Below are 102417 nucleotides of genomic sequence, written 5' to 3'. Positions count from 1 at the left end.
AGGGTCATTGTGGGGGGATGCGGGGGTGGGGGGGAACCTCCCGGACGAGGACCCTGTGACAGTTCGGTTCCCTGCTGCAGAGCAGGACAGTCCCAGTCTGTGAGCGAGACAGAAGGAGAGCAGGGGGGGCCTCGCTCTGTGGGAGGGCCGTGGGTGGGGACCGCCAAAGAGAGGAACCTTAACGACTATCATAACCAGGAAACTGGGTGAGCAAGTCTGCTGTTGTCACGGACAACCTGTCCCTCCCACATCGGCCTCCTAGACACCCTGCAAATGACGGTCACGGTCACGTGAGGCCACTGCTTCCAGGCGTGTGGAGGAGGCTGCCCCCTTAGTGGGATAAAGGCAAGGGGAGCGTGGGAGGGACGGACCCCGTCTGGCCCGGGCTGTCAAGGCACAGCGTGGCGGGCGGAGCTTCTGGAGGGCTGCGGGGGCAGGTGGGCTGAGAGCGGGCCTGCCAGCTGGCCCCCCACTCTATCTCTGGGGCGAGGTGGTCCTGGAGTGCCCTTGGTGTGGAAACGAGATGGTGGCCGATGATATTTATCCGGGCTGGCACCCCCGCCCCTGCTGCCCTGCCCCCACCCTCCCCCATCCCCCACAGCGCTCACTTGCTATTACCTGGAGGGCACGTGAGCCTTCTCCAGGGGACTGCAAGCACCAGGAGATTGCCAGTCTTTGACTCTCTCACCACGGACTCATCAGGGCCTCGGACAGGACCTGGGCCAGAGCCCCCGCTCCCTAAATATTTGCTCAGTGACTGAATAAAGGAATAACCAAATATGGTGGAGAAAGAAGCAGCAGGCTTACCTTCCGGACGGCGGGCGCCACCCTTCCCTTCTTCCTCTTCCTCGGGGACTTGATTCCTTTTACCTGTACCTGCTTTTTGGAAACTTACTTGGGGTTTCCAAGAACGTGTCTCCCTCTTCCCCGCGGGGCCATTGCTAGGGGACAGTGCCGTCACTTGGATCGCGCTCTTCTCTCTCACAGACTTTAGGAAGTGCTCGAAGCCGCACGCTTCCGTGCTGGGATAGAGGTCCGCAAAAGCAGAGTCTCCTAGACCTGAGCTCTCCCCACCATCTTCCAGGGAAGGTTGTCCGATGGCCCCACGGTCCCTCCTGCGCTCACACAGCTGCTCCGCGGAAGCCCAGGAGGCAGGCCCGAGTTTGGGGATGGGGACCAGTTCTCGAGGCCGAGGGGAACAAAGGCCTTGTTGGCGACTGAGGCAGAACTGACCGTATCAGGAGTTGGGAGACAGGCAGCCCGGGCCGCGACAGGTGTGACCCAGGCTCGTGGCCTTCTTCCTTCGGGAGGGTTAGGTCAGTTCAAAGTGCTGGATCCCTGCTAGGTGCCCAGAGAGGCAGGTGGGTGGGTGCAGGGGTGTGACAGGGGCTGCGAGGGACCGTGGTTTCACGCAGATGGTCCCAGCCGCTCTCCATGAGTGAAACCCACATGGTTTTGCCCCTCGTACCCTGCAGACGTTTGCTGCGGGGGATCTGAAATGTTGCCACGGGGTCGTAGAAAGCATAGAGAAATAGGTAAGCCACCATGCCTTCGCTGATCTGGAACAGAGTCCTCATCTTCCCCAAGCCAGGCACGACGCAGGATCCCGTGGCCGGTTCCCCGCCTGGTAAGAGTCAGGCTGGGACCTCTCTGGTCCTGCCCAGACAGCCGTCCAGCAGCAGGTGAGGCGCGGCTGGTGTCTGAGGAGGAGGGCAGGAGTGTGGTTCCGGAAGGTGGGGTTGGGCGTGAGGGTGTAACCCAGAGCTTGCCACTTTAAGGGAGACCCCGTGGAGCCAGATCACTGGGAACTTGTCCCGGTCCCACACACAGCAAATGTGCATTTCAACAGGACCGCAGTGTGGTTCATGTTCGGTCAAGCCCCGAGAAGTCCCGACCCAGAGAAGCCTGTGCAAAGAGTATGTAAAGTTTTGGGGTCAGAGTCTGGGGCCATCACAGGAGCGCTACTCGGGGCAGGTGAGTGGGAACCCAGTGAGGTCTGAAAACTACTACTTTGGTTCCCTCTCTCCTCCTGAGGGGCCAGCAAGCTGGAACTGCACACGTGTCCTGCCTCTCCCTCCCCCTCCCCTGCTGCAGGGGTGTTTACATGCCCAGTGCATGAAGTGTGGTCAACAAACAGGATACTGACCCCCCGGACTCGCAGCCGAGAGCTCTGCTCTTCCAGGGTCCGGCCTGCGGGACTGTGGACGCGAACCCCTCCTTGCGCGTTTCTTCCTCAGAGACCCAGAGTCAAACGGGCCAAGGAAACGAAGCAACTGTTTGCCAAACCCGTGACACACAGAAGAAAAAAAAAATTAATCTTACAAACAAGCAGCGGCCTCCAAAACTAGCTAGGGTTTAACATAACATTAAAAGTCAGGGGACCCGTTTCATCCCGTTGCAGAGAGGAGTATGGATTTGGGTATCCTCACGGGAAGGTCTCCAGACACTGACAGAGGGGACAGACCCTCTGTTTCCTAGAACACAGGCACACTGTCTGGGCCAACTGTGTCACCAAGCTGTCAGAGGGCTCCAGGACAACGTGGAAGGCAGAGAAAGCAAGCCTGGAGATAACTGAACACGAGCATTTTCCGGCCCTAATACGGCTGCGGGGATCAGCCCAGGAATCGGCTTTGATCATAGTCGCCACACAGAGGCTAGGGTTCCCCTTCTCCCACGCTCCTAGCCTAGGACAAGTCACCATCTCCCAGCATGGCTTCAAACCGGTTCCGCCGGGCGCTGGGGTCTCCCTGGGTCCCGCCCTCCAGCCGTGTCCACTGAGCCCCTGCCCTGCTCTCGGGGGTGCCGGGGGAGTGCAGATCCCGCCAGCCCAGAGCGGCGGGCACGGCCAGCATTGGTTCCGTGGTCTGGAGTCTGTTACCACGTAATCTGATGGTCATTCCTGACTCCAGGCTTGGGACCAGAAGGCAGGGCACCTAGACACTGGAGTGTGACAGGTGTGTCGTGGGAGAGGTAGATTCAGGTCAGACTGAGGCTGGCCTTGAGTGCTCGAATTCGGATTTTCCTCCTGCAGCTGCAGACGGCCGTGGGAAGCGTTTAGGCTGGGAGCGATCTGCCCCAGAAAGCAGGTGGTTTCAAGAGGGGCGAGGCAGAGGGCCAGGAGACAAGGAACCCAACTCAAGAGCCTAGACGATCATTAGAGCAACCCTAGCGGGAGTGGGGCGGAGGGTACAACATGAGGTCTCTAGGCGGTAGAACCAGAACGATTAATGACCCGTTGAGGGTGGGGAAGGAGGGAGTGGAAAGAGGGGGCATGACTCAGTTTCCCACCCAGGCTGTGGACAGGGGCGGGGGGTTGTATTGGACCAAGAAAGAGAAGGAAGTAGGAACGCGATCGAGGGAGAGGGGCAGCAAGAAAGGAATGGGCAAGGCTCCAAATTTAGGTTGTGATGGTATCTTCTGATTATAAACATATATTTAGGAAATACGCAATTTGCTAAAGAATAGTTTAAATCACCTGTGATTCTTTTACAGATAACTTCTTCAACTTTGGAGGGCATTTCTTTCCAGCATGTGTGTGTGTGTGTGTGTGTGTGTGTACATTTAAAATTGTGATGTCACTACACAGATGACTTATATCCTTTTTTTCTTTTTTCTTTTTTTAAGATTTTTTGCTTATTTATTTGACAGAGATCACAAGCAGGCAGAGAGGCAGGCAGAGAGAGAGGAAGGGAAGCAGGATCCCTGCTGAGCAGAAAGCCCGATGTGGGGACTCGATCCCAGGACCCTGAGATCATGACCTGAGCCGAAGGCAGAGGCTTTAACCCACTGAGCCACCCAGGTGCCCCTCCTTTTTTTCTTACTATAATCATTCCTGACCTTGAAATTATCTTAAAAATATATATTTATTTTTAGCAAGAGTGCACGTGAGTGGGGGCAGGGGCAGAAGGTGACAGAGAATCTCAAGCAGATGCCACCCCCAGTGTGGAGCCGGACTCAGGGCTTCGTCTCACCACCCTGAGACCATGACCTGGGCCGAAATCAAGAGTCGGACACCTAACTAGTCGGAACCTTAACCAGTTGGACGCTTAACTGACTGAGCCCCGCAGGTGCTGCTAAAATACATTTTTAAGAGTTGCCTTGCACTCAGTCCCAGGGGTGTACGGCAACGAGCCTTTTCCTCTGCTGCTGGGCGCTTTGATCCTGTCTGCTATTGTCCACCTTGAAAAACACAATGAATATGTTTGTAATAAATCTTCATCCAAGTTTCAAAAAAAGAGTTTAAAAATACTTAAGTAAACTAAAATATTTCTGTAGCCAAAAAACATAAACAACAAAGAAAGATACACACACACACACACACACACACACACATCAAAAAACCTTGAAATGGTATAAAAATACGTACAACAAAAGCTGAAGGCCGGACTCCTGCAGGGGCAGGGCGTGTAAGCCCGCCACCTCCCCCTTCTTGTCCTGGAAAATCACAGAGGCGAAGTGAGAAAAATGAAAGAAACACGATGAACCACAAAAGCTCAGAGTCCCACATTTTTAGGGAAACTAGGAGGGAGAGATAAGCCACAGACCTCAAAGAATGCAGAGGGGTTGCCAAAGGCAGCTGAGCGCGAGGGCAGAGGTCCTGGGACAGAAATGCAGGGACAGAGGGACAGCTCGCCGTCCCTGGTTCGGGCAACAGCCAGTCTAAGAAGGCACCAGGAGGCATCCGTGTCCACAGATGAGGGACTGGCCCTAAGGTCCAAGAGTCTTATTCCTTCTTCCCCACAAAGGGCAGGGGCTCTCCTCAGAGAATCAGAAGAGCGAACACTCGTGTGTCCTGTGTTTCCAGAGACCAGTATCCTCTCCGGCAGCAGAGGAGAGAGATTACCAGAAGCTCGGAACCGGGAGGTTATGAGAAACCTGCCTGCCCTGCCCCATGGGAACCCCCGGCAGGCAGAGCGAGTGATCTGCGAAAGAAATCTGCTTCCAAACTGAGGAGCAGATGTTACGAGAAATGACACGGGGAACAGCATGGCCACACACACCGTCCCGGGAAGAGCGCTTGCCGGAAGACAGCCTTCAGACAGCAGAGGACCAAGGAGAGTGTGCATTTCCGCACAAATGAGAAGGGGGAGAAGAAGACAAGTCACTGAAGCCATTTTCGGGCAAAAGAGGCCCCAACTGAAGAAAGGCCGACTTGTGGGGAAGGTAGCAGAGTAACAGGACAGGAAATCCAAAATGACCGAACTCAGGAAAGACACAAGAAAAAGACAAAATCAGAAGATGTGCCAGGGGAAAAGAGAAGCTCATGAAAATACAGGAAGCAGCGAGGCCGAGAGAAATGAGGCCAGTAAAACATTGACGGAAAAAAGCAATATTTTTTAAAGTATTATAAAATGATGACTGTAGAAGATAAGCAGGTTGGGGCTAACCTATGCATAACGAAGTTCACCTAACCGTGGGGGCCAGAGCAGTGGATCTGAAGAAAGATTGAACTTTCTTTGACCCCAAATGGTCAGCATGAGACACGTCCCAGTTAAGAGTCTTTAGGGCAGGAGTGCCCGGGTGGCTCAGACTTTGGCTGAGGTCATGATCCTGGGGTCCTGGGATCGAGCCCCTCATTGGACTCCCTGCTCCGCGGGGAACCAGCTTCTCCCTCTGCCCTCCAGCCCACCCCCAACCCCGCTGCTCATTCTCTCTCACACACTGTCTCTCTCAAATTAATAAAATCTTTAAAAAATAAAAATAAAAAAGAGTCTTCAGGGCACCTAGAGACAACACGTCAAGGCACACGAAATAGGAGGGGGACAGAAAGCTGCTGTCAGTTTCCCCCAAGGCCATGCTCAAAGCCAGAAGGCAGTGATGCCATTCCAAAAGACAGGAAAGACAGAAAACCAGAGAGGGAGGGGGGAAGCGAAATGAAACCTCTCTTTACACAAGCCAGACTTTAAGTATAAAGGCTACAAAGAGTTTTTAACAAGCGAGGACTCGGGAGATACTGTTTCTACAAGGGACAATAATCTTTGTGAGGAAACTACTAGAAGGAAACTTTTCCCAGTCCAGAGGTAAGTGTGTGTTGCGGGGGAAGCTGGCAAGAGTGTGGGCGCCGGGGACCTGGGGACTGTGGCGTCTCCCTCTCCCGAGCAGGAACAGGACGACTAAGGAGAACCGTGCAGGGAAGCGGGAAGGAACACGCGAGGTCGAGTGCGCTGCTGGTTCTCATCTGCGATGGCGAGCCCCAGAGGGCTTCGAACCTAGCTAGAGGGGCCTGTCCTTTCATCCTGGCACTGAGACAGCACAGTCGGGGACGGAGAGGGCGGGTGGGGAGGAAGCGCTCATCTCGGGGAGCCAACAGAGGCTACAGCAGATTTAAGACCAGGGGACTCCCTCTCGGCATGGCCTGAGCTGCCATTAGGGAGGTAACGAGCCTCCCTGGATGCAAGAGCCACACACGGGGCACCTGGGCGGCTCAACCGTGAACCCTCCGGCTCCTGGCTTCCGCCCAGGTGGTGGTCAGAGGGTCGTGGGATCGAGCCCCGCCTTCAGCTGGGAGTCTGTCTCAGAGTCTCCCCCTCCCTCTGCCCCTCCCACTTTCTCTCACAAATCAAATAAATCTTAAAAAAAAAAAAAAAAAAAGAGCTACACAAAAAGCAAAAGAAAGCAAACACATCTTGCCGTGAACAACCAGGAGAACACACGCGTTGGACACACGGGGCAGAAACGCGGTCATCCTGTGCTGGGAAGGAACGCGATGGGTTCAAGTCCTCGACTTGTAAGAAGGTTTCTTGAATGCATCACAGGAAAGCGTCACTCTGGGGGACCTGGGAAGGTTGGAAACAAAGGGATGGGCCCACCCAGCGGGCCACCATGACCATGAGACGAGACCTGGGGGCTTAGTACCAGTCCAGTACTCACCACCCGTGTAAGCCAAAAGGCTTTACGAGGTAGGAAGCGGCACGCTTTTCCTTGTTTGTTAGGGGCGATTCCTAACGAACGCGTGGACAAAGTCCGAGAACCGCGCTGTCTAGAGCCGGCGCGCGACGAGCTCTGCAGAAACACGGAGGACCTTCTGTCCTTGTCTGCTCGCCACAGCGAAACTTCGCGGACGGGCTGCGGGCGGAGGCTATAAGGAACAATAAGTAAAGTAAGTAAACAGATGTTTACTTACTCACGCACGGTCTTAGAGGATGGGGGTCCACGACGGACCCATGGACGGGCTGGTTCCCCCGAAGCCCCTTCCTGGGAGCTTGCAGGCCCCGCCCCGCCCTGCTGCTGCATCTTCCCAGGGCATCTCTCCCTGCACGCGATTCCTGCTGCCTCTTTTTATAGACACCAGTCAGAGGGGGTCAGGGCCCAGCCTCCTGGCCTCATTTTGTCTTTTTCTTTCTTTCTTTCTTTCTTTCTTTTTTAAAGATTTTATTTATTTATTTGACAGATAGATCACAAGTAGGCAGAAAGGCAGACAGAGAGCAGGGGAGGGGTGTGGAGTGGCGGGGAGAAGCAGGCATCCTGCTGAGCAGAGAGCCCGATGCAGGGCTCGATCCCAGGACCCTGAGATCATGACCTGAGCCAAAGGCAGAGGCTTTAACCCACTGAGCCACCCAGGCGGCCCTCATTTTGTCTTAATCTCCTGAGTAAAGACCTCGTCCACAAACGTGCTAACATTCTGAGGTGCTGGGGTTAGGACTCCAACACAGAGATCTGGGGAGACAGAATTCAGCCCATAACAGGAAAGATTAGGGTAAAAAGTAAAGATGTGAAAACGTTCATGAACATGGTTCAAATTCGCAGGCACAAAGGACAAAAGGCATCTTGATTTCACGCACCACTGGAACAGGCAAAGTGGCCACAAACCTCTTCGTAAGTCCCACGGGCTGGACGGGCTGCAGGTGAAACTTCCTGGTCCCGGGGCAACCAAAGCGGGTTTTCGAGAACTAAAAGCCAGTTCCAGTGGAAAACTCCCCCAAAATCTTTTTTAAATCTCTCTCTCTAGTGAAAGAGAAAACAAACCGAGCTAATTATTGTTTTTAGTAAATTCTGAAATAGAGTAACCCGTCACCCAGAGAAAGGCTCCCAGAGGCAAAGCTTCTATCAGTGAAACAGAACAAAAGCAAATGAATTAGGTGCTCTGGGCTGGCTCAGCCCGTAGAGCCCACAGCTCTGGATCCTGGGGGTGGGTTTCAAGCCCCATGTGGGCCATGGAAACTACTTAAAAAAAAAAAATAATCATCTATCAAGAAGAAACTAAAGCCAGGGCACTTGGGTGGCTCAGTCAGTTCAACGTCGGATGCTTGTTTTCAGCTCAGGTCATGATCTCAGGGTCACGAGAGAAGCCCCGAGTCAGCCTCTGTGCTCAGCAGAGACTTCTTGGGAGTCTTTTCCTCTTCCTCTCCCTTCCCTTCCGCTCCTCCTCCCGCTCATGGGCATCCTCTCTCTCAAATAAAATCTTTAAACAAAGAGAAGAAGAAGAAACTAAAGCAAAGAAAAGAGATTCATAAAACAGAAATGAGCAAGGGCAGTAAACCGTAGAAGGGACCAAAAAACCTTAAAAAAAAATAAATCCTTAAAACATTAACAAAGTTGGGGCGCCTGGGTGGCTCAGTGGGTTAAGCCGCTGCCTTCGGCTCAGGTCATGATCTCAGGGTCCTGGGATCGAGCCCCGCATCGGGCTCTCTGCTCAGCGGAGAGCCTGCTTCCCTTCCTCTCTCTCTGCCTGCCTCTCTGCCTGCTTGTGATCTCTGTCTGTCAAATAAATAAATAAAATCTTTAAACAACAACAACAAAACAATAACAAGGTTAAGTCTTGCGCTAACCTGATATAAGAAAGAAGAGTGCAGAAATACAAAATGAGGAATGAGGGAAATACGAGTCACAAAGCAGGAAAAATGGGGAATGGAATCCCAAGACGGTTACGTTTAACGTTTAAGTATAAGTTGGAACCCTGGGTTAAAATGCCTAGTTTTACAAGAAGATATAATTTATCAAAAAGAGAAAATCTAAACAGACTGTTTCCACAAAATGTACAGAGGAATGTGCCAAGGTGCTAGTTTGCAAAAGAACATCAGAAATTCTACCAAACTCTTAGAGAGAGGGTAGTTCCACTGCCATGCACACGCTCTTCCCGAGCGCGGGGAAAAGGGTAAACATCCAAATTACTTGTATGCAGTGAGCACAGTCTTGATCATACCCGACAGACCGCAGAAAAAGAAAAGTACAGACAAAACACAGTTGTCAGTATGGTTAGGGAAATGGTAGGGAAAACAGGAGCAAATCAGAATGGAAAAGCACTAGAAGAAACATACATCACAACCGAACAAAGACTGTTCCAGAAGTGCAAGTGGTTCACTGTTAGGAAAGCTGGAAGCAGAATCCACAATGTTCGTAAACATAAGGAGAGAAATCGTGATATCCTCTACTGTTGATAAGGAAGTACCCGGGGTGCCTGGGGGGCTCAGTCGGTGAAGCGTCCGCCTTCAGCTCAGTTCACAATCTCAGGGTTCTGGGATCGAGCCCCACATCGGGCTCTCTGCTCAGCGGGGAGCCTGCTTCCCCTCTGTCTGCCACTCCTACTGCTTCCACGCTCTCTCTTTCACAAATAAATAAAATCTTTTAAAAGTACCTGACAAGACTGTAAAATTTATTATAAGATTCTCAATAAAATAGAAATAGATGGTATATCAGCTGGGGCTCTCCAGAGACATAGAGCCCAGAGGAGGTATAGCTACATGGGTATTTCATTTCATTTCATTTTATTTCATTTCATTTCAAGAGAGAGACAGAGAGGGCAAGCACGTGCGCACGGGCAAAGGAAGGGGCAGAGGGAGAGAGAATCTCACGCAGGCTCCATGCCCAGCACAGAGCTCGATGTGGGGCTCGATCTCATGACCCTGAGATCAGAGTCTGACGCTCAACCAGCTGAGCCACCAGGTGGTCCACACAGGTTTATTTTAAGGGATTGGCTCATATAAGCCTGGAAAATCCAAAATTTTCAGGGCATCCAGGCAGGCTGGAGGCTCAAGGAAGAGTTAATGTGGCGGCTTGAGTCTGAAGGCTGTCCAGAGGCAGAATTTAGTCCTTTTCCTCAGAAGACCTTCAACTGATTGGACGAGGCCCACCTGCAGTCTTTTTTTTTTTTTAAGATTTATTTATTTATTTGACAGAGAGAGATTACAAGTAGGCAGAGAGGCAGGCAGAGAGAGAGAGGAAGCAGGCTCCCCGCTGAGCAGAGAGCCCGATGCGGGACTCGATCCCAGGACCCTGAGATCATGACCTGAGCCGAAGGCAGCAGCTTAACCCACTGAGCCACCCAGGCGCCCAGCCCACCTGCAGTCTTAAGGGTAATGTGCTTTACTCAGTGTCCACTGATGTAAACGTTAACCTCATCTAAAAATTACCTTCATGGCAACATTGACACAAAACTGATCAAGAGACATGGGTGCGTCCTGAACATAGAAAGGCCTATCTTTCTCATATGGTAGTATTAGGGGTTTTTGTTTGTTTGTTTGTTTGTTTAAAAAATATTTTATTTATTTATTTGACAGACAGAGATCACAAGTAGGCAGAGAGGCAGGCAGAGAGAGAGGAGGAAGCGGGCTCCCCACTGAGCAGGGAGCCCGTTGCAGGGCTTGATCCCAGGACCCTGAGATCATGACCTGAGCCGAAGGCAGAGGCTTAACCCACTGAGCCACCCAGGCGTCCCCTGGTAGTATCAGGTTTTAAAGTCAGGAACAAAATGAGGCGGTCTTTACTATGTAACACTCTACCGAGAGTCCTGGGCGATGTATTGCGACAGGGGAGAGGCAACAGGTGCACAATCGGAGAGAGCCGAGGGCTACTATCAGTATTTGTGTTCCTGCAAAACCCAGAACACTCCACCTGAGAAATCTCAAAGGAATTCACTAAGAAAGCAGGACATGACCATATTATTATATAGAAACAAGCAGCCTTCCTGGTTGCAAACAGGCAGTCGGGAGATTTAATGGGAGAAAGATCTCCTTTACAGTAACGACGACCAACAACAGGGTTAAACACCGAGGGATAAAGTCAATAAGTAATGGGCAAGACCTACGCCAAGGGAAGTTTACCATGTTCTGAAGGAACAGAAAAGAGAAGTTAATGAATAGGAACACATTTCCTCTTCTTGGAGAGGATACCTCAACACCAGACAGGGGTCAAGGTTTCCCTAAGTTCAACTGTAAACGTATGTGATCCCAATAAACATCCCCATACGTACTGGGGGGGGAGGCGGGGGGCATCTGTACAAATTGATTCAATTGTTCCTGTGAAAAAAGAGAAGATCAGCCAGGAGATGTCTGAAGAAGAAGGGCTGTGTGAAGGCAGGCGTCACGACGACTACGAAAACTGCGCAAAATTTTCATACTGAAAGAGCCCGGTCCTGGCAAGTTCTGGACCAGACCACTGGAAGAAACATGAACAGGAAAGAAAGGGAACGCAAAGGGAACAGAGTCCAGGAAGACGCCCAACTGCACACAACAGCTAAGTGTGTGATAAAAAGGCACGTGAAGCCAGTGGAAAGGGTGTGCTATGTGATAATTACTGCGAGAACTAGGAACACTTCCTACAGAAACGGCACCTCACACCTTGCACGAGCGTATACTGCAGAAGGACTAGAGATGAAATATTTGTCTCCCCCAAAAGGAAGCCATAAATATAATCAGAAGGAAACATGTTATAAGGGTTTTTTGTTTTGTTTTGTTTTTTTGTTTTTAAGATTTTATTTACTTATTTGACAGATCACAAGTAGACAGAGAGGCAGGCAGGGGCGGGGGAGGGGAGCAGGCTCCCCCTGAGCAGAAAGTCCGAGGCGGAACTCGATCCCGGAACCCTGGAACCCTGACCTGAGCCGAAGGCAGACGCTTCACCGATTGAGCCCCCCAGACGCCCCATGACCCTGTTTATAAGCCTTACAAACTTGGATCTGAGAAGGCTTTTCTAACAGACTTAAATCCAGAAGGTTTACCAGAAACGGTTTGGCAGATCTGAGTACGTGTAAGTGTATACACACCTTTCTCAAAGGGAAAAACAAACCGCCAAAACCCAAGAAATTCAGTCAAAAGACAGGACATACTGAAAAACAAAATTGCAACTGATAATCTCCCCCAAACCTTTGGAAACCCGTAACCATCAGCCCAGGTGTGTCTCATGGGGCAGGCCCGGGGCCCGGCCGGCAATGATGAGCTCAGATCGTCTGCATTCCAGCCCGTGAAGCAGCCTCAGTGAAAACACGATTTCGCAGCTGCAAATCCAAGTGGGAAAAGTTAGCCTGCCAAAATCACGCAAGATAGTATGAAGTTAACGTGTAAGGAGACTTCTGTTTGGAAAGCCTGTAATATGAACACGATATATCTATGAGGGGGTTCCCTAGAAATCAGGCAACAGCCCAATGGAAGAATGGCCACAAGATGTCCGAAGTCGCTCAGAATGAAAGCTGTGTCAAGTAGAACTACACCGAAATGCCATTCTGCACTCATCCGCTTGGCAAACATGTGCACGTCTAACCACCAGCTTCTTGACGAGAGAAGAGGGGAACAGGCACACTCGTGCATTACTGTGGGAACTAATCCTACCCGTGGACCTACCCACAGAATCATGTTCGTGTAAGGTCATTCATTGCAGCCGCATTTGTGGAAGGAAAAGACGGTGAACGACTGAGATGCTGTCAGCAGGGGGTGGGCTACATAAAGAATGGGACGAGCGACTGGGGGTCGCGACACATCTGGGAGAGAGACAGGAGACTCTCCCAAGGTAAATTCCATGGGGAAAGAAGAAAGCAACATGGTGTATTTGTTCATTACCTTTTTGTATTAGCAAAGGGAGAGAAAGACAAACACATCTGATGGTCAACGCCTTAAGATTAATGAGAAGGCAGTGCCAGGTGACCTTGTTGGCAAAAGGTGGGGAGCAGCGCGGGAGGGGCCGGCCACCCGGCAGACCAGAGGTCATGAGTGTGACGGAGATTTCTCACCATGTGTTCTTTTGTGAACCCTGTAAAGATACAACCTGTTCAAAAAGTGGGGGAAACACAAGAGCACCAACATTGTGTTTTAGGCCAGAACTGGCATTAAAAAAAAAGAAAAAAAAAAGAAAAAAAAATAACATAAGCTAAAAAGCACAAGTATCAGAAAAGAGTTAAAATTACCATCATTTGGCGAAGACCTAATTTTCTTCTTGGAAAGCCCCAGACAAATCAAAGCAGAACACAGCTTGTTCGAAACAAAGTTTCTAATGCGGTCAGTTGGACCAACACAGAAAACCGGTGCTTTCAGATACAGGAGCAATAACCAGTTTTACAGTGTAGTAAAAAAAAAAAAAAAATCTCATTCGTCAGGACAAGAGAAAATGCAACCCCCTGGGGAATGACGTGATCGAGGAGCGGTGCGGATCCGCAGGAAATGAAGCCTGGAGGGATCGGCCAGAAGGCGGGTCCCGTCGGAAATACTTGTCTCATGGACTCCAAGTCGCCCTCTGATAACAGTGCAAGCTCCCTGAATCTATCTATACAGTCAGCACAATTCCAAAACAGATCCCACCTGGATAATTTCAGAAACACCATCTGGTGTTCCTACATGGATATCCGGGAAAGTAAGTATGTAACATTGCAGGAGATGACTAGCGGGGATGTGTGTGGGGGGGTTATTTTGAATTAATCATATAGCAATACTAATCCTACTCGGGCACCCGGGGGACTCGGTCGGTTAAGCATCGGACTCTTGATTTCGGCTCAGGTCATGATCTCAGGGTCACGAGATCGAGCCCTGTGTTAGGCTCTGTGCTCAGCAGGGAGTCGGCTTGAGATTCTCTCCCTCCCTCTCCCTCGGCCCCTCCCTTCCATGCCTTCTCTTTCTCTTTCTCAAATAAATAAGTAAATCTTTAAATTAAAACAAACAAACAAACAAACAACATGGAGGAAGTGCGAGAGGAAACCAGATTTGTGCAGGAGGACACCAAGGTGGGTAGGAGTGAGGCAAGGGACCACTGCTTTTTGTGAAAAGCCTCCTGGGATTTTTTGAACTTTTAATAATGTCGATGTATGACTTGAATAAAAAATAAATGAATTAGAAACCCCTAAAGTATTCCTCTCATCCAGGATCCCCACTTCTGGAGGTAACAGGCCCGTGTGAATGTCGCACAATTGCTAGACGCTTGTATCTTACACACGCTCCCCCCCCCCCCCCCCCCCGTAGATTTCTCTTTAAAAATGGATCTGATACTGGCACACCATTCAGCAAACCGCTTATCTCCCTCTGCATTATTTCCTGGTTTGCCCACATTTCTGCTTCTTTAGGATCGATTCCAGAGGACGGATCGATTCAGGGATGATGTGGGTATTTTTGGGGCTCTCTGGAAGGATCGCTCCGACTTAACCCTCAGCAGCCCTGCAGGAGGCCATTCACCTCTTCAGAAGCTCTTGGTCATGAAAGGGTGTGTTTGCTTGATTTCTAACTACGGAAACATCTTTCATGCATTATAAGAGCCATCGAGCCTCTCCTGTTTCCTGACCACTGGGGTCCCACGTTTGTTTACAGCGTTTTGCAGGCTTTTCTTTGGGGCTCCTACGTCCTTCTCTGGTGTTTCAAGGGTAGGGGGGATTTGTTTTGCTGAGGGATGGTGAGACAGCAGGAGTGGAAGGGACTGTCTGGAAGGAAGGTCCTGGGACTCAGGAGGCATGTCCCATGGGGCCACGCGGGGAAGCACCAGGGATGACAGGGGGCCAGAGGCAGGAGGAAGAGAACACAGGAGCCTTCACTGTGGTTTCCACAGCAAGGAATGGGCAAGGCAGGGTGGAGAGGCTCAGGTCTGGCTAGATTGAGTCATCTCAGCAGGCTCTGGGGCGTCGGGGCTGTGGTCCTTCCCTGCCTGGTACCTGCCCCTGGAGCGATTTGGGCAGGGGACAGGGGCCCAGAGTATGGAAACCAGGCGAAGGAGACAGGTGGAAGCTCTGGACTGCCAGGCTTGCCTTTGAAAGGCCAGCACCCAGAGGCGTGATTTACTCTGAAGGGAACTGCTAGCTCTTTCAAGGAATTGGCTAACTTGGGAGTCCCGTCTCTCGTGGTCTGCAAGGCACCCCACGTCAAAGGGTCATAGCACAGAAAATACAAACATGGCTAACACATTTGGCTTACTGGTATGAAATTTTTATATGCAAAGGACAGCAGGCCATTTTATTTATTTTTCTTAACCACGATGACCCACTTAAGACCTTGGTCTCCAGACTCAACCCAGGGCAAGAGCTTCTTTTCCCCAGACTTGTGAATTTCTCGGAATATGTCTTCTTTGTGCTCTTGCCTTCCACCTTGTGCTTGAAAAATATTTTTAGTAACAGAGTGTACCTGCCAGGGCCGGGTGTGAGGATGGAATGCCCGTCCAGCCCGAATGTCTGGCCAGAATTCCCTCTTCAGTGAACGTTAGCTTCCGTCCTTTTATTTGTAGATATACAAATGTATATTTGTAAATGTGTAAACAGACAAATATGTCCCCCCACATCTTCCCTGGTAGCATTTTTCTTTAAGCATATATCCATTTTAATTTTTAAATATGATTTTCCTTTCGATTCTCAATGTTTATCCTTTCTAAAGACAGCCGCTGAATGGTTGAGTTCATAGGTCAGTCGTTAGACAAACTGTGGTGTTTCGAATCTGGACCTGCCACTGAATGAGAACCTGGAGAAGTCGTGGCACCTCTCTGTGACTCAGTTTCCTTCCAGTGCGGCACCCAAAGAAGACAGGCCAGGGGTTGGAAAGGCACATTTGGGGATCCTCCCCCAAGATTTACTACATATCTAGCCTGCATATCGTGAAGATTCTATCTTAGAGTAGAACGGAGGAGTAAACATGCTTGGATAATTGCTGGGTGTAATTACATGCACACACTCCAAGTTTACCAACAAATGCACACAGAATTTACCAAAAAAAAAAAAAAAAAAAAAAACACAAATGTCATTCCAGTTTCACAACAGCACCACCTAGTGACAGACGCACAAAACACACCCGCAACGTCACCCGCAGCTCCAGAAAGGCGAAATGATCAAGCGGCGTAGGAAAAAAAAGGCTGAAATCAAATGGTCTTTCTCATTGTTAGAAAGCAAGCACCCTATTCTGTTTCTCCAGGGCTATACGGCCTCACTCCTCATGGTTTGGAATTCCTTCTTATCCGCCTTGTCACCAGACCCGTCTAACCGTGGAGAGAGAAGCCTGTTTGCCAAGGTCTGGGGCCGCTCGCGAGTGACATCTGTCTTCGTGCGTTGTTTCCGCTTTCCCCAAGTTGGCTGCATCCCTCTTGAGAAACTGCCCCCCTCAGCGGGACCCTTCCGATCCGGAAAGGTGTGGCTCAGCACATTGCCTGGCAAGGCCGTGGGGGGCAGAGGTTTGCTCTCAGGGGGACGGACCAGGGTCCACTCCCAGGCAGATACTTTCCGGCTGTGCCTTCCTGGGCATGTGTCTATCTGCTGGACTTGGAGGACACCATGTCCTGGCAGGGGGATGGGCGAACAGAGCCCCTCATGGAGCACCCGCCCGGCCCAGGTCAGTTCCCCCCAGGAGGAGGCCGACACCCCTTGCAATCTTTCGACCCCTTAAATGAGTGTATCTATCCCCAGTCTCATCCCACTCCTGAGGGTCCTCACATTGCAAAGCGAGGTGGACCTCACAGACTGGGCTCGGACTCGCCCTATGCTCAGCCTTCTCTCGGATGCTTTCCAGGAACCCCTACGGTGGCCGCGGAGGTGAGCAGCTGACAAGGACGCGCCCGACAGTCATCTCAGAAGCGCGACGGGAACAAAAGCATCAAAACAATTCCAAGCCCAACAGGTTGAAAGTATTGTTTATTCAAACAAACCAAACTCCTTTTATTTCCTTTTCAATGGTATACATCTTAAATTCGTGGTGCATACAAGTAGAAAAATAAGATTCTTATAGAAAACTTGCGTTTTGAGGCGCACAACCCCCGGCGCAGGGCCATAGTCATGGGGCCACCTCTGAGGCAGGGTGCACGTCCCCTCACCCCAACTGCTGGCCCACACGCTTCCGTGTAGCTCCACATGGCGCGCCGAAACACAGGGGACGCCCAGAAGGGAAACCAGTTATCTTAAGTCTTTTCAGAAATACAAGTTGCACACAGAAATACATTCTGCAAAGCCCCGAGGCCGAGGGAGCACGGCTTCAGAAGACAAGGTGCGTGAGCTCCCGGCCCTAGCAGACACCCCACAAGGCAGCAGCGAAGCCACCCTTTTTAAGAACAAAACAGATCCCAGAGTGCAGGCACTGAACATGGGGGTTTCAAGCTTGCGGTCTATCTGACTGTGGCAATGAACAGAAATAGCAGGAAATACCTCCTCCTAGATTACAGAAACCCGGCTTTTATCAGCACATGGCCAGTCCCACTTGCTTTGTGTTTCAGACACGCTGATTCCCAAAGTACACGACCCTTGCTCATGTGGCCCCTCACACGTTCCGGGTCATTCCAAGTCCAGACAGGACCGCCAAGCTCACCGTTCAGAATGTGTACCACCTGCCACCCTAGATAACACATGATCTCCAAGGAGAAGGAGAAAAAGCAATCCCAAGTCGTTACCCCTAGCAACAGAGAACACACAATCGTACAAGGAAATAGAATTAAGGAAGTTTATTTTGGGTGATTTTCACTATAGATGAAACAGATCCTTAACCAGCTTTGTTTTTTACCTCGGAAAGATCATCTTTTAATGTTTTCGTAACTTTCATTCAGAAGCATTAACTTCGAAATTGTAAGGCTTTGTAATTTTACTTCGATGGGGAGACAGAAGCAAGCAAAAACCCTGGTTTTATGGGAACTTTTCAGCGGCCTGTACAAACGGCATTTCACAGAGAAAAAGGAAGCCCCACCCTTTGGAGACACCTGCCTTCTCATGGTCTTCTGGTCCGTGCGTGCCCCATGAAAAAAATACATATGTTCCAACCTCAATGAAGAAAATCCTGCGGAAAAACCCCAAAGGAAATGAAGGTTTCCAAGATGCTCAAGGTTTCAATTCTCCCCTTGGTGATGCTATTCTATGAAACTCTTTTATAAACTGATCACGTGCAATTGCATAAGTCATTATTACAAATCTGTATTGGCAAACTACTATAGGTCTCGAGTACATGTGTGTGCGGCAACATCCACTCTACTGGTTTATCCACTTCTGTTGCTGCACAAATATGTCTCCTTCTGCGAAGGAAGCTGTTCACGTCTCCTCACTGCCCCGTGGGCTCAGGCAAATGCCAATGAGCAAATACTTAGAGGCGAGATGGGGATTTTACTAGCACACCTGTCCTGTGTCCTGAGGTGCTAGCTGGACACAGCCAGGCTTTCTGCTTTGGCAACGGTGCCCAACCAGTACCCGAGGGCGTCCCAGGACACGTGAAGGCCTTCAGACTTCAAAGGTCAGGTACCCTGGAGCGGCTCTTGCGGTGCGTGGGCTGGATCTGGATTTATCTGGATCTGTATTGATGGACTGAGGTCATGTGTCCTCATAACACTCAAAATTAATCACAGGCGACTTGAGGTTTCACAGATGCACTGGTGTCGCAATAGGGTGGACGTTCTCACCAAACCAGGACGTTTCCCCAAGCCCCGCCTGGCTTCACCAGGACACCCAGAGAGCCCACTGAACTGCACATTCTGACCAGGACAGGGGGAGCTCCAGGACGGCAAGTCCTCCGCGAGATGCTGCACGGCCACACTGATGCGAGGCGGGCGGAGGTAGGGGGTGGCTCAGGGGCTGACACTCCTTTCTGCACAAGTGTCTGATGGCAGGTGCTCCCCGAGAAGGGAGGTGGTCAGGAACCGGTGGGATTCTTTCTGAAATCAGTGGGCTGCCCCGGCAGGGTTGAGGGGATGTGGATGTGTCTGCGTTGCTGTGACCTTCAATGCGACTGTCAGATGCTCAGACCCCAAAGGTAACTGCCGACCACCCCCGCTCACTTCAGCCTCTTGATCCTGTCCTGTGGATCCCAGCGCACAAACGTGAACCTGCAGCCTAAGGACCGTGACTTGCTCGGGAGTTCATGCGTCTGCAGTTTTGTTAGAAGGCAGGTGTCTAAATATGGCTGCAAAGCAAGGTTTTCTTCAACAAACTATAATCCTGAGGTTCCTTTGGGAAGTCTTGAAAAGTAGGGGCACAAAAAAATCACTTCCAAGGGTGGAAATGGGTAGCCCAGAACCTCCTGGGATGTCCTCAGTTTACCCAGCCCTTTGAAGTCATCTGCTGATCAAGGGATACAACTTCCTACCCCCCCTTCCCCCATTCTAGAACCTTCCAGGTCCCAACCATCCCCTTTCCTATTCCTCGAATGAACCAGTCTTCACCTTGCTGGGGCCAAGTGTAAGGGGCCACATTCTCCCTCGGCCCATGTTGACATCAGACACGACTCCAGCTCGAACACTCTGGACGCGTGGGACTCGTGGCTGTGTGGATCGCCTCACATTTGCAGTCGACGCTGCCACTTCACGGGTAAGTCTGAGGGCTCCTGGGATTAATAAAAGCCACTTCCCCAGAACAGCTTCTTCTGCTTTCTTTGACAGCACACTTTGTGTGTCTTCATTCCTTCTCCACTCTCAAAATGTATTTTTCCTGCTGGCCATTTAATTGGTAAAGCGCCATTAAGTCCAAATCTGAAATTCTTAAAACCCACCAGAAATGTACATGGCAGCTGCTGCCGTTGCGGAGTTTCCTTGGCACTAAAAATCTAGTATCTCCTGAATTTTACATTTTATGATGTTTAGTAGTTTTTCCTAAAATAGAAAAAAAATCCGCGGCAAGCGTTTCGTCTGAACAGCTCTGTGATCCATTCTGATCAGTTTGCAGGACAAAGGCACACCAGGAGCCCACCCAAGGATCTGGTTCCCGCTCATAAGGAAAAGTTGGTGAAACTCAATCATTGTTGGATGAGGCTTTTGGGGGAAGTGATTTATTCCGCGTGACTCATGTGGCCCTAGGCCAGAACTTAGAACTGAACCACGCTTGGCCATCCACGACACAGGGGCTCGGTAAGAATGTGGCAAATTTTCATTTGCACAGGAACCTATTAAATTATGACAATCTTCTCTCACTTCTTCAGTAAGATAATGCGATCCCTAAATCAGGCCTGCTTGTAGTCCCCAAAGCTCTGAGGAGCTGTTAATGCTGCCTTGCTGGGGATTAGTTTCCTAACTTTGAATTATAACTGACCTCAAGGGATCCCCAACCCAAGACCTCTGCATCTCCGAATGAGTCAGGTAAAATCCTCCCAAACGTTCAGGAGTGGACTGTGTTCCCGGCAAACATTCCCAGAAGTGACATGCCAAGAATATTTAATGCCAGGTACTTATTTTTTGGTTCAGAAGAAATACAGCAGAGTCTATGGGAGACGCCAGACAATCTGGCACCAATCACGGTGGTGTGTTTTAAAACTCCCGGGATGGGGGGCGGGGGGAGAAAAATCAGATGCAGTTGTCATCTTGTTTCTTGCTAGTTTCCATAGTTCCAGCTCCTAAAGACAGGATTTCGTTTGGGGCTTCCAAATAACTTATCAAGGATACAAAGTATCACCCTAGTAAAAAAAAACATTTTTCAGGAAGAATCCATTTCTTATGGGAGAGTTGACAGCATCTGACAACAGCAAAATGCCGAGAGCACCTTTCAGGAAAGGACCATCGTCCAGCCTTTTCCATGGCTGCAAGGTGAAAACGACCCTCTCAGACGGTTGTTACTTCCTTTCCCGCTCAAAGCAAGCCTCCTTGAAGGTTCTCCAAGCTCAGTATCAATTTACAGAACTCGAGGAGGTGGGTGTCACCAACCAGGGTTTTGACTCCAAGTCCAATTTTCGATAGCAAGGCACGCCAGGAAAATGTCCACCCCGTTCAATTGTGTTTCCTTCTTGTTGTTAAGTTAGGCTTTTGTAATTTAAGCATTTCCATTAGAATGTCACATCCAGTGACATCTGAGAAGAAAAGGTGGAGAACTTGGAGAGGAAATGCACAGCATTAGAGTAAGGAGCTTGCAATCGGCTGTGCCCTTAACCTGTACTCTGGGAACAGCACCTGCTGATCTACGCCAACAGAAAGGTTTCCAGCTCAGAAACCGAACCCGGGAAACTGGAGAAGACGCCTGTGTGAGGGAATAAGTAGCCAAAGGAACGGGGTGTTCTCTGCAACTCCCTCCTTTCTTTCAGGGGCCCAGATTTTCAGAGCACGGGGAAGGTCTGCTCCGTGAAGGATGGCCTTCCCTTCTGTGCAAAGTGGACCATAAAACGGGAACCAATGAAAAAGCCCCTGGAACAAGCGAATTAGACTTCTAGTGATGTCTACACTGAAATGTACTTTGGAGTTACTACCATTCACCTAGCTGAGACCAGACACGATAAGGAGTACCTGGTAACGGCACCCCCACCTGTGACCCCATGTCCAGAGGGACTCATACATGCCGCACTCAGACGGTTTCTTGAAGAGGACTCGGAAGGCTCAGGTTCTAAGATACAACTCAAACCTGCTGCTGCTGGAGCGTCCACCAGGACACCACACACGTGTGAGTGACCCCACAGTTCTCCAGCCACATATTCCCCAGTCTGGACGTGCCCCGGTCCAGTAAGCAGAGCCAATGGCTGAAACACCCATACGCAGGCTGTCTTGGACATAAATGACGATCCAGCCAGAGGAGACACTCCAGTTAGCCCTTTTAGTGGGGTTCTATCATAGATCCAGCCCATCCCAATAGCGATGCAAAGCGAACATTGAACTTGGCATACAAACGAGAGATAGGATGCTGCCTTTGAACCCGTCTTCTAATTGTATCTGATCAGGGAAGGCTGACTGCATCGAGTTAAGGCTTCTGCTTTTTTTGGGGCGATGAAATTAATTGATCAAATAAATGGTAGTAAGAGGGAGGTACCTCACAGAAGGAGAGTACCGCATACCCACCTCATCACCAAAGACTGAACACGCCACAGGGAGGAAGCGTGTGGGTCAACAGCTCCACAGATGTGCTCGGGCGTCTGTGCTGGAGCCTAGGGGTTTCTGCAAAGGCAAACACAGGGCCTGAAAGCGTGGGAGAAGATCCTTCAAGCCCTCTGTTCATCTGGTGTCTTCCTTCCCCCGAGAGTCGGTCAGAAGGATGGGCACTGAGCCATTTCCTGCTTTCCCTTGAGCCAGAGATTTGGAAACACACACATCTAGGCTAGTGACGTGGGATCTGCTTTTCTCACCAGAACATCTTTTGTTAATTTTAAGGAAGAGTAAGCATGTGAAATAACGGCCCACTTGGCCACAGGACAGCACCTGTTACCCTACCCTCACCTGTTGAAAGGAGGATTCTTTTCAGCACGGGCAACGGCTAGAGCCAGGCTGCCCATAGCCCCAGCTGGGCACAGCGCCCTGGGCAAAGTCTCCACAGAGGTAGCTTTTTCTCTTTATACCAACAAGACTACAGAAGCACTGAATACGAAAGTGTAGGTTTCCTTCCCACTCTACCATGATGGACAAAGGCTTTCCTCTTCAGAAGAGGCTGGTGAAGACCGCTGAGTGATGTTCCCTTCCGAGAAAGTTCTGGCTCTCACTCAGAGCACAGAGAGGCTCAGACAAGGGCTCTGTTTCCGAGTCAGAAGCAGGCAGGATGGTGAGATCGTCAGGCCCCGGGCTGGTTCTCTTGCCACCATATCGCAAACCTCTTGTATTCTTGGACCCAGGTGCAAAACACCCTTAAATGTGATTAATATGAAAAGCTTCCCATCAGCTAAGAGCAGTTATGAACCATGAGAATTCACAGCTCCAGAGACAGAGGAAGAGGAGAACTAGCCAAAAGCTTTCCCTCTCTTTTTTGTTTTTTTTGTTTTTGGTGGCACACCTAGACAGTCTGGCACAATCAGTCCCATAAATCCTGAAGCCCAATTCACTCTGTTTTGGTTTAGAATGAGGTGGTTTTTATTATAATTTTTCTTGGAAGTGAGGGAGAAGAAGGAAGCTTTAAGATCAAGAATCAGAATACAGTGAATCTGGAAGGCATCTGGGAGCAGAACAGATTTGAGACTAGTGGACCAGGAAGACACTCTGCCTCATGACCTCGCCTGCTCCACGGGTAACGGAATTCTCTTTGCCAAGAGTTCAAGGTCGCTCGAGCTCGGGTTCCGCTCGCTCTTCATTTCCAGCGATGCCGGACGAGCGAGGACTCGTCATTGACCACCTCGGGGTCGCGGGGCAGGTGCCGACACCGAAAGGGAAGGAGCAGCAGGATGATGAGGGTGAGAAGGATGATCCCACACACGCTCATGAGCGCGTAGGACACGATCCACAGGATGGGCTCATTCAGAGGCAGAGCGGGGACGCAGTTGCTGGCGATGTCGTCTGTCGAGAAAGGCCCAGAGATCTCAGACACCGGAGCACCTGCAATTTCTGAGGAGACAGAAAGGGGAGAACCCACAGCTATGAGGTGAGCAGTCCGTCCGCACCCTTTGGCAAAAGAGAGAAGCACTTGCGTTAGGAAACGTGCTGCACCAATCCCGGGATGTCCCCGCCGTCGTCAACCTGACTTGACGCGCTCTGGTGACGACTGTCCTCTCAGTCTGACCCACACTCTGAAGGGGCTCCAGGACTACCCGACCAGACCAGGAGACTTCCCCAGCCCCTTGCTCGTCCCGTGTCCCACTGACAGTGTAGGGAGAACCCGGAATCAGGAGGGGTATGTTCCCCGGCCACCCGGGATCAAAGGGACACACAGCTACCATTCGCCGGACGTCCGGTGCTCGTGGGCCCTGGCAGAACAGTGTTCTCAGGGAAGGAGGCGAGAGGATTTCTTAAGGCAGGTTTGGGGACTCCCAGTCTTCATTTCTCTCCAGCGGGTGTATTTGCTCTTCTCAGAAGTACACACTTTACCTGGCATTTGACGTTTCACTTGCAAAAAGAAAAAGGCATTGTTCCCTGCCTCACCCATGCTTAATCCCCATAATGAATATTTAGGCATGAAAAAGCAATGTTGCTGCGCATTTCCTATCTCTGTCACTAAAGGCTCCAGACCCGAACGCCTGCCAAATAACACCCTTTCTCTTTCTTTCTTTCTTTCTTCTTCTTCTTCTTTTTTTTTTTTTTTTTTTTTTTACTGAAGACAGAAAGACTCAAAATAACAACGGAACAATGTTTTAACAGAATGGGTTAAAATGAGGGGAAGACACAACATTTTCTTGCTAATGTAGATTCTGTTTGCATGGATTCGGGGCTCTTCTGCAGGAGCTGGACGAGTCCAGCAACGCCCCAGGGCCTGGCCTGCACCGAGGATGCACCAGGGCCTGCCTGCACCCAGTGACGGGAGAGGATGGTCTTGGGTCCATTGGGAGCCCAGATGACCAGGACCAAAGCCACCACTTAAAACACACACTCATTGGCCATTTATATAATGTCTGTTACAATTTCTTTTTCTCCTGCTTTGCAGGGATCCTCTACATGGTAGAACCTGAAGTGGCAAACGCCCTTCCACAGTAGGTCATCTGTCTCGTTAAAAACTCACCTGCTCTGTGGATAGAGAAGCTTTAAGGCATACCCTAATGTGGGGGAGGCGTGCTCGGTGCAAAGACCCTGACACCGCCGAGCAACAGGCCAAGAGCATCACTGGAAACCATTTCTTCTTCCAGACCAAATGGAGGAAGAGCGGCCAGATTCACCCCTGCCCTGAGACAACTAAAATACTGGGCAAAACACACGAAGAAACAAAGTCTCTGAAGATCCTGCCAACAGAGCAAGGAGCACGACGTCCTGCGAGAGGGGAGGACAGATGAAGGGAGCCCACAGTGGCCTTGAGGACATTTCTGGGTTTGGCGCAGGCAGGGGGACATGGGCAGAGGTGGGCAGCCTCCTGGGCCGGAAGGACAGGGCAAGGCTGGGAGGCAGGGCAGGGCTTGTGGGGGGCAGGGCTAAGGCTGGGACAGGGCTGGGGGACAAGGCTGGAGACAGGGCTGGGGGGCAGGGCTATGGAGGTCAAGGCTGGGAAACAGGGTAGGGCTGGAGGGTAGGGCTAGGCCTGGGGGGCAAGGCTGGGAGATTGGGCTGGGGGCTCCTGGAGTTCGAAGGCACAATGTAGGGCAGAAATTCCACGCATCCCAAGGGCAAGGCTGAGTGCTGACCACAAACGAATGGAGGCTGGTCAAAGGACCACTGGGAAAGATTAGAAAGAACAGAGCTCGGAGCTCCCTGGCTGAGAACATTACCCACTGCCAACTGCTTCCTGTTTACTCTGCTTCCCTGAGTGGAAAAAAGTAAAAACAAAACCAAAAACACCCAAGCAGGAATTCACAGGGCATCCGTTAGAGTCTTAAGGGTTTCTCCTCCGTCCCGGTGGGGGCGGGGGTGGGGGGTGGGGGGAGGAACCGCACAGGGCACACGGCTCTGATCTCATCTAAAGCTTCCGAGCAAGACAGGCAGGACTCGAAGTAACCTAAACGTGACCCAGGACACAGCTCAAGAGCACCAGCAAGAAGACGAAAGTGTTCAGCACCCTTGTGGCTACCTGGACCCAATTTCAATGTGCTGGGGGTTAAATTACCAACGGGCGATTCTCCCACACCAGCAGCCTATGCAGGAATTCAACTCACTCCTGACACTCTCTACCCCAAAACAGCATCAGATCCCACAGGTGAAGTCCTACCCGCCTGCCCCTCCCCCACTACTTCCGATGAGAGTTAAAAGCCCAGGATGTTGTCACCTGTGCTTCTGACCACCCCCCCCCACCCCCCCACCCCCCGTTTTGCACCAAAGATATCTCAAGAATTCTTTCTGGGTCATTAGCTCTGGACCTCACCCCACCAAACCTCACTTGTATCTAAAATTTCCTCAGAGGTACCGACCACTCCCTGACCTCGAGTTTGACTAATTTGCAGGAGCGGTTCAGGGAACTCAGAGAACTCACTAGATTACTGGTTTATTACAAAAGCCTGTAACTCAGGAACAGCCAGATGAAGAGATGCCCAGGGTGAGGTCTGGGAAAGAGGGGGCGCTTCCGTGCCCTCCAGGTCCCCTGTGTTCACCAGCCTGGACGCGCTCCAAACCCTCTCCTTTTGGGTTTTTATGGTGGTGTCATTGCACAGACAGGACAGATGAAATCACTGACCCCTGGAGACTGCTTCAACCTCCAGCGGAGTGAAAGTTCTCCCGGGAGTCATTGGGAGTCATCGGGCAGCCCCACCCTTGGAGGCTTTCCAAAGTCCTTATTAACCTAACGAAAGACACATAACGAAAGACGTCTTATCTTATCGTCTTATCACTTAGGAAATTCCAGGAGCTGGGTACCAGAAATGGAGACAAATACCAAATACATATTTCTTATAAATCGTAATGTCCCAAGCACCCTGCAAGGTGAAGTTCAGTGTCTGGCATCCAATAGAAAAATGCCCAAGTATGCAAAGACGCAGGAAAACACAATTTGTGACTCACACAGAAGTAGAAAAACACAATTCACGCATGGCAAGGGGGGAAAACATCGATCCTTTGCAGCTTGGCGAGAAGTGACACGGATGGTAGTATTAGTAGACTGGCTACGAAGTAACAGTTACTGTGACTGCATTCCACTCGGGACGCCGGAGGGAACATCAGACGTGAGAAGCAGGGACACAGGAGCTATAATCAAGACCTAAGTCAAATTTCTAGAGATAATAACTACCGGACGTGAGACAAGAAATACACTACATGGTATTAATAGAATATATGTCTGCAGGGAAAAAAAAAAAAAAGGCCTAGTGAACTTGCAAACATAGCAGAAACTATCCAGGAAACAGAACAAAATCCTGAAACCATAAAGGGAGAATATCAGTAAACTGTGGGACCACGTGAAGGAAACGCGGTATCCATGTAGTTAGGGGCCCCGAGAGGAGGGACGGGAGGCACAAAACACCGGAAAAAATAATCACCGAATCCTTCCCAAACTTGAGGGCAACAGTGAGCTCACAGATCCCAGAGGCTCTAAGATCCCCAAGCCTAAGAACGATGAAGTAGCTGACACCAGTGAGCCGCCGAAAAGCAGTGATAACGAGAGAGTCATGAAAACTCGGAGGATAAAAGCAAAACGAAATATTCTGTACGAAGGAATGAAAAGAGTGAGAGCTAATTTCATCTCAGAAATGACTGCGGAGTGCAGGCAAGGAAAACCCGGTCAACTCAGCATCGCGTACCAAGCAAGAGTGTCCTTCAGGGTGAAGATCGGGATGTTTTCAGACACACACAAGCTGCAGGGATTCCTCCCGAGAAGAGCCACACGCACTAGAGCATTATCCAGCCTTAGAGAAGAACATCCCGCCGTGTGCGATGGACACGGACAAACCTGGAGGACACGGCGCCAAGTGAGATAAGCCAGACGGAGAAAGACAAACCCTGCGGGGTCTCACTCGTACGCAGCATCTCAGAGTCCAAACTCAGCCGCAGAGAGCAGAGCAGTGGGGGGGGGGGGGGGCGGCGAAAGAAAGGGAACAAGACAGTGGGGCCCACGTAAGCGGCCGGGTATCCGCTGGCGGTCATTATTTTACCATACTTACATACAGTAAAACCTCATACGTAAATAAAAAACTTAACCTACATATTTTTATATGTAGTTAAAAAAAAAAAAAAACACAACACTTCACCTACATATCTTAAATGTATGTAGCTCTTACGTGTCAATTAGACCTCAATGAAGCTGAAAAAAAGAAGGGAATCATCACAGTCCACTTGCACTAAAACTACCCAAACAGACGACCTTCGATCGGATCAGTGCTGTCGCCGGAAATCGGGACCCACACAAAGGAGGGGTGCGCATCAGACGTGGTGTCTACCTGGGCAATGGTCACATCTGCACTTTTCACTTTAAATACTTAGGAAGATAACTGGTTCAGGGCAAAAATGGCACTGGTGTCGGGGGCGGTTTAGAACACGTGTGTAGCTTACAGGCATGCCAGCAAGACCGCCAGGGGCGACAGAAAGGAGCGCACGGGCCCCAGAACTTCTCCTGCTGTGCTCGGCGGCAGGGAGCGTCCCTCAAAGGCGCACCCTACAAATCCCCCAGCAACCGCCGCGCGGACACAGAGCTCTGGCCGAGATAAAGAAAAATAAAAATAACCCCAAAGGAGGCAGAAAAGGGGGACAAGAGACAAAGAGAACGTGGGGCTGCGGACAGGAGGAAGGGCCGTCGCGTCAATCATCACATGAAGCCGGATCCACATGGGGGTGGGGGTGCTCAGCCGACTTTTTCTGGAAAAGGATCAGAAAGTAACGTGTTAAGGCTTTGTGGGCCATGGAGGATTTTTGTCACATTCTTTTCGGATTTTTTCACACCCCTTTAAAAATGTAAAACCATTTTTACAGGCCGTACCCAAAAAAAAAAAAAAAAAAAAAAGACAAGGCAGGCCAGATTTGGCCTGCAGGCTGTTATCTGCCAATCTCTGGTCTAAACACCCAAAAGAAAAAGCAGAGATGGTCGAATTAAGATAAAAAGCAAGACCCTACTGTTTGCTCCCCATGCGAAGCCCCCTTAAAATGGAAATACTCAAATTCCTTAAAAGTCACAGGTTGGAAAAAGAGGTATTGAGCTAATGCTAATCAAAAGTAACGCACAGAGAGGAGCCGAGCCGAGAGAGGAGCCTGGTGGCTCCCTCGGTTGGGCGTCTGCCTTCAGCTCAGGTCAGGATCCCGAGGTCATGGGATCGAGCCCCATGTGGGGCGCCCTGCTCTGTGGGGAGCCTGCTTCTCCCTCTCTGTCAGCCCCTCCCCCTCATTCATGCTCTCTCTCTCAAAATATATACATAAAATCTTTTAAAAAAAAAAAAAACCCAACTATACTTTGATTAAAAAAAAAAAAAAGGAAGAAATACAGAGTGGTGACATTAACCTCAGGTGTTACAGCAAACAGGATGACTGGGGTGGTAACAGCATTGCAAAACCGAAAGGCTCAACGTGAACACAGCACAGACAACACCGAACATTGTGCACCTTGTAAGAGTTCTGAGAAGGAAGAAACAAGCAGGATGATGCCGCAGCAGTTTATGAAAACTCACAGAGACAGAGACTTAGGCAGCCCCATCCTCTGTGCGAGCAAGTGGTTAGGAGTGAGGTGAGGGCAGAGCCCACCTGAACAGTGTCCCCACCAGCGCCACCTCACGGCCAAGCGCAGAACGCCCCGCCCACACCACCCAACATACATTGCTTTCAGGAGGATATTTACCAATATAGACCACATTCTGGGCCATAAGAACAAACAGCGAGAAATTTAGAAGAATTCAGCTGATCGATCCTCTGTTCTCTGACCCCAGTGGAATCCAGTCAGAAGTCAGGGACAGAGGGAGGGTCTGTGCTGTGGGCAAAGTCACCCAAAGGGACCCGGAGCTTTTCTGAGTCTCATTCATACCTAAAAATTCAGCAACCTGGTCCCCCAGTAACACAGACTGTCCACTTTATACCAATTACATCTCAATGAAACTGTTTAAAATAAAAGGGGGTGGGGTGCTGGGGGTGGCTCAGGTCATGATCCCAGGGTCCTGGGATGGAAAACCCTATCAGGCTCCCTGCTCAGCGGGAAGCCCGCTTCTCCCTCTCCCCCTCCCCCCACTTGTTTTCCTTCTCTTCCTGTGTTCCCGTCAAATAAATAAAATCTTAAAAAAAAATAACATAACTCCTGGAGGCTATTTTCTAGGAATGCGTTCACTGGATAATCTGTACACTTATTTACACATCTTACTAATAGATTCTAATTTTTTATACTGGAATTATTTATGAGGTCATCCTACGCATGGGTTAAGAGTACAGACCCTGGGCTCAGGCTGCTGGGGTTCAAGTCCTCGTGCCCACTTTCTAAGCTGTGTCATCTTGACCAACTGACTTCACTTCTTTGCCCCTCAGTTTGCGTATCTTGTTGAACAGATCACGGGATCACCGAGTCAACCAACGGTCCTTCAGCACAGTGCTGGGGTGAGGTCCCTGCTTCCTCAGTAGCTCTTGTTAATATACTGTTATCTTAAATCTCTTATCAATGTCTTGGATTACAATTAATTGCATTGTCTCTGTCTTATCTCCCAGAAGATCTGACCCAGGCAGATAAAAACATCTGAGGAAGACACATGAATTTGCCAGCTATAAAAATTACCCTGATTGGGTCTTCTCTGCCATGGTATGCAAAATCAAGTGAACCAACTCCCCAGACCAACAATTTGGTTCTAAGCTGCCTTCTGAGTCGCTGTGGTTCTGTGGTTCACATGGGAGAGTGTTCTGGAGTCTACGGGACCGGTGTCCTGGGCTCGGGGCCATTTTGTTCTGCAACTACATGAAACCACTTAGCACCCCGAGTCCTCAGTGTTCTTTTCTATCAAGGGAGGAATGAGGACTAATGATCCATGTCTCTGGGGGCTCTGGCTTTGGCATCTTTTTTTTTTTTTTTTTTTAAGATTTTATTTATTTATTTGACAGAGTGAGAGAGCACAAGCAGGGAGCAGCAGAGGGAGAGGGAGAAGCAGGCTCCCCACTGAGAAGGGAGCCTGAGGTGGGACTCCAACCCAGGCCCCCCAGGATCATGACCTGAGCGGGAGGCAGACGCTTCACCTACAAAGTCCCCCAGGCACCGACTGCTGCCTCTTTCGATTGGATTCGAAGGAGAAGGAGACGGCAGAGGCTTATCTCGGCAGCTCTGCTCTTAGCAGCTAACTTGCCTATTTTTAAACACGAATATGTACCAGATGATCTACTTTGAACCTGCAGCAAGGGAAATTCACAGAGAAGTGACTGCCACGATCCATGAGGAGTCTCAAGTTGTAAAAGCTTCAATCTACACAGCTCTTGGGTGCTAAATGTCTCGATCTATAAAAAGAGATATGTGGTATCTCAGAAGCTTTGGATACATTAAGAGAGAGCTGTCACTCTTCGCACTCTATTATCTTCCCAGCTCGCAGATGCTTGGCCCGGGGCAGCATGGAGGTGGCTGCAGGGGCTCCAGCCTCTAACACCTGCTCCTGGCACAGGACATTCTCTACCCACAGCTCCAGGTCAGCGAGCGCCCCAGCACCCAGGGGGCCACCAACCTTACTTACCAGGCTCTGATCTGAGACCGGAATAGTGACTCTTCGTAGGGGTTGGGGGTGAGGGGAGGAGAGGCAGGGCAGCATAAGAGAAGCATCTGTGCATCTTTTTCCAAAATAACCATCACCCTACCGCCCACCGCCATCCTCATACACCCTGCCTGGCTGGTAAAGGAGGGGAGGGCGCGGGCCAGTGTATTCAGGACAGCTCCCGGGGGAAGAGCCTTCCAAGAGCTTGCATGCACTACTCCCCTTCCCAGGCCCTACAGAAAAGCCTAATCCTCTAGCTAAGTGTTGTCTGACAAACACCAATTATTATGAAAAGCAAATAAAAGATACCAAGAGAAAAGGGAAGTTCCCAAAGGTCTGGGCTTCGCCAAGTGCTAGTTGGCAGCGAGGTAGAATTTCCTCCTACTGTAACACATAGAAAAGATGATAATCTTGTATTTTTAAATATGTAGATGAGCCTAGAAATAGGCCCTAGAACTGGGGATCCGATGCCCACGGAGGGACAGGCGGGAGGGGCTGGAGGGGGGCGGGCAGAAGACTTGACCCCAGCACCATGGAGATGGGTGACAGAGTCCGGTTCCCTGGCGGAGGGCACCGGGAAAATTCTGCTAACCAGGAAGCCGGACTCTGCCTGAAGTCGGAGGAGGGGAGAGAGCAAGGCAAGAAAGACTCTTCGGGAGGAACAGTCTCCCGGCCCCCACCTCGAGCAAGACAGGCATCAACATTTACACAGCTTGCTGTAAAAATCCACAAAGTTCTCACTGCTTCACACTCAGCAGAAACAAATGCAAAGTTGCTTTAGAACAACATTTGTACAACCCAAGGTGCACTGAACTCTCTCCAAAGGAAGGGGAAAAAAACCCATTCCCACTAAAGATAAGCTCACAACAAAAAGCTGCAAACCAAGTGAGAAGAAAATCCACCACTGGGAGAACAGTCCAGAGCCCCAAACACAAAGAGATTAGCTTTCCATAAATGATAGGAAAACAGCACACAATGCTTGAGATTATGTAAGAGCTGTGTTTACAGTGATTAAAAACCTCACAAAAATACTAACAAGATTTTTTTTTTAAACAGGCTGATTTAAAAGTCCACAAGGGAAAATAAAATTAAGAACAACAGGGAGATTTTGAATAAAGAAGAATAATGGACAGAAACTACCACTGTAGGATGTATCACTTGAACAGGAAATCTAAAGATAAATATTTCCAAATATTTACTGGAATTTGGTATACTGTAACTGTGGAATTTCAGATCAGTGAAGAAAATGTGGATTATCTGAAAAATGTTATAGGAACAATGGGGTAGTCATCTTGGGGGGAAAAAAGGTTATCCATACAGACTACATCACGGTAAATCAAATATCAAAGTACTTGCACAAATCACAAAACAATTTCAGTAAAGGTCATTTAAAATGTGACTTCAAACCTAAAAGCCTTAAGACAAAAGACGAATATATTTAAAAACATAAAAGCACTTTCACAATAAAATTCATGATCAGCAAAGTAAATTTTTAAATAATGTATAAATAAAACATGAATTATAGGTTTTTTCTCTAAATGGTTAATTACTCCATTACATGAAGGTTCTACAAATCAATATAAAAAACTAAAAACCAAGGGACGCCTGGGTGGCTCAGTCAGTTAAGCCTCTGCCTTCAGCTCAGGTCATGATCCCAAAGTCATGGGGTTGAGCCCTACATCAGGCTCCCTGCTCAGTGGAGAGCTTGTTTCTCCCTCTGCCTGCTGCTCTGCCTACTTGTGCACTCTCTCTCTTTGTGTCAAATGAATAAATAAAATCTTAAAAAAACCCTAAAAACCCAATAGAAAATAATAAGGTGAAGATATCATGAGCACATAGTTCGCAGAGAATGAAAAAAATACCCTTAGACACATGAAAATAAACTCAACCTCACACATATAAAGTAATGAAGTTAAAAACTACACAGATCATTGTTCCCACCTATCAGGTTGGCAAAATTTCCCAAAGCGTTGACAACAACTTGTTGGCGATGCTGATTGCGAAGTCAGGCCATTGTGCACGGTGCTAGAGACCTGGTACAACCAGGTATAAAGAGGACAGCCTCCTTGAAAGGCAAAGTGACATTACCCATCAAGATTCCAAATGCTTGGGGTGCCTGGTGGAGGGGGGAGGGGGCTCAGTCGTTAAGCAGTCAGTTAAGTGTCTGCCTTTGGCCAGGTCAGGATCCTGGGGTCCTAGAATCAAGTCCCACATTCAGAGTCCCTGCTCAGTGAGGAACCTGCTTCTCCCTCTGCCTCTGCCCCTCCTCCACGCTTGTGTGCTCACACTCTCCGACAAATAAATAAACAAATAAGTAAATTCTTTTTAAAAAATTCCATATGCAGTTAAACTATGATCCAAAAATTGGGGCAAAATGAAATGAAATTTGGAAGAGATCCTCAAGCACATCGTTCAGCGTAAGGAAAATTGCTGTGTCGTCATTTGTTTACCCCGTCTCCTTCCATACACTTTGGGCTCTTTTTAGTTTGATAAAAATGGTGGTTTTATGTAACGATGTAATTACTGAATGAAGTAGTACTTTACTTCATTTTATGAATAAAGCTGCTTCTGGTCAAGTCTTTGGGTAGACACACACTTTCGTCTACCCACTGCAGATACCTAAGAGGGAGGTTGCTGAGTCACAGACTAGGAATATGTTTAACATTAGTAGAAAATGTCAGTCTGTTTTCCCACTCAGACCAAACAATTTCAGCAAACTGAGAATCCCTTAACTGGGGATTCAAAGGGAAGTTCACAGACCTGCCCCTGCCTCACACTATGTATCTGCTTTCATAGACAATCCCAGCAACACTGACAGCTATTTTTTTAAAAGGAGAATTCAGGGGCACCTGGGTGGCTCAGTGGGTTAAGCCTCTGCCTTCAGCTCAGGTCACGGTCTCAGGGTCCTGGGATCGAGCCCCACATCAGACTCTCTGTTCAGCAGAGAGACCTTGTCATCTCTCTCTCTGTCAAATAAATAAATAAAATATTTTTTAAAAAAATAAAAGGAGAATTCAGTGAGGTGGCTGGATAGAAGATTAATATACAAAAAGCCCCTGCATGCCTATATACCAAACAATCAAATGCAGTTTAAAACAATCTCGCTTACAATCTCAGTAACATTAAGAGCTAACAGGCATCTAAGAGGAAGTATATGTGTAAGATCCTCTTGGAGAAAACCACAAAGTGGCTGCAGGACAGAAAAGACCCAAACAAATGAGAATTCGTACATTCACGGGGGGAAGACCTGTATAATAAAGACTTGATTTATTTTCAAGTTAACCTGCAAATCCAGTGCAGTTGCAATCAAAACCCCGTTAGAGTTCTGAGATCTTGACAAGTTGAATAGAAGGGCGAACGTAGCCAAGAGCATCTGAAGGAGAATAAGGAGAAGAGCGGAGCCCTTGCCGGATATTAAGTCTTACTGTAACTACAGACGTTAAACTGTGTTACAGCACAGGGACAGCAACTACACTGGTGGGATAGAAGAGAATGTTCAGAGTAACACATCCAGACACGTACTGTGGTAAGTGACAAAGAGATTATTACAATTTAGTAAGTAACTGTATTTTTTTTTAAAGAGTTTTTCTTTCTTTATTTGACACAGACAGAGAGCATACAAGCAAGGGGAGTAGCAGGCAGAGGGAGAAGCAGGCTCCCCACTAAGCAGAAAGCCTGATGTGGAACTCGATCCCAGGACCCTGAGATCATGACATGAGCGGAAGGCAGATGCTTAATCGACTGAACCACCCAGGTGCCCCAAATTTAGTAGGTACCTTGCAAAATTAATTTAACCTGAATCTAACCAAGCTTCTAGACCTAAGTTCAAGTTTACAGAAATGTAAGGTTAAATGAACATGTTAAATGCTACTATTAGGAAAAATCCAGACCAATCTGAATATGACATATTCTACAAAACAAATGGCCATCAAAAGAAAAAAAAAATCATAGCCAAGGATACCATTTTTTAAATTAATATTCTCTTTTTTAAGATATTATTTATTTGACAGACAGAGATCACAAGTAGGCAGAGAGGCAGGCAGAGAGAGAGAAGGAAGGAAAGCAGGCTCCCCGCTGAGCAGAGAGCCCAATGTGGGGTTTAATCCCATGACCCTGGGATCATGACCTGAGCTGAAGGCAGAGACTTTAACCCACTGAGCCACCCAGGAGCCCCAAGAATACCATTTTCGAGGTAACTGAGAAAATCTGAATACAGCCTAAATATTACATAATACAATGTAAATACTGCTAATTTGGGGGTGTCATAATGGTATTACATTTATATATGAACCTGCCCTTATTTTTAAGAGGTCTTTATGGATGAAATATCATAGAGTGAAATATTCAGGAGGAAAATATCATGATATATGCAACCCATTTGAAAACGGCTCAAACAAAACTGCATATACACATATACATACATACTGATATATGCCAAATCAGATCTAGATGGTGAGGGGCATGTAGGTGGCATGAAGACACTAGCAGGAAGACACTGGTACCTTCCATCTCACTAAATTTAAAAAAAGTAAAAGAAAGATAAGAAAAACAAGTAGAAGAAATCCAGAGAGATTTGCAGATCTTATCCACCATGCATAAGCCCCCTAAATGAATGGATCAGATATTAAGAATGTATACTCATCAATTAAAAAGATAGCTAGAAAAATGTGCATAAGCTATTGGTAGAAAAATTCACCATGAGAGAAAAAGCTCAGACACTCCATAAATATATCAAAAGTTGCATCATCTCAGGACACCTGGATGGCTCAGTTGGTTGAGTGTCTGACTCTTGGTTTCAGCTCAGGTCATGATCTCAGGGTCTGGGGATCGAGCCAGGAGATGGGCTCTGCACTCAGTGGGGAGTCTGCTTGAGATTCTCCCTCTCCCTCTCCTTCTCCTTCTGCTGTTCCCCCCGCTCCCAAATAAATCTTTAAAAAAAAAAAAAAGTTGCATCATCTTAGAAGTAATCAAACTGTGACACTATTTCACACAGATTGGCAAAAAACGAAAACAAAGGCAGAGTCTGATGTAATTCTCATGGTCCAGCTGCTTGGAAGGCAAACCTGACGTGGCCAGTAACACTGCAGACTAGCATACCAAACCCCCTAGAACTTCCATCTTCAGAAGATCTCGATAGCACGCAGAAAGATGTCCGCTGCAGTACTCTTTGTAATTGCAAATATCAGAAACATTCCAGATGGTAATCAGGCCAGAACTGGGTACATAATCTGGGTATATTCATACGATAGGATACTACACAGCTGTCAAAATGAGTGACCTAGGACTCCTGCCAACAGGGAAGATCTAGTAACCCTGTGATGCTGAGCAATCAGCAGGCTGAAGAAGGATACACACCGTACTACAGAGCGTTCATACACGTGTGAAAATACCCAAACCCCACACCCAACCAACCAACCCACCAACATTTTGTTACAAGGTACTTATTTATAGGTAGCCGGCAGACAGCTTCTAAGGGGACTCCAATGATCCTGGCTCCCTGGTAGTTGCGTTTGTGTAATTCCCTCCCACCCCGGGCTGGGGCTGTTCTGAGCAGTCAACAGAATAGGGCAGAAGTGACCACATGTCAGTTTCAAAACTGGGCGTAAAAAAACCAGCCTGGGTACTCTGTGGCACTTTGACTTTCTGGAATCACTTGCTCTGGGGTGACTGGGTGCCCATCTTAAGGATGGTCAGGGAAGACTGGCGGGAAGTCCCAATGGTGAGGAAAGGAGCGTTCCTCTCTCCGACCCCATGAGTGAGCTTCCAGTAGGACCCAGAACCACCCAGCTAAGCTGTTCCTCCACTGCTGACCCTCAGCACCTGCCAAGTCAGACAGAGCTGCTAACCGTGGGGCTAAACTGTTACCAAGCAAGAGACAGCTAATGCAAGGCACTGATAACTACGTCGCAAAATCTTAAGTGCATAGTAATTAGAGAAGAATCTACACTAGTCTGAGGATAAAGGATCATTCTGGGAAACGCCATGGACTGGGGCTTTAAGCTACATTTATTTTCTGTTTCTATAACAAATTTTTGAAGCAAATATGACAAAACATTAGCATTTGTTAAATCTGGGTGTTCCGTAAGTGTGCCCAGAGCACATGATTTCCTAGGACTTAAATCATTTTGTTATTTAAAGCATGTGATAAATTAAAAATAAACACTTTTAAAGAGAAAAAAAAAAGGCAGTGTACCTCTTCCATTTATTACAGCGCTATAGACCACTGTCTGGCTCCTAATTGTGCCTTTTGGGGAAGTAATTACTTTAATGGCTAAACAGTTTGCACGGAAGAGGAGACCTATCTGTGTATATTCCCACTGCTGAGAAAATCAAATGTTTAAGTACCAAAATCTTAAATACGCCTTTTTAAAAATAGTAACCAAGAAAAACAAAACAAAACCCAAACTTCGATAAGCACACCTAACAAAGAATTCATGTTGAAAGGCAGGAATGAATGCTGCTTTCCCTGCAGACACTTAGTATTAAACTATTTCCAACAGCAATTCACTTAGGAGACATGGTGATTACGCGCTCTGCGGTATTAAGTAAAGTGGACGATATGGCTGTTGCCATAGTAGCCTCTATTTTAATGGTATTTAACAAGAGAACAGAAATTGTGGGGAAAATTGCTTTAGTGCTTAGTTCCCTGGGTTATGAGACATGAAACACTCACAGCTGGCCGACCAGTAGCTTCTCCGATCGCGAAGTCCCAGGCAGTGCCACAGAGGAAGGTCTCCCCCAGGGATACCTCCCAGGCTACAAACAGTTAATGCACTCTGAGAGGTAAACATTCACTCCCCACGAAGACGACAAAAGGACAAGCCCCAGGGATCCGGAGCCCGGTCCCTAGGGCAGAGTCAGAGCGCTCTGTGTGAACGCCGAAGAAGGCATTCGCAGCAACCAAGTGTGTACGTGGCGTTGGGTGGTTTTGTTCATACACCACGTGAGCAGGACTAATATTCCCAATGTACGTTTTTCCCCGGATATGCCTCTCCTCCCACTCCCCAAATTGTTATTTCATTCTCCGGGGATCCCCTGTGTCCAGACAAGGATGGGCAGCATGACCGACTTGCTTTATCCACCAGGACACCGACTTGACCTCTGCGAGTCAGATGGTAAATAAGATCTGAAATGCCCCCCTTTGGAATAAACCAGCTGAGATCATCCGACATTTTGCCTGCAACCCCTCCCCATCTCCACGGCTCTCCCCCAGACTCCTCCGTGGGTTTTTGATCCCAGTGAAGGTCGGGGTGACCGGCACAGCCAGCACTCCTGCCCGTGGGTCACTGTCCCGAGTGTTTCATTACATTCACGCCTTCCTCCCCATACTGTGTGGGGACCCAAGTCTCACCCCACAGCCTCTCATTTTCTCCTGTCCCATGTCCTCGCTGCCTCACATGTGCTTAATTTTTCTCTTCGTTGGCATGTTACCTGCCAACTCTGAACCCCACGTGCCAGGACCTGTCAGTCCTGAAATCCTGCCCAGGAGCCCGGCAGCGCCTGCCTGTTGCCTGGTCACACGTGCACTTTCCACACATCCCAGCAATCCTGGCTCATGCCCATGTCCAGGACTGGTCTTTTCTTCCAAGTACCTGACCCTCCCGCTACACCGTGCTCTAGGTGGACACCCCATCCCAGCCAACGGCTCATCTAAAGACATCTTACAGTCTGGGGGGCTTACCACCCCTCACTTTTCCTGCCCTCTTGACTGTGGTTTCCCCGAACACCAGCCGTACATTGCCGACTCACCCCCAAACCAGCTCTTCAAGGGGGTTCTAGGAGAAAAATACGCTTCTTGATCTCCTCATTTTAGGATTTCAAGAAACAGCAATGACAGGCATTTACTTCTTTTTGCACGAAGACTGCTTTGATGGAAAAAAAAATACACAGCTTACCCATGGATCTTTAATTCTCCTGTCAAAAAACTGTAATTTTCCCCCAAGGTCCCCTATCTTTATTCAGTGGTGTGAGATACCATTCTAAATTTAATGTGAGACGTAACTCTAATACTAATGTCAATCACGCATCTGTTTTGTGTCAAGCATGGGATTAAACATTTTATAGGACGGCCTCACTTCCTCTTCTCTACATCCTGCCCAGCGTCTTACTGCTAAGACGCTGTGGATGACAGGCCTGTGGGAAAGAATTCAAAGGCAACTGACCCATCCTCAAGAGTTGCTTCCAAATTCATGAATGGATGCCAAGTACTCTGGCCGGGGGTTCCCTGTCCAGCGCGAGCATCGCTTACCTGCACAGGGGCTGGCTGCAAAGCCCACCCTCTTCCGAGCTCTGTCGAAGATCACGTAGAAGCCCTCCATCACGGTTGCACCAATCACCAGTGCGTTTGTGGAAGGTGAAATGCCGAATCGGTAGCATTCGTAATTCAGGCCGGCCCCCATCATGGGCTGGATGTAGAGCTGTTTACGAGGAGAGAACAGGCAGACAGACAGGGAAAAGCATGAACCCAGCAACCTCACAAAGCTCTCAAGGCCACAGTGTGTTCCAACCCTCCCAGGAGTCATGGGGTGATGCAGGGCGAGAAGGAGATGACATCACCCTGCCATCCGGAAGACGACATCACAAGCATGGCGATAAACACGACTGAAAGTGATAAAAAAACAAGTGCGCCTCCCGTAACCACGCACAGATGCACCCACACAGATGCACCCACACAGATGTCCATCCATCCATCTGTCCATCCATCTATCCGTCCGTCTGTCTATCCATCCATCCGTCCAACTGTCCATACATCCATCCATCCATCTGTCTGTCCATCCATCCACCCGTCCATCCGTCCATCCATCCATCTGTCCAACCGTCCATCTATCCATCCATCCATCCATCCGTCCGTCTGTCCGTCCATCAAATCCATCCATCCGTCCATCCATCCATCTATCACTTGGCATGGCCTAAATACTGTCCCAGTATCATTAACAAACACACAGTCCCTCTGCCCTCGAGGCTTCCCATCCGGCAAGGGGGCAGGTAAGTGAAGGGGAGTGGGACAGGCCCCTTCTACGGTAATGGGGTCAGCAAACTCTCCGCCTCAAACTCCTCCTTCCCGTGGCCTCTGAGAAAGGGCGGTCTCCTCTTCCTCCCAACACCGGCTGCTCATTCTCAGGCACTTGTGTAGGGTCCACTTTACCTTCGTCCCCTGCAAGCATCAGAGAACGCCAGGGCTCTGGCCTCTGGTGGCCATGCCCCGCACCCCTCTCCACCCCAGGTGACCTATGTGGCCCCCGTGGTCCTAAGCATAGCCCGGGGCTCTCTGTTAATGCCCAAATCCTGACCTCCAATAGACCTTTGCTGCCACAGCCACACTCAACAGGCATCTCAAATGTAATATCAGAGAAACCGGACTCAGGACATTCTCCCCAAATCTGCTTTTCTCAAGGTCTTGTTTCAGTAAATCTATGATTCACTCATTTCCTCAGGCCCTACAGCACCGGGCCAGGATCTCTTTCCTTATGTGGAAACCATACCCAGAGGCTGCAGGCCTTCCTCTGAAATGGCATCCGAACCCCATCACACCTCCCATCCCCATGGCTACCGCCCCGGTCCAGACATGGTTCTGGCTCCCAACGGGCCCCAGGATGCCGTCTCTGTCATCCTCTGCCAAAGAGAGCTTAAAAGTCGGCAGCAGGTGGAAGCAAGATGATTTATTTCCTCCGTCGGCGAGAGAAAAGCTGTCACAGACAGAAGACCCAGCACCCTCTTGTAGGAAGCTCTCGCGAGGGTGAGGACCACGGGCTGTGCATGTTCCATCAACACAGCTCGTGGCCCTGACGTCCTCTGGGGGCGCGAGTGTGAGGAAATGAATCAAAACTTAATCAGGGAGCAAGCCGGTGTCACTCAGGGGAACAATCCCTCCGTGTTTTAACAGCAAAGTATGCAAATGCAGCCAACCAAGAGAAGAGAGTGGCTTAGCAAGATAAAATACTGAATGTCTGTGGAAAAAGGCAATAAAGGGCATGATGAGCAGGAAGAAGGGCTTCCTTGTGAGTACAGACCAGCCCTCAAGGGGTAAACGTGGGAAGAAAGATTGAGGTGGGAAAGGCTGGGAGCTGGAGGGGATGTGAGGGGATTTTGAGAGGGTTCGGCTGGAAGGGGCTGCACCAGGTGACAAGGGAGGGGTGTGGCCTAGAGGCAAACCACAGCAGAGAGGTGGGACAGGGAGCCAGCCCCCCCTCCCCCGGGGTGGGAACACAGGAGCACTATTTGAGGTCTGGGCGGGACAGGAAACTAGAAGTCACACTAGAGGAGATCAATCACAATCAAGCTGACCCCAGAGGAAGATGAACTTCAACGCCCCTGCCAGCATCTGGATGGCGAGAGGAGGAGGGGCTGTGTGGCAGCAGGGTGAGCAAGGACATAACGCTGGCAGCCCCTGGCGTCCTCAACAGTTAGATCTGAGGCCACTGCTGGGTCCAAGAGCTGCACCCGCAGTCAGAACCCTCCCCGACTGGGCTGTCTGTCTGCAAACTCTCCCTTGAGGCCGGGAGTCGGTCTGTTCTCTGCTGTGCTCCCGGAGCCCAATCTTCAAGGGGACAGGAGGCACCCAGGAGGGCCTCACTAAATGCAGGGGGTGCTGAGCTTGACGAACATCAAACAAAAGACGCAAGTTCTCATGATCAACTCTAATGAGGCAAAGGCAGGGGGTACCCTGACCTGCTGCCCCGGCACCTTCACCCAAGGGTCCGCAAGCGAGCCCCAGGCACGTCCGTGGACACACACACACACACATACAAAACACACCTTGACTTCCGAAGAAACCAATTCTATAATAAAACCCAATCCATTATCACCTATCATGTAACTGAGGATACTGATGCAAAAATATGCAGACCGAATGTGTATCTTTTACTCTCGTATGTGTGCCCCAGCTGACTGCCAATAGAAGTTCCAGACTGTAGATGCTGTAACGAGCTGGGGAAAGCTGAAGGATGGCTAGAGCTCAGAATAAACTGTCTGTCTTCAGCTAAAATAGCACAAATAGACCAACCGGTGGTAGACTGAAATTATTTACATTTTTAGGGGTATGTGGAAAAGAAAACCAGAATTTGCCCGTGGGCTGGGGTTGGGGGTTGCTTTTGTCAACAGGCCAAAAAAGCAGCAGTCCGTGTGTTTTGGGGAAAGACTGGAGACAGACGTAATTTAAGACAATCGCCTTCGACACAGCTCCTTCCTGCGCGAGCAAGCATATGCCCCTCTAGGACTGTCGATGCCAGAAAGGTCCCAGCCATGGGCCGTATTCTAAAACCTTGGTGGGAAGGAGCCCTGACGATTGCCCTAAAAGTTTAGGGAGAGGGAGGCAGGCAGACAGAGCTGTAGTGTTGGGAGGTGCCCCCACCCCACCCCCCGACCCCAGTGCTGACCCCGAGGGCTGCATCAGTGCCACACAGAGCTTGGGAGGTTATCAGCACGGGATGGATCACAACTGCCTATTCAAGCCCTTCTCCGAAGAGGTGACAGAAAGAGAATGGAATGGGAATGTTGCGGAAGAAAAAGGGAAAACAGCAGGGGAAGCAGATTTTTGAAAACCAAAAATGTGAACATATCCAAATGAACCCAAAAAACATCTAGTCTCGTGAGAATACTACTGAATTCTCACGCAGAGATAACAAAAATTAAAGGCAACGCTCCCCATCCTACCTCATTAAGTTCTCGCACTCGGCCCGCACCCGGTCCTGGAACCAGCCATTGAGCCCCAGGGACCTTCCAGCTCTGGCGGCTACTGCCCACTCTGGACATCACAGATTTTCCCCCAAATGCCTGTGTTCTCCTGCATCTTACGAGTCCCTGATTCTGCCAACCCATGCCCGATTACACGCTCACCTCTGTCCTAAAGCTTTGACCTTAGTTACAGACCACCCTGACATCCACATCGTGCTGCTCGATGGACCAAAATTTAACCATAAAAAGCAATTATCTTAAAGATGGAGAAAGCATCACTGTTTGCGGTGAAAATGTCTTTGGCAAGTATTGTGATTTCTCCCTTTAGCATTAAAGGGACAGACGGAGAAAGGGCTCAGTGATCTGCTCAGCATTACAGTGTGAGTCGGGGCGGAGCTGAGCACGTAGCTCAGGCCTCAGTGACTGTGTCCTCCATCCCTGGGTCTCTGTTGAGGCCCTCAAGCCTGTCCCCAGTAACCCGCCATTCCTGGAAGGCACGTCCTCACGGACAAGTTGAGAAGGGAAACAGCAGTACTCTCACTTGTTTTACTTCTGAAATCCTTCCTCCTTCCCCAGCCCCCAATCCCACCCTTTATCCCAAAGTCACCAAATCACGACAAAGGCACATTGATCTGTCTGTTCCAAAACACCTGTGATTACACGCCAGTCCCCAGTGCACACTCACGCTGGGGAAGGAGCAAGGACTTCCAATCTCACGGTTCTCCTCGTCAAGGAATTACTGTAACTGAGGAAGAACTAGAAGCCTGAGCATGTGCTTTTAAAGAATAGAGCACTCAAACGCAAAGGGCACCAGCATAAAATACCCCCTGAAGGGATGACTGCATGCCGCGGGGACTGACTCGGAAGCCTGCGGTATGAGTCAGAAGGGCAGGCTCACAAACGGGCTATTTTGCTCAGCAGAGGGTCAACAAAAGAGGGTTGTCTGAGTTGGACCTTGAAGGATGGGAAGAATCTGGATATGCAGAGGGAGTGGGGGAGGCGAGGGCATTCCGGGCGGGGGCGGCAGAAGGGAAGGGCAGGAGAGCGAGCGTGAAGCCCAGGAGGATGCCGGCTGGCGAGTGGCGGTTCAAGGTCGTGGAAGGGTCTGGGGAGGCCCGGAGAGCCCCAGGAAGTGAGGACATCAGTGTGCACAGGGTGGGGACTCATGATGGCGCCCAGCGGGGACAGCGGGCCGAACGCTGCCTCCTAGGAAGGTCACTTTGAGAGGGTTTTAAGGGCAGAAAGGAGGGGACTGGGCATACAGAGTGTGTGTGGAGGTCCCCAGAGGGGGACCGAGGGGGACCTGAGCGCAAGCCTCGGGAACCAGGAGGTGAGAAGCATGACTGAGCCGGGCAGAGCACGCTGCCTTTGATTAGATGCGTAGGAGGAGGAAGGAGAGGAAGGAACCAGTGACCTCTTGAATATGGAAAACAGAAGGTTGTCTTCATCTCTTGAGCTTCAAGTTTTATTCTCCTTTTCAAAAAAACATATTGTAGCGGCGCCTGGGTGGCTCACTGGGTTAAGCCTCTGCCTTCGGCTCAGGTCATGATCCCAGGGTCCTAGGATCGAGCCCCGAAGCGGGCTCTCTGCTCAGTGGGGAGCCTGCTTCCCCCCCTTTCTCTGCTTGCCTCTCTGCCTACTTGTGATCTCTCAGTCAAATAAATAAATAAAAGCTTTTATAAAAAAAAAAAAAAAACAACAAAAAACATATCTTAGGGGCATCTGGGTGGCTCAGTCGGTTAGGCATCTGCCTTCAGCTTGGGTCATGGTCCTGGGATCGAGCCCCACATCAGGCTCCCCGCCCACCAGGGTGTGCTTCTCCCTCTCTGTCCTGCTCCCCCTGCTTGTTCTCTCTCTCCCCCACTCTCCCTCCGCATAAATGAATAAAATCTTTAAAGACAAATAAATACATAAAAGAAAAGAACATATTTGGTGGTATGGTGGACACTGCACCAGTGTCCTCCATTCTGGGCCTTCTACTTCCCCAGCCCAGGGGGTCTGGGCTGCCTCGGCCCTGGAGAGCAGCACTGTGAAGGCGTAGGCAGACAGCAGTGGGCCTGCTCTGGGCCCCCTGAGCGCATCGCCCCCCAGAGTCCCACCACCACCACGAGGCAGCTGCGGGATGGTGGAGTCTGGAGCCCCATCGCTCCACCAGCGAGCCACCAGATTCAAGAGGGAGGCCACACACAGGGCTGGTGTCCCGATGTGTCCACGAGCGTGTTGAGAGCAGCAGGCCTGCCCGGACTCACGAGCAGGGGCCCACGCCCACTGATGGTGGCCTCCCGGTTTCGCGGGGGGTAACAGCACCCTCGTGACACTCTGAGCCTAGCACAGATACATGACCTGATGCGAGAGCCTTGACCGCGCTTGGGCGGGTCACCTGTTCAGGGAGAACAGCCCAGGTCCCCGCTCATACCTGAGGCAGGATGGTTATACGGAACGACCGGCTGGAGTTCTCGTCTCTCAGGTAGATGGAGATTTTTGGGAAGTAAGACCAAGGTGTCTCCGAATTGGTCCAGCAAGCCAGCTGGGACCCGGTCCAGAAACCATCAGAGAATTCTGGAATCTGGGCAGAACGAGATCACGTGAGAAAGCAGGACTACTCTGGCACATCAACAGGAAGCAGCTCCCAGCTCCCCTCGACACCTCGCCAGATGCCCATGGCGGTAAACCATGTTTCTCTTGGATGGCGTGGCGGAGACAGCAGTCCTCTGGAAGGGGACTGCTGATGACAAACACACGGCTGTCAAGATCACCCAGGCACACAGAGTACTGACTGGCATCGAACTCAGCAGCCAGCCCTCTGCAGCACTGATTACTTTAATTCTCGCAACCCCCCATGGGCACAGTAGCAGCACCCCCGTGCCCCGTGTTAGAGATGAGGAAACCAGAGCACACAGAGGGGAAGCCACCTGCCCCAGGTCTCGGTAGTGGGCAATGGCCCTTTGGAAGAGAGGCTACATCCCACATGTGGCCCTCTAGACCACTTTGGACATCACCTCTCCTCTGAATTTCGAGCATAGCATTCTGCACCCTGGTGTAGAGTCTTCCCACTACCCCCCTGGGAGGGGGAGGTCCCTGCAGTCCCAGAATATCTTTTTCCTCCTCCAGACATCAGCTCAGACACCACCTTCCGGGAAGCCCTCCCCACCCTGCTGATGTCCCACCATGTAGCTCTTCCCCGTGGTCCCTCTCCCTGTAACAGCTGTAGTTTGACATTTATGGGTGTAACTGCTCACCTTCTCTTTCCTGCACGGTGATCTGAGTCCTTGAAGGACAGAGATGTACTGTCTGCCTGCCTTACGGTTCTAACACCTCGCCCATAGGAGAAACTCAGGAAATATTTGTGGTAAAAATAAACAGCCAAGAACACAGAGCGCACACCTGAGCCTCCGAGCAGGGGTCGGCTGAACTCGATGAAGAGCGATGCCCCCTGCACATGCCCGCTACGCACTCAGTCTGCAAGTTACCCAGAAATAACTCCTGCCACCTCACCAGGGCAAGGAACGGTTTTAAGCAAACTTACCCTGCACCTGCTAGTAGTGTATGTGATGGGGGCGGAGCTAGGAGAGGATGGGGTGGGGCGGAGCTAGGAGGATATATGATGGGGCGGAGCTACAAGAATCCTGACCTGGCCTGAGGGGTGACTATCAAGGGAGCGTCCCTAGGAAGCTGAAGTCAGCTAAGGGCCAGGGAGCAGCAGGAGATGAGTCTGAGGGCGGGTGGGCCGCGCACAGAAGCTGCCTCACTGGACGGACCAGATGGCAGCCGCAGAGGCCGGAGCTGTGGATAGGAAGGAGCAGGAGCCCGGGGACAGAGGTTATCTTGGTGGCCTTGGCGTCTTCAGCAGAGATCATCTGTCAGAGATCTGAGCTTTGCGGGGAGCCAGGTGTGATTTACGAGTCCAAAGGGGATTTACAAAGGCCACGAGTTCTGGAAGCTGAACTCCTATCCAGCCAGGCCCACTCGCGAGTACTATGGGCGGATGGGAAACGATGATGTGGCACCAAGGGAATCCCTTTCAGGAGAATACGGGGAGGAGAGAGGGGCCCAGGGCCCACCCTGGATGGCGCCAGCAAAGCAGACAGCCACGACGAGGGCACAGGGACAGGACGTGCAGGAAGGAGGGCGCTACGGGAACGGAGAGAAAGCACGATGGGGCGGAGACTGAGCAGGGCAAGGACGGAGACAGTGGAGCGTCACAGCGTGAGTGCCGGGCGCTCTGTTGCAGGAAGACAACGCGGCCTGCCTGCCCTCGGCCCTCCGTCCGTCCGTCCCTCCGTCCGTCCCTCCGGCTGTCCCTCCCTCTGGACCACACAGTGGGGAGAAAACGCCCTGGGGTTTTTCATCTACTCCAGGGGCTACCCATTGTGACTCTGTTAGTGACCGATTTGTAACATTTTAACAGTTTGTAAAATAACATTTTAACAGTTTGTAACATTGTAACATTTGTAACATAAAATGTTAATACACTTTCACCTTTTGTAAAAGTTAAGTTGATTTGAACTATCTGCAGGAGGGCAGAATCCCAGAGGCCAGATGAGTCAGTGAGGGTCATTCGCTGGCCAGAAGGATGGGCTAAGCTGGGGGGTGGCTGGGTCTGCACCCAGGGCAGGGAGCCCCACGTCAGTGCCCGTGGGCAGCTCCAATTTGCAGATGAAGGATCAGACCTGGTAACTCACCTAAGGAGCCCAGTTCCAGATCAGACGGGGGCCCCGTGCCTCCAAAGAGGCATCTGTGAGTCCAAAGGCCTCCCTGGAGGCTATGCCACATGTCCTTGGAGGGCAGTTTCGACCCTCAGATCACAGAGTTCAGAGTCAAAAGTCATCCTAAGGCAGGTGTCATCCTGCATCTGGATTTTTCAGATGGGGGAGCGCTGGGCCGAGCACCAGGGCGCTGCAGCTAGGAGGAGAGGGTGCCTGGGCCTCTAATGTCTACAGAACTCCATTTCAAAATACAGACCATGCATTCCTAGAATCCCATCTGAACAAACCGGGCCGGAGACAGCCCAACATTGACATTGCATTTAATTCCTCCTTTAACCAGAAAGCAAGCCTACGCCACAACAGGTGAGAAAGAACACACCCATCTTTGGGCCAGGCACGCGGACACAGGGACTCTGTGCCCCTGTCCGTCCCCCCCGCGCCCCCCTCCTTCTCCCTCCCCTCCGCTGGCTGTGCTTTCCCTGCCCAAGACGGAAAACCTTCCCAGGTCCTCGCCTTCCTGACACAGGCTCTGGAATCAGAGGATCCTTTTAGACGAGGCAAACAAATCTTGTAATCCCATTTCTACCACCACCAACCGTGGGCTACGATGCCCTGGGGGTGCCACTCTGTTCCCTTGTGGCTCCCATGGGGGCTGGCATCCCTGGCTTCCCAGAGGCGGGGCCCGTCCTGCGGGATGGTCCTCACACACTTCCAGCCCGGAATACTCAGTCTGAGGAGGCTCGTGTCGGGTCTGCCGAGGACACTCTCACTACCAAAGAAAATCAGCATATGGCTCCATATTTTAAGCACGGTCTGATTTTCAGCCAGCGTTCGGAATCGAGGGCACTAAAAAATTCCCTTGCCTTTTTTTCTGATTCAGCAGATACGGGCTAAGATAGGAGCTTTCCTCTGGCTTGACCACTGCTGCCCGGAAGCCCTTTCAAGCTCCGAAGGGGCCTCTGCGCTGCTTCTTGTCCCGGCTCTTGTCCGTTCTCTCCGTCCGCCTGCAGCTCCGCCCACGCCAGCTCCAGACTTCTGAAGTTTGGCTCAGGACACCCAAAACCCCTTCCTCCTTCCCCCGCTCCTGCTAGAACCCGGCAGCAAAGACCTGCTCAGCATTTTCCCATCAGTCTTTGGATTCGGCCGGGGGAGTTGTGGGAAAGTCAGGCTGGTGTTAGCAGCAGCATAAAGACTTTGCACAGGAGACACGGGTTTTTGGTGACCTTGCAAGGGTGACGCTGTACAAAGGCAGGCTTAGGACAACACCCAGGGAGCGGAGAAGAACATCCGTCTCACGTTCGAACAAAGAGCAGCTGCCCGGTGGGACATCAGACGCTTCTCGTTCTACAGCTCCCGTGTGCAGGGCGCACTGTGCTCCAGCAGCCCCCGACAGCCCCGCGAGGAGAACGTGGAGGCTCCGCGGGCCCAAATCCCGTCCCAGGCACCCCACTAGCGAGCAGGCGAAACCAGCCTCCGTTCTGGTCCATCCGACCCCCGAAGCCTTGTTCTTCCCACTCAGTCTACCCTTCGGTCTCTACCCTGCTGCCCGGAACCAGCTGGGAAGCTGGGGCTGTACCGGGATGCTGTCAGCCACGTCTCCAAGATTCATGTTGTTCTTGAGCAGGCTTTTTAAAATTATTACACTGGCTGATCGGCCTTTGTCTTCTGTGAATCACATTCTTTTACAGAAGAACTCAAATCTCAGTACAGCCTGAATGAAGGCCAAAAAGAGTACGATTTGGGGTTCACAGGTCTTGTTTTAGAGGCTGTGAACATATTCCTGGTTCACTATTTCCTCTAATATAGAATGTTACCAAGAGGCTTTTTTTCTTATTAAAAAAAAAAAAAAAGAAAAAGAAAAAAAGTACTCCATCCAGGTTGCTATTATTTGAAATAATCAACAGCCCGGCACCTACAGATCCAAATTCCCTGGGGTTCGTCTGAAGAAATTCTTTGCTAGTTAAGAGTAAGACTGTACTTAACAAGTAATAGTTGAAAAATTAAAAAAAAAAAAAAACCCAATCCCTCAGAATCCTCAGATAAAGACTACTGAATACACAGGAGGGCTGCCTCCCCCAGCATGTGGTCATGACCTAGGGCTCTCCAGGATTTATCAGAACCCTGAGGACTCACCAGAGACGTGCGGGCCACCGCCTCAACCACCGCGTTGAACACCTTCTGGGGCAGGCGCAGGAGTGTGGTGCCGCTGTCCACGATGGCCTTGTCCGCGTTATACTGCAACAGAAGCGGGTTGGTGGGGAGAGGGTGTGCGTTCCAGGCAATGTGATTCTAGCCTGCTGTCCCTGTGTGGGTCCGCCACACACAGCTTCCAGCAGCCAGGGGACCTCACCGGTGACTCGACTCATGGCACAGTCTAGGAACTTGGACACTAGCCCAACATTCTCACTTCCCAGAAAAGGAAACAGAGACCAGGAAAGGGAAGGGACGTGTCCAAAATCAACAGCTCTCCCCTCACAGACAACTGCCCCATCTGGAGGTGCCCAGGTGACCCTGTCCCTGTCAAGGAGCTCCCAAGGGCAAAGGCAGCAGACCCCTGTGTCTTTCCAGATTCAAACGACACATCAATTACCATTTATGCAAATCCTACAGAAGCAACTATTATCCCAGAAATGGAGAAAGAAGATTAGGATGGCCAGACACACCATATCTGCATCTAGGATGGAACCACAGCCATGTTCAGAGAAAGGATCTCGCATGTGCGCACATGGAAGTCTGCACTGCGTTGTAGCCCTCCCCTTGGAGTCGCTCACTGGATTCTTTAGTGTAAGGAAGTGCCTCTGACCAGAGAGCCAGCTCTATGGCCTTAGGACTGGAGACTCTCCTAGAAGGAGCAAGCACTGCTCTCCTGGGCTCTGGTGGGTTTCGGAGGCATCTGTGCCTGTGGGAACCGTGGTGGGCACGTGAGAAAGGAGGTGGTGGCAGGGAGGCACAGAAGGAGATGCCCAGCCTGCAGGCACTGTGGGGGACTGCCTGCCGCAAGCTGTCCTCCTCACGATGCCATTACATCCCCTAGGAACGCCCAATGCAGACAGGGTGCGCACAACACTCCTGTGGGACCTGGCACCCCAGCTCTGCACGTGTGCCCCCTACCCCGTGAGGACAGTCAGGACATGCTGCTCTGCAGAGCATGACTTGTCCTGGAGGGAGAGGGGCGTGGCGGTGGAGGGGTGAACAGAAGGCAAAGCGGATGGTTTTCTTTGAGTTTCATTTTGCTTAATTGTAGCCCCGTTTTCTCCCTTGCACAGATTAAAAACCTGCTCTTCCAACCTCTGAAACACAGTCCTGGAACCATCAAGCCCAGGGGAACGGCGAACAGGGCTCTACAGTGTTCTTTGCACACGCAGGTTTATGCTTTTTTTTCCATATGAAGCTGAGTGACTGGAAGGAAGCAAGTCTTCTAGAAGGAGGAGTTCATTATCATACAAAAAGGCCCGATCACTTTTAATGTATGGATCTTTGATTTATCTTGTAATGTGCCTTCTAGTTTTCTTGGGGTTTTTTTGAAGATTTATTTATTTATTTTAGAGAGAGAGAGAGAGAGAGCGTGCATGCTTGTGGCGGGGGCTGGGGTGGGGCAGAGACTGAAGAGACTCCAGGCTGACTCCCCACGGGACACAGAGCCAACCTAGGGCTCCATCCCAGGGTTCTGAGATCACGACCTGCGCCAAACCAAGAGCCAGACACTTAAGTGACTGCCCCACCCAGGTGCCCCCCCATACCTTCTAATTTCCTATTCCGGTCCCAGCTACAGTATTAAAGTGACACAAAGAGGTCACGATGTGCATACCTCTCTGCAATCCAGATTCAGGCTCTGGCCTCCGATTTCCAGCTTGAGAATCTCTATCTGGTAGTACCACTCCTCCTTAATAGGGGTATACCAGATGTCTCCTTTGTACAAGCTTGGCTCAATTCCACCCAGGACCTGAGAAGGAAAACATTTACAGGTATAAGAGAACAAATACGGAGGCATAGTCACAGGTTACACAGAGATGCATACAATCAGAATGCCCATCCACGTCTTACGATGATGTTACAAAACACAGATGCTTGGAAATTAAACAGGGAACATCTGGGGGCCATGTATCCAAAGGTCAAACAGTCTTGTGCCCTCGTCTGTTCCAGATGCTCTGGTGGTCTCCCTTCTGCAAAGGATGGCCCTGCATTTCTAGCCTTATCACACCAAGATGTACCCCCCCATCGAATGAGGCAGAACACTGTCGGACAAGAATTCAGTTCCTCAGAAGACAGAGGAAGACTCAATGGTCTCACACGTTTGCATGGAAGGCAGACAAAGGAGCGTCCCTAATCAAAATCTGATGGTGCAAAACTATAAAACATCGCCCCACATATCCTAGGCTGTCCTCTGTCCTGAAAATGGGGATAAGTAAGGTATTCAGATCGGGTGTAGTGTAAGCAAATGAAAGCAGCTGCGTGTCTGCTTCTCACAGCTGGACAACTAGGGGGTTGTCAGCACCCACCCCGAGGGGCCCTTCTTGTGCGCTGTCCTTGTCAATTCTCATTTGAGACATCGGGGCGGCGGGGCAGGGTCCATCGAGGGGACACTCAGCCTCAGTACATCCACAGAGCTGGTGGCCTTGATCTGATCGTGTTTCACTAGAAAACTTCCTGCTGTGTGTGTGTACGTGTACGCACTTGTGCAGAGAAAGGACACAGTGGTGTCCCTGTCTCAGCACCAGATTAGGAAGTTGCCAGACTTTCCTCCAACCAGTGGACCGACCCTGGGTAAGGCCCGCCGGCCACGCCCTCACCGGTCCTCACCCGCCCCTCTCCCACCTGCCACAATTTTTCTAGGAAATCGTTTTAAAAAGCTTTCATAGAATTGGGGGAAGCAATGAGAATCAGCTTCTGGCTGGCAGGATAATTAGAAAAGATAAAAATAATACCTAATTTTACCCATTCTTTTTAAAGGTTCTTTAAGAAGGGCGATCAAAATTCCACAGTACTGATGTATACATCTGTGTCTAGCATTTCCACCAGGGTGTTCACAAAACAGAAAAGCTGCCCGATTCATTTGTGATATTTTTCCCCCCTTGAGGACTAAAAGATACCCACAAGACTACCTCCGTTGGTACCAGATCCAGCCACGGGCAGCCCCGCCCCACACATCTGCATGGAGAAGACGTTGGGGATCCTTGCTTGGGCCACCAGGGAATCGAAGAACGTCTCCAGGGAACTTGACGGCTGTAGGAGACACAAGGACAGCAGCCCCATGACTCATGGCAGAGATGAGGACCAAGCCGAAGTTGACACGGGGCATGGGGTCCAAACCTGGTTTTCTTCATATCTGTTTTCATGGGGAAACAAGCATCTGTTCAAGGGCAGTAATTCGAAAACCAGCAACAGACCCTCCTATTACGCAATGTTTTCCTGTCTGTGTGGCTCTGCTGGAAAAATAAGATAGTATTTCTAAAATCGGAAGGAGACAGAGAAGATCCGTGCGGTCCCTGCGCAAGGCAGAGACGCAAACCTAAGACACTATTTCTAGAGCTGCTGGTACGTCGTCACATTATCACCACGACGCCCTTTGAGGCAGGCACGAGGCGTGGACGTGGGTCACCAACGGGGCTGGTGGGCTCCCATCTCAGCGTGAGCCAGGAGAGAAGCGCCTCTGGGAGTGGCCTTCGTGGCTTCAGAAAACGTGCTTCACCTCTCTAGGCCACGGTCGTCTGCCACACGCCAGGTGCTAAGCTTGAGACCTCTCAGACCCCAGACTCTGCTGAGCTCCGGGGAGCAAAAGAAGAGCAGCAGCAAAGGACAGTCCTGCGTCCCTGAGCTTGAAAAGTCCCCGATTCCCAGCTACCATAGTTCAGTGGACCTAAGTGGCCTATGCTTTCCTTCCGCAGAGCCAGCACTCACGCAGGGCACCCCATGTCTCCAGAACTCCGTGTGCGCACAGCTCTGCGCCGGGGGTGGGCTTCCAGGCCTGCAGGTCCCGAGGACCAGTCAGGGACCTGTGCACAGACTTTGGGTTTGACAACCGGGGATACGGATCACTCAGAGATGTTGGTTCCTGATGGAAATTTACTTGTCGTGGCCCCGTTGCCGGGCAGATTCGGACGACCGGCAGTCAGCATCGGGACTATCATTTATTGCCCGTAAGAACGAAAACTGTAATTCTGGGGAGAGCAAGCACAAAGCTTCTCATTTATTTAACTCAGTTGCGTCTGGCCTCCTCCGGCTTCTGTGGCCTCTCTGGCAGGACCGGGCACCATATCCTCCCACCGCGTGTGCGCTGGCGTCCCGGGGGCCGACGGACCCGAAGGGGGCTGGGCGTGGTACTGGCCCGGCCGCCGTCCTCCTGGCCACCTGCGCGGGAGGCAGCAAAGGCAACACCGCCTGGGACTGAATTCTGGCTTCGCCACCTGCTCCCCATGTGACCGGTTCCTTTGTTTCTTTATCTGTGAAACGGGGAAACAGTAGCCTCCCGGAGCTGCTCCTGGGGCTTCGATGAGCCAGTACACACAAAAGCCTTGCAACAGTGCCTGGCCCGCAGTAAGGGATCTATTAGGATTCTGCCCAGTCATTCCTCAGGTTCCCTCTGGAGGTTTGAAAACATACAGGTACCAAGGTCAACCCGAGAGAGCCCAGCTGGTGGGCGTGCCGCTGGACACAGGCATCTGTGGTGTGAGACCCTGGCAGGCAGGGTCTGAGGCACAGCCTCAGTGGGAATCCTTGGCGGGAAGCATCGTGACGGACTGGGGTCGCCACGCGCCGTGGCCACCCCTGAGGGCTCGGCCAACCAGTTCCGCAGCCGCTCTGGCCCACCAAGCCGCACATCCAGCCACGCACAGCGCCCTACCCATGCCCTGACCATCTCCCCAAACCTGGGACAGGAAGCCAGTCGCCGTCATCTCAGAATTCCACACACAAGAAGGTCGTGTGGCAAGCCTGGCCACCCTGGGGACCCAGAAGTCATTATTTGCAAGGAAGCTTATTTTCAGTACTATCCACCGCAGGCAAGTCAGCTTTATTCTGCCGTCCCCCCGAGAAGCAGCACGAAACCAACCATGCTCATACCTTGCCCCGTCCGAGCCAGGTAACAAAGCAATGTTTTGTCCTCGGTCACACTGTCTATGAACTTGTACCGAGGAATGTGTGTTATTAAAATGAGTCTACACAGTTCATATTAAGCTCACCCTATGGTACTGAGAAGAAAGGGGCTCCAGAGCCCCCCAGGCTCTGGGCGAGGAGGGTAAACCTCTCCGACCCTCAGTCTGCACATCCGTAAAATGGGAGAACGTGGCCACCCACAGGTCACCAGAACCCAGGGAACCAAGTCCTGGGATGTCCTCAGCCCGCCTGTCTCATAGGCCTCTCGCTCCTTAAGAGTCCCAGGCTCGGAGGTGCCTGGGTGGCTCAGTTGGTTAAGCCACTGCCTTCGGCTCAGGTCATGATCCCAGAGTCCCGGGATCGAGTCCTGCATTGGGCTCCCAGCTCAGCAGGGAGTCCGTTTCTCCCTCTGACCTTCTCCCCCCTCATACTCCCTCTCACTCTCAAATAAATAAAATCTTAAAAAAAAAAAAAAAGAAAGAAAGAAAAGAAAAGAATCCTAGGCTCAGGAACTCCCCTGCCTGCCGCCCGCTCCCCACCTCGCCCCTCCGTGCACCATTACTAGTGAGCTGGGGCCGGGACGGACATCCCTGTGGGAGAGAAAACAGGCTTTCCCCCGAGCATCCTCATGGACCAGGACGGGCTCCGCAGCCCCTCCAACCTGCTTCTGCTCCGTCCACACTTCTCTGGCTGCAAGCTGAGCGCTGACCAATCAGAGGGCAAGATGCAGGGCCCAGGACGGCCAGGAGGGGTGACCGCCTTCTGCTCTGCTCCAGGACGCACCCTGGTATTTCATCCGCTTGACCCTGTTCCTCTCTTGGGGGAGACTCCCCAGCCTGCCTCCCCACCCAGGCACACCAACGTCACTCCCTTTGGGCTGGCCGAGTCCAAAAGTTTGCAGATCCCGTCTTTCCCATTTTGTGCAAGTTCCGATGCGGATGAGAGCACGGGCTGCACACGTTCCCCTCGGGGGCCTCCTGGGCCACTGGCCTGCGGTCTCTGGGACACGCTTTCAGGCCCTCCCCGGGCTCCGGTGGCCCCTCTGGGGTGTCTGCACCCACGGGGAAGCAGCACGAGGCTCTCTCCCTGGTGGGGTGTCTCCCTGGCCGAGGCTCCAGGGCCGGCCACAGGCTCCACCATCCTTGTGAGAACGTATGAATCTAATAAGTGTGTTTTCTTTTAATCCCCCCCCCCCAAAAAAAAATGGGTCGATGCCAAAATTCAAGTGACTCGGATTCTGTTCACATTTTTAAACTACAGAAGTAAAATAAGAAAAAACAAAGACAAATGAAACTAATGCTATGAGTGCATCGTGGCAGGAAGGTTCAACGGATTCACCATTACCTTAAAGTTTCAAGATGCCTAGAAACATAATTCACTGGGTGACCACGGTTGGTCTCCACCACGTGACTCTCAGCGACCAGCGTCGTCTCCGGCAGCTGGGACCCCCTCCCCCCAACTGCCCAACTCGTCCCAGCTTTGGTCCTACTTCGACCCCAGACCGGCCTCACCTTGGCCAGAGCAGCGTAGGCGAGTCCCAGGATGCCGTTCCACTTGATCCCAGGCAGAAAGAAATTCTCGGACTCAAAGATAGTGGCGATGTTGACGAGGAACGAGCTATTGAAGCCTTTCGGGATGGTGACGATGTCCTCTCCCACGAAGCCCGTCCAGCTTCCCTGCGTGTACTTCACCGTGACATCGAAGCCCTTGGAGCGGTAAGTGCTTGACCTGGAGAAGGAAGAGACAAGGCCTGGGGCTGGAGCCGCGCACCGCGTCTAGACGAGGTGGCCAGGCACGGTGGCCATGACCGCTCCCCTGAGCACAGGAAAGCGCCCACATGCAATTCTTCATCATTAACGGCGATTCTGTTGACTCAGTGGGCAATTGCACTAGCCAGCCTCACTCACATCTGGGTGGTGTTTCCATGCCAAGTGTGCAGGCAGCTCTGGGGTCGGCACATAGCCCCGAGTTTAACATTTACCCAAGGGGGGGGGGGCCATAACTTACTTAACCACATCTGCCTTTGCAGGGGCCCCGCACTGCTGCTCTATGACACAGGGAGGGACCTTCAGGTTTCGACGTCACACCCACAGCCAATGTGACAAATAAAGACTACCCCCACGCCTTCCTCCTCAGGGCTCACATTGCCTCCTGATGTCACAGCCTCTTTCTCCAGGCTGTCTCCAAATATGGGGGAGGGGTGCCGCTAGGGGCCTGTAGGGACACGAATCCCTGTGACACCGTCTGCGGTCCTACGTGCCCTATGGTAAGACCAGCTTAAACAGAGTCATGTGAAGGAGATCAGACCACAGGCAGGGCAGATGAGAATTCTGCCCTCGGGCTTTCAGAGACAGACAGTAAACAAAGAAATACATAAAATTCCATTCTAGGCAGTGGTAAAGTGGAAGGACTGCCCAGGGAATAAAGTGGGAGTGCGGGTAAGGGCACTGACTTGGCAGTCACCCAGGCCTCTCCAGTGCAGCCACCTCTGTGGGAGACCCGCCTGAAGACGATGAGCCCCATGGGAAGGATGCTCTGGACAAAGGACAGCAGGTGTCAAGGCCCTGGGATGTCCAAGCCTGTAAGGTAATTTCTACACCACTTGAGTTTGAAAACTCTGCTGAATTAGAGGACGGGACCCAGAGAATGTCTCTGGGCAAATATCTGAGCATTCCAACCACACTCACTCTAGGAAAACTGCCAAATTCCCAGAGAGATATCCGTTCACCAAGCAGATCACTTGTCCAGTGCTACCGTTTGCCTGAGGTTTTCATTCACTGTTTTCACACTGAGCCTTTGAATGCCAAGTCTGTGTCGTAGGACTGTTCGAACTAGTACAGTCTTGCCAGGGGTCCAGAAGGCAGTTAAGTCAAAGATGGTCTGACCTCTTCGTTGGGGGGCACAGCTCTTAAGCTTTAAATATGTTAACAGTCTTTAGTTCAGTAACGGTACTTCTGAGCGTCTGATCCTAAAGAAATACTCAGAGATACAAGACGGAGATTCAGGGACAAAGACAGTCATTATGTTTTAAAACAGCAAACAGTTGAGAACAACCTAAATGCCCAGCAGAAAGGGAACCATTCAGTAAAAGTATAGTGCCCCCCAATGATGGAATATTAGGTAGACCTCATTCCCAGAATGCCAAAGAATGCTATTTACAAAGTCATTTTCAAGGACGCAGAAATAAGGTTGAAGAACTCTCGGTGGTTCCCTCTGGGGGTTGGGATTTGGGAGGGAGACTCGCCTTGTGGTCAGGCCCATCTGGAATTTCTGCACACATAGCTTTGATAATCAGGGGGAAAAAGTGATTCTTGGGGGCCTGGGGGGCTCAGTCAGTTAAGCATCTGCCTTCAGCTCAGGTCATGATCTCTGGGTCCTGGGATCAAGCCCCACATTGGGCCCCCTGCTCAGCGGGGAGTGTATGTCTCCCTCTCCCTCTGCCCCTCCCCATGCTTATGCACTCTTGTCTGTCAAATAAATAAATGACATTTAAAAAATATATTAAAAAATAAAAAATAAAGAACAAATATGTGATTCTTTCAACGTCTGGCACACACATTTTGGAGAAATTTGATTTATGTGAACTTCAAAATGGGATACAAAATATGAAGACTGCTTAATTTTAGTATTTACCACCTTAGTTCACTCGGCCACGATCTTAAAGGGACAGCAGCATTAGGGGACACCGCGCATGCGTGTGTCTCCTGGCAAGGGCAGACACAGACAGAGAGTGACAGGGGACGGGTCTGGGCACACGGAGTGCTGGGGGCCCGCCCATCAGAAGTCCCACAGGCAGGGCCGTCAGGTCACAGAAGCAGGAGACCAGAGGGTCGCTGTTGTCCCACGTTGACTGCCAGCACCGAGTCAAATGTATCTGGTGTGAGACAGGGGCTATCCGCATGTATGCTGAACAGCAATGAGAACCCCGACTTTGGACCATCTGGGGTCATTCCTCGTGTGTACAAATACACCACCGCTCACAGAAAAGGCTGTTCTGAAATGGGCAGAGAACAGGATCTGGCCCAGGGTCAGCACGCTTTTTCCATCAAGGGCTGAGCAAACTAGTTCCACCTTCTGTGGGTTCCATGATCTCTGTTACGTCTCCCCAGCCCTGCGGGTGTAATGCGGAAGCAGCCAGCGAGGAAACTGACCGAATGCACGCTGCTGGATTCTAATAAAGTTTTATTAACAGAAGGAGCAGGCTGGAGGTGGCCGGGGGGTCTCGTTTGCCAGCTCCTGGCTGCAGAGATTCGTTCTCTCCCCGATACAGCCCAAAGTGCAGCGACTTCCTTGGGAGAAGCTGATTTATTTTTACTCTGCCCAGACTACAGAACACTCATTAGAAACTGCTCATGTCTAAGCGCCCGAAGCAGCCTTGTGGGTGTAGACCGTGAGGTTCCTATACTACCCCGACCAGCTTGCTTGTCCCCTCATGGGGACAAGCCCTCTGGACACTCTGATGCCACTCGCAGAGACAAGAGGCCCTTGATGTTACACAGCTCGGGTTCAACCACCAGTTCCACTGCTCAGCTGTGTGACTCCAGCCCAGGTTACTTAACCTCTCTGTGCCTCTATGGCTTCAATGGGAAAAGGAGACCGCGCGGTACCACATCCCGTGGGGTTAATTCTGAAGACCAAGAGAGTGAACTCTGGAAAGCACTTAGAACAAACCCTGGGACAGAGCAGGTGCACAAGAAAAACACCTGGTACTATCATAATTATCCGAACACTTGCTGCCTTTACTCCGTCTGTGAACAACTACTAGAAAGTGCAAGAATTTTTTCCCTGGGGCGCCTGGGCGGCTCAGTCGGTTGAGCGTCTGCCTCTTGCTTTCGGCTCAGGTCGTGATCTCAGGGTTGTGGGATGGAGCCCTGAGTGGGGCCCCGCGCTCCATGGGGAGTCTGCTTGGCATCCTCTCTCCCTTTCTGCCCCTCCCCCTGCTCACATATATGCTCTCTCTCTCTCTCTAAATAAATAAATAAATAAATAAATCTATCTTTTAAAAAAAAGTTAATTCCCTGAAAATGCTCTGACAGCGTTACTTGTACTGAATACCAGAAACCGTCTCATCCGGAAGTCCGAGCGTCCCCACGGGAAGGGGCTAGTCTGTTGTACAACTCGGTTAAGGCGGTGAGGGGCCGTCGGGGAGGGGAGCCATGGGGGCGGGGGGCCTCTCCGTTTCTAAAGGCAGAGTTCTCCGGCCTTCCAGAGCAGCGCCGTCCAACAGAACCAGCCGCCCTGACGGAAATATCCCGTACCCTATGCCGGCCAGTATGGTAAGCAGGGGCGTCCTGAGCACTAAATACGACTGTACAGGGACTGGAGAGGTAGGCTTACTCCATCCAGTGCTCGGTAATTGAAATACCCACGTGGTTGCAGCTACCCTGGTAGAAAGCGTAGTTCTCGATAAGGCGAGAGGAAAAGTAAGTGCTTCCTCTCTGAGCTCCTTGAGCTAAGCCTCCAAGGGCAAAAGCCCCAGTGATGAATCGTAAGTAAATCTGAGGGCTATCGATGTAGAGTTTCCCGCATTGAATTGGGAAAAAAAAGTATTCCCCCATCTTCGTGACTCTAACATCCCCCTTGTTGGCACTAAAATGCTTTGGCTCGCAACTGCTCTGCGCATTAATTACGATCTTGAGAAAACCCCGGACTGGCTCGTCCTGCGGCTCCCGTTCTGGGTTCTCAGGAACAGCCGTCGGTCGGGGACACGGGTAGCCAGGACGAAGTCCACTCAGCAACAAAATCACTTCGAACCAAGTTCAGAAGGCATTCTGCCTCCGGGAAGAGTGTTGAGGATACACAGGACTGAAAGGGGAAATCAATGAACAGGGGAGAAAAGAGCCAGAGACATTTTATTTTAAAAGGAACCACTACTGTTTTCGGAGGACGTGAGAACAGCAGGTGGGAGGGCAAAAGTCACAGTCCTGGGGTCTGCTGCCCCCCAGGGAACGAGGAGTCTGGTGAAGAATGCACCCAGGGGCTCTCCTGCATTTGGGGGGCGGGTTGGAACCTACCTTCAGGGTTGTCAGACTGGCCCAAGTTGGTCCCTGGAAGGTTCTGGAAGGCTCCAGAAGTGACCAGACCAGAGTGGATGGGGCCACTGAAGGCCCAGTGGCCGCTCCACCAGCCTGCCCAGCCTGGAGAGTCGCCATCATGCCCAACAAGGACCAACGCTCGTGGGCGCCAGCAGTCCCCTCCGGGACAAGCAAACAAACGTGGGCTTGAGGAACAATCAACCATCAGGCACACATACGGCCCATCGGCCTGAGGAGAGACGCGCCCAGCTCGGCCCCCTTAAGGAGGCTACCTGGTAATACCCTAACATCCTACCCCCACTCACAAGCATCATTTGAGGAAACTAACTGCCCCCTCGCCACGACTACTCTTTGTGTGTTGACCCAGATGGGAGTATTTCCCCGGATAGTCTAACAGAAGGTCGGGGGACGAGTATACCAGATCTTTTATCAAACCAACTGGCCGGAGGCTGTTTTATTGGCTAAAAAAGAAGGACATCTAAAGAAACACACAATCTTCTTTCTGCCATGAAGAAACTCATTGGAACATTCGCCACCATGAAAAGAGGGCCTCCGATGGGAGGAGAGGCCACACAAAGGATTAATGGAGCCTGGAGGCTCATTCCAGAAATCAAAGAGCTCTTGTCAAAGAGCCCCATGCCAAATCTCCAATTACTGGGAAATGTTTCAGGAAGCATTAAAACCTGAATATCCAAAGACTGGGGAACTGGAATCAGAGCTGACAAACCCAACCAGAAACCTTATTATAACTCAGGGAGATCAGAGGGACAAGCAAACACAGAAGCATCACAGGGCAGGGAGCTGCATCTCAGAAAAGAACCCTCTGTCGGAAACGGAGATGGGAAGTGAGAACGTTCTCCTGGCTTCCATTAAATACGACGGTGGAAAGCATACACCTTATGCCAATCATAAAGTCAGCTGGAAGCCATATGCAAATCAGCAATGCACCATTTTACAGAAAACGTTCCTATCTTCACAATATTAGATCCATGTTTGGGACGCCCCAGTGGCTCAGTCAGTGCAGCATCTGCCTTGGCCTCGGGTCATGATGCCAGGGTCCTAGGACTGAGTCCCAAGTCAGGCTCCCTGCTTAGTGAGGAGTCTACTTCTCTCTTTCCCTCTGCCCCTCCCCCTGCTCAGGCACACATGCTCTCTCTCAAATAAATAATCTTTTTTTAAAATAAATAAATAAGTTTGAGTCAAACAGAAGCGTGTGAGAAGCACGGGATATAAAAACAGAGGAAGGGAGAGAAAAAATAGTTAACACAAATCTGAGCAGGTACCTAATCTGCAAAGCACCCCTCTTTGTAGGGACACAGCTGATGGGACAGAACTTGCCGCAAACTCAGCAATGCGATGCTTCCCATCTGATTCGGTTAAGATACCTGACAAGCCTGTGGTAAGAATAGTTCTCTTAAAAGGAAGGCCAGGGGTCCAAAATGTGGGTGGCATCTTACCGGCCCTAAAGACCTTTCAGCAACACCTGGGAACAAAGAAGGTGGACTGATGTCTGGGTGACAGAGCCTGGGGCACCCCCTGCCTGCTGGTTGGTTCTGTTATTTCTCTATTTGCTCACACACGGGGCACCCAAGAGAACCCCGAGTGCTCAGAAAGCTGGCAGAGGTCCCTCGGCTCTCTTACAGAATTAGAAGAAAGGAAGGCTTCACCATCGTGGGAGCCACAAGTTTTCACATTAAACCAAGCTGCATGTTTAAGGATGAAAAACAGTAACAACTGCCACCTGACCACCAACCCAGCCAGCAAGGTGAGCAGGTAAGTTAGTAAAAGGTGAAAGATTTATGCGATCTGAAGAGAAACCAGAGTATTGAGCAGGTAAGTTAGAAAGACATGTCCTGGGGCGCCTGGGTGACTCAGTCGGTTGGGCATTCGACTCTTGATTTTGGCTCAGGTCACAATCTCAGGGTCCTCGGATCAAACCCTATATCGGGCTCCCCATTCAGTCAGTGGGGAGTCAAAGAAAAAAAAAAGAAAAAAAGACCTGCCCTACTGAAGCCTGAAGGAGAACCACTGTTCAACCAAACCATGAACAGAGTAGGAGGTAAATAAGACACCGGGAGCCTATAGTCCCTCAAATACTGTACATCTTCACTGCCATCGTACACAGCATTTGTAATGCTATGACTCACCCTCAAATGTTTCCGTAACTGCATCTGCACGGCAAATGCGTGACTGGCCTGCAAAGTGCTGTTCGGCCCCTCTCGCCCCCTGGCTGAGGGTGTATGCCAAGGAAATGCTGCTTACGCACTGGGAAGGAAATACTCATCCTGTGGGTAAATCCACACACTTGAGCTGAACATGACTATACCCTTCTCCCCCGCTTTGGCTTCACTGTGTCTCGTGTGTCTGCAGATCCGCAATGAAAGGCAGAACTACGAAGAAAAGCCACTAAAGTTACAGCCGAGCTCCAAGCATGTGTGCTCTGGGCCCCACGGTAGGTGTTGGGACACTGGAGACATGTGGGGACCATCGCCCTACAATGGAAAAGACGTAGGGCTAGGGACTGCTTTGCCACCAAAGTAACACTTTTTACATACTTTGAACACACATTGCATTTTCCAGAAATGCAACTAAATTGGGGGGAAACTTTACCAAGATCCTTCATCTATTTGGAAAATCTTGTCCCCAACCCAAGCGGCTCTGGGGGGGGGGGGGGTCTGAGTCTACTTCGACCCCCTTGTATCAGTCTGCACCGGGTGCTGCAAGGTCCTGGGGACACTCACGACCCCCCACTGTCGACCCAGAGTGTGCCCGTATCGCGGTACTGACAACCATTCTCTTCATTCTCCCCAGTGCGACAGCAGGGCGTCTAGACTTAGGTACGAGCCAAGTGCTATGTATGGCCTTTGCTTTCCATTCAGGGCATTACAGAGTACTGGCTCGAAAAACAGCGTTCTGGAGCTGATGGTCTGCGAATGCAGACCTAGAAGTTGGAATGTGGAGAAGCTTCCTGGCCTCCTGGCCCTCCTGTGCTACACGAGTAAAATCAAGGTCAGGACCAACTCGAAGTTCTGCTCCATGACGAAGTAGTCCAGAGCAAGCAACTTGGGGACGGGGGACTGTCGGGGGCAGAGGACATGGGCGGACCACCCATCAGGACAGGGAGGGGCAGAGAGTAGCCCCTTACCTCCTGCACACACAGGGAATAGCCCTGCTCCCACTGCACATATCCCTGGCCGGGAAGCTCATTCGGAATGTCCACGATGGCATTACTATGTTATCAATACAGTGAGTCATACGCTAAGCTACAGGCTCTTGGAGGAGGGGCAAGTGGGGGTGTGGGGGCCCCAGGAGGCCTGTCTCGCACCTGCTCCCACCATCCTCCTGCTGCACGCACAGGAGACCACACCTCTTGCCCTATCAAACGGGAGACCAAGACACATTCCCAGGAAAAGAGAGACGGGCACTTCTGCACAGGGCCAGCTAGACTGCCTTGGGAAAGTTGCCCGCTATTTCCAGAAGCTTCCCAGCCGTTATTCGCTGGGATTTGTTGGAACAGAGACTGTGGACGAGGCAAGTGAGCAGGGAGTGTACTGGGGCCGCTCTGGGTCAGGCAACAGCTGGAGACCCTGGACAGCAAGCCACCTGTCGGCTTATTCGTTTTATCTGTTTCAACTTTCCGGTCACAAGCACGGATGTGAAATCAACACATGCAACCAGAAGGTAGTGGCTCTGGCCCCACGGGCTCTCCGGGAACCGAATGCTGCCAGGAGGCCCTGGCAGCTATGTCCGGAGCCCACCTCGGGCTCTCTGAGGCCCAGAGCACGCAGAGACCGCTGGCCGGGCTCCACTGTGGCCTCACAGCCCTGTAACAGAGGCCTGGAGCCCGGTCCTAGGCCTCAGTGCTCAATGGGCCTTACTACGCAAGCCACAGATTCCAGGCACCAGAAACCCTCCTCGCATGGCAGTGGTTTTAATGAACCACACCTTGACCACGACTGAGCTTCGAAGAACCCAAGCCGCTGCCCAGAACAGCCTCATGTTTCTACCAAATGCCCGTTTCCCGACTCCAGCCCTCCGCCGCTTACGACTGGAGGCCTCAATGACCATGAAAGGCTGGTGTGCTCTCTGCGGTCGGGTGAACCACACAACGTCCAGCTGGCTTGAATTTTCAGGATGTAAAGGTCAGGAGCACGCACCACAGCTATTAGGAAAATCCTCCCATGGACTCCCCCGGAAGGAACTCATACACACAGGCACCCGGACAGATCCACCAGTCACAGAAAAACACAAGACCACACACACACACAGCTACAGATATACACAAACATATACACATTCACAAAGACACACCACCACACATACAGATATCGACATATACACAGATGTCTACACACAGAAATATGCACACAACCATATTTACATATGCAAATTAGCTACACATACACACTAATATAGATATACATGCAAATATACACATGATCATCTACAGACACAGGCATCTACATATACATAGATGTCTACACAGACACACAAATATACACACAACCATATACACATATGCAGATATCTACTCATATACCAATATACTTAAAGAGATATACAACGATACGCACATAAATACAAATATAAACAACCATATACACATACGCAGATATCTACCATATGTACAAACATATACCTACAGAGATATACAACCATACACACAAACACATGGATATACACACAACCATATACACATATGTAGATATCTATCCATATATACAATTATATACACATACACACAAATATACATATAACCAGATACACATATGCAGATATCTACTCATATACACAGATATATACAGAGATATACAACCATATGCACATACACACGAATATACACACAACCATATACACATATTAGATATCTATACATTTATACACAACCATATACACAGACACAGATATCTACAAATATACACAATCATATATGCATATACACAAATATACACACAACCATATACACAAATGTAAATATCTATATAAATACAGACACACAACCATACATATATGCATACACACAAATATACACACAACCATATACACAAATGTAAATATCTACACAAATACAGACACAACCATACATAAACAGATATCTATACATATACATAGATATATACTCATACACACAAACACATATGCAACCACAAACACATGCAAATACCTACACATACATACAAATATTTACATACACACATATACACAATACACAACTATGCACAGATGTCTACACAAATACACACACACAAATATGCACACAATCGTATATACCTCCACACAGATCTCTACACATACACAGGTACACACAACCATAGGCACAGACAGCTACACATACACACACATATACACAGACCCCCCCCTCAAAATGATCGAGCTTTGGCTTCTCCTGGTCCAGTGTATTCTCAAGCATGGGTGTGGTGCCCCGAAACCCGGCCGCGCCCAGCCACGCCCCCATCACTCACCTCTCCGCATCAAAGTACGAGTCTATGTAAGAGTGCGGGGCACCTGCCACGGCGAAGTTGCTGCTTCCAGTGTCAACGAGAATCTGCAGCTTTTATTTGCAAGGGGAAAAAATAGACACTATCAGGTTACTTGAATAAGGCAACACTGTTGAATAATTCTTTCAAAAAACGAAGCACCAAGAGCAATGTATTACTTGGAAAAGATCTGTATTGATTAGACATATATTTTTTAAAAGCTGCTTTGAGACTGAAATCTGAACATAGTCCGTTAAGAAGCTTACAGCAGGGAGGGGGATCCGTTTTGCCTTACAAGAAGCTCAATCCAGCAAAATAACGGAGATTTCCTTTTTAAGCCACTAGCACTCACGACGAGGCAGAGCCAGGTCCCCCCCCTGGGCTGCAGGTCAGCTCTGTCTCCCTGCCTTTCCAGTCTCCACGGAAGCCCTGATGGCGGTGGGGGAGGTGGGGTGGGGGGCGCTGCCCAGGATGCTCCCCCAGCCTCCTCCCAGCCCCCAGCCCCGGCAGCTGGCATTCCCTCAGCACTGCTACACAGCCCCCGGGACACCCATCACACGGGTCACTTCTTGGTTTTAACAACTTCAAATTTACATACGATAACAATGCGAGATCTTAGATTTTCTACTGGTGGGCTCTGACGTGGTACCCAAAGCAAGAGACAGGCATTTCTATTATCCCCCAAAGCTCACGTCCTGTGCCCTTTCCAGGCCACCCCTCCTGTTTCTCAGAAGCAGGTACTTTCTGAATCGAGCGCCAGGGACTGGACAGTCTATCGGAGTAACAATGTGGACAGGGTGAGGGGCCAGCCTCTGGCTTCTAACGGTCGTTCCCATAGACGTCACTCCGTGGATGTCTGTTTCCATTCTTTTTGGGTAGACACCTAGGGCTCCAACTTGATGGATCACAGAGCAAGTGTATTTTTAATACACCAAAGGAGAGATACCAAGTTACACTGCCTCAAGCGATGGGTCCCTTGTTCCTCTGGTTCATTTTCTTCATATCTGCCGCCAGTGTGGCATGCTGTTTTCCTGATGGTCATTCTAGTGAGTGTGGACAGGGACCTCCTGTGGCTTTGACCCGCTGCTCCCTGTGACCAGTGACCCCAAGCGGCCGCACTGTCTGAAGTGTTGCCCCGCTCCCACACCCAGTAAGCCACGTCGGGGGGGGGGGGTGGTTCAGCGCTCAGCCTCAGCCCAAGTCCAGATGCACACCCCACGGTACACACAAGGAAACGTTTCACAGAAGTAAACACGGAACAGGCAGATAAAATCCCAGGGGCTGGAAATCAAGTTTAAAAAGCCGTAGATGAGGAAATCCAGGTGGGCAAGTTTCTACCTAGAATTCTCTCAACACTCTGGTCAAATCCCCAGTTTTTGCCAAAGTCCGTGTTTTCAGTCCTTCTCTTACTTGACCACCCCCTCCCCACCCAGCAGGACGTCCCTTGGTCAGCCACTCTGTCCTTCTGGAAACTTCTGGAAATATAGTCTTCACTTGGATTCCAGGACATGGCACAGCCAGTGTTCCTCCAGCGTCTCTGCCTGCCCACCTCAGCCTCACTGCTGTTCCCACCAGTTGGCCCTGCAACCACCTCTGGGCACCACACACACGAGCCCTGTGGCAGCCTCACGAAGTCACCTGGCTTTCGGGGCCCTCCACCTGCCCGTGACGCCCTGTGTCTCCCGCCCAGGCTGCCCCTGAGTTCCAGGCCTTCCCTACTCAACGCCTGCACTTGGGACGTCCAACAGCTGTCCATTAGGGTTGAAGCATGTCCCCCAAGAAGACACACTAAAATCCTAACGCCCTGGGACCTGTGAATGTGGCTTGACTTGGAAATGGGGTCTTTGCAGATGTCATTGAGTTAAGGTGAGACCCCCTCATCCAACCGGACTGGTGTCCTTCATGAGGAAAACACCACGAGAAGACACAGACACACCAGGAGAAGGCCGTGTGACAGAGTCAGATGCAGGCCACGGTGCTCTGAAGACCGGCGGCCACCACCAGGACCAGGAGACGTAAGGACGGATTTTTCCCAGGGTCCCAGCGGGAGCTCGGCCCTGCAGCCCCCTTGACATCAGACTCCTGGCCTCTGGACTGTGAGAGGGGACATTTCTACTGTTAGACCACCGGGTCTGCCTGTCACCACGGCAACCCCAGGGAACAAACACTCCATCTCAAGCCTGCCATGTCCAGGATGGAACTCCCGGCACCCCCAGACCTGCTGCGTTCGCGGACGTTCCAATCCCCCAGCGGGGGCTCTACCACATTGGCTCAGGCCCAACAGCTTGGTGACACCGTCCGTGCTCCTCTCCCTCCTGCCCCAGGTCCAGCCCATCAGGAAAGTGCGGCGCCCCCTCCTCCAGGCTGAACTCACCGTCCACCCACTTCTCGCCATCTCTGCCCACGGCATGACCATCGCCTGCCTTGCCCAGCCGGGGTCCCTCCTTCCTCCCTGGGTCCACTCCACCCACCGGCCACCATGACCCTACAACAGCATACGCCAGAGCACGCCACTCCCCTGCCCTCCCTTGGCTCAACCTCCCAGTCCATGGTGCCCCGACTTTACTCCGCCTCGCCATGCTGACCGCAGAGCTGTTCCCTGGACAGTGCAGATGCTCGGAGGGGGGCCTCACCCCGCACCCCGCAACTGCATGGTCTGTGGCAATGTAGAAGGCCCTTGCAGGGTACCCGTGCTCTCTGCCTCCAGTGCCCCCGTCCGAGTGAATCCCAGCCCATGGGCACCCCCTCCCTCCACGCCCACGCTGCTCAGCACCTCCGGCGATAACAGCGGGCGGTGAACAGCATGTACAATGTGCCAGCGGCTCCTCACCGGGCTTCAGAGACACGAGCCTGTTTAACTCCCATGACAGCACCACCATGACCCCCACTTCACAGACGGGGCAATCAGGTGCTGGGGAGGGCCCTCCCCGGCCACGCCGGGGGCATGGCAGGGCTGGGGCTGACCCACGCTGCCTTCCTGCAAGCACCTTCTCTTAACTCACCTACCACTCCCCAGGCTGCAGGAGCCCCCTGCCCCCCCGCCGCCCCTGTCTGCCAGCGTGTGGGCCTTGGGCCGGGATCTGTGCCCTTTTGTTCTCTGCTCCGTCTGGGCCGGGTCCAGAGCAGACAGTGAGGTATCTGCTGGAGGAACCGCGAAATGAATTCTCAAAGCTAAGATCAAAGACGGTGACATCGCCCTTGCTAGGAGGACACTAGACACAAGGTAGGGTTGGTGTCCTTGAACCTGCAGTGTGTGGGCTCCAGAGGCCCGGTTCTGGGATGCCAGGCATCCAACGGCAAGCCTGGTGGCTGCTTCCCTGCTATACTGGGCGCACGGGCCTTCCCCTGCCGGGGGCCATGGAAATAGCAGGGAATCGTCCTGGGAGCCCCTGCCCTGGAGCTCTGGGCACAAGAAATGTGACATCACATCTCAAACCAGAGCCTACTCTGTGAGCTCCCAGGGTGCTCTTCTCGCCACTGAAGATCCTGTCCGCAGCACCTGCAGGGCAGCAGACGGATCTGGGGACTGACGAGATCCAAAACGCACTAAGCAGACACCTGGGTGGCTCAGTGGGTTAGGAGTCTGCCCAAGGCTCAGGCTCAGGTCATGATCCTGGGGTCCTGGGATCGAGTCTCACATCGAGCTCCCTGCTCAGTGGGGAAGCTCCTTCTCCCTCTGAACTCTCCCCCTCTTGTGCTCTCTCTCAAATATATAAAGTCTTGTTTTAAAAAATAAAACACACTAAATAACGAGATGATAAAAGCCACTTTAAGCGTCTTGACTTTAGGAAGAGACCTCTGTCTTCTGTCTGCATTTCCTAACACAGAGTCACTCAAAGGGGGCCAGAACCCCTCCCCTGCGGAGAGGTCTGGTATCTCAGACAGCACGCAGCTTGAATCAGAATGATCTGGTTCCCTGTTCAAACAGCTGATGCCCAGCAGCCCTGAGCTCCCAAACCACACGTGGCTCGGACTGCCTCTGAATTTCTCAGGAATGTGCAGAGGCACGCCAAGCGCGTCTGCACGTCTGCCAGCTTGATGGGAGAGATCCGGTGATGTGACGGGACCCTGTGCCTCCAGCTGTCCGAGCAGGCAAGCTGGGCAGACGAGCTCCGTGGGCAGGTCAGTTGCGCGGGCCAGGTAACATTCCACGAGATCGTTGATGGCGACCGGTTCAGCCTCCAGCACCTCTGGCTCCCAGAGAGGCCAGATCCCACTCCCACCCCCCGCTGGCCCATCCTGTGGGTTTTCCCAGAACCAGCTCATTAAGTCACTTAGGTGTGGTCCAAAGGGGCCGGCTCGGTGTCACAGAAGATGCCTTTATGAGTCCTCTCCCCAGGGGGAATTCCTGGGGTTTCAGGAGCCCCGCCAGGAACTGGAACAAGATCAGATAGAAATTTCTTATAAGTCACAGGACCACAAACAGCCAATGTAAAAGGGCAAGGATGGGACCTTTGCCCATCCCAGGAATGACGTTCCAAAATGCGCCTTGTCAGGCACCAGGACTTTCTGTCCCAACAGCAGACCCCAGGTCTGAAGGGACGTAAGCTCATCACGAGACCCTGTGTCCAGCCTTAAATAGCTCCTGGAGACAAGATGAACTTTTCTGAAGTTGCTTGGATGAAAGCGCAGAGGCAATGGAGAAGAAAAAGAAACGGGTCTCCTTCATGAGGCCAATCAGAGGATTCTGTGCCTTTAAAAGCAGACAGCGTCGCTCAGTGTACGTGTCAAGACACATCGATCACCCGGAAAATACAGAACCAAACCAAACACCAACTGTACGACAGTGAGGAATATCTTGTTGCTCATTAAAAGTCACAATCAAAGCTCTAGATGCTAACACGAGCATCCTTCTGCCCACGTCGGGAGAATGCGCCATCTCTGAGTGTTCTGGGGTCTCCAGGTGCCCAGCCCCCAGCAGCCACGTGCAGAAAGGCCGGCCACTGGGGCATCCCACATCTGCCCCAGAGGCTCCTGTGCAATACAGTGTGGTCACAAGGACACGAGACTACTGTCCTTGGCATAACGGCCCCAGTGACCAAGGCCTTTCTGGGTAGACATTCCCCCCACGGCCTCCGCATCATCCCAGAACCCAGAGCTTCACACACCCCCGCTCCTCCCTCTACCACGATGCACAACGCCCCCTTTGCAGAGGCCGGGGGCACAAAAGCAGAGAAAGTTGCACAGGAATACAGGCCGCATGAACTTACACACAGACAACTCCAAACCCTCCTGGCATTTGGTATGACCCTCTTTCCCAGCTAATAGGAGCAGGAGCCGGCTTGCAAGAAAATTCAGTTCAGAGGTGTGGCTCGGCAAAGCTGGCCACCCCAGTGCTTCCCAGAGCCTCCGATCTGGGGAGAGAAATTATCCCAAGAGATGAGGCAGCCCAAAGTCAGGCAAGGGACAGATGTCCAGGGTCAAGACCATGGGTTGCATTTCAGGTGCACAGCAAACAAGCCAGCACCTTCTTCCGTGGGCTGGTGTTAAAAGCAGCCACCAAGTGTGTTGATTTCCGGCTAAGCCACGCCTCCCCTCAGAAAGGGGTGTCGACCACAGAGAAAGAAGCTCCGTGCCCTGGCCCTATACACATCCCCCCACGCACTCTGAAAGGACCGAGCCTCCAAGGCTCTGGGTGCGGCCGCTTCTTAGCCTGACTGCACGCACCTGCATGGTCCTCCTCAGCATCCTTCATCCTGAACTTCCAGAATTGCCTCCTGCTTCCTTGGGTTCAAGTCCACACACATGATGGTCTAACCCCAGAGCACGTCCCTCGGCCCCTTCGAGGGACACTGAAGATGCACGCACAGTCTCTCAACCTTGCCTCACCCAAACACCTCTCTCCACCCAAACACAACTGCAAACGACTTAGAAGTGCTGAAGAAAGACGGCCCCTGCCTTCTACCAGGGTGCAGACATGCCGGCCGCCCAGAGGGGCGAGACCCCTTGCCTCCCTACGCCGGGGGATCTCGTGCTCTGTTTCTTTTAGAAAACAGCAACGTGTGACACAAGCAGCTAGGGCCTGTGTTCCAGGGGCCGCTGGGCTTCGCTGCTCTGACCCTGGGCCAGCACACAGCCCTCCGGAGGGAAAGCAGCAGATACGGGCCCTGCAGAGCTAGGCACCCCGCAGGGAGGACCGAAATGTCCACAGGCCCGTCCTCAAGAGCTGCCTGTGGTCCAGGTCGAGTGGCCCAGGAAGGTCCAGGAAGGCAGGAGTTAATGGGACAAATTTTTGGTCGCTTCTCAGAATCAGCAAAAACCCAACACACTCCCGAGAGCTCCTGCCCTTGGCCCCGTGACAGGCAGGCGTCAGGAGTTCGCTCGTGTCTGGATCCCTCACCCCCTTTCCCCTCTCCGTCTGCTCTGGGCTTCTGTCCAGGCTCCAGGCCGGCGAGGCTCCCCGGTGACCTCGCAGGTCTCTGCCTGCTCAGGAGACTGTACACACCGGCCAACACTGACCAGTCCTCCTGGAAGCTTCAGAAACACCACCTTCCTCCTTTTTCCCCGCCACCCCCCCAATGCTCATCGCCCCCCCAGATATAGCCCCCTTCTCATCGCTCCTGCCGATACGGCCCCTCTTCTCATCACCTCTGCAGATACGCCCCCTCCCTTCTCACTCAGCTCCTCTACAGATAGAGATACCTCCTTCCTCCAGGCTCTTGGAAACATCTTATGCATCATTCCTGGGAATTCTGTGTCCCCAGCCCATGGTGCACCATTTTCACATTGGATGGAGTCCAACAGTCTTTTTCAGGGGACACCCCCCAGCAAGGGGGCCCTGCAGGAGGGCAGGCCCTGGTGTGGTTCCACTCTTCATTCACAGCACCTTGGACAGCGCCCAGGGCACAGTAGGTGCTCAATAAACCAATAGTTGTGGACAATACAAGTGGGGGACAGACCAGCTTTCACTGAGTGGACACTAAGTAGCAGATCTGAGTATTCTGGGCCAAAGGAATGTGTTTATGCAGTATAAAACAAGGCTGTGCTTATACCTACAAATTATACACAGAAGATCAAGAAGGCAAAAAAGATCTTAGACCATCTGCTCTAGAAGTCACAAGATGATGTGTGAAAATCCTACTACCCCCAAAGCCAACGCTTCCCTCTTAGACGTGTACCTCTTCAGCAGTACCCTCCAGGGCCCTCAGTCCCACCCAGGCCTGCAACAACACCACTCTACAAATTAATCCTGAAACAATCCTGATAACCATTGGTGCACCCTTCTGCACCTGTTACCGGTGGGTGGGAACTGGATCGGTCTGGAACATGAACAGGCAGTCCATCTGCACGTCAGAGAGCTGCTTCTCCACTTTGCTGAGCAGAGACAGAGCCTGGGATCAAGGCACACCCCACTGCTCACAGACCTGTATCTGCGCGGAGTCCTTCTGCTTGTGCCTAGCTGCTCCCTGACCTACAAGGTGGGTGATGGAGTGCTCCCACAGGGCGCTTGTGAGAGGCAAACACAGTCAGGTGCCTTACCTGCGCCCCCGGTATAGGCTCTCAGGGGGTGAGCCATAACTCTTGGTGCCAAAACCACGTGCAGATCTCAGAGGGAGAGAGAAGACTGAGGTCAGTCCTCGGCAGCCACCAACATGACCTCCGTGACATCCATGGGACCTCTGGCCAAGGGCTGGTTCTGTGACTCTGGCAGTTTCTTCGGAATGTTCCCTTTAGGCCTCCCTTGGGGGCGGCCAGGCTTTATTCTCATGCCCTGCCTTGCCTGACACAGCTCACTCATGTTTAAAATGGCACATTTTGTGGGGTCTGCTTTTCCTCATTTTGCTTCTGGTGGTCTGGGTCTTTCCTGGACGCCTACCTCTCCCAATGGCATACCATACTCAAGGAGCACGTAAGGTGCCAGAGGGCCAAACACATTTTCCGGTCTCTTTTCCATGGCACCCATTCATGATTGCAACGAACAGGCATTTGCTCCTCACATGACCCAAGGAGGGAAAGACACACATGAGCCAACACCTGGGAGGAGAAACAAGGGCACACCTGCCGAGAATCTGGAAGAAACGGGAGGCTGTTCCAGAGGTCAAACTCCTGATACCCATGAGCAAAGTACTGAGGTCTTCTGGAGATGGCGAGGGCGGGCCAACCTCACGTCCTGGCTATTCTACCAAAGAACCACACACATCTCTCTTTAATACCCAAGGATAACCAAAGTTGGATGCAAGATGAGGTTCTGGTGCCCTCCCATATGCCCTAGGACTTAGTCCAGCTCCCGGTTACTCTGAAGTCAACAGCCTCCAGCATTCAGGGCAGGCCTGCGATGCCAGGGCAGAAACACTCCTGGGAGCGCCCTCCGCCCAAAATACACAATCGCTCATGGATAAAGACCTCCACCTGCTGGCTCCTCCTCCTACTCTGCTGCCTTGGCAGCAACAGGCTCCTTCCTGCACCCCCCCACCTTGTCCCCCACTAGTGGCTCAGGCCAGGGAGAACCTAGGGGAGGTGGACTTCTGCAAACCTTGCCTCATGCACCCCAAACCCCAAATATCCTCCAACTCAGAGAACCTAATTGCAACAAAACCAGTGTGGCCAGGAAAGCGGAGAGCCTCGCAGGGCTCTGAAACATCGGTCCGTCCCGCCGCTGGTGGAAACTGACACGTGGACCCTGCTGTTCTGTCTCCCCACGTCTGTCCCTCCTCTGCCTTCTGAGGATGCCCGGGGCTGTCCCCTCCCAGAGAGCCATTTGCTTATCTCCGCAATAAGGTAAGAGGTTGCATTAAAGAGAAGAAATGAGTTAGGCGCCTCGTTAGCGATTAGCAGCTGGACATTTCTCAGATATCACTGTCTCTTTTTCAGCAGGTTAATAGATAGGAAAATTAGCAGCTAATTTAAATAATGGCTCATTGAGCACAACGATCCCTAATTACATTAGCAGCCCATCTGCGGGAGCCGGCACGTGGGGCCCCCCCGGGCGGCAGCAAGGGCGCTCTCTGGCCCAGCTACAGGGCTGTCTACCCACAGCCCTAACACGGGATAACATCTTGTTAATCAGGTTCATTCCCGCTTCAATTCCGGAGAGGAATCTCATTTACTTAAACACGTCTGTTTGAAGGAAGCAAGAGTAACCGCTGCACGCCATTTCTCCACAATCTACAATTAAGGGTGTTTTCTAAAGAAAGAGGAAAAATCACTTTCAAAAGGCTGCACTTCACACAAACAGATGTTAACAGAACTTGGCTAAGAGGAGCTTGATCACGCAATTTATTCAGGCCCCCGAGCATGCACACTAGTGCTTTAAGATTCTGATGGGGCTCCTCCTGGAGAAACACATGTCAAGAGCCACGTGGATTCCCTCAGCTCCTTTTGGGGACGCCAGCGCTGCCACAAGTGATGGCACGGTGGAAGGTGTCCACAAATGCTCAGGGCTTGGCCGTTAATTCTGGTGGTGGAGGTGGAGAGAGTCAAGTCTGGGGAGGAGGAGGGTTGATGTGGAGGTCACTGTTTTAGGAATCAAAGAGTCATGCATCCCCAAACACAGGAGTTCCTGCTCCCTCGGGGGTGAACAGCCATCCCTGGGGTGGTGGGATGCCGGCACGGGGTGGTCCCTGAGTTTTGAAGCTTTCCAGACAACCTGTCCCTGTTAGGAAGACCAGAAAGGCGAGGAATGGGGGGAGATTTACGGCACCCCAGAGCCCGGACTGCTGAAACGTGCTGGCAACTATGTCCACTTACAGGACGCTGGCCTTAAGTTCACTGTACCTGTGGCCCCAGGACACACGCAGCACCTTCTCTAAGGCAAAGCCATAGGATGGAACAGTGGCTTCAGGGTCTGCTAGACCCCAATCTGAGCCCTGGCTTGTCCCCCTCCCAGCTGGCTATGGAACCTCAGGCCAATGTCACATCCTCCCTGTGTGCTGGCATCACTGCCATCCACCTGTCAGGTGGGGTGATCGAGAGTGCTGTTCTGAGGGGCACAGGGGGGAGCTTATGGGGGTCGCGGCCAGACAAGTGCTTGGCACACCGGGAGGTTTTAGCTTCTCAGAGGGGGTGGTGTGACTCTGTTTCTCCTTTTGGTTCAGGACCAACTTTCAGCACCAAGCAGAACAGGACTCGCATCCAATTACCCACAAGACTTTCACTCGGTCCCTGCTTGGCCGCTAGTGCAGACCTGGAGCAGAGGTGGCATAGTGAGCTCCAGAACTCCACAGCGTCCTCAGCAGTCCCAAGGGTCACGGCGCTGGTCCCTGCAGCAGGCGGGGCCCACACGGACGTGACCACCTGCTGAAACACCGGGGGCGGGGTGACCCGTGTGTCAGGGGCACCCACACTCAGCTCAGACTCGAAGTCCAGGGCCACCAAGGTTTGCACTCTGTCCTCTGGAAGCCCGAGATCCCCCACTCTCTTCCTCGGGAGCACCCCCAGCGGCTTCAGGTCAGCAGCTCTGAGCAAAGGGCCCAGTCAAGTTTTGCTGCATAAGTGAGCAGGACCCTCCTGCGCCCAGAAATGGGAGCCAGTTAGCTCCCGCTCTCTGGATGGTTTTTGGAGGGTCTGATGCCCTCCCTGGGGTCTCAGGACGCAGTGACTCCTGGCTTCTCCCCCATGGCCCCTCTAATGGTTGGGTCTTACTCTCCGGGGCCACTGTGGCATGGACAGAGACTGGGTGCCATGGGGGGGTGGGTGGGAGGGGTGTGGCAGTACCCCCAGTGCCAACGCCCCATTCTCCAGCCCTGTCCTCCTGCTGTCCATGCTGAGCAAAAGTGACACTATTCGGGACCTCTCCTGGCGAATGGTTTCATTCTGTTCTCCCAGCCAGCCCCTGGGAGCGCAGGAGAACAGCAGAGAAACGGGTCTTCCCACTGATGGGAAGCCCACGAGCCCCGCCCCTGCCCCCAGAAAGCAAGAGAGTCCTCTAAGCACCTGGGATTTTAAAGACCCTCTTTGCGCTGTGGAAGGCGGAGGTAAACCTGTGGGCACGGCCCAGAGCCTCCAGTGGGGCAGGCCAAGCTGCCCAGCTGCGGGAGAGGTCACCTGTCTCCCCCCACCCCCCAAGGTCACGCCCTTCCTAGGGACAGCCACAGGTAAAAACTGCGTTATAGTGGCTGATAAAGGCCTGGTCCATTTCTGCCCAAGCCGGGTCCACTCGCAGGTCCTTCTAGCTCCTGCGTGCCCTGGGGGGCAGGAGAGGCTGTCCCGGGCTTCATCACAGCCTGACCCCCCTTCCCTCTGCCCATTCCTGCTTCCTCCGCCCCTTTCACGGCCACAGGCACCCCCCAGCTACACTCTGCTGAGAGCCTGTTCCCCCAAACCCAGCCCACAACACCCGTCTCAGCTGAACAAATTCTCCGTGACTATCTCTCCAAGTGCTTCCCTCCGCACAGAACCTCAGCAGATGCCTAAGCCTGGTTTCCCAAGAAGGGGTCTGAGCCCATCTTCCAAAGCAGACTGACTGGATGTCCCCCCGCCCCACATGTCAGAGGCCCCGGGCCCACCGTGAGGCAGTAAGAGCTGGTCTCTACTTTGCTACAATCGGCTAAACAGTCATCTCTTGACCTCAGTGTGGTCATCTATAAAATGGATGCATAATTTCAGCCTTTAAAATCACTGTGTCTGGGGCACCTGGGTGGCTCAGTAGGTTAAGCCTCTGCCTTCGGCTCAGGTCATGGTCTCAGGGTCCTGGGATCATGCCCCGCATTGGGCTCTCTGTTCAGCGGGGAGCCTGCTTCCCTGCACCCCCTGCCTGCCTCTCTGCCTACTTGTGATCTCTGTCTGTCAAATGTATAAATAAAATTTTAATAAATAAATAAATAAATAAATAAGTAAAATAAAATAAAATAAAATCACCGTGTCTAAGTTTAGCTGTTGCTCTTAGAATTCAGACAAGGAAGAGGCACCTGGTGGCTCAGTCGGTCCAGCATCTGACTGTTGGTTAAGTGTCGGACTCTTGGGTATGGCTCAGGTCATGATCTCAGGGTCGCGAGCCCGAGACCTGTGTCAGGATCTATACTCAGCATGGAGTCTGCTTGAGATTCTCACTCTGCCCCTCTCCCCATCCCTGCTGGCAGTTTCTTTCTCTCTCAAATAAATCTTAAGAAAAAAAAAAAAAAGAATTCAGACAAGGGAGGCCATTTGGAACGTGGGTCTCCCCCAGTGTGCAGGGACACCTATGGGGCCGGGCAGACAGAGGGTCAGCGCCCCCGCAGCCCAGACGGGGCTTCAGCCTCCCAGGTCCAAGACCAGTTGCTTTTCCCTGCACAGCAACAGCATCAGGGCATGCTTGGAAAGAAGACAGCAGAACCCTCTTAACCCACCGCCCTCATGGAGCGGTGTCTGTGGTACACATCCTTGTACAGGAACACAGACCACTAGGCGTGCCTCACTTGGCCCTCGAAGGCTCCACCTGTGCTTTTGGCTGCAGAGACCCAAGACAACATCCACATGCAGGTCCCTGGGGTGGTCCCACATCCAGGGCCGCCCTGACTGGGGACCAGCAGAGCCACGGTCTGGATCAGGAGCCAGGTCACCACTGGGCTCACAGCTGCTGGCGTCACACCTGAAGAAGGAGAGGGCTGTTGGCCAAGAGGCTGCATGTGGTGGCCTATCTCCAGGGATCCAAACTGTCCACGAGTCTGGTTCTCTGCCCCATGAAAAGCAAAGCCAAGCACCGATAGTGGAGCAGCCAGAAGCAGCCTGACATCCACCAAGCTTCTAGAAGAAGAACTGGAAGCCACACTGCTTGTTTGTAAAGGAGTATTCAGTGACAGGTGGCCTGGATGCTTCTGTCTGCCTGCTCAGCCGCTCCCTCTGTGTAGGCGAACTCGGGAGGGGGCTAGGAAGTGGAAAAAGAGCACAAAGGGCCCCTTTCCTAGGAGATGTCCCAGCCAAGGGGGACCTCCCAGACTGGAGTTTCTCTTGGCCTCTGGGTTTATGTAATCCACCTGCTGGCGGGAAGCAATCCCACAGAAGGAGGAATGAAGGTGGATATTTAAAGAGTCCCATGTAAGAGTCCCATGGAGACACAAGGCTCGACCTCATTCACTGAAGCCACGGAAAATAATGACCCTCTTTACCATGGAAAAGAACATTCACACTAAAAATGCTTTATTTTTTAATTTTCATTTAAAAATTTATTTAAGGAGGGAGAGGGAGAAAGAGAATCTCTTGCAGACTCCACTGAGCACAGAGCCTGACCTGGGGCTCCATCCCACGACTCTGATCACAATCAGAGCCAAAACCAAGAGTCAGACGCTTAACCCACTGAGCCACCAGGCGCCCCAAACAATGCTTTTTAAAATAAAGTACAAAAGCAGATTTGTCCCTATTTGGGTGACTGTGGAGGGAGGGAAACTTCTATTTCCAGAGAGCAAGGTGGCCTCTTCCTTCCCAAAGACACAACTTTGTTGTCCCCAAAACCCATTATAGGTTTCCAGGGATCTTAGGAGACATCGTTTTAGCTAAAACTCAGCTCTTTCGCACAATTGCCAATGGAGTTTAAGCAGGTTCTCATCAAAGGTGTGATAGCCTGACTCTCGAGGTATTTCCAGAGGTTCACTAAACGCTCCCTTTTGCTCAAGAGTTGTTAACCGCAATTGAATTCAAAGCTATTTACGATCTATCAGAAAAGAGACAGGAGATAAACTTCACCCAGGTCCCACATGCAAATATCATCAGTTTTCAGTCAACGTTTAAAAAAAAAAAAAAAGGAAAGACATGGTGTATATGCACTGTCTGCATCACTGTCTGCATCAAGCCAAGACTGTCAACTTACGGTTATCACCCAGTGGTTATTTTTTGCTATTATTCTCAGCAATAAGATACATTTTTTTAATCGTGGTGAAATACACAGAAAATCTGCTGTCTTAACCATGTTTAAGTATCCAGGTCAGTCCTGCGCGGCCATTGCCACTGCCCACCTCCAAAACACGTCCATCTTCCCCAAATTGAAACTCCCACGGAAGTTCCCACGGGACACTGACTCCTCCTTCCTCCGCCAGCCCCGCCCTCGGCCCACCTCCTTTCTGAGTCTATGATTCTGACTACTCCAGTGGAATCGACACATTGTTTCTCTTCTTGCGTCTGGTATATTTCACTGAGCACAAGGTCCTCAAGGTCATCCCTGTTGTAGCAGGTGTCAGAAGGTCCTTCCTTCTTAGGGCTGAATAATAATCCCCCCCACAGAGACATCAGGTTCCGTTTGTCCATTCATCCATCAACAGACATTTGTGCTGTTTCCACCTTTTGGCTGAATAAGGCTACTAAGGACACAGGTGTACACGTGGCTCTTCGAAATTCTGCTTCAAGGTTTTGGGGAAGATTATTTTTTTCAATAGATATTTTGTGAGCAGCTACCATGTGCTCAGGGAACGACGACCGAGTGCCCCTTCCAGATTTTACCACCGAATATTGAGACCAAAAAAAAAAAAAAGCTTTTCTCTCTTCTGATGGTCTTCAGTCTCTGTTGACTATGGGGCTGGCGAAGAATGAAACACTAGTAACGAGAGATTAATTATTTGAGGCTTATCCACTGAATTTCAAGTTTAATTTCTAACCCCTTACTCTGCCAATCAATACACTTCAGAAAAAAACAACTCCCTCTGTTTTGTGATGCTATCAGTCTAGGTACAGGAATCCGTTTCAATACCGTGTGAAATACAGAAGAATTAGCACAGGGACACGAACTGCCGATCACACGACCCGTAACTGTCCAAATACTGTACTAGATTTTAAACTGATCAGCCAAATGGGCCTGCCAGGTTAGCTGCTCATGGTTTATTTTATGAAACTACCCACGGTACCACCATCATGGGCTCTGAAAGCAGAGAGCATGACTTAAATCCTAAGGGTCACACAGGTATGAACACCTTCCAGCGACATGGATAATGACTCACGAGTGAGGACCCAAGAATCCTCAGTTCGGCTCACTGCGGGACGAGAGGCAGCCCCTTCCAGTGACCTCTGCTTACAATCTCAAGTGTTGTCTCCATTTTGCATTCTCCTTGCATGCTTTCTGATCGGCCCAAACCTGGAAGGAGTCACACCGAAAGGGCATTGTGTTGGGGTTTGCCAGCCTTTGCTAATTTCAGGCTGGCCATTTAAGAAAACGATTACTTCTATGTGGTTTGTGAAAAGCTTTGATGGTTTTTTTTCTCGTTAAACCCATGAGGGGGAAAAATGTTTTAATAGGCATATGGTGATCAAAGAGATCATTCTCTGCTAAAAAGATTTTTTAAAGCCCTTCCAAGTAAATTCCTCTCAGGAAAGACATTACATCTCCGTCTCCATTGATCTCCACATTTTTATGATGTCCAGATATTTTGAAAGAATACTAACCCAAAGGAGAAATGACGAATGCACCCCTCTTGTTTCTGCGCCAGCGAAACACAGACTTTTTCTAAGTAGGGTATAGAACAGCCACACAGAAACCTTCCAGAACATTCTAAAAATGGGAAACATTAAGACTTGGCTAGAAAGAGTACAACGTATTAACCCTGGCGAGATCTCCAACACACACGTGAGAGCGCTTCTGTACCACCGTTGAGTGCCCCTGGTGCACCAAATCCCCCCCCCACTTCTCCCTGGAACCCACGGGGACCACTCTCTCTGCCTCCTGCGCCAAGGCCAACCACTAGGCTTCCTGTCCCTCGGCCATCGTGGGATTTGGGCGTGTTCCTAACTCTCTGCTTCCCCTGGCTCTGGGACGCCCCCACCTTCCAGTTCCCACCCCATCTCCCTGCTGCTCCTTCTCAGGGCCCTCAGCTGATTCCGCCTCACCTCCCCAGTCCCCAAGTTTTGGGGTGTCTCCAGGGCCCGTCCTTGGGCCTCACCTGTCTCCACGCGGGAGACTGCACCTCATCTCACAGCTTCACACACTGCTCTGTGGTCGACACTCAGGTTTACGTCTCAGTCAGGGACCCCTTGTCTGAACACCACCTGCCAATTCAGCCGCTCCGGGACCACCCACCTTGCCGCATAGAAGGCGTCTCACTTTGGCATTTCCAAAAACCAATCTCCTCATTTTACCTTCTTGACCACATAGCTCTCAGCGAGAGCAAAGCCCCCCTTCCCACTGGACTCTCCCCGCCTCTCCCGCAGCTTGGCCCCCCGCACTCCAACCGGAGCCTCCTTGGGCCTCCTCCATCACGGAAACACACACCATTCTCAGGGCCGAGTCCTGGCTGTTCCCTGGGCCTGAACACCTGTCCCCACGGACCGCACTCCCTCCCTCCAGTGCTGCCTCCTGGAAGACCCCTGCCCTGAGCCACTCTACAGAACACAGTCCCACTTCCTTACTCCCCACGCGCCTTTGTCTGTGCTGTAACCCCCCTTCCAGACAGCAGCATATTGACTGGATGTGTCTTTCTCGTCCCACTCAACGTCGATCCGAGCGGGCCGGATGGGATGTCTGTGTGGCTCACGGCTGCACACTTTTACCCAGAACAGGACCAGGCGAGTAGATACACACATCATTTACCTGCTGGACGTGGTCAGTCACCTGTGACTTAGAGTAACTGCCTTACAGCACAGGACCCACCCTCGGACACGAGGCTAGATTTTATCAGGGGGTGTGGAAGCAGAAGACTTGAAATGAATCTGAGGGGTCACCATTGTGTCCACTGGGATCACTTCAGCAGCTCCTGCAGGTCAGCTCCAAACCAGAGAACAGAAACTGGAATCCACACCTTTAACAGGGTCCCCGGGGACCTGACATCCGCGGGAACGGGAACCACAGACGCAGTCCAACCCCTTTAATGAGGTACCACCACCCAGAACCACCCAGAAAGCTGCAGACATTTCCACCAAACTCCCCAGCGAGGGGGACGCTCATTACCCGATGTCCTAACTTGTAACAAGTCTAGGGCGTCTGTTTTGGCCCTTTCTTCCTTTCACAGTTTAGTTCAACAACTATTTATTGAGGATGGATTCAGTGCTGGTCCTCACGGAGCTTCCGGGAGGCTGAAGGGCTCACAGCCCCCACCGCTTCCCAGCAGAGCCACGGCGCAGCCTGTGGATTATCTGAAGTGAGTGAGCCCTCCCAGGGCCCCCAGGACCCCTCCTCTGGGGCCGGCACATGGGATGCGCGTCTCCCTGGAGGCCTCCAAGGCTTGGTCGCGTGATGGGACTTGCTACCCCTTCGTCATCACGGCGCCTGCCCAGCGCCCCCATGTAAAGTCAATATCCAGCCTTCATTCAGCACCTTGCAACCATCCGCTAACCAGACATCTAGTTATCGTGCTCGCTGATTAGCGCAGCCGCCAAGCACGGACGACAGGAGAATTCACGACGTGTCCCATGTTTTCCACACAGAATGGATTAAGAGTGCAGTGGTCAGAGCTCTGAGTAACGCAAGAAACCGCTGAATTACAATAGTGTACACCTGAAACCAGTAGAACGCTGCCGGTTAACTAGGCTTTAACTAATTTAGGTAATAAAAAAAATCTCATTCTCTATTTCCATACAAGGCAACTAAACTCTGGTCCCACGACACACACACACACAACACTGGGCGACCGTCCCCTCTGCCACGGGTCACGAGGACCTGTGAAAACAATTCACAGTAGAAACCGTCTTCCATGACTTCACAGTTCCTGAAGACAGCAAAAACCACAGAAAAGCCAACATCAAAATTCGGCTTTGTACTTGGTAAAGACTCTCAGCCTTTCCCGTTCACACCGCCCCGTCCCGTCAGGGCCTGTCGCTGACAGCAGCCACCTCAACTTTTTAAATAATTTTTTTTTTTTAAGATTCTATTTATTTGAGAGGCAGCAAGAGTGAGAAAGCACAAGTGGGGGAGGGGCAGAGGGAGAGAGAGAAGCAGGTTCCCCGCAGGGAGCCCGACTCGGGGCTCGATCCCAGGCCCCCCGGATCATGATTGGAGCCGAAGGCAGACGCTGAACTGACTGAGCCACCCAGACGCCCCTCAAACAGTCAACTCTGAGTTTTGTTTTTTTGTTTTTATTTATTTATTTATTTATTTGACAGACAAAGATCACAAGTAGGCAGAGAGGCAGGCAGAAAGAGAGACAGGAAGTGAAGCAGGCTCCCCACCAAGCAGAGAGCCCGATGTGGGGCTAGATCCCAGGACCCTGGGATCATGACCTGAGCTGAAGGCAGAGGCTTCAACCCACTGAGCCACTCAGGCGCCCCTCAACTCTGAGTTTTAATTACTGTCAGTGATCCTACAGAATGCTGGGCTTGCTCGCCTGCAAAGTCCTGACAACTGCTGATTACTGCTGGAAACTGCTGAAACGGACGCCGACTTTCTCTCCTTTCCAGGAGGGCCTGCAGCTGCGGCCAGACCCATTGAGCACTCGCCCTCGGCGCGGCCACTCCCCTCGGGGCTCCCGGACCGAACAGACATCGGAGTCGGCTGCTCTCTAGTCTCCGCTCCCCGGAGGAAGCTGCCGGGTCTGAGATCGATGAACCACTGAGACGGGGGCGAGACGGTGAGAGCCCAGGCGGAGAGCCTCCTGCGCGCAGGGCCCGGTGTCGGACCAACCCTGCCCATCCTTTCCGTCTCAAGTGCGCAGGAAGGCCGGCAGCGGCCGGCCCTGGCCTTGGCGTTGCTGGCTACAAAAGCAGTCGTCATTTTCTCACGGCCCCGAATGTCACGGTTTTGCCCCAAGTGCATGTGTCTTGATTTGAGAAAAATAAATAAGCGTAACCCCATGAAACGTGCTTCCCTTCCGTCCAGCGAGTGCTAAGAGCAGCGGCTGTGGGCACGCGGCCTTCACTTACTCAGGAACCAGGACTTCACAAGACAGGTGTGTTATGGTCCAGAACATAGAGCCAGGTGTCACCTTACAGCAAAGGGACCATTCTGTCACGGAAGGCCCAGTCCGTGCTCCTTCCTGCTAGCATGACCAGGCCTGGTGAGCAACGGCAGGGTGGGAAAAGCCGGGGGGACCTCCAGGGGACCCCATGCACTAGGACCCCACCATGAACCAGGAGGGAGGCTGTGTTAGTTGGCTCAGCCTGGGTCTGAACAGAAATTCATCCTCTTGACAGCTCTGAGGCTGGAAATCCAACATCAAGTTGGGGGCTAGTTTCCTCTGAAGCCTCTCTCCTTCGTGTGTCGAGGGCCGTCCACCTGCTGCCTCTCCACGAGGCCATTCCCCTGCGCACACACGCCCTGCCACCTGTGTGTGCAAACCTCTTCTAAGAAGGACACTGGGCAGACAGGAGGAGGGTCTGATAGCCTCACCCTAATGTAGTCGCCTTTGAAAGGCCCCATCTCCAAATACAGTCCCGGTCTGACATAGTGGGGGTTAGGACATCGACTATTATTTGGGCAACGGTGGAGACAGATGGGACAAACACTCTGACTACAGACCGACTCGAGCCCAAATTTAAAGTTCCAAAAATTTACCTTTTTAAAAAACAAAAAACAAAAACACACACAGCCTAACCTGGGGCTCAAACTCACGACCCTGAGATCAAGAGCTGCATGCTTCATGGCCTGAGCCAGCCGGGAGCCCCTGAAGTGCCAGAGACTTGGACAGACTCCTGAAGTAGGAAGGTGCCGGGCTGTCATTACCGGCTGTGCGAAGCGATCACAGCCGGAGGGCGGTCTATTCCAGGCTCGCGGGAGGAGGCTGCTGGACCGGCGGTCCACAGAGGTGTGGGCACGGGCAGGGTCACAGAGCCCAGGTGCCCAGGGGCTGGTTGTGAAGGGCACGGTGGCCCGGGGCCTGGAGGACGTGGCAGCGGTGGAAGGAAGCACAGACACGCTAAAACCAGCAGGGAGCGGGGAGTGGCGTTTATACACTGAATTCTCTCTCATCCTACCAAGCCCAATCCCAAGCCAGGTTGGACAAGCGAGACTGAGCAGTGGGGTTCACGGAAGCTGGCCACCAAGACAGGACAGAGGGTCTGTCCCAGGAAAACGCCCGCCTCCTCGGGCCCCCTGTGTGGGTTTGCACACGAGCACCCCATCGGATGCCATCCAGGGGCGTCCCGGGCACCCCACTCCTCGCTGGGCTCCTCCTCCTGCCCTTGCAGCAGCATCCCCCGGAGGTGGGGAGGAGTGCGGGAATGGGGCGGAGGGAGGACGAAGGGGAGCTAGCCGGCGGCCGACCCGCCACCCCACATACACAGCTGGGGAAAGAGCAGCGGACCCGCGCGGCCCCTGGCCTTCTCAGACCGCCCACAAACAAGCGGACGGCACTGAAACAAGGCGGGCCTCACCGTCGCCCGCTGATTGGAAAGAGGGGAGAGACGGCCACACTCGGGTTCTGCAGGGCGATCGCTGCTGGGAGTTGATCGTTACGGTTCAGATCAAGCCTTCAATGGCCCAGTGCTATTCCGGGGCTGCTCTGGGAGAGGAGCTTGTGGAAGAAGGCAGCCGGCACCTCCTCCAGGAGGCCAAGTGTCCAGAACAGTCTGGCGAATAAACCCATGGACGACTGTTTACGGGGCACCTGTGCGATTCCAAGACGCGCACAGACTCCGCTCACGGACGGGACGTTTCTCCTCAATTGAATGAGTCCCCCATTCCGCACGGGGCTCCCCAGTGCTCATGGACCAGTGATGGAAAATTTTGGATAAACTATAGGAATGAGAAGAATATTTTGGGGGCCCTTGGGGGGCTCAGTCAGTGAAGGGTCTGCCTTTGGCTCAGATCATGGTCTCAGGATCCTGGGATGAGCCTGCATCAGGCTCCCTGCTCGGCGGGGAGTCTGCGTCTCCTTCTGCCTGTCACTCCCCCTGCAGTGGTCTCTCTCTCTCTCTCTCTCTCTCTCAAATGAATAAAAAAATCTTAAAAAACAAAAGAAGATTTTGAGCACTCAACCCTATCCCCGCGTATATCTACAAGTTATGTGCTAGGAGGCAGCTTAGCGGTGGCTCAGGGCACAAGGTCTGGGACCAGACCAGCTGTTTTCAAATCCTGGCTCTGCCTCGGGCTCCTCACCTGTGAAACGGGGGTAATGAATCCTAAACTTCCATTTTCCCCGATGTCAGTCAATGGCTCTAGCAAACTAACCAGAAGGTACTACTTTTCTCTGATTTGTTGGTTTTTTTTTTTTCCTTGAAGAACTAAAATTCTTTGGGGGCAGCTGCGTGGCTCAGACAGCTGGGCTTCCAAGTCTTGGTTTTGGCTCAGGTCATGATCTCAGGGTCATGAGATCAAGCCTGGCCTCGGGCTCTGCACCTAGATGGGGAGAAGATTCTCCCCCTCTGCCCCTCCCCCCTCCCTGCTGCTCTGAAATAATCTTTTTTTTTTTTTTTCTTTAATAAAAGGATAAAAATTCTTTGGAAAATTTTTTACACAGGTAGTAAACTCTGTTCCTAACCCAAGAGTTCGCAGGTATTTATATGCGTAGTACACAGACCATTTCTGGTGGCAGAAATCGAATAAGGACGGAAGGATGTCACGGTGCCGCCTTCAGAAGGTCCTCTCCGCAGCAGAAGCTTCTTAAGAAAAGGCGGTTTCTGAATCCACGGGAAAAGATCACCTGACAGGGACCTGCTTGAATCGTGTATTTGTTTATTTTCCGGTATCTCTGACGCAGCGCGGCCCGGCCAGCCGCTTGTCGTCGCAGTCAAAGCCGATCTGGCGCGGTGGCTTCCTGGGCAGAAAGAGCACGGAACGCATCTGCAGAGGTCTTGAACTTGCCCACACAGCAGACCCATGAGCAGACCGTGGAGCCCGCAGAGTGCGGGGAGCGGGGGGGCGCGGGTGGCTGTCACAGGAGAGGGACGGGCATGGGGCAGGGCTGGGGCTCCGTGAGCCACACCTTCCCCCGGCTCAGGGGGCCTCGGTCCCGGATGGTCTCGAGAGAAGGGGGGGGAGAGGCGCCTGTGCCCACCCGTTCTGCCTGATGCAGGCTCTCCTCTTGTCTCCGCTTGGCTTTCCTCACTTGCGGTCCTTAAAGAGGGTCCTCGCTCGCTCAGACGCCCCATGCCGCACCGTGTCACTTCCTCTGCCAGTGCCCTCCCCATGGACACCTGGGCGGTGGGCTCCAATGACTTGCTGGCACAGATGCCATCATGATGCCTAGAACGCTTTTTACAGCTTTCCCCGACATAACTTTGCCTAAATGCCCAGAAGTGGATTTTCGCACCACAGGATACTACGTGACCTCACTAGAAATTCCCAAACTCCCCTCCATATAGCCTTTGTGTGACGGGAGGACATCTTAGGAGAACTGTTCCTGTCCCACACCTCCCTTCGAACACACTCTGCAAACTGTTCTTCCCCATCCTTGAATGAAATCTTGGGCAAAGACTGTATTTTTCCAAAAGCTTTGTGGCTGTTCATTTGTCTGTTTGTTTGTTTGTTTTGGACATTAGAATTCCGGTCCTATCTAAAGACAAAACTTAAGCACAAAGCCTGTATCTGGCGTCCGATACCGTGGGCCCAGGGTGCACCTCAGAAGCCTACAGTGGGGCCGGGAGGCGCGGTGGGATTCACTGTGTCCCCATCTGCCTCACGACAACGCCCGGAACAGGAGGGAAGGAAGGTTCGGGGGAAGAAGGTGCTCCTCTCTCGTCATGACTACCACGTTCCGGGTGTGGCTGATGCCTCCGACTCAACCTTCCTTCTGTGGGGCATTCCTTCCCCCATTCCCACCACACAGAGCTCGCTCCCCACCCCGTATGTCCTGGGGTGGACAAAACCACAGCCCGCCTGTTGGCCACGGATGCTCCCTCCCTCCTTTGTCTCTGGCACCTGATGATCTAGCCCCGAGATCAGCAAACTTTTTCTGTACACAGCTGGACAGGGACGACCCTAGACTCAGGCTAACTCTGCCGCTGTAGTGCGAACGCACACACAGACAACAGGTAAACCACCAATCCGATGGCTGCGTTCCCAATAAGCCCTTACAGAAACAGCCAGATGGGTCGTCTCTCCTCTGGGAGACGACCTTTGCCATGGCCCTTTGCCATGGCCAAAGCCTATACCTACATCCCTGTAAGGGGGTCCCACACAGTGCCCGCTGGACATGAGCTTCTGGCCAACAACAGCAACAGAGACACTACAGAAAAGACTTCTCGGCTTGTCCTCCTCTTCCTGGGAGACTTCAAGGAGAAGAAAAGAAAGACAAACTATCTGAAAGCCTTTTTTTTTGAATTATGAAGCTATTTTTTTCTCCCAAAGCTACGATGGCGCCTGATTTCTGGCTACGAGTAAAAGCGAGGTTCCTAGCGACTCCGACGAGCTGGGACTCTTCACACTGAGAAGCAAGAAGCGCGTCTAGGGACAGCTGGTGTCGGATCAGCACCTCGAAGAAAATCAGCGTCAAATCACTGCTCCCCCCCAACCCCCATCTCTCAAGGTCAGAAGTCAGCTCTCAAGGTCAGAAGTCAGCCCCCCGTTGACCTGATCAAAGGCAGGAAAGGGCAGAAAGCATCACCCCAGCCAAGCTTGCCACTTTTATCCAGAGAAATAAGATTCCCTGAAATCTTCCAGGAGACCGTAGGTCCCCGTCCACAGCCAAGTCCCTACATTGGCAGCTGCAGGGAAAAGCTCCAGGCCAGGGAGGAGAAGGCTGAGAAGGTGTTTTGCTTCAACAACCAACGGAAGGCACCTACCACTGGCCAAGTGACAGCGTCGCCTTGACTGCCACGTTTCAGGACCTAAGCAGGCACGTAAGTAACAAAAGTCCTCTAGGGGCCCGTGGGTGGCTTAGTGGGTTAGCGTCCAACCCTGGACAGCTCAGGTCCCCGTCTCAGAGTCGGGAGATTAAAGCCCCCCACTGGGCTACGTGGGGGGGGGGGTGTCCACTGGAGATTCATTCCCTCTGCCCCTTCCCCCGCTCTCTAAAATAACAAATGAATCTTTTTAAAAAATACACTCTATACTTAGCTTATGCCTTGTAACGTTTCCTTTTTATTTATTTTTAATTTTTTTTTTTTTTAAGTGGACTCCACACCCAGCAAGGGGCTTGAACTCACTCACCACCTGGAGATCAAGAGTCTCGTGTGCCACCGCCTGAGCCAGCCAGGCGCCCCTAACACTTCCTTTTTAAACGCGAACAGTCAGCCAATAATCCCCGGACATTTGTGGAAAGCTTCTGGCGAGAGACGCAGACCAGACGCCCAGACGCAGAACCCAAGAGAAGGACTCGGGGCCAAAAGAAAAAAGGCAGGAAGCCGAAAGAAAAATTAAAAAAAAAAAAAATCGTAAGTTATTTCCTCAGAGAAACAGCAAATCTGCAATTCTGAAACGAGAGTAAAGTACAACCATAAAAAGGAACATTCAGAGATGAAAAGGAAGTGCTCTTGAAAATTAAAGTGAAAGTGGCAGAAATGAACCCAGACCAGAACTCAAAGACCAAGGACGGGAACTAGGAGGAGACCAACCAGAAGGCCAACATCTGGAAATGGGGAAGCCCAAAGAAAGAGAACGTTCTAGGGGCGCCTGGGGGGCTTGGTTGTTGAGCGTCTGCCTTCGGCTCAGGTCATGATCCTGGAGCCCTGGGATCGAGCCCCGCATCGGGCTCCCGGCTCAGCAGGACCTCAGCTTCTCCCTCTCCCGCCCCCCACCGCCCCCTGGCTTATGTTCCCTCTCTCTCTCTCTCTCTATGTCAAGTAAACAAATAAGACCTGAAAAAAAAAAAAAAAAAAGAACGTTTTACTAGAAGATTTCTTAGAATTCAACATCCTGAGCTTCTAGCCTGAAAAGACCAAGTGCTAACATAAAAACAAAACAAATCCCCCCCCCCCCGCCCCCGAGCCATACTAAGACACGTGGTGAATCTCAGAAGACCAGCGCTCAGAATCCGACACGTGGGCACCCCCACGGCTCACTAGCTTACACACGATCCGTACACACAGAGTGAAAGTGCGAGCGCTAATCTCTGCAGGACGCAGGGGCCTGGGGGCTGGCTGGAAGATCCAGGACCTCTGGGCCCTGGGGTCCGCACGCGCTCCCGGGGCAGGGATCAGAGGTCATGCAGATCCAAGGAGCCACAGGATCCCTGTGCCTCTCCCTGGGCCCCTGCCAGGAGCCCCATGCACAGCTCTGCAGACGCTGGGGTGGGACATGAGGCTGAGGTTTGAGGCTGGGCAGGCCCCTGCCTTTGCCCCAAGGCCTTGAACGCAGACACTAGGATGTTTCAGTTCTCGGGCTGGGCCCGCTCATAAACTCAGGACAGAGAGGCGTGCGTTCACAGCCCCTGGGATAAGCAACCCCGAGCAAGGCACCAGCTCAGGTGTGCAGGGGAAGGTGACGATGGTCCTCAGACACACGGTTGGCCCTCTACCAAGCGCCCAGCGCAAGGCTTGCAACCCGCCGGCCCACAGTCCCTCCCATTTGGGTGGAATGAACAGGGAAGTGGGTACCAGAAAGTACCATGTCGCACAGGGTTAAGAAGCCATCTGACCAAAGGGTGACAAAGTATCTCATCTATTTCTGAAATGAGTGCATACGTCAGAATAAGCACACAGCTGGGTGATCAATTCTTAGGCCACCAGGAAGCTCGTGGATTACATGTGAGTGTCAGTGGGTCTGGGGACCTGGCCCCATCCTGTACCCCTTGTCACCCTGTTCTCGGGCATCGCAAGGCACCAGGCACGCAAGGGATGTTGAAAGTCTTTGGTTCAGAGCACTCGATCTTCAAAGGAGGTTTTGTGGTTGTTTTTAACCTCAAACATCATCTCCCTTTGCCCCCTCCCCACCCCCAACCATTTTCTCTGGCTCAGTGCCCACATCCTCCCCTTCTGGAAAAAAGTTCAAAGGACAGATATCAATGAGAGGTACACTCCGGACTGACTCACAGAAGCTTCTGTGAGTTAGATTCTAGATCACTTTAGGGAGATAGGATTTTAAAGTACAGAGCCTTAAAAATAAACAAAATAAATAAAGCAGAGCTTTAAAAGTGTTTTTCTGCAGGGCCAGAATGAGGCTCTCAAAAAGCTTCAGGGACAGAGAACATTCCTTCCCTCATTCCCCAGACAGGAGGCCAACCTGGCCAGCCACAGTGCCCGCAGGAGGGCCGCAGACTGAGCCAACAGTTCTGTGACCCTCCAGGCTCCGGGTGCACGACCCTGCACGCCGCCTGACCGCCTTCTCTAAGCAGCCGGAGGACCCCAGACGCTGAAGGTGAGCCCGCGCGGTGGCAGCCCTCAGCCCACACCTGGCAAGAGCCCGGGAGGGATTCGGGGTGAAGGGGGAGGGATGCCCGTGCCCTTGCCCTCAGCTGGGACTGAGTCTCTCCGGCATCCGCTCCCAGGGATCCTCGGGGGCCCGTGCCCGCTGCCCACACCGGCACCCTCCCCTGCTACATGCTTCCCCTCCCCTCTCACTTCACCCACTACGTGCGATTCCCGAGATCCGCTCCCAAACACACTGCTCGCTCGCACGCTGGTCTCCGTCTGTGTCTGGGGGACCTGACAGTGATCTCCTGGCAGCCCCTCGTCCCCGGGCAGGCTGAGCTTAATTTTCCTTTTTAATTCAGAAACTCCTGGCTAACCATATTCAGCTCCCTTCCCCCAACTCTTCACTAGACACACACACATACACACACACACACACACGTGCGCGTGCGCGCACTGCCTCTGTAAGGACTTTGTTGTAATAAAATCTAACCCCCAAACCCAATTTTAAAATAGAGGAAAGAGGAGCTGCTCCCAAAGCCGGCACCTCCTCAGAGGTGCCCAGGGCCCACGTGCACTCTCGGCGTGTGTCTCCCCCTGCCCGCCCGCCCGGGGGTACAGGAAGCGCCTTCACCTGCCTGGCTTCACCCTGGAACCCGGTTCTCCCCAACTGCTCAAGGCTGGGTCTTCCACGCTGCTGGTCACTGTCTAGCTGTGCTTCCTCGAAGAGCTTTCCTCTCCCGGCCGGGCTGGAGCAGTCTGTTCTGACCCATGCCCATCACCAGGCTGGACTGCCCCAGCAGTTACTGGAAATTCTGTTTACTGTGTTTACAGTCTATCTTGCCAACGAGCACATGGGTTCTAGAAAATCAAGGACCATCTCTGTCCTTGTCAACCAGTGGTGCATCCCAGGGCTTCACACAGGGCCTGGCACACAGTAGGTGCTCAGTAAAGATGCTGAATGAGCAGAACCACGATGCTGGAATGAGACAGGGCGGTGAGGCTCAGGGGCGAGCCGCAGGTGTCGTAGCAGTCACTCCCTGCTCCTGCCCCTCCTGGACACTCTCCCCTCCCTGCTCCCAGGCCAGGTTGTTTCCAGGATTTCTCACCCCTGGTGACATTTTAGTCACCAGAGGTGACTACCTCATTATTTGTCACGGGGGGCTATCCCGTGCCTTGCAGGACCTTCAGCAGCATCCTGGTGAAACCACCCAATATGTAACAACCCAAACGTCTCAAGACAGCACCATATGTCCCCCAGCTAGGGCACAGCTTCCGGGGATGGGGGATGGAAAAACGTCTGTGTCAGACCTATTTGCTGCCCTGGGTAAAAGCTCTCTGCCGACCCTCCGCGGAGAGGACTAGGAAGCAGAGAAACCAACACTATCACATTTCCTTTTCGCTTAAACAAAAATAACCACCCTCCCACTAGGGGGAGGGGCAGCAACACAAATCTGTTACTGGAACCATTGGTAACAACTTCTGATTCCATTCGTCCTCTTCCAGAGCAAGGACACTTTCTAGAGCACCAAGCCACAAAGCAACAGTTACCAGTCGGCGACAAGGTAGCCACAGGATGGGGGGCCTGAAACCGACATCAGCTCCCCCTCCCCAACTCCATGTCTGCTGAACCCAATAACTGAAAAAGTAGCCCTTGTGATCTAGACATTTTTTATTTTCATTTCGTTTTCCTACTAATTCATGTTTATTGATTTACAAATTATCGCTCTGTGACAGAAGGAAATTTAAAAAGGACACCGTCAGCACACACGCCTTTAGAACATTCTCCCTAGAGAAAACCCAAGCCGTGTTTCCAACCTGCCAAACAAGAAGTTTTTGGAACACAATCTGCTTGAGGTAGAGATTTTGCTAATAAACCCGCAGAGGGCAACGCTAACCAAACAACCACACTTAGGAAGATAAAAGAACCAACCCCTTCCACGCAGGGAACCATGAAGCAGAAGATCTCGCTTCTCTCGTGGCTCCCAAACAGCATCCATGGATGGGGGGCGAGCGACTGATGGGGGGGTGGGGGTAGGGCACCAGGAGGGCATGGAAAAAGTGCAGATTCTCAGGCCAGTGTCTCATCTGGTCCATCTGGGCTGGATCCCGGGAAACTGTGTTTAACCAGCTGTAGCAGGTGCCCTTAGTCCTTCCTAGGCCTGCTGGGCTTGGGGACAAAAGCTGTAGCAGGGACCGGGGAGCCTGCAGCACTCATTCTCCTCTGGCCCCTCCGCCCTTCCCAGGACACCGAGATAGATTCTGCATTTTGACAGACATCTAGGTGACTTGCCTGCACACACCTGCTGAAAATTCGAACTTCTGAAAGCACTCAGAACGACAACAGATCATAGCCGTTGAGTGTTCGAGTCCTAGCAGGGTTCTCAGGTCACCCGGTCCAATCTCCTAATTTACAAGCTGAGGAATGAGGCGCCAAGAGGCTCTCCCACACCAAGCACTCGGCAAGCCCCACCTCCGGGATCAGCACCCAAACACCCAATTCCCAAATGAATGCAGTTCAGCCAGCTTCCCAGCAACTTGTCTGACTGGAAGATGCTTCTGGTTTCCAGGGGGCAGCCTGGCGTCACGGAAAGGGCTCTGGATGCCCACGGACGCTTCGGGAATCCACATCCACCTTCCCCAAGCAGCAGCGTCCCTTCCGGCAAGGGTCCTGATTGTCCCCACCTCTCTGCTGCCTGGAAGACTTTCTGATTCAGTATTCTCCTCCATTCGCCCCCCATGTCACCACTTTCTGAGGGGCTGGCTTAGGGCTGGGTTTTGGGGGTTTGGGGGCATTTGGGTTTGTTGTTTTGTTCCAGGCAGGGGGTCTGCATGGCTGGCAGCCTGAGGTAGTCCCCTGCCCACTGCCGACTGAGGCCATCTATCCAGTGCGGGCTCTGGAGAGCTTCAGCAGTGGGAGCACGAGCCTGGCCTGAGCGAGACCAGGTATAAATCCTCCCGCTGGGCCATTCCCGGTCTAGTGTGAAAGGGAAGGAGAGAGGTTTCCCACAGCCTTTACGGCTCCACAGAATGATAAAGCTTGCCCAGGGCAGCACTCGCTTTACTCCTCCGACAGTCCTCTTTATCTTTCTAAAATGGAAATGCTAAGACTGTGTATTTCCAGGTACAGGTATATGACGCACCATATAATAAAAATCCAAAAATGTCCAACCCGGGACCCGTGTTGGCTAGCACACATTAACCCATAAACAAACCTCCTGGTTTCTTAAATGCGGTTACACCAGTTTTGTTTCTTTCACTTGGTTACACCAAGATATTTTTTTTTCCTCTTTGAGAATTCCAAGAGCAAAAAGGCAACTGAGCAGCCACAGGCAAAAAATCAAATAGTTCATTTGGACCAGAAGGGGCCAATGGGGCACCAAGCGATAGCCCATCCAACTGTGAATCACGCACATTCTCCACGGCTCAGGATACTAGCCCAGAATACGAGGTATACACCCTTACTCACATTTTGCCCGTGAACATATATACACGAAGTCACAGAAGGCAAGCTGGGCCACGCACCTGCCTCACAGCTGCACTGGTTTCCTAGATAGTGTCCATCGTCACCAACGTGCACCAAGCCACACCAAGCCCAGGCTGGGCAAGAAGGAATCCAGGATGTAGGGCCATGGAGCCGAGCATGAGCAGGGGCCCCACTGCTGGTCATTGGAGGAGCTGTTCGGCTGGAGACAGAAGTGCCCACCATCACCATGGACCTGTGTACTCCCGCCACACCCTGCCTGGGTTGGGGCAAAGGTCAGCAGCCACCAACCCCGACCTTTAGCCTAGGTGGACCCTGAATCCGGACACAAAAGGCCTGACCCGTTCCATACTGTGTCTGAGCTACGAACCCCAAGGCACGCTGCCAGGCACCAGCGGGAAGGGAAAACACTGCCCTGAAACGTCTGTCCTCGGGTCCAACATGACAAGAACCAACCTTAAGCTCCCCCTTTTGGTTTTTAGTTAAGAGGGGCCAGCAATGTTCTAGGAGGAACAGAAAGCCCGGATGAGGTGATGCCCACCTGTCTTCAACAGAGGACATCAGAAGTCAAGAAAGTGTTATGGGACAGAAAGACATACTAGAGGAGAAAGGTCTGTATTCTCTATCAAACGTCTTCAACAAAGAGGAGTGATGGATGCTTTAGAGTCTTTTTTTTTTTTTTTCATTTTAAAAATATTTTGTTTATTTGAAAGAGAGAGCAGGAGCGGTGAGGAAGGACAGAGGGAAAGGGAAAAGCAGGCTCCGTGTTGAGCACAGAGGCTGACACCGGGACTTGATTTCATGACCCTGAGATCAAGATCTAAGCAGAAACCAAGAGTCAGATGCTTAACCAACTGAGCCACCCAGGTGGCCCTAATATGCATTATAAAAAAAAAATAGGTTGAAATCCTAATCTCTGTCTCTACAGTTGTAAGGACGCTGAGATAAGGTCAGAACAGAGCGGGGTGAACCCTAATGCAATGACAGGTGTCATTTTCAGAAGCCAGTTTGGACCTAGAGACTTACACACGGGGTGGGGGGGAGGATTTCATTTGAAGACAGGCACAGAGACGGCAGCCATAGAGCAGGGAGGCGGACTCCAGGCAGCCACCGAAGCTGGGAGAGTCAGGGGAGGGACAGGGCCCTGGCGGCATCTCCCTCGGGGTGACTGACCTCCAGCACTGCAAGAGAATATACCTCTGTTGTCTTAAGTCACCTGCTTTGTGGGATCTGTGACAGCGGCTGTAGGAGGCTAAAAGCTCAAAAGATCTCCAACCAATAAGGGAAAGGCAGCACGTGCGATCCCCTGCCCACTGCCATCACCAGTGTAAAGCCACCAGCATCCGGGATGCTTCCAGCCACACCCAAGTCCTCCACAGGTGAATGAAAATGGTTCTTTGTTTTTTTTTAAAGTCCAAGTGCACAGGGGAGCAGGAGCGAAGGGCTGGGTCTGCAGGACGGAACTGGCAGACTCCCTGACGGACACCCCAGCTCTGCCACTCACCAGGGGACCTTGGACAGATTACTGGGCCTCTCTGTGCTCTGCTCTCTCCGTCTGATAATTAAGTCGCACAACTTCCACCTCCTTCCTAGGGCTGTTCGGAGAATAAATGAGGTGATCTGTGCAAAACGCTTAGCATGGTACCCACCATCCAGTGAGCCTGGGATAAAGGTTAGCTGTTAATATTGACGGTTGTTAGTGACCTCTCAGACTGTCCCTCTAAGGTGCTTTCAGCAGGTGCCTCGGCCTGGCTTTTCTGCCTTCCGAAGGAGGACCTGCATCTTGAACTCCTCCACGACGCTCAGAGTCGCCACTACCATGTGCCACTCCCAGGAGCTCGGGGGAGCCTTGCTCTGCCTTTCCTGTTCTTCAAACCCCTGCCATCTCTCCGCTTCCCATTGTCCTCCGTCTTCACCGGCTCGCTGCGTTCCATCAAGTTTATTCTCGGTGCCCATCGCCTGCCTTTTTCCAGCCTCGCCTGCAGTGAGTTTCATGTAATTTAGGGACACTGGATTGCTTATTCTAAAAAAGACAAACTCCTAAATTGCATATACTTGGCACATATCTTCAATCCAAAGTCTTCCAAACAATTGTGTACTAAGAAGTGGTAAGCCAATGCGCCATGATTAAAATGTGAGTCCCCAAAATAATTTCTTAGCTCCTTACAGTAGAATGTTTAAACACGAAAATCGTGTTGCCGTCTGTTTCCTCCGTATTAGCGGAGATGACAGAAAATCTTTCAACAGAAATCCCTAAGGGCTTTTTGAGGCCATTACAAGGTATAGAGCTGCAGACCCTTAGCATTTCCAGGCAGATTGATTGCGTCAGGGTGAAAGCCTTTTTTTAAAATAATGGAAATTGCTATAATTATAATCACTTTAGAACACCATTATTATTATTAATAAGACCAAATTGCATGGTTCAAGCGGCTGCTGGTTCTCTACTGTTCACAAGGAGTCACGTGATGGTATCGAACACCTGGCACTCATCTCCATGCCAACGTGGCCCTGCTCTCGCACGGGCTTCGGGGCACATGCCTGTGATGTCTTCAGCGGTGGCAGGCAGAACGACGGACTCCCCCAGTTCTTGGTGGAAGCGTTCAGAAAACGAGCACATGTCCAACAGTGGGGTTTTCCCACAGGAGAGCGGGGTCTGGGCAGCGCTGGTCCTGGTGACCTTTCCCTCTCCCATGCGTCCCTGTAGCCAACGATGCAGCAGGTTGCCCTGCACAGAGGGGAGGGCTGCAGGGCGGCACGGGGCTGGAGTCCATCGCTGGTCACCCATTAAGTCCCTAACACCCTGGGCTTTAAGGTCCAGGGATCTCTCCCTGAATAGGGTAGTTAAAGGCCAAATTTTGTTTAAAAAGAGAAAAATAGGGGTGCTGGGGTGGCTCTGTCGATCAAGCATCAGCCTTTGGTTCAGGTCATGATCCCAGGGTCCTGGGGTTGAGCCCCACCTGGGGCTTCCTGATCAGCGGGGAGTCTGCTTTTCCCTCCCCCTCTCGCTCCCCTGCTTGTGCTCTCTGTCAAATAAATAAATAAATCTTAAAAAAAAAAAAAAAAAAAAAAGGGAAAAAGAAAAGGAAGCGGGGAAGAAAGGGAGCAGGCAGGTATATGCCCACTGGAGTCTAGCCACCTAGCTTCTGGAGTCCAGCCGCGTGGACTACTCGCAGTCCACTGCTGGCTCTCCCGCTTTCTTGTCCTGCTCCCTGGGCCAGTCATTCAACCTCTCCACGCTTGTTTTCCCAACCCCTAAATGGGTATCAGAGCCGTGGGGTGGTTGCGAAGATCCCCCCAGGACAACACCCCCACGGCATGGCGCTCGACACGAGGGGAGCCCTCCCCATGGCTAGGGACTGTTACCTCTCCAAAAACTCCTGGTTATTTAATGCCCGAATTTACAATTGCATTTTTCTCTCCACCTAAGCAAGTTTTATTTTAGGCTTAGGAGAATCAGCAAAGAATAAATGCATAACTCTTGGCCGTTAATAGAGCAGGAAACCTCACTCCGAGTTCAGAAGTCACCCCAGGGCCTGCGGCGAACATCTTGCTGGTGGCCAGAGACATTTCAGGAGGAGAGAGGGAAGAAATGAATCCCAATGTGCTTGTCACTAGTACCCAAGAGTTTATAGTAGGCCTTTGGAGAGATCGTACGCAAGGATTGTGCTATAAAACAACTTATTACTAAATCAGGCCAAGAAGGAGGAACAGAATATTTCATTCCCCGTCAAATGTAAAAATTAAATCTGGATTGTTAAAAACAGCCTTCCCTGGAAACATGCTCATCTTTAACTGAGAAATAACCTTGAATGAACTACCTCCTTGGCCAAGGTAAAGATACAAGCACTAGGCATGCAATATGATCCTGTTAATTAAACTTCATCATTTTAAAGTAAAGGTCACTAGGATGCCTGGCTGGCTCAACCCATAGACCACGCGACTCTCAGTCTCCGGGAGGTAAGTTCAAGCCCCACGGTGGGCCTGGAGCTTACTTTAAAAAAAATAATAAAATAAAGGTCACTGGATTAATTAATAAAGAAAAGGTATTATTTATGAAAGGCTTTTTTTTTTTTTTTTTTTTTTTTGAGAGCCCAAGAGAAATCTTCCCATTCCCCGCCCCCTTCTCTTGAGGCTTTTTTTCCCCCTTCCCGTCTTCCCTGGAGGGAGATATCTAGGACCCCTTTTATCACAGTGCCCAAAGTGCCCAAATCTTTACTTTAGTACAAAGACTTCCCTTCCACTCAAAAATTAACAAGAGCACTTCTCCACAAAGCACATATTTCATAAACAGAGAGTCATTTCCTGTTCGAAAGCTCATCCTTGGGCCACAAAAGAGGGTCATCCACAAAATACTGGGAAATCTTGGGAAGGCAGAAAGTACAAGGTTCTCACCAGGAGCGCGTGTCTTCACGTGGCGGCTCTGACCAGCAACCACACCCCTGCGGTCAAGTTAAGCTCCCTCAGCTGACACCCTCCCCCTCCCTGCCCTCCCTCCACCCGGGAAGGCAAGGCTTAGAAGAAAGGCAACCAGAGTTCAAGTTTTGAGCAGAACACATTTCTGGAGGGTTGTTTTTAAAAAGACTAATTAAGCAAGTATAGAAGTTACTCAGTAGAGTTTCTTTTTTTAAAAAGAATTAGCATGGCGCGTCTTTCCTCTTAAGCAAGTCTTGAATAATTTAATTAGAATTACACCAAAGTCATGAGTATGTTCTATTTATGGGGGAATCATAGCTGAATTGAAACTCAAATGACAATGTTAAAAATAAAAACAAAGTATCTTGGGACTGTACTCAACTGATAAGAAAAACCTGACTTCAAATCACACTTAGATCAGGTAAACGTGGAAAGGGGGGGGACCAAATCGACTTGGGGAATTGTTTCTCTTAAGATTACTGAGCCGGGGGTGAGGGGTGAGGGGGGGGGGGGGCATTCGTTTCTTGCTACAAGAAGTGCTAATAAATAAAATCAGATTAAAATAAAAAGAAGGCTGCTGGGTTTTATTTTTATTTGGTCATCGGGAGGCCACTCGGTCCCCGGAAGCCTTACTCAGCCTGGATTTTTCCGCAGGAGCTGGACCGCATTTAGTACATTGCACACACACGTGTGCAGACGCTGGCTCGGTGCAGCGAGGCTGGGCGGCTGGGCGGGCGGGAGGAAGCCGACGAGCCAACTCTGGGAGAGCAGAGCCGCGCGGCGGCCACGCGGCCCCCTCCGCCCGCAGCCAGCGAGCCTCCGCGTACTGGGCGGCTCGGCGGGGCTCGCGCACAGATCCCACTCCAGGCACTGCGCCTCCGGAGCCGGCCACCAGCCCCCGTAGCAATGAGACAGCAAGGGGGTGGGAGGGCGGGGAGGAGATCGGGCATCCAAGGTGAGCCCCCAGGAGCCACAGCATCGCGCCCGAGGCCCACGGTGCCGGCTCCCCGCTCGCCAGAAGGGCTGCCCGTTGGAGGCGCTCGCCGCCCCGCCGCTCGGAGGGGAGGGCTCACAAGTTCTGAAACACTCGCGCACACCCTCGGCTGAGCCCGGGGCAGGACGGTCGGCGCTCCGCGTCCCCAGGGCGCGCGCCCCGCTCCCGGCGCGGAGGGACCCCCCGGCGTGTCCCCACTCTGCTCTACCGAGGTGTGGTTGGGGGCGACGCTAAACCGCGCGCACGCTCCGCTGGGCGCTCCCTCCCGAACCCCGGAAAACCCGCGGCTGCAGCCTGGGGGACCGCAGGGGTGGTGGGGCGCGGGTCCGCTGGGTGAGCGAGCGCCCGCCAACCTACCTTCTGCGGGGGGGTTCCGATCAGCATCTCCAGGTAGTAGCCACGGCCGGAGTCCCCCTGCAGGTTGTCCACCATGGCCAAGAAGTTGGCTGCGCCGCCGGCGGGCTCCAGGGCGAGCGCCAGGCCGTCGGCTTGGGGTGCAGCGCGGGGCGCGGCGGGGGTCCCGGGCCCGGGGGTGGGCGCGGCCACGCGGAGGGGCAGCGTGAGGGGTGCGGGGGCTGGCGCCGGGGCTGCGCGCAGGAGCCACTGGGCCAGCAGCGGCAGCAGCAGCGCCCGGGCCTGCGCGCCCATGCCCGCTGCGGGGCCCGGGGGGCGCGCCCGGCCCGGCCCGTCCCGTCCGGCGCTGGTGGCGGCGGTGGCGGTGGTGGCGGCGGCGCGGCGGCTCGGCGCGCGGCTGCGGGCAGGGCTGGGCGCGCACCGGGCGGGCGGCGGCCGCTGGGAGGAGCGCCGCGGGAGGAGGACCGGGGAAGCGGGCGGAGGCGCCGGAGCCGGAGCCGGAGCCGCCCCAGCCCGCGCCGCCAACTTGAGCAAGTTGGTCGCCGCTGCCCCCTCTGGCGGGCGGCGGCTGCCCCGCAGGAGCCGGGCCCCTCCCCCGCGGCCAAGGTCACAGCGGAGCGCTCGGTCCGCGGGAACGCACCGGGCGCGCCCCACCCGCTCTCGCTCGGGTCGGGCCGCGCCTCTTCCCCGGGAAACTCGAGTCCTGAATTTCCTCGGAATGCGCCCCGCTGCTACGGCCAACGGATGTGACGAGGCTCATCGGATACCAGGGGGAAAGTTTCGGGAACCCTTAAAGGGGCAGCGAGGGCCTGAACTGGCCCTGTGGCCCCGCGCGCGAGGGAGCCCCGCAGCGGTGGGGGCTGACCTGAGGGTCGGAGAGGAGAAGAGAGAATCGTCAGAGAGCCGCGAGCATCTTCGGGAGTCAGCGCCTGCCCTCGCTAAGTTCATCCCCGCCGCACTTACACCCACCCGAGTCTGGCTGCGTCTCTGGGCATTTCTAGGGCGCCGAGCCCCCGCCCCCACCCCGGATCCTGCTCCTTCCCTCTCCCCTCTCCCCACTTCGGCCCCTAGCGGCTGGGGGTGGGGGTGGGGGGGGGGTTGGGGGTGGCCAAGGAGAGCGCGAGAGCTTTCGAGACCTCTCCCTAGAAATCTTGGGGGGGAGGGGGAGGAGGCCTCGGCTCTCCCGGGAGGTG

General features: G+C 52.0%; 1 protein-coding gene across 1 annotated transcript; it reads right to left on the bottom strand.

Moving 5' to 3' along the window:
- Window positions 1–16777: 16777 nt before the first annotated feature.
- On the bottom strand, window positions 16778–101925 carry BACE2 (beta-secretase 2). Its single transcript, XM_059164762.1, has 9 exons — window positions 101228–101925; window positions 65976–66064; window positions 55990–56206; window positions 52481–52609; window positions 51195–51329; window positions 49520–49621; window positions 45097–45246; window positions 39256–39424; window positions 16778–23352 (listed from the first exon to the last, which is right to left on the bottom strand). The coding sequence occupies exons 1-9, from the start codon at window positions 101516–101518 to the stop codon at window positions 23099–23101; spliced, it is 1536 nt and encodes a 511-aa protein (XP_059020745.1). The 5' UTR covers window positions 101519–101925; the 3' UTR covers window positions 16778–23098.
- Between the last annotated feature and the right edge of the window lie 492 nt (window positions 101926–102417).

The sequence above is a fragment of the Mustela lutreola genome, chromosome 2 (genome assembly GCF_030435805.1).
Source record: "Mustela lutreola isolate mMusLut2 chromosome 2, mMusLut2.pri, whole genome shotgun sequence".
In the NCBI taxonomy this organism is placed as follows: Eukaryota; Metazoa; Chordata; class Mammalia; order Carnivora; family Mustelidae; genus Mustela; species Mustela lutreola.
Note: the sequence above shows the minus strand (reverse complement) of the source record. Positions and strands in the feature narration are given on the sequence as shown.

What these genes read in the sequence shown, in the direction of transcription:
- BACE2 (XM_059164762.1), bottom strand. Translation starts at nt 101,518, where the DNA reads ATGGGCGCGCAGGCCCGGGCGCTGCTGCTGCCGCTGCTGGCCCAGTGG. An exon ending in CCTACGCTGCTCTGGCCAAG is followed by an intron (nt 52,610 to 55,989) that starts GTGAGGCCGGTC and finishes TGTCTCCTACAG; the next exon opens with CCGTCAAGTTCCCTGGAGAC. An exon ending in GTACCAACGGAGGTAGTCTT is followed by an intron (nt 51,330 to 52,480) that starts GTGGGTATCTTT and finishes TTTCCTTCTCAG; the next exon opens with GTCCTGGGTGGAATTGAGCC.